Genomic DNA, 144,179 nt, shown 5'->3' with positions numbered 1-144,179 from the left:
ATGCATTTATAGTTTGTGGTTGGTCAGCCAATTGCCAATTCATGTGGTGGTGGCAGTGCTTGACATAGTGTGTTTTTAACAAATCCCTGTTCATTTCCTTGTACAGTTCTAGATGATCATGGATCCACTACTTATCTTTTCCTGTATTTTCCCAGGTATTGATTTCAACCTGATTGGTCTGTAGTTTCCTGGATCCACTTTTTTCCACTTCTTGGAGACTGGAATCACATCAACTCTTTTCCAGTCCTCTGGCAGTTCCCCTCACTCTAGGAGCTTTAAAGTTTTTGTTCAGTTGGTTCTGAATTCACATCTGCCAATTCCTTGAGTACCCTAGAATGTAAACCCTCTGGTCTAGTTGATTTGTACTTGTCTAAAGCAGATAGATGTTCTTTTACCAATTTGTTACCGATTTTGACTTGTATTCCTAAGTAGGCTATGGTCTAGTTTGTCAAATAACTTACTGAAGTTCAAGTATATTATTTACAGCATTTCACTAGTCCATGAATGTAGTCACTTTGTCAAAGCAGGGAATAAGATTTATCTGGCATGATCTGTTTTTTAACAAAACCATGTTGGCTTCTAATAATAGCTTTGTTTGTTCCTAGGTGTTTACAGATCCGTTGCATGACTTTTTGGGTTCTTTCCAGGTATTGGTGTCAGATTGATTGATCTGTAGTTTGTGGGCCATTTTTTTTTTAAAAAAAACTGGAACCACATCAGCTCTTTTTGAGTCCTCTGGTAGTTTTTCAGTGCTTCAGAATTTTTGAAAGATATGATTCAGTGGTTCTGAAATCATATCTGCCAGCTCCTTCAGAATCCTGGTTCTATTATCTGAATTTATCTGGAGCGGATAGATGTTGTCTTGCCACTTTCTTGCCTATTTTGACTACTATTCCTAATCTTCCTTTTACAGTACTGCTTTTGATATTTTTTTCCCCTTTGGTATAAAGACAAATGCAAAGAATGAATTAAGCGGTTCTGCTTCCTCCCTGCTGCTCCCTATCTCTCCCATTAGTGAACTGATTGTTTCCTTGATTTTTTTTCTTTTACATGTTGAAACATTTTTTTATTGTCATTTGTTGCAAGTGTTAATTCATTCTGAGCCTTAACTTTCCTGACTTCAGCTTTGCAGATTCAGTGTATTTGTTGATATGATGCTTTAGTTATGTGTCCTTCTTTCCATTTTTTATTTGTCTTTTTTGTTTTTCAGTTTATCAGAGAGTTCCTTATGCAACCACGATAATTTCATCTGGGTATCTCATTTTTCTTTTAAAGTGGTATTGTGCTAGGCTGGACTTTTATAATCTCATTTTTCAGAGCTTCCTAAGCATTTTGATTTGTTTCCCGCTTTAAGATATTTATCCAAGGAATTCTTCCCAAACTCTCCTTACATTTGTTGAAATTAGCTTTCTTAAAGTCACCTTGTTTTATTACTTGTATTTGGGTTACATTGAATTTCAATATCACATGGTCACTCTCCTCCAAAGTTCCCACAACTTGAACACCCTCAATCATTTCATCTCTGTTAGTAAAGATTAAGTCCAGTAAACTGACCCTTTAGTTTTCTCTTCTACCTTTTGGGTGACAAAGTTTTCTGCTAGGTTTGTCAGAAACCTGTTTGATCTCCCACTTGATACAGAGTTTTTCTCCCAGTTGATATCAGCATAATTAAAGTCCACCATTGCTATTGTGGTGCGTTTCTGCACATCTTAGCTAACTGATTAGCAAAAGTTCATCTATTTCCTCTGGTTGGATGGGCAGTCTATAGTGTACACCAATTGCAAGATCATTCCTTTTTCCTTGTTAACCCAAACACATTCAAGGTTTCTGACCTTTTTTTTTCTTCATTTCTACAGTGGTGTAGTTATTTCTTATATATAACTCAACTCCACCTCCTCTTTTATTGCGGCTGTTTCTTTTGAACATGTTAAATCCTTCTAGTTATATGTTTCATCCCACCAAGTTTTAGTAATGTCATATTTGTCCTCCTGTACTAGAACGTCAAGTTTGTCCTGTTCATACCTCATACTTTGAACATTAGTGTATAACCATTTGCATTACTTTTGAGCAATCCTATGTTTGCTTCGTACTTCTCCTATTTTGTATCTGAGTTCCTCTTCTTTCTTACCACTTGGTCAATTGCCCTGTGATTTATGCTTGGAATTAGCTTCTGAAAGTGAATGTCCCTCTCTCTCCAGTTTAATTTAAAGTCCTTCAGATAAAGTGAACAGTTTATTTTCAAAAATGTTCTTCCCAGTAATTGTTAGGTGTAGTCCATCCCATGTCATAAGCCCCCAAACAGGTATTGTAGATCATGGTCTAGGAATCCAAAGTTCCTAGCATCATCTCCTAAGATTTACTTTAAAAGTTCTGTGTTCCTTTACTGGATGCTTATCTTTTGTTGGAACTACAGAAGAAAAATGACCTGTGCTCTCATCTCTTTGGCTTTCATGCCTAGCGGCTCATAGGCTCTTGATAATTTTTTCAGGCTCTTTGTTGCATCTTTCATCACACCACATGAAGAAGAAGAGAGGGATAATAATCTGTGGACTTAATTATTTTAATAAATCTCTCAGTCACATTGTCAGAATCCAATTATATTTCATCTCTAGTTATCGTCTATGGAAAACCCCATTTCTGCCCTCTCTGGATTCTGTCATATGATGAAGGGGAAGGGGGATGAACAAAGGGGTTTTATGGCCCTCACTTCCTTCGGTACAACTTCAAAGGGATTGAATGTGGATACCACCAAAAGGACTAAATCATAACAATGGGGCCATCAGCTTTCATCTACTCCTCTCTGAAGTCTCCCTTCCACCGGCAGTGAGGAAAAAGGGGGTGGAAATGTAACGCCTGGGATTGTCGCTGAAAAGATGGTGGGGTGGGGTGGGGCTGCTGGGGAGCCGTTAAAACCTTGAACCATAGGGCTTGGGCCCCAGGTCCTGTCTAGAATGCCTGCAATCATTTTCTCTTAATAAAGGATGCCTGTTGGAAGAAATATTCCAAGAGTTCTTTCTTCTTAAGATGCAAAGTGGGGTGGGTCCTTACATTAGACAGGACCTGCAGAATTAGTCCACCTGGAAGAGAGAACCTTTCCAGGGGACTTTGCAAAAATTACCATGTCAGACGGCGGAGCAAGAAAGGGAGAAAACTGCCCAGAAAGGGAGCTGCTGCCCTAACTGAAACCCTGCCAGATGTCAGGATCTGAGAGGTCAGATTCCTCAGGAGAAGAGGTGGTTGAGACATGGGACCACAAACCTCAGTGGTCAATGGGCATTGGAAAGAAAGGAGAGTGGGAAAAGAAATCAAGAAAGGTGACTCTGAGATGGGGGGCCAACCAACCAGAATGGAAGCAGGAGATGGAGAAATCCCTGCACGCAAGTGAAGAGGAAGGAAGCTGGGCACTGTACTTGGGCTGGATCCTAGAGAAAGCTATAGATCTGATGAAGAGAACTCTCAGCTCCCTAGGAGAGGAGAATTCTGAGCCTATGTCTGCCCCAGCTCCTGGAGCTGCAAAGGGAGAGACACCGAGGGGGAAGTGGAACCTGCAGCCCCGGGGACATCTGCTGATCCATTAGTCCCCACTCCCCACTGACCCACAGATGGCAATCTGGATGGAAGACACTACCACCGACAATGAAGGCACCTGTCCATTCAAAGACTCCCGCTGCTGGATGTGAAATTCAAGGGGGACCCAATACGCTTGGAGTTTTTCCTAACCCAAGTACTCAGCTACATGGAAGAATACAGGCGGGACATCCCCAGCGACAAAGCCCGTATCCGGATCATGCAATCTGCCCTGGATGGGCTGGCCGCAGATTGGGAGGTGAACTTGCACGACTCCAATGCCCCAGAGCTCAACGACTTCAACCGTTTCATGTCCTCTCTGAGAAGGCGATTTGAGGACCCCCTGGCTGATCGCAAAGCCCGCGAAAGGATAAAAACGATGAAGCAAGGCAAACGCCCGGTAGCCAAATATATGCAAGAATTCCAGGCCATTGCCAGCAAAGTGAACTGGCCGGAAGACATACTCCTTAGCCATTTCAAAGATGGATTAAATTATGACCTATATGGCGCTTGCCTGCCCCAAGGAGGAATGGTACGTCTTGGTAGAAGAAGCAGAGATCGACATATTGAAGAGGCACCGCCGAGGAAAATAATGGTGACATGGTTCCGAAAGAAAGCAGATTTTCAAAGAATTTAGAGACTTTTTCCTCTAAAAGAAACTTTTATTATTCTGCATAGCTTCAGCACTAACAAAGTTAAGCCAGAAACTGAATCCTCCCTCCCCCAAGCATCTGTAACAAAGCATAACTCACTCCTTCATTTTACAGTCATCAATCACATTCTCCAATTAATGTGAACCGTGAGGTGCCCCTCCCGTTGCAGCTGAGCTGACCTTGGCCACGCTGTGCCCAGACATTGTTATGGTTGACTTGCATACTTTCCCACCCCTTAACCTACTGCTATCTGTCTTAACTTTAGAAATGCTACTCGGCTAAATAAAACAGGTTTGCTTCTTCATATATGGCAAGCAAGAACATACGATGTTAGCAGTCTTGACATCCGGCCCTCCTTACAAAAAGAACAGACCCTGGAATATAAACATAAGTATAGGTTAAGGGTTATTTTTCGGTTTGTTGGGGTGTTTATCATGAAACTTTTTGGTCAATCTGTCAGCTTTCACTTCACTAGATTTCACCCAGGTGGCTTCAGACAATGGGTATCCCTTCCATTGTACTAAGTATTGTAATTTCCCTCTAAAGATTCTGGAATCGAGAATACGTTTCACCTCATAGTGGGTCTGCCCTGCCACTACGAGGGGTCCAGGAGCCTTCTTTGGAGGAGGTCTCAAAGTGGAGCCCCGATATGGCTTCAACAAACTACAATGGAATACTGGGTGAATTTTTCCTAACAGTTTAGGGAGTTTTAGTTGTACTGTGACTGGGTTGATGACCTTTACTATGGGGAAAGGCCCCAAGAATTTTGGCCCCAATTTCTTGCTGGGCAACTTGAGGCGTAGATATTTCGTTGACAGATAGACCTTTTCCCCAACTTGGAATGTTCTTTGGGGAGACCTTTTTTGATCAGCCTGGTTTTTATAGGTTCCAAAAGTCTTTTTTAAAGCAGTTTTTGTGTTTTTCCAAACTCCTTCCCACCCTCTCACCCATTGATCAAGTGTCTGTGAGGCGTAGGGCAACTGAGGATATTCAGGTATTGGGTTAAACTCTTTTCCTGTGGCTACTTTGAAAGGTGTGTAGCCGGTGCTGCTGTGCACGGAATTATTGTACGCCACCTCCGCAAAAGGGAGGAGATCAGTCCAGTTCGTTTGTTGGTAGGAAACGTAGCATCTAAGATATTGCTCCACCATTTTGTTAGCGGCTTCAGCGGCCCCATTGGTGGCTGGATGAAAGGCAGATGATAACCCTTGAGATGATCCCATCAAGGTAAGGAAATTTCTCCAAAACTTCGCTGTGAATTGCACCCCCCTGTCTGAGATTATTCGCTTAGGGGCACCATGCAGCCGGTAGATATGTTTCAGGAATAATTTGGCCAGGCGTTGGGCAGATGGGAGTCCTTTGCAGGCAATGAAATGAGCCTGTTTCGAGAACAGGTCTATCACAGTCCAGATGACAGTATTTCCACTACTTTCAGGTAGGTCCACTATAAAGTCCATAGCTATTTCTTCCCAGGGTTGAGAAGGGTCTGCCACTGGTTGCAGTAACCCAGGAGTTTTCCCCGGGATTCTCTTCATTGTGGCACATACAGTACAACTTTTTACATAGTTTTCCACATCCTTTTTCAGCCCTGGCCACCAGAATTGCCGGCGGGTGAGGTGTAGGGTTTTCAAATATCCGAAGTGTCCAGCTTGCTTTACATCGTGGCTGTGGTTGAGAGCATTAAGACGGAGCGCTTCTGGCAAATATAACTTCCCCCCTTTGTAAGCCAAGCCATCCCTGCATGTTAGGGACGATTGATTGTCTTTGAACCATTGGTCAGTGAGGAGCTCTCGTTTTATTTTCTTCACTCCAGGGTCATCAGGACTGGGGACCCCGCGAGGCGTAAGTTGAGCGGCAGTTTGTGGATTGGGAATAATTGCCTCGTTAACCTGCTCTCGTTCGCTTTTGTACTGGGGTAACCAGGATAACGCATCAGCTAGAAAGTTCTTTCCTCCTGGTATGTATTTTAGAGTGAAGTTGAAGCGGTTAAAATACTGTGCCCACCGTACTTGCTTTGGTGACAATTTGCGGGGAGTTTTCAGTGCCTCCAGGTTTTTGTGATCTGTCCATACCTCAAATGGTACCTTGCTCCCTTCTAGATAGTGTCGCCAGTTCAATAGCGCCCACCTAATTGCAAAGGCCTCTTTTTCCCAGATTGCCCATCTTCGCTCGCTCTCAGTGAATTTCTTAGAGGTGTAGGCACAGGGTTGCAGGATCCCATTTTTGTTCTTTTGAAGTAACACTGCTCCAACCAGGCTAGTCCTAGGATCACTGCCTCGGTCATCTTTGGAGCCACCAGGAAACGAATAAACTCCCAGTGTGCACCTATCTCTAGGCGTAAGGGTTCAGTTATTTGTGTGATGAGAATTCCTCCCATGAGGGAGCCATCAGCCTGTTCAAACCTCATGGGTTTGGAAAGTGATTTCGCTCGTATGCCCAATTTCATAGCAAAGGGTAAGCTAATAATACATCGGGTGCATCCAGAGTCTATTAGCACACTTAAGTTTATTTGCACCCCTGATTTAGGGATTATAAGTTTAGCGGCTAGGGTAAAAGACGGGATTTCGCGACTCACCATTGGGTCGTTTTCCCCCTCGTCATCGCTGTCAAAAGGCGGTAGAGCAGGGACAGATCCAGCCTTGGCTCCGGTGTCCTGACGCGCAGGGGGTGCGACTTGGGCAGCCACTTCTTGGTTGATCCAATTGGATTTCCCTCTGGGTGGTTGCTGATCAGGTTTCTTTTTTGCTGCGGGTCTCGGTCTGCTCTGCTGTTGAGGGTAGGCGACTGGGCAATTTGCTGCTCGATGTCCCTGTTGTCCGCATCGGAAGCATGCAAGCGGTGGCCCCACAGGTGGTCTGGGTCTTTTGGTAGGCATGGTTGTTGGGGGTCTCCAGGGGGTTGATTGTCGTCTGGATCGTTCTGGTATTGGTTCAACTCCAGGAGAGGGAGGCTTCTTATAACGAGAGAGCTTAACGTCCAGCTTCACGGCCGTCTGGTACCACTCCTGCAGTCGATCAGGTACTTCTCGATAGATGCAAGCCTGAGAGAGGTGATCATCTAATCCTTCGATGAAGTAATGGATGAGGGACTGCTCAGGCCACCCCTCTATTCGACCTGCCATCTTGCGGAACTCTCGCACATACTCCAGGGCAGGCCTCCCTGCTTGTTTTATTTTGTGAATTTGTCCTGCTGCTTTGAGGCCGATGGATGGGTCTTCAAATCGCTCTCTCAGTCCTAAGAGAAAGAGATGGGGATCTTCCAATTCGGGGGCTTGCTCGCTATATAGATTGTTCAGCCATTCAGATGCTTCTCCCTCCAGGTTGGCCGCAATGACGTCAACCATGGCCCCTGGTTCCGGATAGAGATAGGCCCAGCGATTTAAATGAGAACGCACTTGGTTGAGGAAAAAAATCAGCTTCTCTGGGTCCCCATCAAACGTTGCTTTGAAAGGTGGTGCGAGTGCAGGCTGCTGCGGACCCCACCCAGGTTGCTGTTGGCCCCATCCAGCCTGTCGATCCCATTGCTGCTGGGCTCTCTGCTGTTGACGTGGTGCCCCCAGTTGCTGTAGGCCCCATCCGGCCTGTCGGCCCCGTTGCTGTGGGGCTCTCTGCTGCTGGGCAGCGGGGGCTGGTGGTGCCCCCAGTTGCTGTTGGCCCCATTGCTGCGGGGCTCTCTGCTGTTGACGTGGTGCCCCCAGTTGCAGTTGGCCCCACCCTGCCTGCTGATCCAACGGCTGCGCGGCTCTCAGTAGCCGGCGTGGCACCCCCTGCTGCAGTTGGTCCCATCCTGCCTGCTGGGCAGTGGGGGCTGGGGGTGCCCCCTACTGCTGCAGGCCTCCCAATGGTGGTTGTGCAAGCGGGGGTAGTAGCAGCCCTCCTTGCTGCTGGGCTGCAGGGGGTGGCGACGCCCTCTGCTGCTGTAGGCCCCTCAGTGGCTGCTGGACATGTTGGGCCTCCCTCGTCTGCAAGCTCACTGGCTGTAGCTCCCCTGGCTTTGGCACTAGCCCGAGCTGTTGCAAGGCCTCTATTATTTGTTGTAGGCTTGGAGACGGCTGATCACTTATCTGTGGAATTTGCTCAATTTCACCTTGCAGCAGGGGCCCCAAGCTGGAATCTCCTCTCTGTGTGGGGCTAGAGGCTCTGGCAGGGGTCCCCAGGGGTTGAAAAGCCAATTGATTTGCAAGGAAGGGGCTGGGGGCCTCTCTCAATGGGAGTTGCTCTTCGCTTTGCACTTCTAATTCTTCAAATCTTTCTGCTAGGTATTCTAATGACCCACTGCAAGCTGCAGGTGGGTATTTCCACTCACCCGAGTCTTCAGCAATAGATGGCCGGGCAGCTCTCCATTGTTGGGAGGAAGGTGATATGTAAGCATCCCTTCGCCGTGACTCACGCTCATCTGCTGGCAAGGCTGTGTGGAAACTTCCGGAGCCTTTCCTTGGCTTGTCCCAGTCTGACGACCAAATCAGCTCTCCTGATAGTTTTGGCCTTGCTCCCAGCTGTGGAGTTTGCCAGAGTTTCTTCTCCACTGTCTGGGTAGCTGGCCCCTCCCTTCCTGGAGAAGCTGCTGCTGCTGTTCCTCCTGGAGAAGCTGCGGCTGGGGGGGTGCCGGCCTCAGGCACTTTTTTCCCTTCCATGGCAAAATCTTCCCCTTCTCTTTGTCAGCTGTCCCCGTTAGCTTAGGGATAGTGACTGGGGTAAGGGACCCCTAAATGAATTTAAAAGTTTGTGGTTTCTGGCTTGATGACATGGTTCCGAAAGAAAGCAGATTTTCAAAGAATTTAGAGACTTTTTCCTCTAAAAGAAACTTTTATTATTCTGCATAGCTTCGGCACTAACAAAGTTAAGCCAGAAACTGAATCCTCCCTCCCCCAAGCATCTGTAACAAAGCATAACTCACTCCTTCATTTTACAGTCATCAATCACATTCTCCAATTAATGTGAACCGTGAGGTGCCCCTCCCGTTGCAGCTGAGCTGACCTTGGCCACGCTGTGCCCAGACATTGTTATGGTTGACTTGCATACTTTCCCACCCCTTAACCTACTGCTATCTGTCTTAACTTTAGAAATGCTACTCGGCTAAATAAAACAGGTTTGCTTCTTCATATATGGCAAGCAAGAACATACGATGTTAGCAGTCTTGACAAATGGAGCCGCTCACCACCTGAGTTGACATGCGAACCAGTGAAACCATCGGCTTCGGCCAAAAAGCAAATGGGGTGTTTCAAGTGAGGGAGAGAAGGGCATCGGGCTGTAGAATGCCACTCCAAAGCCCCCCAGCACAACCCAGACAGATCACTGGCCAGCAAATCTGGAAAATCTCCAGTTAAGCCAAAAGAAACTGCCATGAGAATGATGGAGATTGTGGAACCCCCCCCCCTGCTCATCAGGAGGAAAGAACTCCAGCCTACACCGCAGGGCTGGTGGACACCTTAGACAAGAGCTCGGAGGGCGAACCTCTGGTAAGTGGACGCATCGCACCCATCCTCAAGACAGTGACTATATTAATTCCCCCCATGCCCGAAGCCATGAAGGGGAAAACCTTAACAGACTGTGGCTGCACCCGCTGCCTCATTAGCCCGATGCTAGTGGGGAATCTGGGCATTCCGTCGAGACTGGAACAACCAATCTCATTTGGCCAGTTAGATGGGTCCATGGCAGGGGGGGTGCCAGCTACCCTAGCCACTTTACCAATGCACCTCTCCCTGGGCAAACATGAGGAAGACATAATGTTTGTGGTGACCCCAGGCATGGAATGCCCAATGATCCTAGGGATGGAATGGTTAAAAAAATGGAACCCCTGGGTGAATTGGAGGATGACAGAAATCAAATTCCCGAAGGGGGATCCTATGCACTTAAAATCCCAAGGGGAACTACCAGAATCAAGAACAGAAAAAGCATACATGGGAGAAGAAAAGGGACTATCAGAAATACCAGAGGAATACAGAGACCTTGCTGAGGTTTTCAGTGAGGAGAGGGCAGATGAGCTCCCCCCCCCCCAACCCACAGACTGTGCCGTTGAATTCAAGCCTGGGGCAAAACTCCCGAAGCCCAGATTATACTCCATGAGCCCAAAGGAGAAGGAGGAAATGGAAAGATTCATAAAGAAAAACCTAGAAAGGGGGTTCATTGAGCCAGCCAAGCCTAAAGTGGCTGCCCCGGTCCCCTTTAGAGAGAAAAAGGATGGCTCTTTACGCTTGTGCATGGATTATAGGGCCCTGAATACAATCAGTGAAAGCAACCTATACCCTCTGCCCCTCATGAAGGACATAGTTGTCAAACCTCTCGAAAGAGAAATTTTTTTCTAAACTAGACCTAAGGGAAGCTTACTATCGCGTGAGAATTAAGGAAGGGGATAAATGGAAGACCGCATTTAACTGCCCCATGGGGTGCTACCAATTCAAAGTCTTGTCATTTGGATTACAAGGGGGCTCCGCAGTATTTATGCAATTAATCAATGACGTTCTAAGGGAGTACCTATTTAAAGGGGTCCTGGTTTACTTAGACGACATTCTTATCTTCACCGAATCAAAAGAGAAACATGTCAACCTAGTCAGAGCCGTTTTTAAAAAACTGCAAGCCGACCACCTATAGCCAAACTCTCGAAATACGAATTCCACCAGGAAAGGATAGACTACCTAGGTTATTGCATATCCCCAAGGGCATTGAAATGGACCCAGAGAAGGTCAGAGCAGTATTAGATTGGGCACCACCCCGCACAAGAAAGCAACTGCAAAGTTTCCTCAGCTTTGCAAACTTTTACCGTCAATTCATCCCCTCATTTGCCCAGATAGCCCTGCCCCTCACGAACTTACTAAAAATGAAGGGAGCATCCTCAGTAAAATCTAGCCAGCCACTAACATGGACAATGGAGTGCCAACCAGCGTTTGAGAGATTAAAGAGACTTTTCGCTGCTGAACCAGTACTGAGGCACCCAGACATGGATAAGCCCTTCGTAATACAGGCGGATGCAAGTGATGTGGCTGTGGGGCTGTACTGTTACAAGAAAATGATGAAGGGGTATTGCAACTCTGTGCGTATACATCCAAGAAACTCATGGAAACGGAACAGCACTGGCCCGTATGGGAGAAAGAGGCATATGGAATACGTTGGTCATTACTCACGTGGCTCCAGTTTCTGGAAGGCAACAAAATCCCCTTCCAGGTGTGGACTGACCACAAAAATTTGGAAGCCCTGAAAACATCCAGGAAGCTCAACCCCAAGCAAGCCCACTGGTCCCAGCATTTTCACCAGTTCCAATTTACGCTCAAGCATTTGCCGGGGGGAAAGAACTTCCTGGCAGAGGCACTATCTTGCATGCCGCAATATAATAGCATGCGAGCCACCGACTCTAAACTGATGATGGTAGAATCACAACTGGCAGTGCCAGTAACCACCAGAGCCCAAGCTAAATTAAAACCACAGCTGGGCAGCCAAACCGGAATTGAATTCCGGAAAAGCTTGGAAACAGATGAATGGTTCCAGAAAAACAAAAATGTGTGCACAATGAGAGACAGGCTGCCTTTGGTAGGGGAAAAGTTATATATACCAACAACCCAAAGAGTCACATTCATGCAGCTTTGCCATGACACAAAATCAGCAGGGCATTTTGGATCTGTAAAAACATTACACTTAATTAAATGGCAATTTTGGTGGCCATCAATAAAAAAGGACATAGGAAGTTACGTGGCCAGCTGCCCAAAGTGTGCAACTGCAAAGAGGTTGCAAGGAAAATCGCCCGGACTATTACAAACAGTGGCAAATCCCTCCGCCCCCTGGAGGGAAATAGCCATGGATTTTATAGTGGAGTTACCAGAAAGCAATGGCAATACTGTTGTCTGGATGGTCACAGACATGTTTTCCAAACAGGTGCACTTTATCCCTTGCCAAAAGATTCCCACCGCAAAAGCCTTAGTGAAAATTTTTGTCCAGCATATTTACAGATTGCATGGGGCACCCCAACGCATCATCTCTGATAGGGGAGTGCAATTTACGTCTGCATTTTGGAAGGAATTTTTATCCCTCTTAGGGACCATTCAGGGACTGACATCTAGCCATCATCCACAAGGGGATGGACAAACAGAACGGTGTCACTCAGTACTTAATTTCCAATAGTCCGATTAGATGGACCTACTCCCTTTCGCAGAAATTGCCTACAATAATGCAGTCCACTCCAGCACAGGTTACACTCCTTTTCAAATAGCCACCGGTCAAAGTTTCAACCCCATGCCAGAATTAACCCCAAATGAACTGGCGATCCCATCACTGAAAGAATGGATGGAACAATTACAAAACACCTGGCCAATAGTTAGAAAAGCACTAGATGAAGCTAGGCAGGCATACAAAGCACAAGCCAATAAAAAAAGAGTTGAGCCCACACCATTCATTATAGGAGAAATGGTGTACTTATCTACAAAATACCTAAAGTCCCTATAACCCTGTAAAAAGCTTGGACCAAAATATATAGGGCCTTTTCCAATTAAAAAAATTGTAAACCCAGTAACAGTAGAATTAGAATTACTCAAAAATGTCAGGCAAATACACCCAATTTTTCATTGCAGCTTGCTGAAAAGAGAGCATCAGTCATCGTTATGGCCAAAAATCACCCCACCACTACCTCCAATCATGGTGGAGGGTGAACAATTTGAAATAAAGGAAATCCTAGACTCTAGGAGATATCATGGAGTGACTCAGTAACTAGTTGCATGGAAGCACCTCCCTGCCTCACAAAACAAATGGGTCCATAAATGTCATGTCAGAGCCCTGAAGCTATTAAAGAAGTTTCACACGGAGTATCCTAACAAGCCTGACTAACTTTTATACCTGTTTTTTTTTTCTTTCAGGTGGAGATATCTTATTTTTAAGGGGGCAGGATGTCAGAATCCAATTATATTTCATCTCTAGTTATCGACTATGGAAAACCCCATTTCTGCCCTCTCTGGATTCTGTCATATGATGAAGGGGAAGGGGGGTGAACAAAGGGGTTTTATGGCCCTCACTTCCTTCGGTACAACTTCAAAGGGATTGAATGTGGATACCACCAAAAGGACTAAATCATAACAGTGGGGCCATCAGCTTTCATCTCCTTCTCTTTAAAGTCTCCCTTCTGGCAGTGAGGAAAAAGGGGGTGGAAATGTAATGCCTGGGATTGTCGCTGGAAAGATGGTGGGGTGGGGTGGGGCTGCTGGGGATCCCTTAAAACCTTGAATGGGAGAGCTTGGGCCCCAGGTCCTGTCTAGAACACCTGCAACCATTTTCTCTTAATAAAGGATGCCTGTTGGAAGAACTATTCCAAGAGTTCTTTCTTCTTAAGATGCAAAGTGGGGTGGGTCCTTACACACATCTTTGAGCTTTGTTCCAGGGAAATAGCAATATCCCTAGATAGATTATCCAATCCACAAATTGCTGGTCCAGTTTCCCTAAGTAGTGAGTCTCCTATCACCAGCACACAACTTTTTTTTCTTGAGAAATCTGTTTACTTTTTTCCTGTCATTGGCAAACTTGATGATGTCCCTTCTCCAGGTGTCTGCACACTTTCTTCCAAGAGAAGGTTATGAAATTGATTGTTTAGCTCCAGCAGAACTGGACTAAACTGGATTGGATATGTTTTTTCCTTCAATGAGTGACATGTTGTCATCAGTCTGTCTCTAAAGGTTCATTTTTTTCTGTTAATTAATTGTTCCTTACTACGTTCAGTTTGGTTGCAGTCTTCTTCCTTCATTTCAGGTTTCTCATTTGGTATTGGAATCTCAGAGTGGCTAATTTTTTCTCTAGACCATTTACTTTATCATCTAGTCCCATAACTTTTCCTCAAGTAATTCAATTAATTTACATTTGATAAGATATTATTTATTTATTGTAAAATCTCTTTACTAATTGATAAGCCTTTTCACCCAAGTGGCCTCTGATAACGGATATCCCCTCCATTGCATTAGATACTATAATTTCCCCTTGTATAATCTAGAATCAAGGATTCGCTTAATTTCATAATGGGTTTCCCCCATACCAAAAGCGGGCATCCTTTGGAGTTGGCTTCAATGAGAACTCCCTAAGAGGCTTTAACAATCTACAATGGAAAACAAGGTGAATTTTCCCTAACAAGCGAGGGAATTTCAGCTCAAAAGTCACAGGGTTTATAACTCTAATTATAGGAAAAGGCCCAAGAAAGTTCGGTCCCAACTTCTTATTGAGCAGCTTAAGTCTTAAGTACTTGGTGGACAAATACACTTTTCTCCCAATGCGAAATGGCCTCTGAGTGGACCACTTCTTATCAGCTTGTTCCTTGTAAGTCTTTGTGCCTTGCATTAGAGCTTTTTTCACATTAGCCCAAACAGTTTGCCAAGAAGCAACCCACTGATCCAAGGTTTGTGAGGCAGGTGGTTCCTGAGGATATTCAGGCATAGAAATGAACTCATGACCACTTGCTATTTTAAATGGAGCAAGTCTAGTACTACTGTGTACCATATTGTTGTATACTACTTCAGCAAAATGCAGGAGGTCAGCCCAATTAGTCTGAGGATAATTAAGATAACATCTGATATATTGCTCCACCATTGCATTTGCATTTCAGCCGATCGATTCATACTTGGATGAAAAGCTGATGAAAGTCCTTGAATGGATCCAATTAGCTTGAGGAAATCTTTCCAAAACTTAGCAGTAAACTGTACCCTCCTACCTGATATAATTCTCTTCGGGGCACCATGTAGGCATATACATGTTTCAAAAACATTTTTTGCTAATTTCTGTGCAGATGGGAGCCCTGCGCAGGCTACAAAATGAGCTTCTTTGGAAAAGAGATCAATGACAGTCCATATTATTGTATTACCTCTACTTTCTGGTAATTCAACAATAAAATTCATAGCTATTTCCTCTCAAGGCAATGAAGGATCGGCTACTGGTTGCAGCAACCCAGGAGGTTTCCCGGGTTGTTTTTTCATAGTGGTGCAAACAGCACAGCTCTTTACATAGCTTTCAATGTCCTTCTTCATCCCTGGCCACCAAAACTGCCTTTGAACCAAATGTAATGTTTTTAGAAATCCAAAATGACTGCCCGGTTTGTCGTCGTGACTGCACTGAAGTGCCTGGAGCCTGAGAGTGTCAGGCAGATATAATTTATAGCCTTTCCATGCTAACCCACCCTGTTGGGTCATTATAGTCTTATTTGCTTGGAACCAAGTGTCAGTTTGTAATGCTTCCTTGAGCTTCCTTCGCGACTGACTATTTGAGGAATCAGTGTGTGCATGTGTCTGGCTCCGGGGGGTTATTTGTGCTGCTGATTGGGGAGAGGGAATGATAGAGTTAACAATGTCCTCTCAGCGGCTTTTATACTGGGGCAGTCTAGATGAGGGGTCAGCCAGGAAATTTTTCCCCCCAGGGAAATATTTTAACTCGAAATTAAAATGATAGAAGTATTACACCCAACAGACATGTTTGGGGGACAACTTTCTGGGAGTCATTAGGGCCTCCAGGTTCTTATGATAAGTCACACTTCAAAAAGCATCTTGCCCCCTCTAGGAAATGGTGCCACATTAATAATGCCCATCTCACTGCAAAAGTTTCCTTTTCCCATATAGCTTTTGGTATCTATTATTTTTGGGAGATGTAAGCATAGGGTTGTAGGTCCCCCTTTTATTTCTCTGTAATAGTACAGTTCCACTGCAACATCACTGGCATCGACTTGGACTATAAACTGCTCCTCAGGATCAGGGTGTTTCAAAATAAGTTCAGCAGCAAATAATCTTTTAAGGGTTTCAAATGCTGCTTGGCATTCTAGCAACCAAGGCAGGGATTGACAGGGCTGCAGCATTTCCCCCCCCCTTTCCATTTTTTAGCAATTCAGTGATTGGCAAAACTATCTTGGCAAATGAATTGCCGGTAGAAGTTGGGAACCCTAGAAAACTTTGAAGCTGCTTTTGGGTTCATGGAAGCTGACATTCTAGCACAGCTTTGACCTCGGCGGGGTCCATTTTCACCTCCTCACTAGAGATCCTGTATCCAAGATAGTCAATTTGAGTTTAACGGCATTCACACTTAGAAAGTTTAGCATAAAGTCTGGCTTTCAATAACTTCTTTAACACCTCGTGCACTTGTTTTATGTGCTCTGCCATGGTTTCCATGTAAATACAGATGTTATCAAGATAGAATAGAATCCCCTTATATAGGTGATCATGTACCACCTGATTAATTAATTGCATGAACATAGCAGGGGCCCCTTGGAGGCCAAAAGGCATGACATTAAACTGAAAGCTTTCTAGAGGCTGTTGAAAGCTGTTTTCCACTCATCTCCTTCTTTAATACAGACCTGATAATAAGTCTCTCTCAAATCCAGCTTCATGAAAAAATTTCCCCTCGCTAAGTGGGCCAGCATATTCTTCATCAAAGGGAGGGGGTACATATTTTCCACACTGAGCACATTTAACCCTTTAAAATCCATGCACAATTTCAGAGAGTCATCTTTCTTTTCCTTAAACAGCACTGGGGTAGTCACTTGGGACTTTGCAAGTTGAATGAAGCATCTGGCCAGGCTTTTGTCAATGTACTCCCTCAGTTCTTTTAACTCAGTGGGTATCATTGAATACATTTTTGGTTAGGTCATTTGTCCCCCAGTAAGATTTCAATTGCACAATCAATCACATGGGGGGGGGAATGTCACACTCTTTTTCACCGATTTCACTCTTTTCCACTAGAGCCCGATATTTACTTGGCACAAGCTTAATTCCTGGAATGGGTTCTATAGCCACTCCCAACAGTTCATGGGACTGTCATTGATCTTCCATAGAGACAGCATCTTGCACCTTGCTTAGTGTAATAGGAGGGGAAGGTCCTGTTGCCAACCTTATTGTCCTCACTCCATTCTCCCACCAAATTAAGGGATGCCATTTATTGAGCCTTTCTTCATGGATTACTGCCTTGTCATGGTGAAGGGGTTTGCGTAACTCAATGAAGCTATGAGCTATGCCATGCAGGGCCACCCAAGACAGACAGGTCATAGTAGAGAGTTCTGACAAAATGTGATCCACTGGAGAAGGAAATGGCAACCCACTCCAGTATCTTTGTCATGAAAACCCATGGACAGTACCAAAAGTCAAACAGATATGATGCTGGAAGATGAGCTTCTCAGATCAGAAGGTGTCCAATATGCTATTGGGGAAGAGCAGAGGGTAGTACTAGTAGCACCAGAAAGAGTGAAACGACTGGGCCAAAAAGCCAAAAGGACGCTCAGCTGTGCATGCATCTGGTGATGAAAGGAAAGTCCGATGCTATAAAGATTTTTTCTCTGTAGGAACCTGGAATGTAAGGTCCATGAATCAAGGCAAACTGGACATGGTCAAACAAGAGATGACAAGACTGAACATCGACATCTTAGGAATCAGTGAACTAAAATGGACAGCAATGGGTGAATTTAATTCAGAGGACCATCAGGTATACTACTGCAGGCAAGAATCCCTCAGAAGAAATGGAGTAGCCTTCATCATCAATAAAAGAGTAGGAAAAGAAATTCTTCTTCTTGTGCTGTATCCATTATCGGACATTGACGATCATGTTGGCGATCCTGTTTTTATCAGCAGCCACATGAAAAAGTGCTGCTGAGTTTTGTCAAACCAGTCCCTTAGATTTTGAAGCCACAATGTTCTTCTTCTGCCTGGACCTTGTTTGCCTTCAATCTTTCCCTGGAGGATTAAATGGAGTATGTCGTATTTTTCTGGATGTCGCATCACATCCGAAATATTCTAATTTCCATTTTTTAATTGTTTTGATGATTTCCCTTGGTTTTCCCAGGCGGCTTATCACTCCTCATTTCTGATCTTGTCAACCCAGCTTATACGTAACAGCCACCTGTAAACCCACATTTCAAATGCTTCTAGTCTCTTCAGGTGGCCTTCTGTCAGAGACCAACTCTCTACTCCATAGAGAAGGATAGAAAAAAATATAGCATCTGACAAGCCTGATTTTCAGTCTTAGGCTTATGTCGTGACTGCAGAAGACCTTTTTCATTTTGAAGAATGCTGTTCGAGCTTTCTCTGTCCTTGTCTTTACTTCAGTGGTCATGTCCCAGCTTTCATGTAAATTAGAACCAAAGTGCGTGATCCTTTCAACTTTTTCTAGTGGTATTCCTTCTGAATTTATTGATGGTAAATTAATAGGTTGTTTGCTGACAACCATGATCCTGGTTTTTGAGGTGTTAAGCTTCAAGCCATATTTTTCAGATATTTCTGTGACTCTGTTGATGAGGAGCTGAAGGTCTTCATGCTTACTGGCAAGCAGAACTGTATCATCAGCATATCTTAAGTTGTTGATCCAAACACCATTTACTTTGATGCCAGCATCGATGTTCTCCAATGCCTCATTGAAGACTGACTCAGAGTAGATATCGAACAACAGTGGAGACAGAATACATCCCTGGAATACTGGGATACAATCCCCAAAATGACAGAATGATCTCAGTGTGAATCCAAGGCAAACCATTCAATATCACAGTAGTCCAAGTCTATGCCCCAACCACTGATACTGAAGAGGATGAAATTGACCAGTTCTATGAAGCCCTACAGCACCTTATAGAATCAACACAAAAAATGATGTCTTTATCATCATGGAGGATTGGAATGCTAAAGTAGGAAGCCAAAAAATAAACGGAATAACAGGCAAGTTTGGCCTTGGCGTACAAAATGAAGCAGGGCACAGGCTGATAGAATTTTGTCAAGCGAATACAATGGTCATAGCAAACACTCTTTTCCAACAACCCAAGAGACAGCTCTACACATGGACATAACCAGATGATCAGCATAGAAATCAGATTGACTATGTGCTCTGCAGCCAAAGTTGGAGAAGCTCTATACAGTCAGTAAAAACAAGACCAGGAGTTGACTGTGGCTCAGATCATGAGCTTCTCATTGCAAAATTTAGGCTTAAATTGAAATGCAAAGATGGGCATGATAAAGGACCAAAATGGCAGGGACCTAACAGAGGCAGAAAAGATTAAGAATAGGTGGTAAAATTACACAGAAGAACTATATAAGAAGGGAAAAACACTAGACCACTCAGATATGAACTAAATCATATCCCTGATGAATATACAATAGAGGTGACAAATAGATTTAAGGAATTAGATTTGATAGACAGAGTGCCTGAAGAACTATGGATGGAGGTTCGCAACATTGTACAAGAAGTAGCAACTAAAACTATCCCAAAGAAAAAGAAACGCAAGAAAGCAAAATGGCTGTCTGAGGAAGTTTTGCAAATAGCTGAGGAAAGAAGGGAAGCGAAAGGCAAGGAAGAAAGAGAAAGATACCCAATTGAATGCAGAATTCCAAAGAATAGCTAGAAGAGATAATGCCTTCTTAAATGAACAGTGCAAAGAAATAGAAGAAAACAATAAAAGGGAGAACCAGAAATCTCTTCAAGAAAATTGGAGATATGAAGGGAACATTTCATGCAAAGATGGGCATGATAAAGGACCAAAATGGCAGGGACCTAACAGAGGCAGAAAAGATTAAGAAGAGGTGGTAAAATTACACAGAAGAACTATATAAGAATGAGCTTAGCATCCCTGATAACCATGATGGGGTAGTCACTGATCTCAAGCCAGACATCCTAGAATGTGAAGTGAAATGGCCTTAGGAAAGCTGAGCAATAACAAACCTAGTGGAGGTGACAGTATTCCAGCTGAGCTATTCAAAATCTTAAAAGACGATGCAGTAAAAGTGCTACACTCAATTTGTCAGCAAATTTGGAAAACTCAACAGTGGCCACAGGATTGGAAAAGGTCAGTTTACATTCCAAAGAAAGACAATGCCAAGAATGTTCAAACTATCGCACCATTGCACTCATTTCACATGCAAGTAAAGTTATGCTTAAAATTCTACAAGCTAGACTCCAGCAGTACTGTATGTGGATCAAGAACTTCATGAAGTACAGGCAGGATTTCGAAGAGGCAGAGGAACTAGAGATCAAATTGCCAAAATACACTGGATCATGGAGAAAGCTAGGGAATTCCAGAAAAACATCTACTTCTGCTTCATTGACTAAACTAAAGCCTTTGATTGTGTGGATCACAACAAATTATGGCAAATTCTTAAAGAGATGGGAGTACCAGACCATCTTATTTGTCCCTTGAGAAACCTATATGGGGATCAAGAAGCAACAGTGAGAAGTGGACACGGAACCACTGATTGGTTCAAAATTGGGTAAGGAGTCCGGCAAGGTTGTATTCTGTCACCCTGTCTATTTAATTTATAGAACACATAATGAGAAAGGCAGGGCTAGATGAATTAAAAGTTGGAATTAAGATTGCTGGGAGAAATATCAACAACTTAAGACATGCAGATGATACCACTCTAATGGCAGAAAGTGAAGAGAAATTAAAGAGCCTCTTGATGCGGGTGAAGAAGGAGAGTGCAAAAGTTGGCTTGAAATTCAATATTAAGAAAACCAAGATCATGGCATCCGGCCCTCTCAATTCCTGGTAAATAGATGGGGAAGAAATGGAGGTAGTGACATATTTTATCTTCCTGGGCTCCAAGATCACCACAGATGGGGACTGCAGCCAAAAAATTAAAAGACACTTGTTCCTGGGGAGGAAAGCTACGGCAAATGTAGACGGCATACTAAAAAGCAGAGACATCACCCTGCCAACAAAAGTACCTATGGTCAAGGCCATGGTATTCCTAGTTGCAATGTATGGCTGAGAAATTTGGACCATAAGAAAGGCTGAGCACCAAAGAATTGAGGCCTTTGAACTATGGTGCTGGAGAAGACTCCTATGAGTCCCTTGGAATACAAGGCAATCAAACCGGTCAGTCCTAGAGGAGATCAACCCTGACTGCTCTTTAGAAGGCCAGATCCTGAAGTTGAAACTCAAGTACTTTGGCTACCTAATGAGAAGGAAGGACTCACTGGAGAAGAGCCTAATTCTGGGAAAGATTGAGGGCAATAGAAGAAGGGAATGACAGAGAATGAGGTGGCTGGATGGAGTCACTGAAGCAGTAGGCATGAGCTTAAATGGACTCCAGAAGATGGTAGAGGACAGGAAGGCCTGGAGGAACATGTCCATGGGGTCGCAATGGGTCAAACACAACTTCACAACTAACAACAATTTATTGAGCCAAGCCAAACTGAACTACAACAAAATGGATAATTTCCCAGTGCTCCCCCAATTCTAAATGCACAGATTTGGTTAAATGCATTGCAGGAGTTCTCCCAATGAGAGATCCATCTGCCTGCTCAAATCTCATGGCCAAAGGCAGGAATTTTGCCCAAATTCCTAGCTTAAGTACGGTGGGGAGATTAATTATGCACCAGGTGCACCGAGAGTCAATTAAAACATTTAAGTCCAATTGGGTCCCTGTTTTGGGCACTATGATTTTTGCAGACAGAGTAAAATGTGCTATAGGCTGACTCACCATAGGGTCATCTTCCCCATCATCATCACTATCATACAGCTCTGGCATTGGCAGTTGCTCTGGCAGGGCCTCCAGTTTTCCCCCTAGTGGAGAAATAACCTTGGCAGTCTGCTCTTCGCTGGTGCACTTGGACTTCTCTTTCACCAAGTATGGCTTTACTTTTGGCTTAGCCATGGAAAAGGGACCGAACACTCAGCTGCTTAATGCCCTAACTGGTCACACCTGAAACACTTGATGGGAGGTCCCACTGGTGCTCGATAAGAACCGGTGACTGTCACAGCTGGAGGGCATCAAGCTGCAGGACGTTTCTCTTGGATCCGCCTTGGCCTGAACTCCAAGATGCTAGGCTTTGGATGGTGATCCAGCTCAATGTCTAGGATTATGGCCATGCAGTACCACTTTCGGAGCTGGGCAGGGATGCCTTGGTAGGCGCATGCCTAGAGCAAATCTTGATCTAGACTTGCTCGAAAATGGCAAATCAGTGAGCATTCCGGCCACTGTCTGAGCCTGCCAGTCATTTTCCTGAATTCACAAACATACTCCTTAGCTAGCCTCCCTCTCTGCTTCAGGTCATGGATGTCCTTCTCAGTTTGCAGGGCTTGGGACTTATCCTCAAACCTGGCTCTCAGCTCACCTATGAATAAATTGATGTCCCACAACTCAGGGGCTTGTTCATCATATAAGGCAGCTTCCCCTTTGAGGTTCCCCGCCACTGCATCAACCATCCCGGCCACATTGAGGTAGACACAAGTGTGGCAGTTCAGGTGGGTCCAGACCTGATTCATGAAGAATGACAGCTTTTCAAGATCTCCATGAAAAATAGGTTTGATTGGAGGTAGTTCTAAAGGCTGTGGTCCCCAATAAGCCTATTGTATGCCTGGTCTTAAGCTCACCCATGGCCGAGGCTCTATTCTCCACCTGGGCTGTTGTCAATGCTGCTAACATCGGATGTTCTTGCTTGACAATATATGAAGATGCAGACATTTTCTATTTAACCAGTGTATTACTTTTAGAGTTAAAATTAGATGTTGCTGGAAAAGAGGGGGGGAAATGTGCTTGGGGACATAACAATATCTCAGTAGAATTCTTCAAGGTTAGTTGTAATAATAGGAGATAACGGGAGGGAAAGTTTACACTTCAAACTAATTGGAGAATGTGATTAATGACTGTTAAATGAAGGAGTGAGTTATGCTTTGTTACTGTGTATCTGAGGGAGGAGAATTTAGATTTTGGCTTCTCTATGTACATGCCGAAGCTATGCTGCAAATTAAAGATTCTTTAAGGTAAAAAATACCTCAAAGTTCTTTGAAGAGCTTCTTCTTTCGGAACCATGACAGCTGTAGCCTGTCTCCTGGCAGCCAATGCCGCACTAAGGCCTGAGGACACTTCTCCTCTCTTCTCCCTCTCAAATTCTTCCCTGAGTCTTTGTCATCTTCCTATAGGTGTGAGGTAGGCGACTGGGACTCAGGACCCCAATTAATGATTAGGAGTCTTGGTTTAATGTCATGGTTCTGATAGATGAGACCAAATAAAACAGAACTCCGAGGCTTGAGTTTTCCTCTGAGAACATGTTTATTGGACACAAAGTATTGGCATGGTCAAAAGTAAAACTGTTAGAGAATTTTAATTTCTCTATTGGTGAAAAAATAAATCAGAAGCTCTCACAGTTGACTGCATTTAGCTGATTCAAAATAACTTCTTTATATTCATATAAAATATTTACAATATCATATATTCTTCTTTACAGCAACATAGCTCAATTGAAGACTTCTTACAGAGAGATACAGAGACAAACCTGAAACTGAAAATTCAGCTTCTAACTCAATACCCTTTGCACAGACTCAGTAGCACTTTCTTCACATTGGCTGACTGAGTTACCACATGACTCTTCCTGCTCATGAATATTCCAACACTCCTCCCTTCATGACAGGAAGAGACATCAGACCTATTGACTTAACACATTCTCCATAGTGAACACTACTCAATGGTTTAGTCATCATGTCTGCCAAATTATCCTCAGAAGAACAATGATGTAAACTAATCAATTTTCCTTTTACAGCTTCCCTGACATTACAATACTTAATGTCTACATGTTTACTTCTGTTCTTCACCCTGTCACCAGTTGCCATTTTTATACAGGCAGCATTGTCTTCAAATACCTTTACAGATTCTTTTACATTAATATTTAAATCTTGCAACAACTGTACATACCATGTTACTTCAGAACACAATTCAGATAAAGCAATAAACTCTGCTTCCGCTGTTGAAATAGCAACAGTTGTTTGTTTTCTGGACTTCCATCCAATCAGAGTCCCTCCAAACAATATTATAATCCCAGAATTTGATTTCCTTGTGTTTATGTCATTTGCATAGTCACTATCGACATAACACTTTAATTTCAATTCCTCAGTAATCTGTATTTGAAGACCCAAATTTATAGTTCCCTTTAAATATCTGAGAACCCTTTTTACACCCATCCAATGTAACTTTGTAGGTGCAGCAGTAAAACGACTCAAAATGCTTACTGCGCAAGCTATGTCTGGTCTGGACCACTGTGATAGATATAACAAACTCCCTATTGCTGAGTGATATATCTCTTGATCACAGGTTTCACCTTTGTCCACACTTAAACTATTCTAAAAATCCGCACTCATGGGTGTGGGAGCAGTATTGCAATCTTTTATTTCCATCGCTAAAGCGATATCCTTTTGACCCTGGCTCATAGCCCACAAACCTGAGCTTTCTTGCCTTTTGCTGTCCCTTTCTTCTGATTGCTTTCGGAATATGTAACCATGCAGAACTTCAAAAATTCTCAAATGTGCCAGTGATGGCTTTCTTCCATATAGAATGGCATATGGAGTATTATTAATGGAGGAACTCCACAGCCTGTTAACTATATAATTTGCAGTCAATATGGCTCCTCCCCAATATGACCTGCTCATACCAGAATCCTCTAATAATGAATCTTTCATTGTTTGCAAAACACCATTCCTTCTTTCAGCTACACCATTCTCTGCTGTTGTGTAAGGATTTGTACGTCTGTGTCTTATCCCCAACTGCCCCAACCATTGTTGGAATTTAGTTGACATAAATTCAGTACCTCTGTCAGTTTGCAACTGACACACTTGTTGTCTGTACCTTCTCTCTACAAAACTTACCCACTGTTTGAATTGTTGTAGCACCTCTGTCTTTGCTCTAAGCAAGAAGCAAAAACTATACCTGCTATAATCATCAACAATTACCAGTGCATATTTTGCTCCTCCCAAACTGGCTTGCATAGGGCCCACCAGATCTGCATGGACCAGCTCTACAACTCTTTTTGTTTGTCTTGTGCTACATTTACTAACTGGGAATGCCTTTGACTTTGATGCTTTGCATACTGCACAGTCCAAATATGTTTTGCATCCCTTCAAATTTAGCCCTTCTGCAAAATTGTGCATTTGCTGCAAAACTTTAAAGCTTGCATGGCCAAGTCTTCTATGTAGAAGATGACCACATGAATCATGCTCTGCAACATTCTTAAATATATGGGAACATTGAACCTTTTGTCCCTGCAATATATATAGATTATCTTTCTTTATGCCTTCTGCACAAATATTCCCATTCCTTTTGATGAGACACTTCCCATTTACAAAAATGATCTCAAAACCTTGTTTGTCTAAATTAGACACACTTAACAAATTATGTTCCATCTCAGGTACACAAAGCACATTGATAAACTTTAATTCCAAATATAGAATTTTTACATCGCCTCTTCCGATGACTTTTGCTTTCTGGCCATTTGCCAAAGCCATAGTTTCTTGTGCTACTGGAACAAACCTGCAAAATAATTCAGAGTCATTAACAATTGTTTGACTTGCCCCACTATCTATTAGCCACTTGTCTCTGTTATTGCTATAGCAAAGTTTTGCAACACCAAACTGTTCCTTTTGCAAATCAGTCCTTTTTGGTTGCACAAATGTCTTTTGATGCAAACACTTCCTCTGCAAACAGTTCCTTTTCAGATGTGTCTTTTCTCCACAAATGTAGCAATTCTTTTCTTGCTTAGCTCTCTGCCTGCAAAATGTTTCTTTTGTTGCAACTTGGTCCGGGTCCAATCTGCTTGTTTCTTCTCCTCCGGAGACTTGCAGTCTGGACCCCTTCCTCAGGAATTTCTCCTCCTGTGGCTGCTTCTAAAATGTTGCTTTTCTTGTTCATTAAGCAAACATGCCTTTAAAGCCTCAAAATTTAAGTCTTGTTCTTCTTTGCATTCAAATATTGCAGAAACTGTGTCCCAGGTTTTATCTAAACTGTTCAACACCAATAAAACCTTCTGGGACTCAGGGAATTTAATCCCACGTTGTTCTAAGTCCAAAAATAAACTTTGCATTTTATTTAAATGCTGTTCCACAGATTCACCTGGTTGCAAACAAGCCCTGTAAAGTTTTCTTGACAATTGCACTATATTGCATGCAGAAACATTCACGTGCAGAGTTCTCAACTTGCAATCTTTAAATTTGCAACATTTAGAAATTGTTCATCATCTAAATTCAAGATTAGATAAGCCATTGCTTGATCATGACTTTTCTGATCAGCAGCTGCAAATACTTGTGGTAGATTTTCTACAATATACCACAGCTCTTTTGCTTTGAGCAAACATTCCATTTTTGCAGCCCACACAATGTAATTCTTCTGGCCCAAATGAGGCACAGAGCTTTCCTTAAATTCCATTGCAGCCATTCTGCTAATTCTGCCTTGTTCTTATACTTTATAAACACAGGCAATTTCTTCCAGCTTTAAATTACAATGCAGTCCTTAGTAAGCTCTGGGCCCATAAGCTGTTAGAGAATTTTAATTTCTCTATTGGTGAAAAAATAAATCAGAAGCTCTCACAGTTGACTGCATTTAGCTGATTCAAAATAACTTCTTTTTTTTGTAAAAAAATTTTTATTTTCAATTTTACATTACATTTATAAAAATACTTCAGATAAAGAGTAAAATAAATTTATACACACAACTTTCGGTATTCCTCACCCATTTCTCCCCAAACCGCATCCACCCTCTAACCTCTTCTCTCACTTCCCTCTTTCCCTCTTCTTCCTCACTCCCCCCCTCTACTCCTTCTCCCCAACCTTCCTACTTACTTCTCCCCTTCCTCCTATCTTCTCACTCCGGATGCAGTCCAGAGGAAATGCCCAAGCAATTCCTCTCTCCAAATTAAAACATCAATATTATATACAATAAAATTATTTCTACTTATCTGAGCTATTTAACCTCCAACCCATCCTCCCCCCACCTCTGTCCCCCTCCTCCCTCCCCCCAACTTCCCAGAGCCAAGTACAGGGTTATACAAACATATTAAACATAATCTGTTTAAGTTTACTAATTATACAATAACCAGAATCATACTAACCCTTAACTCTCTTCAAACTTTAACATCATAATTTTATAAACAAATCCATTACTCATAAAATACTTTCTGTTCTGTGCATTGGTAAGGCATTGAAATGAGGCAGGAGTAACAACAGTTATTTCTTTATTCAAGCTTCAACAGAAAATGGCGCTGATCCCTTTTATACCCTTTTGCAGGGAACAGCGTCAGCCAATAAATGCAACGTATTTTCCTGCTTTGCTCGTGCGTAATAGGCTGGAGACAGCCTGTCTGGCCCAGGCAGGCCACATGGTCTGCCTAGGTCTCTCTGCAGCTTCCTGCACCTGCTCTATCAATCACAGACCCAGGATATAACACCCCTCCCCTCTTGATTCAAAAAAATATATACTACTATTTTATTTACTACAAATCACTCTTTTGAGCGTGTTCTTATTTCTAGGGAACACTAGGCCTGCCCGCTTACTGACAGGAAACTTACATAATCTTATAAGAACTTTGGAGGGTTTCTGGCCCACTCCGACTATCTCGGAGCTGCTGCAAGCGCCCGGTCTGCAAGCTCACCTGCCAGGCTCAGCAGACCGGGACTTTGAGGCCCGTTTGATGTGGGCAAACCTGCATCTTGCTGGCTGGCCTGGTCCGATAGGCCCAACCCTTTGTCCATTTGACTTCGGCTAGCTCTTTCTGGTAAGCCCAGACCAGAGTTTCTTGGTGGAGTGGAATTCCCCTGATCAGCAAGAGACCCCAGTTGGGAGCACTGTCCCATAGGCACAAGGCCTGAGGTAGGTGTGGCATGAAAAGCAGATTGCATGCAATGCCCCATGGACCCAGTGCCAGAGTCAGGAGCCGCCTTGTTGGCAAAGCCCCTATTTGGAGAGTGCAAACCCCACGTTCGCAGAGAGACTGAGATCCACGATCATGATTGTGGTCCTCCTCCCCCCCGAGAGCAGAGTCAGGAGTGGAAAGGTGACTAGGTAGCCTCCATCGCAGCTGGTCAATGTGCTGACACAGGACACAGCCATCTTCCAAGGCCACTTCGTATGACAGTGGCCCAATGACTTTGCAGACCACTGCTATCACCCAAAAATGTCCAGGTCCATAGTTCCTTGCCCAAACTGGATCGCCCACTTGTAGTCTCCTTGGTGCCCGCGGTTGTAATACCTGTGAAACCACCTGGTCTAGGTGCAATCTGTCTATTTTGGTAATAAGATGGTGATCCCAGCGGAGTTCAGCTGGGCTCTTGCCTGTAGCTGTGCAAGGTGTGGTGTGATGGCAAAGAAAAAACATCAGCTAACCTATGGTGCCAATTCCCATGAGTAAGCCTCTTCAAGGCGTCTTTGGTGGTGCGCACCATGCGCTCAGCTTAGCTGTTGGAAGCCGGATGAAAAGGTGCCGAAGTAGCATGATGGATCATGTTGGCTTTCAGGAAGGCCTGGAACTCTGAAGAGATGAATTGAGGTCCGTTGTTTGAGACAAGAACATCTGGGAGCCCATTAGAGGTGAAGATTCCCCTCAACACCTAGATCAGCGGTTCTCAAGCCTTTCAAAAGCCAATAGGAATTGTCCAGGCTGTCTCTGCCCTGCTGAGCCTGCCAAAAGCCCCAGTCTGCAAATGGTGCTGCAAGTTGTCTGCAGCGAAGGCGAGCTGTCTGGAAGCTTCCACCCCTCCCTGCTGAGCAACTACTAAAAATGTAAGTAAAAGAGGGCCAGGGGTGGGAGGTGGGAGGCCGGCGGGCGCAGGGAGGGTTGCTAGTGTGCATGGGGCCCGGCGGGTGCCTTACTTCCCTTGGGCTGGGCCAGCTGGTGGCCCAGCTGATGGCCCAGCAGGTGGTCACCCTGCGCCTTCACTGCCCCTTGCCAGCTACGCCTCGGCCGGCGCAGGGGGCGGCACCACGCATGCGTGGCGCTCCCAGGCAGGGAAAGCTCATGCTTCCTTTTCCAGAAACTCTGGAAATTGGTGCCAGGACACGTGTCCTGACAGCACCCAGTTCAACACATGTTAGCATGTTATCAGTGGCTGTTTTTGCAGCCACATCCCCTGCATTGAGGGGAGACTCAGGCAAATCCTGGATAGCCAGGATGTGGTTAGCTGGAGCAGGATCTGATTCTAAGAGCTGTAGAGGCAACGTACTAAGGCCATCTGGTTTGTGAACCAGGGAATAGTCATATGCAGAGAGGAATATTGACCACCTTAACATTCTAGGAGAAATTATGCGTGGGTTTGCTTGTTCGTTGTCAACAACCCCAGCAGTGGCTTGTGGTTTGTAAAGACCGTGAAGTGGTGACCATATAAAAAGTCATGGAACCTTTTTATGTCAGCCACAATGGCCAAGGCTTCTCTGTCTATCTGTGCATAATTACGCTCAGCAGAAGACAGCATCCTTGCATAGTAGGCCACTGGAACTTGAGGTGGATTAAGACAGCCCCGATCTCATAAGGGGATGCATCGCAAGCTATACACACAGGCAGTTGCTCATTGATATGAGCTAGAACAGCATTTGAAGACAACAATGCTTTGACCTCAGCAAAACTCTGTTTGTGGACTTTAGTCCACTTCCATGGAGCCTGTTTATCCAAGAGCCGGTGTAATGGTTCTGCCACTGTGGCCTTGTGGGGGAGGAAGGAATGGTAAAAATTTAGCAGTCCAAGGAAGGCTTGAAGCTTGCTCTTCGACTTGGGACAAGGGGCCTGCTGAATTGCTTTGAGCTTAGATTCAGCAGAATGGATGCCTTTGGCATCTATGTGAAACCCCAAGAATTCAGTGGAAGTTACTCCAATTTTGCCCTTTTCCTGCTTTAGCTTCAGCCTCGCTTCGCGGAAACGCAGCAAAACAGACCAAAGCCTTTCAGATAGGTTTTTCATTGACTCCCCTACAATGAGGACATCATCAAAATATGGGCAAACTCCCGGAATGTTACGGAGTGTTCACTCCATCATACTTTGGAAAATGCCAGGAGCTACATTAACCCCGAACTGCAGTCTTCTGACTGAAAGCTCCCCGGTGCATTACGATTGTCTGGGCCTCTGCCGTTGCATCATCAACCAATAGCTGTTGATAGGCCTGGGCCAAATCGAGTTTAGTGAAAAATCAGCCTCCTTTAAGTGAGGCCAAAATGTGGCTCACCACAGACACTGGATAAGAGTGCTGCTGTAATGCTTTGTTTAGCATGCATTTATAGTCAGCACAAATGCGGATTTCCCCATCAGCCTTGAGTGGTGTGACTGTGGGTGTTTCCCATGGACTGCTATCCACAGGTTCCAAAATGCCTTGCTGTAGCAGCTTATCCAGCTCAGCATTAATCTTTTGCTTAAGCACAAAAGGCACCCAATGAGGCTTAATCCTAATCGTGCAATGGAGGGGTCTAACCAAAGCAATTGGAAGCCCCTTGAACGATCCTAATTCTGGGCTGAATATGTCAGCAAACGCCTTGCAAACTTCCGCAAGATCTGCGATTTGCAAACTGTGTAGCCCAGTCACCTGAACTCCAAGTGCCTTGAACCAATCGAGTCCTATTAGACTCGCGCAGTCACCCTCAATCACAACATCCAAAAACCCTTCAAAATTCCTATGCTGCACTCTGAGCGTGGCCTCCCCTTTCACACTGACCCGGGAATTCTGGAAGTCTGTTAGGATAAGATTCAAAGGCCTGAGTTTAACTCTCTGGCTGCTTTTACAGCAGATCTGCTTGAGGGTGTCCAGCTCCATCCCCTGCAATTTGACATCAATACGCAGCTTCTTCTTCAATGGCTGGTGGGCTCCTGTTCTCAACTCGCTTCTTCGGAACGCGCAGAAACCCACTCTATTCTGGCTGGGGACCCTGATACCTTTCCAAGGCAATTCTTCCGATGGACGGTCTTTCTTGCGACCCAAACAGACGGCAGCTATGTGGCCTTACCAGCCACACACCCGGCAAGTAGCAGAGCGAAAATTGCAGTCAGAGCACTTGTGGTGGCCTCCATATCCGAAACATCAAGGGAATGGAACTGCCTTGTCAGACCCCTTGTCAGCTCACTCTTGGGGCCTTCTTTCTGCTGGCTGCTGCAGTCGATTGATCTCATTTTGGGAATCCAGTTCGGATACCTCTCTAGCAACCTCTTGATGGACTGAGCCTGAACACATAGTGTTCTTGGAAAGCCACAAGGCCTTAACAGCTCCTCCCGCTGCTTCGTCGGCCATGATCTCCCTTAGCACATCTTGGAAGGAAATGTCCTCTTTTGTGAAAATCTTTTGCTGCAGTTCTCGGCTCCTCAAACCACAAACTACCCAATCTTGTAGCTGTTCTTCCAAGTCTTTGAACTCATAGGGCCTTGCAGCTTGATGCAGAGCAGCAATAAAGTCCACAGCAAACTCTCCGGGAAGTTGGTCCTGCTGTTCAAATGCATGATGCCATGCAATCACTAATAGGTTTGGTTCGAAATGTTCCTTTAACATTTTCTTCAGCTCTGCATAAGTGATGGATTCCAAAGGTGCTGGGGCAACCAAATTTTCAGCAATGTCAAAAGTCTCTTACCCATAGATACAAAGTAACATTGAGGCTTTGAGCCCATCCTCCCGAACTTGGTTTACCCTAAAGTAGTTCTCCACTCTGGCAACGTAGGAGCTCAAATGTTCAGGGTGCGTTGTATCAAATTCAGACAGATGCCCAATCTTAGCCATCGTTTCTTCTTGGCAGCCTCTTCCAATGCCTTGCGCTGCTCAGGCTTGCGAAGGGGTTCCAGAACAAATCTTGACGAGCTCTCCTCCAGCGTCTTCATACTGGCAGGCAGAGTCGCACAAGTTGGAATGCCAAACTTTCAAGCACTTCATCCTCCCATGGTGAGTCAGCCTAGTATTCTTTTGTTGTTTTCTTGCAGTACGATCCCACCTTCGTCGCCAATGTTCTGTTTTGTGCATTTGTAAGGCATTGAAACAAGGCAGGAGTAACAACAGTTGTTTCTTTATTCAAGTTTCAACAGAACAACACAAAATGGCGCTGATCCCTTTTATACCCTTTTGCAGGGAACAGCGTCAGCCAATAAATGCAATGTACTTTCCCGCTTTGCGCATGTGCAATAGGCTGGAGACAGCCTGTCAGGCCCAGGCAGGCCATGTGGTCTGCCCAGGTCTCTCTGCAGCTTCCTGCACCTGCTCTGTCAATCACAGGCCCAGGATATAACACTTTTCACAAAAAATTCTTAGGAATCACACATACTTTCTAATAATATTGAAACTTCTGGGAAGAACCTTTGCATCCCATCAAAAGCCAAATAGATCAGAGATCCCCAATTCCCAGTCACAGCCCACTACCAGGCCTCGAGCCTTTCAGAACTAGGCTACAGCAGTTTGCATGAGCAGTGAAAGCATGTGCCTGATGTTGCGCAAATGGAGCTGCGGGTGAGCTTGCCCACCATGCACATGGAACCATCCCCTCTCCCCCCCACCAGTCCACAAAGCCGAAAAGGTTGGGGAACTCTGAAATAGATCATGAGAACCTAAAGTATGCTTAGACATCTCAAAAATTTATTCAATGTCAAATCAGGTAGGCATATGCTTTTAGTTTTTTAGACCAAGCTCTAATATTTTGTTCCTTTGACTATTCTCCTGATTTATATTAATAGATATAATAGCAACCTTGAAATATCAGTGAAACATTTAAAATATTTAACTGCCAGAAGCAGAACAAAAACAAGCAAAAGCAGGGAGATAGAGAGATGAACATGCCCCCTTACATACGGTAGCCTTTTAATGTTTGAAATGTTTTGTTGATGTGTAATCAATTAACATCAAACTATATTTTTGTGAACTGAACTGAGTAGTATATATCTTTGCTTTGATTTAATATAGGAATTAACTTTAAGTGTGGTGGATATAAACTAAGCTGGAAATTACGCACAGTAATTTTTCAACAGTTTTAAATGCAATATTTTATATACAAGCACCTCAAAACAGCAAGAATTGGTGGGAAAACTAGTACAGGCCCTAAAACTAAACTATAATTCTACTGACTGGTCCGATTCTACCACTGCTGTTGTTTCCCACCACTTCATTTTCCTTCTCCCCATTTTTTTTCCTCATTCAGCCTAATGCTGATGCTGCTCTGTAGCATTTCAGGCCTTCTCTTTCTTTTATTTCCATCACTTCATCTATATTTTCCTCACATTATCACACCACTTTTCTTTCCCCTTTTGACAGCATATAATAAACTTTTAATGGATTTTATTTGCTTTTTTATTAATCTGAGAAGCATCCTTTTACTAATTCAGATATTTGGACACTACAATAAGCGATCATTTGGAGAGGCTAACTCCTGTTTCAGTGGGATCAAAAATGAATATGTTGATTATGTGAATCATAAAATCATCAGAGTGCTGTGGCTGCCCATCCTTTACTTAAAACGCCTCCAGTGATGGAGCAACATTTCTCTAGAAGGCAGCTGTTTCATTATTAAATTGCTCATTATTATTGCAAAAGCTTTGGGGATTGTTGGGGATTGTTTAAGTTCCTATGCAAATTCCTAGTCAACAACAAATGTTCACTAGAGCTTAATATCTCAACATCTTGGATTGACATTCCATTCCAATTATCTATAGAGCAGAGTTGAACAAAGAGAAGTTTGTAACCCTAACAGTATTTGGACTTCTTTGGAAATGCAAGTAGTTTTCACTTACTAATGGCTGCATTCAGTGATAATTTGAAGTTATGACTGCTGCAAAAATAACTTAACAACAAATAACTATATTTTCAACAGCATCCTTCAGTCACATGGTCACCATTAAAGTCAGTATATGTCCTATGCCTGACATGTTATTCCCCCACCTCACAACCTTGCAAAGAGATTGAAAAGGAAGGAATTGAAAGAGAGTAAGAAAGCACACAAAGGAGAAGGAGCAGAGAAAAAAACCCCAACTGATTTCTGTGGGCAATCTTAGCTATGCCTGACACATTCACAATGGGGAATATATCAGGCTGCTTGCATAGTGTGCTCATGATTGCTGGTGCCAGCACATTGCTTTCAATATGCATTATTTATTATGTACTGGTTTATTCTCTTGTAATTCCTTCCTCTCCACTGAATGTAAGCACACAATGTAAAGATTCTTTTTTTTGTTAATTATCCTAACAGTAATTAGCAATTTAATAAGCATTTCAAAAGGCAAGCAAACGGGAAAGCACAGTTGCAGTCAAGTGATTTCCTACTTAGTGACAGAATTTAGTGACAGAGCTGCTGCTCCCAATTTTGCTGAACAAAAACTATTTTTGTTTTCCTTAAAAATATGTTATCCATGGGCAAAAGTATAACATCTAGCAATGAGACTAAAAGGGCATAAGCAATAATTGTCCAATGAAAGCAGTCTGGATTGGCAATTTGTTCTGTTCAGACAGATACTGCTTTAAACATACCGGTAGTATAAATTGTGCATGTTAATTATTTTACTTGTTGTTAACTCAAGCAATTTATCTTTTTTTTTTTTCAGTTTTCCACCTATCTCATAAAGTTACCACTGTGGTTCCAGAAAGTGTTCTCCTCATTGTTCTTGGCATTTTTCTGGGTGGAATTGTATATGCAGCCGACCATATTGCCTCCTTCACCCTTACACCAACAGTCTTTTTCTTCTACTTATTGCCACCCATTGTGTTAGATGCAGGATACTTCATGCCAAACCGACTATTCTTTGGCAACTTAGGGACAATTCTTCTATATGCTGTCATTGGGACTATCTGGAATGCTGCTACCACAGGCTTCTCCCTTTATGGAGTCTATCTTAGTGGAATAATGGGTAAGACTGAATTTTCAGACACACTATTATTTCATTATTAGCAATCCAAAATAATGTGTACCTTTCAATAAACTATAGAGAATGCTCTACACAAAGGAATGCTAGTTTGTATTTGAATTATAAATGATTAAACATGATGTAAATACCACAAATGATACTTTTTAAAGCATGAAGCATTTATGGCACCAACTATAAATGGGCACACGTTACTATTTTCAAATATTTCTTGGTAACTATAATTGATTAAAATAAAATATACAGACATGTGGAGTCCTTAGTGCTCTCTGAGTTGGTGGTTTTCTTGCAGCTGTTTCATTATCAAACTAGGTGACATCATCCAGTGCTAAAAGGGATGTATATTTTATATATTACTGTCTTGCCTTTTCAATTTTGGTGGGAGTGGCCTTGATGTTTCCTTGATTAGGCTTTGCTATTGTTAATTTTGTGTGCATTGGTAGTTCCTTAGTTGGGATATTATTTATTTCTTGATTGTGGTCTAATGTTAATCTTGGTATTAATTTTGGTCTCTACTCATCTGGATATTGATTTGTGGTGAGGAGCTATTTTGGTCTTTTTGTTCCTTTTTTGGCTTGTTGATTGTCTCTTATGAATGGTATGTTTATGTCTATCTGACAGATCGGCCATCCATAGCCACATAGATATAAGAAATGATTCAGCCATGTATACATGTTATTGATAACTATTACAAGTTATCAAAACCTGATTTTCTTCCATTTGACCTTTCATTATATTTTTTGCTTAATGGCTGGAATTAATTGTCTTATTGTCAACTGTCCAACTAGCAAACTCAAAATCAAGGAAACTTCAAGGCTTTGATGTACCATAAAAGATAAAACTTTATAGAACACATATCTTGGAATTGGAGAAGCAAAGTCAGCACTGGTTTTCTCAGGCAATTTTTTGCCTAATTAATAATAGCTTCCCTTAACCCCCACCCACCAGGTGTTCACATTGCCCAATCATATATTTTGATTTGTTATGGAAACAGTCCACTTCTCTATCAGACACCTGCATTAGTGATCTTAGCATTCTTGTAGGCTCTCACGGTCATTGGATGGCTTCTTAGAATCCTGTTTTCTCCCTATGCTTTCTACCCCTCCCTCCTGTTTCTATGGCAAGTTGAGTAAGGATAGAAATTAGCAAGCATCTTAGCAATTCAACCTTGACATGCCAGTCCCCTGAAAGAAGGGTAAACATAGGAAAAGAATAATCACAATTAAACAACATAAACACAATAAAACTAACATTCAAATATTATCCTCTTGGACATTGAGGGTATTTAGCATGCAACTTTCTTATTAATCTGTCAGCCTTAACATTATGAGCTCCTACCTATTCAGCACCAGCTAAGGAGTAACCTCTCCACCAAGTTAAGTACTGTAACTTCCCTCTGAAAATCCTTGAGTCCAGTATTTTCTTAACCTCATAATGCTTCTCACCCTCCACCAATATAGGAGAGGAGGTTGTCTCCAACTGGTCTTAAGCTAGATCCCTTAAATGGTTTCAACAAACTGCAGTAGAACACTGGGTGGACTCACTTCAACTCTTTTGGCAACTGTAGTTCAACATTTACTGGATTAATGACTTTCACAATTAAGAAGGGTCCTATGCACTTAGGATTCAGTTTTTTTATAAGGTTGCCTCAGTTTGAGTTACTTGGTAGATAGGTACACCTGGTCCCCAATCCTATAATTATCTTGGGGAGCTCTCTTCCAATCAGCTTGCCTCTTATGCAATTCCCTCGCCTTATCCATTATCTTCTGTATCTTCTGTGGGGTGATGCAGACCCTATCTAGTGATTGGAGGAGGGGTTCTCCCCTCTACATGTTGGTAGGCACTTCTCTCAGGCTTTGGCAGGGACGGCTCTCAGGCACTCCAGCAGGTTCCACTGTAATAGCCAGTTGGTATCACACTTGGAAATGGTCAGGAATTCCCCAGGTGTAAGGACCCACCCCACTTTGCATCTTAAGAAGACAGAACTCTTGGAATAATTCTTCCAACAGGAATCCTTTATTAAGAGAAAATGGTTGTAGGCATGCTAGACAGGACTTGGGGTCCAAGCTCTCCCATTCAAGGTTTTAAGGGGTTCCCCAGTAGTCCCACCCAATCAACCCCCCTTCCAGTGATAGTTTCCAGTATCACAATTCCACTCCCTTTCTTCTTTCTTCCGTCTGGATGGAGACTTCAGATAACTACATGAAAGGCAACTTCCCTCCTTTGGTATGTTAACACTTCGAGGTTACAATAAACACACATTCAGCATTCAGCTCTTTGAAGTGTAAAGAAGGAAGTGAGGGCCATAAAGCCCCTTTGTTCTCCCCCTTCTCTCCCTCTTATGGCAGAATCCAGAGAAGGCAGAATTGGGAGTTTCTATATTTGATAATTTAAAGATGAAATATAATTGGATTCTGACATCCGGCCCCTCTTAACAATAAGAGAGATCCACCTGAAGAAAACACAAGTATAAAATTTAGTCAGGCTTGTTAGGATACTCTGTGTGAAACTTCTTCAATAGCTTCGGGGCTCTGACATGACGTTTATGGACCCACTCATTTTGTGAGGGAGGGCGGTGTTTCCAGGCAACTAGGTACTGAGTTGCTCCATGATATCTCCTAGAGTCAAGGACTTCCTTTATTTCGAAGTGTTGTTCACCCTCCACCATGATTGGAGGTGGTGGGGGGGGGATTTTTGGCCGTAGAGGTGACTGATGCTCTCTTTTCAGCAAGCTGCAATGAAAAATTGGGTGTATTTGCCTGAGATTTTTGGGTAATTCTAATTCTACTGTTACTGGATTTATGATTCTTTTAATTGGAAAAGGTCCTATGTATTTTGGTCCAAGTTTTTTACAGGGCTGTAGGGACTTTAGGTATTTTGTAGATAAGTACACCATCTCTCCTATAATGAATGGTGTAGGCTCAACCCTTTTTTTATCGGCTTGTGTTTTGTAAGCCTGCCTAGCTTCATCTAGTGCTTTTCTGACTATTGGCCAGGTGTTTTGTAATTTTTCCATCCATTCTTTCAGCGAGGGGATCGTTGGTTCGTTTGGGGTTAATTCTGGCATGGGGTTGAAACTTTGACCGGTGGCTATTTGAAAAGGAGTGTAACCTGTGCTGGAGTGGACTGCATTATTGTAGGCAACTTCTGCAAAGGGGAGTAAGTCCGCCCACTCGGTCTGCTGGAAACTAAGAAAACATCTTAAATATTGCTTAAGTACTGAGTTCATTTTTTCAGCCCCCCCATTTCCTGGAGGGTGGTGGCTAGATGTCAGTCCCTGAGTGGTTCCTAAGAGGGATAAAAATTCCTTCCAAAATGCAGATGTAAATTGCACCCCCCTGTCAGAGATGATGCGTTGGGGTGCCCCATGCAATCTGTAAATGTGTTGGATGAAAAGGTTTGCTAAGGCTTTTGCAGTGGGAATCTTTTGGCAAGGGATAAAGTGCACCTGTTTGGAAAACAAGTCCGTGACCGTCCAGACCACAGTATTTCCATTGCTTTCTGGCAATTCCACTATAAAATCCATGGCTATTTCTCTCCAGGGGGCTGAGGGACTTGCCACTGTTTGCAATAGTCCTGGCACTTTCCCTTGCAACCTCTTTGCCGTGGCACATTTTGGACAACTGGCTATATAACTTTCAATGTCCTTTTTCATGGATGGCCACCAAAATTGCCGTTTAATTAAATGTAAAGTTTTTTCAAATCCAAAATGCCCTGCTGATTTTGTGTCATGGCAAAGGTGCATGAAAGTTACTCTTTGAGTTGTTGGTATATATAACTTTTCCCCTATCCAAGGCAACCCGTCTTTCATTGTGCACACATTTTTGTTTTTCTGGAAACAATCATCTGTTTCCAAACTTTTTCTGAATTCAATTCCAGTTTGGCTGTCCAGTTGTGGTTTTAATTTGGCTTGGGTTCTTGTGGTTACTGGTGCTGCCAATTGTGACTCTGCCATTATTGGTCTAGAGTCTGTGGTTCGTGTGCTGTTATATTGGGGCATGCGAGATAGTGCATCTGCCAGGAAGTTCTTTCTTCCTGGTAAATGTTTGAGCTTAAATTGGAATTGGTGAAAATGCTGGGACCAGCGGGCTGGTTTGGGATTGAGTTTCCTGGAAGTTTTCAGGGCTTCCAAATTTTTGTGATCAGTCCACACCTGGAAGGGGATTTTGTTGCCTTCCAGGAACTGTCGCCATGTGAGTAATGCCCAACGTATCCCATAAGCCTCCTTCTCACATACGGGCCAGCGCTGTTCTGTTTCCGTGAGTTTCTTGGATGTATATGCACAGGGTTGCAATACTGCATCATCATTTTCTTGTAATAGCACAGCCCCCACTGCCAAATCACTTGCATCTGCCTGTATTATGAAGGGTTTGTCCATGTCTGGGTGCCTTAGTACTGGTTCGGCAGAAAAAAGTCTCTTTAGTCTCTCAAACGCTGCTTGGCACTCCATTGTCCATGTTAGTGGCTTGCTAGGTTTTACTGAGGATGTTCCCTTCGTTTTTAGTAAGTTGGTGAGGGGCAAGGCTATCTGTGCAAATGAGGGGATGAATTGGCGGTAAAAATTTGCAAAGCCCAGGAAACTTTGTAGTTGCTTTCTTGTGCGGGGTGGTGCCCATTCTAATACTGCTCTGACCTTCTCTGGGTCCATTTCAATGCCCTGTGGGGATATGCGATAGCCTAGGTAGTCTATCCTTTCCTGGTGGAATTCGCATTTTGAGAGTTTGGCATATAGGTGAGCGGCTCGCAGCTTCTTTAAAACCGCTCTGACAAGTTTGACGTGTTCTTCTTTTGTTTCGGTAAAGATAAGAATGTCGTCCAAGTAAACAAGGACCCCCTTAAACAGGTGCTCCCTTAGAACGTCATTGATTAATTGCATAAAGACTGCAGGGCCCCCTTGTAATCCAAATGGCAAGACTTTGAATTGATAGCACCCCATGGGGCAGTTAAATGCAGTCTTCCATTCGTCCCCTTCCTTGATTCTCACTCGATAGTAAGCTTCCCTTAAGTCTAGTTTAGAAAAAAATTTCCCTTTCGATAGGTGTGACAGCATGTCTTTCATGAGGGGCAGCGGGTATAGGTTGCTTTCACTGATTGTATTCAGGGCCCTATAATCCACGCATAAACGTAAAGAGCCATCCTTCTTCTCTCTAAAAAGGACCGGGGCAGCCACTTTAGGCTTGGCTGGCTCAATGAAACCTCTCTCCAGGTTTTTTTTTATAAATCTTTCCATTTCCTCCTTCTCCTTTGGGCTCATGGAGTATAATCTGGGCTTCGGGAGTTTTGCCCCAGGCTTGAATTCAATGGTACAGTCTGTGGGTCGGTGGGGGGGAAGCTCATTCGCCCTCATCCTCACTGAAGACTTCAGCAAGGTCCCTATATTCCTCTGGTATTTCTGTTAATCTTTTTTCCTCTCCTATGGATGCTTTTTCTATTCTTGATTCTGGTAGCCTCCCTTGGGGTTTTAAGTCCATAGGGTCCCCCTTCGGGAATTTGATTTCTGTCGTCCTCCAATTTACCCAGGGGTTCCATTTTTTCAACCATTCCATCCCTAGAATCATTGGGCATTCCATACCTGGGGTCACCACAAACGTTAAGTCCTCTTCATGGTTGCCCAGGGAGAGATGTATTGGCAAAGTGGCTAGGGTAGCTGGCACCCCCCCTGCTATGGATCCATCTAGCTGGCCAAATGAGATTGGTTGTTCCAGTCTCCTGGATGGGATGCCCAGATTCCCCACTAGTGTTGGGCTAATGAGGCAGCGGGTGCAGCCAGAGTCTATTAAGGCTTTCACCTTCACAGCTTCGGGCATGGGGGGGATTAATATAGTCACTGTTTTGAAGATGGGTGTGATGCATCCACTTACCAGGGGTTCGCCCTCCGAGCTGTCATCTGAGGCATCCACCGGCCCTGTGGTGTAGGCTGGAGTTCTTTCCCCTTGGTGAGCAGAGGTGGGGGTTTCTGCAATTTCCATCATTCTCATGGCTGTTTCTTTTGGCTTAGCTGAATACCTCTGGGTTTGTTGATTGGGGATCTGTCTGGGTTGTGCTGGGGGGCCTTTGAGCGGCATTCTACAGCTCGATGCCCTTCTCTTCCGCACTTGAAACACCCCATTTGCTTCTTGGCTGTATCCGATGATTTCACCGGTTGGTGTGTCAGCTCAGGCGGGGGGCGTCTCCATTGTTTTCCTCGGCGGTGCCTCTTCAATATGTCGATCTCTGCTTCCTCTGCCAAGACGTACCATTCCTAAAGTCGATGTGGGTCCCCTCGGGGCAGGCAAGCATCATATAGATCATAGTTTAGTCCGTCTTTGAAATGGCCAAGGAGGATGTCTTCTGGCCAATTCAGTTGCTGGCAATGCCCGGAATTCTTGTCTTGCGTATACTCAGCACTGGGCGTTTGCCCTGCCTCATCGTTGTTATTCTTTTCTTACCTTTCTTCTTCCTTCTTCTTGTTTTCTCATTTCCTTCTTCTCTTTTCTCTTCTTTTCTATTTTTTACCCTTCCTTTCTCTTGTCCTGCTTTTTTTCTCTTTACTGCTTTTTTTTTATCATCCTTCGTCTATTCCTTTTTCTCTAAGCCTCACCCTTTTTTCTGTCTTACTCTCCTTTTTTTCCTCTTTTCACTTGCTTTATGCGATCAGCCGGGGGTTTCAAATCGTCTTCTCAAAGAGGACATAACGGTTGAAGTTACTGAGTTCTCCTGGGGCATTGGAGTCATGCAAGGTCACTACCCAATCCGCAGCTGGTCCATCCAGGGCAGATTGCATGATCCGGATGCGGGCTTTGTCGCTGGGAATATCCTGCCCATATTCCTCCATGTAGCTGAGGACTTGGGTTAGGAAAAACCCCAAGCGTGTTGGCTCCCCTTTGAATTTCACTTCCAATGGTGGACGTCTTGGAATGGATCGGTGCCTCTGTTGTGGGTGGTAGTGCCTTCCGTCCAGATTGCCATCTGTGGTCCGGTAGGGGGTGGGGGCTCCTGGATCAGTAGATGTCCCTGGGGTTGCAGGTTCCACGTCCCCCTCGGTGTCTCTCCCTTTGTGGCTCCAGGAACTGGGGCGGCCGTAGGGCTCAGTATTCTCCTCTCTTAGGGAGCTGAGAGTTCTCTTCATCAGGTCAATAGCTTTCTCTAGGATCCAGTCTGAGTATGGTGCCCAGCTTTCTCCCTCTTCACTTGCGTGCCGGGATTTCTCCATCTCCTGCTTCCATTCTGGTTGCTTGGTCCCCCGTCTCAGGGTCACCTTTCTTGATTCCTTTCCCCACTTACTTTTCTTTCCAATGCCCATTGACCAGCGAGACTTGTGGTCCCGTGTCTCCACCACTTCTTCTCCTGAGGAATCTGACCTCTCAGATCCCAACATCTGGCAAGGTTCCAACGGGTCAGCGGCTACTCTCTTTCCATGGGTTTTTCCCCCTCTTTTCTCCAGGTCTGCACCATGGTAAATTTTTTGGCAAATCCCCCGGCAGGGTCTTCCTTTCCAGGTGGATTAATTTTGCAAGTCCTGTCTATGTAAGGACCACCCCACTTTGCATCCTTAAGGAGACAGAACTCTGAATAATTCTCCAACAGGAATCCTTTATTAAAGAAAATGTTGTAGGCATGCTAGACATGACTTGGGGTCCAAGCTCTTTCCCTTCAGGTTTTAAGGGTTACCCAGTAGTCCCACCCAATCAACCCCCCTTCCAGTGATAGTTTTCAAGTATCACAATTCCCACTCACCTTTCTTCTTTCTTTCCGTCTGGATGGAGACTTCCGATAACTACCTGAATGCCCTTCCCTCTTTGGTATGCTAACACTTCGAGGTTACAATAAACACACATTCAGCATTTAGCTCTTTGAAGTGTAAAGAAGGAAGTGAGGGCAATAAAGCCCCTTTGTTCTCCCCCTTCTCTCCCTCTTATGGCAGAATCCAGAGAAGGCAGAATTGGGAGTTTCTATATTTGATAATTTAAAGATGAAATATAATTGGATTCTGACACCAGGACAGGCAATTCTGGTACACTTCTCTGCTTAGCCCTTCTTGAAATTGGTAGACCAATAGGTGTTCTGGCCACCCTCTTAGCTTCCTGGCCAGGCTGTGAAACTCTCAAATATATTCAGCCATGGACTGGTTCCCCTGCCTTATGGAGCAGATATCAGATACCACCTGGCAGGCTTATATGGGATCCCCCAATCTGGCCCGGAGCCCCTCTAGGAAGGTGTTGATGTTTCCCAATTCTGGAGCTGTCTCATCATGGAGTGCCACCATCCATTCAACAATGTCTCCTTCCAGATTCGCAGCAATAGCATTCACACAGCCCCTTCACCAGGGAATGCTGCTCCGTGCCACTTCAGGTAGATCCACATTTGGTTCAGGAGTTTCTCCAGATGGCTATCAAATGTGGCTTTCAAAGGTGGTGGCTCATGTCATTGTGGACTAGCAGGTAGCTGAGCGGCACCCTCACAATTTGCTGGGCAGTGTGGGCTGGAACTCCTCCCCACTGCAGGAACTGGCAGGGGCTGCCCAGCAGCTGCCTGCCAATGGATCTCAGCCATTCCCCTGTTTCCTGCCATCCCCTGACACACCTGACCTAGCACCATTGGTTGGGGCAGAGAAGGGGAATAAGTCAACATAGTCTGATCTGTTCCAGATACCATCCTCCAGGGTGGGAATTTTGCTTGCTCCTCCATCCCAACAAACATCTTGCGCAGCTGCTCCACTGAAGGCAGAGGTGGCCAGAGGCTTCCACTCTGCAGCCCTCTTGGCTTTCCACTTGCTCCCTTGGGTTATCGCAACCCCCAATGGAATTAGGAGAACTCCATCTTGGTGGCATCCATTGGATTTTCAGGCCAGTATAGAGAGACCCTGCCACAGCTCCTTCTTCTCACACAGGTGGTTGCTCCATCTTCTCTGCTCTCACTTTGGATTGCATTACCACTGGCTGTGTCTTGGAGTCCACCTGGGCTGATGCCAGTACTTCCTGAGGAGGGATCAGTCCAGGCTTGGCTGTGACATTGATCTTCTTCTCACTTCCTGACATCGCTATGCTACAATCCTCTCAGAAGCCTCTGAATAGGTTACATTAGAGATCTAATGTAAGTTGCCAAGACACTTCCAATTTTACGCGGGAGAAAACATTGATATATATGATGTCACAGTTGTGACTGTTGCCTGTGGATGGCTCTAGTTTGAGCTGATACAAGGCAAAAGATTTCTCTCTCCCATATTTGGGTCAACAGGGTGTAACATACAGCATTCTAGATAACTCCTCCCCTGTTTCTTCCCTCCCTAACACAGCTGGCAAAAGTGAGAAAGAGCCTGTGGCCTAGAGGTTTAATACAGCTGCCTAACATGCAGACAGCCCAGGTTCGAATCTCAGAAGGGTATGTCTGGTTGAAAAGAACTAAAGAGTTTGAAATAGCTATTCCAGTTCTCCCTTAATTCTTTGCTAGCAATCCAAATTTTATACATACATACATACATATATACATATATATAATATATATTATATATATATTATATAATGGAATGAATAAAGCGCATTCACCAGGAGAGTTTAAAGTTAAAATACTTTAATTAAAGTATTTTACTATATTAAAAGGTTGCCAAACTTTCGTTGGGAAAACTCCCCAACATCTTCAGGGCTGAGAGACCGTTTCTAACAAGGTGGTTTAAACGGGTTCCATAGACGTCTGCGCTTGGTTCCTAGACCGTGCCAGCATTCCCCGCTGAACAGCTGATAGGTGGGAGGGGGAATCGGAGTAAAGATTTCTTTCATCGTTCTCTCGAGCACTTGTGTTCACATCTCCGTTTGAATCATCCTCCTCCATCATGGTGTCCTCCATGCTCATCTTCCCTCGTAGGTCAATATTCAAGTTAAATCCCCCCATTTCTGTGAGCAAAAGTCTGTTGGTATTTGGGCAGATTCCCCGCTCATGTTATTTTCCCTTTTATCAAGCGAATGGGTCGTCATCACATGTTTTTTCTCCCCTCTCTGTATGGGATATTCACTTTTATTATTATTATGGGTAGTGCTAAATTTAGTGGTTCTATCCTCAAATTTCTTAAGCGCTCCAATGTCATTATTGTTGTTTTCTCCAATTAAAGGGGGTGTGGTTTCCACTTGATGTTGTTGGGAGGTTTCTGGGTAGTCTATATCAGATTGTTTCTGGTAGGGGGGAGGTGTAGCTCCTGGTTTAGAACGTTGTGGATGTTGATTGTAAGGTTTGTGATATAAAGGATGATGGTTTGAGTTCCATTTTCGTAGCGCTGGTTGTGCTGGGTGCAAGTCAATGTGACGATTGATTGAGTTGTTATTCGAGAACCAGGCTTCTTTTAGCAGCCGACCTCCCTTCGTGGCATCACTGGCTATGATAAGGGTGTTATTGAAGTCGAACTGATGGCCTTGTTGTGCCATATGCATCCAAAGTTGTGAGTGTGGTTCGCCTCGTTTAATGGCCAGTTTGTGTTTGTGGAGGCGAGTTTTCAAGCATTTGGCTGTTTCTCCCACATAGTTGCCTTCACAATTTTTGCAGTTGATCTTATAAACAATAGCAGATTTCTCCATGGTAGGTAGGGGGTCCTTTGGACGCATAATTTTTGATCGTAGGGTTTGGTTAGGTTTGTGAGCTACTTCTATACCATGGGGTGCTAGTAGTCTGGCTGTGGCCTCTGAGATGTTACTTATGTATGGGAGGGAGATGTGTGTTTTTTGTAGGGGGGAATCCCTTCTTCGTTAGGTGGTCCGGTGCTGGAAGGTTGTACAATGTCGTTTGATAAATTTTAATGGATAACCGTTATATATGCACGTATGGAAGAGGTGTCTCCTCTCTTCTTTCTTATATTCATCCGTGCTGCAGTGGGAGTCAATGCGTTTAAATAACATTTTAATGCAGCTGATTTTATGGGAAACAGGATGATTACTCTGGTAATGGAGGATTCTATCTGTGTGGGTTGGTTTATGGAATACCTTCGTATGTAGGTATCCATCTGGTTGACGGGGGATGGAAACATCTAAGAAGGCAAGAGAATTGTGTCTTTCTTCCTCTACAGTAAACCTTATGTCAGAGTAGATGGAATTTAATATTCCCATAAATGTAGTTACATGTTGTCTTTTAACAATAGCAAATGTATCGTCCACGTATCGAACCCAAAATTTGGGTTGGTATAAAGTCATAGCCTTATGTTCAAGCTGTTGAAGGACTACCTCAGCTATAATACTGGAGATGGGGGAGCCCATCGGGGTTCCTTTTCTCTGTTCATAGATGGTACCTTGGAATGTGAAATAAGTCTGGAGACATATTTCTATCAATTTCACGAGGTCTTCCGTCTGAAGGGAATCTTGGTGATGACCTTCTCTCATAGATGTCAAACGTTCTTTCAGGACAGAGATGGCTAAGTCCTGAGGAATGGAGCTGAAGAGAGAGGTGACGTCGAACGACACCATCATCTCATCATCCTCCACCCTAAGGGTCTTAATTCTAGTTAAAAATTCTTCTGCAGATCTGACCATGGGGTTACTGCCATCTACGAGGTGGTTGATGCGGGTACTAAGCCATTTAGCTAGTCCTGAGATGGGGGTGCCCCTGAATGATACAATGGGGCGAAGGGGGGTACCTTCCTTGTGGATCTTTGGTAGACCGTAAAAACGGGCAAGGACCGTGTCACAGGGACGTATCCTCTTTAGGGTGTCATCTCCGATCTTCTTACAACGCTTAAAGTTGTCTAGCAGTTTGTTGATTTTATTTTTAAGCGTTATTAAGGGGTCTTTTTTAATTACTCTATAGGCCAACTTATCATTCAAGAGTTCAAGTACTTTAGCTGTATACAGTGTTCTATCCATAATAACAGTCACCCTACCTTTGTCTAGTTTGAGCTGATACAAGGCAAAAGATTTCTCTCTCCCATATTTGGGTCAACAGGGTGTAACATACAGCATTCTAGATAACTCCTCCCCTGTTTCTTCCCTCCCTAACACAGCTGGCAAAAGTGAGAAAGAGCCTGTGGCCTAGAGGTTTAATACAGCTGCCTAACATGCAGACAGCCCAGGTTCGAATCTCAGAAGGGTATGTCTGGTGGAAAAGAACTAAAGAGTTCAAAATAGCTATTCAGATTCTCCCTTAATTCTTTGCTAGCAATCTAAATTTTAGATATGTATATGATGTCACAGTTGTGACTGCTGCCTGTGGATGGCTCTAGTTTGAGCTGATACAAGGCAAAAGATTTCTCTCTCCCATATTTGGGTCAACAGGGTGTAACATAAAGCATTTTATATATATATATATATATATATATATATATATATATATATATATATATATATTCTCCAGATCCAAAATAAAAGCCTCCCCCATTAGTGAAGAGATCCAGCAAAGAATCATTTCCAGAGAGAAATCATCCAGATGCCCTAAACTCTATGGTCTCCCCAAGATACACAAAGAAGGAACCCCACTCAGGCCCATAGTCAGCTCCATAGGCTCACCTCTACAAAACCTAGCCAAATTTCTCGCCAAACAACTACAGCCCTATGCAGAATCCATCACCTTACACGTAAAAAACTCATTCCAGTTTATAGAGATCATAAAGAAACAAAACTTACAGCCCAGCGACCTACTCATGAGCTTCAATGTCATATCCCTCTTCACCCAAGTGCCTATCAAAGAAGCCTTGACAGCTATCCAAAACAAATATAACCCCCCAAAAACACATCTTAGATCTGACCAACCACTGCCTATCCAACACATACTTCATCTATAATGGACAAAAATACAAACAAACAGAAAGAGCACCCATGGGATCACCCCTCTCACCTGTCATTGCAAACCTCTACATGGAACACTTTGAAACTCAAGCTCTAGAAAAATCGGATCACAAACCCAAACTCTGGCTCAGATACTTAGACGACACCTTCATAATCTGGCCACATGGGAAAGAAAAACTGGAGAACTTCCTCACACACCTCAACAGCCTACACCCCAAAATACAGTTCACCATGGAAACAGAAGCTAATAACCAACTTCCCTTCCTGGATGTCTTAGTCTACAAGAAATCCAATGGCTCCTTAGGACACACCATCTACCAGAAGAAAACACACACAAACCGCTATCTGCACACTCTCTCACACCACCACCCAGCACAGATCAACTCCGTAGCCAAGACACTCATCTCCAGAACAAAACGCTTAGCTAATGAACAACACCTAAAAACCGAACTACACACTCTCACCAATGTACTAACATCCAATGGATTCCAAAGAAATAAGATTACAAACCTAATCCAAAAAGAAACCCCCACTAAAATCCAAGATAGAGAACAAGAAAATGGCAAAGCCCTCCTTCCATACATAAAAGGCACCACAGACAGAATCAGCAAGATCTTCCATAAACACAGCATCAAAACAGCATTCTGCACAAACAGAAAAATATCCACCATCCTAAGAAACCCCAAAGACAAAATTGAGTTAGAAAATCAAGGAGTATATGAAATCCCATGCACCGCTTGTCCCAACACATACATCGGACAAACCAACAGAAGAATAAATGCACGCATTGAAGAACATAAGAACTCAGTCAAAAAAGAGGAACCAACATCTTCCCTGGTCCAACACCTTAAAGCCACAGGACATGAAATTGACTTTAAAAATACCAGAACTATCGCCAAAACTGAACATTTTAATAACAGAATAATCAGAGAAGCCATCGAGATAGAAAAACGTCCACATAGCATGAACAAACAAGATGATACCTCCCGCCTACCAGCCATTTGGAAACCCGCCCTTACTGACAAACGACTCCCTAACACAAAGGACACCAGACCTACACTCACAAAAACCACACAGGATGTCACCACCACACAAAAGCAAACCCAAAGCCACACCGATGATGAAGCACGACCACAAACCAGAAGCCAGACCACAGCTGCATCATTAGCCACTTTAAACCCCTCCAATCCATACATGAAGCAAACTTACACCCACCATGAAGATGAGGCACGACCACGAACGCGAAGCCAAAAAATAGCAAGGCAGCCCACCATCTTAAACCTCCCTGCAACTCAGACTAACCTGAGCACAACAAAGCCCCCACCCAAACAGAACACTCTCCCATCCAATCAGAACACAGCCAACACCCCATCCAATCAGAGCACAGCCAACCCCCCGATCCAATCAGAGCACAGCCAAGCCCCTAACCAATCAGAACACACCTCCACCCAACCAGAACACAGCCAAGCTCCCACCCAATCAGTTCATACCCCCACTGGCAGTTAAAAGGAAGAAACAGGTAAGACCACACATTGTTCCTCGAAGCATGAAGCTGAAAACACCAGCCTGAAGATGACGAATGGGACTTCGTTGAAACGTCGCCAAGACACTTCCAATTTTATGCGGGAGAAAACCCGAAAAACCAAAGACCTACCTACAAACACCTGCGAAAACCTCAGAAAACATATATGTTTTTTACAATAATAATTTTTAGTATTTAGTAAACAACATGTTGTCTGGGTGTACATATTTAACATTAATAGTAATACAGTTTCCATTCCTATCCTTTATTCTGTTTTTCTAACCATTTATACATTTTTTCCCATGTTTGGAACTATTCTGAATCTTGTTTCCCTTTCATTTGCAATGTGAGCTTATTCATTTTTGCACAGTCCAACATTTTCTTAATTATATCTTCTTCAGAAGGTATTTCTTCATTTCTCTAATATTGAGCAAATGTAATTCTCGCTGCTGTTAATACATGTATTAACTGTTAAGTATACACATTTTTATCATAATTTTCTGAGATTATACCTAAAAGAAATAATTCCGGTTTATAGTCTACATATGCTTCTATCATCTTTTCTAGCCACCTGTCAGAATCCAATTATATTTCATCTTTAATCATCAAATATAGAAAACCCCAATTCTGCCTTCTCTGGATTCTGCCATAAGAGGGAGAGAAGGGGGAGAACAAAGGGGCTTTATGGCCCTCACTTCCTTCAGTACACTTCAAAGAGCTGAATGTTGTTTATTGTAACCAAAGCTTAGCATACCAAAGAAGGGTATTTGCCTTTCATGTAGTTATCTGAAGTCTCCATCCAGACGGAAGAAAGAAGAAAGGGGGTGAAATTGTGATACTTGAAACTATCACTGGAAGGGGGGTTGATTGGGTGGGACTACTGGGGAACCCCTTAAAACCTTGAATGGGAGAGCTTGAACCCCAAGTCCTGTCTAGCATGCCTGCAACCATTTTCTCTTAATAAAGGATTCCTGTTGGAAGAATTATTCCAAGAGTTCTGTCTTCTTAAGATGCAAAGTGGGGTGGGTCCTTACATTAGGGGTGCCCCGTGCAATCTGTAAATGTGCTGGATGAAAAGTTTTGCTAAGGCCTTTGCAGTGGGAATTTTTTGGCAAGGGATAAAGTGCACCTGTTTGGAAAATAGGTCCGTGACTGTCCAGATAACAGTATTCCCATTGCTTTCTGGCAATTCCACTATAAAATCCATGGCTATTTCCCTCCAGGGGGCTGAGGGACTTGCCACTGGTTGTAATAGCCCTGGCGATTTCCCTTGCAACCTCTTTGCTGATGCACAGGTTGGGCAGCTGGCAACATAACTTTCTATGTCCTTTTTTATTGATGGCCACCAAAATTGCCGTTTAATTAAGTGTAAAGTTTTTACAAATCCAAAATGCCCTGCTGATTTTGTGTCATGGCAAAGTTGCATGAAAGTTAGTCTTTGAGTTGTTGGTATATATAACTTTTCCCCTACCCAAGGCAATCCGTCTCTCATTGTGCACACATGTTTGTTTTTCTGGAACCATTCATCTGTTTCCAAACTTTTTCTGAATTCAATCCCAGTTTGGCTGTCCAGTTGTGGTTTTATTTTGGCTTGGGTTCTTGTGGTTACTGGCGCTGCCAGTTGTGACTCTGCCATTATTGGTCTAGAGTCTGTGGTTCGTGCGCTGTTATATTGGGGCATGCGAGATAGTGCATCTGCCAGGAAGTTCTTTCTTCCTGGTAAATGTTTGAGCTTAAATTGGAATTGGTGAAAATGCTGGGACCAGCGGGCTTGTTTGGGATTGAGTTTCCTGGAAGTTTTCAGGGCTTCTAAATTTTTGTGATCAGTCCACACCTGGAAGGGGATTTTGTTGCCTTCCAGGAACTGTCGCCACGTGAGTAATGCCCAACGTATCCCATAAGCCTCCTTCTCCCATACGGGCCAGCGCTGTTCTGTTTCCGTGAGTTTCTTGGATGTATATGCACAGGGTTGCAATACTGCATCATCATTTTCTTGTAATAGCACAGCCCCCACTGCCACATCACTTGCATCTGCCTGTATTATGAAGGGCTTGTCCATGTCTGGGTGCCTTAGTACTGGTTCGGCAGAAAAAAGTCTCTTTAGTCTCTCAAACGCTGCTTGGCACTCCATTGTCCATGTTAGTGGCTGGCTAGGTTTTACTGAGGATGTTCCCTTCGTTTTTAGTAAGTTAGTGAGGGGCAAGGCTATCTGTGCAAATGAGGGGATGAATTGGCGGTAAAAATTTGCAAAGCCCAGGAAACTTTGTAGTTGCTTTCTTGTGCGGGGTGGTGCCCAATTTAGTACTGCTTTGACCTTCTCCGGGTCCATTTCAATGCCCTGTGGGGATATGCGATAGCCTAGGTAGTCTATCCTTTCCTGGTGGAATTCGCATTTTGAGAGTTTGGCATATAGGTGAGCGGCTCGCAGCTTCTTTAAAACCGCTCTGACAAGTTTGACGTGTTCTTCTTTTGTTTCAGTAAAGATAAGAATGTCGTCCAAGTAAACAAGGACCCCCTTAAATAGGTGCTCCCTTAGAACGTCATTGATTAATTGCATAAAGACTGCAGGGCCCCCTTGTAATCCAAATGGCAAGACTTTGAATTGATAGCACCCCATGGGGCAGTTAAATGCAGTCTTCCATTCGTCCCCTTCCTTAATTCTCACGCGATAGTAAGCTTCCCTTAGGTCTAGTTTAGAAAAAAATTTCCCTTTCGATAGGTGTGACAGCATGTCTTTCATGTATTTTTGACCAAAAATTATTTGCTTTAGGGCATGTCCACCAAAGATGATAATATGTGCCTGGATTTTGTCTGCATTTCCAAAAATTGCTAGACATATTTTTAAACATTTTTGCTAGTCTTGCAGGTGGTAAGTGCCATCTATAGAACATTTTATATAAATTTTCTTTATAAGTAGTTGCCCTTGTTATTTTATAGTTTCTTTCTCATAAGTTTTGCCATTTTTCTAACTCTACATTGTGCCCAAACTTTTTTGCCCATATTATCTTTATTTCTTTAACTTGTTCATTTTCCATCTTTAAATTTAACAGAAAACTGTACACTTTATTAATTAATTTGTCATGTGATGACAATAGTATCTGGTCAAACACTGTCTGATCTTTGTAAAAACCATATACTTTTACATCTTTCTCATATCTCATTTGCATTTGCAAATGTGGCCACCATGATAGCTTTATGCCCTGTTCTTCTAATTCTTGTTTAGTTTGTAGTTTCCCATCAGTATTCAAAATATCTTTATAAGTCACAAGTTTCTCATAATTAATTAAATTTGGATTTACAAATGCATCCATTGTTGAAATCCATCCTGGTATTTTCATGTTAATTCTCGATTTTATCTTTTCCCATGTCAAAAGCAGTGCATTTCTTACATAGTGGTTTTGAAAGTATTTATGAATTTTGTTCTTCCCATACCATAGAAATCCATGCTATCCAAGTTGTAGGTCATGCCTTTCTAGATATAACAGTCTTTTGTTTCTAAGAGTTATCCATTCTTTTAAGCATATTAATTCAGCTACTTGATAATACAGAACCCAATCTGGTAGCCCAAAGCCTCCATTTTCTTTTACTTCTTGTAACATTTTCAGTAATTCTAGCTTTTTTCCCTTGCCAAATAAATTTCAACATTGATGCATTTAATTCATCAAAAAAAATTCTCATTTTTTATCGGTATTGTTTGAAATAAGAAAAGCAGTTTTGGTAGATATTCACTTTCACAATTACTATTCTTCCCAAAATTGATAGCTGTAGATTTTTCCATTTTTCCAGGTCTAGTTTTATTTGTTTTAGTAATTTTATGTAGTTGTCTTTTTTTATTGTTTTTTTATTGGGGATATATCTAACCTTGCTGTTAGATATATCCCCAAGTATTTGACTTTCTTAATTACTTGAAGATCTGTTTTTTCTGACAATTGGGGTTTTTTTGTTTATCTGTCAGATTTTTAACTATAACTTTAGTCTTTTCTCTATTTATTTTCAGTCCTGCTATTTCTCCAAATTCTTCGATCTTTGCTAATAATTTAGGACTTGTCTCCAAGGGATCCTCTAATATAAATATAAAGTCATCCACAAATGCTTGTAGTTTATACTTTTCATCTTTTATCTCCATTCCTTTCATTTCTGGGTCCTTTTTTAATATTGAAACTGTTTGGATTATATTCAAAAAGTTTTCTCCAAAATCCATATAGTTTAGTTTCTGAACCATAAATTGCCAATTGACATTATCAAAAGCTTTCTGTGCATCTAGAAAGATTAATGCCATGTGTTCCCCTGGATGCATTTCATAATATTCCAATGTGCCTAAAATCATTCTTAAATTATTCTTTATTTGTCTCTTTGATAAGAATCCATTTTGATTTGAATGTATAAATTCAATCAAAAATCTCTTTAGTCTTTCTGCTATTATCGAAGTAAAATTTTATAATCCACATTTAGTAGAGATATTGATCTGTAATTCTTTATCTGAGTCAAGTCTGAGTCTTCTTTGGGTATTAGCGTAATATTAGCTTCTATCCAAGGTGGACTGCTTTCCACTCAAGGTAAAAGGGAAAGAAGGAAAAATGTTTTATGTAAGAGTATATGCAAAATACTCTATAGTAGAACTTTTTTCCTTCTGTAGTTTTTAATAGTGTTTCTATTTCTTATACAGTAATTTTGAGTTTTTTTTAATATGTTTGAATATTAAATTTTGTGATGTTTTAGTATATAAATGTGCTGAAGGGCTAAATTTCTATTAATATTGGGAATTATTAATATTAGCTTACTTATTTCTTCAAGATTATAATGAGAAATATAATTTATTTTTATTTATTTTATTTATTAAATTTATATGCTGCCCATTTCACTATCAAGTGACTCTGGGTGGCTAACAACATCTACAATATTGTAAAAGAACTATACAAAACAGAACATTAAAAGCATTAAAGATTTGGCATTAAAGTTAAAACATTAAAATTAACAACAAACTGGATAAAATGGGGCCAATACATAAACAGGATGGAGGTGGATTGGAAGACTAATTCACTAGTGCAGCTAATTATTCAGAAAGGTAGTTCCTTCTCCCTCATTGGAAATGTTCAAACAATGTTTAGATTGTTATCTCTGGGAACACTTTAATTTACATCTTTCTTAATTTCTTAGGGCCTAATGGGAATTTCCAATCTGGTTCAGTAATTCTGTGTTTTTATGATCTACATTGCTGTTTTAGGTGAACTTCATAGTGGATTGCTTGATTTTCTCCTGTTTGGCAGTTTAATAGCTGCAGTGGATCCTGTTGCTGTGCTCGCTGTGTTTGAAGAAGTTCATGTCAATGATATTCTTTTCATAATTGTTTTTGGAGAATCACTGCTCAATGATGCTGTAACTGTGGTAAGATTCTTTTTGAAGACTGTTGGCTACTGAAATTCTGATCAGAATGCATTGAAAAATTTAGGTTCAGGAAACTTAGATTTGCAAATAAATGATATGAAGTAATAATGTTTAAAACAGCAGCACATAGATAGTATCAAGATCACAAGAGATGATAGCACTGCTTCATTCGCGAGTAGTGAGGCCACACTTGAAATACTGAGTTCAGTCCTGGTTGCCAAGATAGAAAAAAAGCTGAGGCCTTATGTTCTAAACTGAAAAGTAATCAATTAATTATTAGAATGATTGGGGAATATTTTAACGCGCACATCGTTTTTTTTATAATTAAAATGTTTTCCACATGTGCAAAAAGTGGAACACTACATAGGGCCAACTGAAATCCATATTCTGGTTCCCACTGACCTTTGTGAATCTTTTTTTATATGGAATGTTAAGGAACAAATTAGATCCTTAAGACAATTTATTTTGTCTCATAACTTTCTAACACACACTGCCCCCCCCCAAACTACTACTAGGTCCACTCTCTTTTGGAGTATAGTCCTCAAAAAATCAGATATAGACATCACACTGACTTAAATTGCACACTCTGTTTTAGACCTTTCATACCAGAGGTAGAAGAGTTGAAATTATATGCAATCATTATGTGTTTTTTATGCTTTAGAGGCAAACACATTTATCCAATCTGTTCCTGCCCTCCTTTCATTGGGGTGCAGAGTAAAAGCCCATGGAGTTCTTCTATTTTGTTTTTTTGTAAACTCCAAAGAAATCTCATCTGGAACACTCATTCCCTCAGTCACACCCCAGTGATGATTAAAAACCCTAGCACATTCTGAAATGGTAGGGTTTGAAAATGTTTCTTTTAGTATTCCAGACTGTGTTAAGGATTCTACAACATAATTTAAGTGTTCCACTCTCTAAAGTGATAATCTTCCAGAATGCTGATGTGGATTGAACTAAGTAATAATCTGATCTCCTAGCTAAAAGCTATATGTATGTTCATATACAAATATTCACCTATGGTCATCCATTCTTATACATATAAGTAACACTTTCTTGACTTGATGTGTGATGACTCCCTTGGATACCTGTGTAGATACCTGTGTAGATATCAGCTCAGAGAGGATGAGCCGATTCCTGGCACATCAGGAATTGAGTTGATTGATAGCTCCAAATAACTGGGGAAAACTTCCAATTGCAGATAGCCAGCAAAGAGGATGAGGAACTGCCTTTTACACTGATCTGAGAACATGTACTGTAGGGCAGAGAAAAGGCAGGAGCAGAGAGGAGAAAGCCCTGCCCGTCTTGATGGGCTGCATTGAAAGTTGGCTATTTATCACAGCTGGCAGATGGAGGTGTTGCTGGGAACAATGTGTTTGTTTTCTAACTAGGTATTTTTTGGTCTTCGTGATTTCTGCCTCATTCGGGATTGATACCGTATTTAGAATTGAATTGTACCTTGGAAACTGGACTTTTCTTGACTCGTGAGGTCTCTTGTGTGTAGATTTAAGTTTGTTTGGTGGATTTAAGTTTGTCTGGTGGAGTTATTTTGTTTGAACAACTTTCAAGTGCTTTGTGGACTATTTGGCCATTGCTCTGTGGACTAACCTTGGTAAGTTTGTGGCTGGACTTTATTGGGATAGTTCTGGGTTTTGGCAAGGGGAATTGCTGAGGAATATTAATAAACTCACTAAACCACAGTTATGTGTGTGAGTGAGTGGGGCAGCACATAACATCTCACACTTTAGAAAAGCCTCTAACAGGAATATATGGAAGAGTTTTAGAAAACTGATATCTCAGTTGATAGGATGTAGTAGATATTGGTAGCTGTCAGCTCTGCCTGGTTCAGCATGATCCCTCACAAGCACCCTGCCATCAAAAAAAGAAAGAGGGAAGGATGAAAGGGCAATAAAGCTTTATGTGTATGTAATAGGAAATCGAGAGAGGGGGAATGACAGGTGATAATGATCAGAGCAGCCAGATGCTGATTTTACCAGTATCCCATGGCCAGGCAAGCTAAGAAATATGCAAATTACCCCCAAAACATCTCAGAGTTCTCAAAACATCTTGGCGAGCTCTGGTTGGCTGGAAACAGACTGGTTACAGGGGGAGGGATGGGCTGGGGCAAACCTACACCTTGTTTTTTTATCTAGCAAGCATGGTAGATTTCACAGCTGGCTTGACTTTACTGCAACCAACATTCTTAGTAAAAGAATCCTTTGCTTTAATCAAATGGAGTCGAAGGCTTTTTTCCCTGTAAGGGATCGGATTGAGGCAGGTCTGACATTGAGCCAGCTCTGCAGTTTGGTGAACCTGGAGAGGAAACCATCTCTATTGTTGGGGACCGTGCAAATGATGTCAGCTCAAGGAGTGGTCAGGGAGATTTTGAGGCCTGGAGGGAAGCATCCTTGAAACCCTCTCCTAGAGAGCTGACTCTCTTCGGATAGCTAGGAGATGACAACCGACTAAAACTCCAGTGGTCCCTTAGGATAGGAAAAAGGCGGAATGGGAAGAAAAACCCATGGAAATGACATTCACCTATGAGGACCATGGCAGCTGCCTGCGAGAGACCCGACTATTGTGGGCTCAATGCAGTGTGTGGAAAACGTGTACCATCTGATACTCGTGCTCTCCCCCTCATGAAGGATACGCTAGCTGATTTGGCCAAGGGAAGGGTCTTCATCAAGTTGGATTTGTGGGAGGCATACTACCGAACGAGGATCAAAGCAGGGGATGAGTGGAAAACAGCTTTCAATTGCCCCCTAGGATGCTTCTAGTTCCAGGTTCTCCCTTTTGGACTGCAAGGGGCTCTTGCTGTGTTTATGCAGCTAATAAACAAAGTGCTGCTTAAATACTTATATTAGGAGTTTTAATTTACCTGGATGATATTTTAATCTATATTGAGACAATGGCAGAGGACCTAAAGCTAGTCAGAGCTCCTCAAGAAGTTTCAAGGAGCTAAACTATATGCCAAGCTGTCCAAATGCAAATTCTACCAGAATAAAATTGACTATCTGGGCTACCACATCTCCCGTGATGGGATAGAAATAGACCCCAAAAAGGTGCAGGCAGTGCTAGAGTGGGCTCCTCCCCACACCCGGAAACAACTGCAAAGCTTCCTGGGATTTGCAAACTTTTACCACCAATTTACCCCCTCGTTTGTCTGGATTGACCTCCCCATCACCAACCTGCTAAAAACAAAAAGGAAGGGAAAACCCAAACCCAACCAACCACTTAAATGGATTATGGAATGCCAGGCCGCATTCAAAAAGCTTAAGCGCTTGTTCGCAGGGGAGCCAGTACCGAAACACCAAGACCCCAACACTCCCGTCATCATTCAGGCTGATCCTAGTGATGTTGCAGTGGGCACAGTGCTTCTACAGGAAAATAAGCAAGGGGTTCTGCAGCCATGTGCCAACTCTTCTAAAAAGCTAAATGAGATGCAGCAGAGGTGGTCAGTCTGGGAGAAGGAAGCCTATGCAATGCATTGGGTGCTCCTAACTTGGAGGCATTTTCTAGGAGGGAAAACCCCATTTGAAGTACGGACTGACCATAAAAGTTTAGAAGCCTTGAAATCCCCCCAGAGACTATCGCCCAAACAGGATTGGTGGACTCAATACTTTAACCAATTCAACTTCACAATAAGGTACCTCCCAGGAGGGAGGAACTTTCTAGCAGATGCTTTATCCAGGCTGCTAAAATAAATAGTTCAAAGCCAGATGTAATTAAACCGGTCATCCCCTCCAGGCAACTGGCACCCAGTCACCATCCAGGCACAAGCCAAAATGAAAACCCAACTAGCTGATGATTTAAAGGGTACCCTAAAGGCAGCTTTGGAGGAGGACAAGTGGTTCCAAATGCACAAGGGAGAATATACAATGCAAGATGGTCTAGCTTGGGGTAGCCAACTATGTGTCCCACAAAGCCAATAATTAATGGTTTTACAAAAAAAACATGATTCAAAATGGCGGGACATTTTGGTTTTGTAAAAATTTTGTCACTGAAAAAAGGACATAGTGAGCTATGTGGTTAGCTATCCCATTTGTGCCTCTGCCAAGAGGTGACAAGGGAAAATACTCGGGCTTCTCCAGGCAGTAGCAGAGCCCAAAGCCCCATGGAAAGAGATATCAATGGACTGTTTTATGTGGAGTAAGTAAATATAATACAAGCCATCACTCTTTTTTAGAGAGTGAGATTACAACAGGAACAGGAAATGCATCACAGGAACAATAGAGATGAATCACATAGAGTAGCAATGTGACACAGGAAACAAATACAATAGAGATGAATGATAGAGCGGCATATAAGGTAAACATAACACCCTTTTCATGTTAACCAAACAACATTGTGAAATCTTGGATGAGAACCAACAACAACACTTCCTATAGGTTAAGTCTGTTGGGTGGTTATGAATGTCTGCCATTACAGATGAAAACTGGCCTTCTTTGTATTAAGAGTTTCTCTGACCTCACTGAGGTTGCTGGGCTCTTCTCATCACTTACTGAGATGTTCTGCATTTGACTGCTATCAGGTATACCACCTCGCTCAAAACTGTCATTAGCATTGCTCTGTGGCATCAATACTGTGCCTTCCCTATTGTCAGTGGGTAAGTTTGGCCCGGTAATACTAGGTGAGTCTGGCCTGTCATCTGGATATGTGACATTAAGATAGTCTGCTTGAATGACTTCAGCAAAGAGGGTTTGTTCCTGTTTCAACAAACAAACCACCTGATACTCGTGCTCTCCTCCAGATGTCACCTGATCTGAGGTACCCTGCTCAGGGTATCATTTCATGTCCTGGCTTGTAGACAACATTGAGGTTGTAATGCTGCAATGTAAGCATCATGCTCTGCAAACGCTTGGGAGCACACAAAAGGAGCTTCTTTAATATGGCTATTAGCAGCTTGTGATCGGTTTTAGCAGTGATTGTATCCTGGCCATAAAGATAATGATGGAAATGCTGGTAGGCAAATACAATATTTAAACATTCCTTTTTCATTTGAGCATAATTTAACTCAGCAGATGAAAGAGCCCTGGATGCATATACAACTGATTGACTTTCTTGTAATAGGCAACATCCTAGGCCATTTTTGCTTGCTTTGAATTGTAACAGGCTTTGTGAAATCATAGTATTTCAACACTGGGGAAATGATGACCAAGCATTTTATCTCCTTTACTGCCTGGTCATGATTAGGAAGCCAGTGCCAAACTGCATCTTTGTCCAGCAGATGTCTCAATGGCTGACATACCTCAGACAGATGCAGCAAGAATTTTGCTAAGTATGTGGTAAAACTGATAAATCTCTCCACCAATTTGGCATTGGCGGGTGGTGACATGTCTACAATGGCTCTTATCTTATCCAGGTCAGCTTTTAAGTCTTGTGAGGACAGGATATGTCCATAGAAATGGATTTCTTGCACCTTGAACTACAATTTCTTTGCACTGAGCCTCAGCATCACCTGCCTACAATGGTCTAGTAGTGCTATTAGCTTCTCATCATGATCATGCTCAGTTTCTTCATCCGTATCACCACAGCCAACTATGAGAATGTCATCAGCTATTGGCGCAATTCCACTGAGTCCATTCAAAAGTTCATGCTGCTTTCATTGATACACTTCTGGTGCTATGGAGACTTGAAAGGGTAATTTGAGCCATCTCTTTCTGCCCCAATGAGTCCAAAATGTGGTCATGTAGCTACTCTTTTCATCCAGTTTGCACTGTAAAAAGGCATCTCTAGCGTCAACAAGCATGAAACCTCATGCTTTGGGTAATGCCATCAAGTATTGGCATTAGGTAATGTGACCGTTTTAGGGCCATATTCAGAAACTTGGGATCAATGCAGATTCTGGTCTTCTCAGGCTTTCTAATAATAACCATGTTGCTTATCTAATCGGTAGGCTCAGATACTGAAGTAATATGTCCTTCAGCTTCATACTTCTCCAGTTGCACTTTGATCCAAGGCTTAATGGCTATTGGCACATTGTGTGGGGCACATTGTACTGGTGAAATGGCAGGATCAAGTTCAAAGTGAATCTCTCCTGGAACAGATATTATGGGGCCCTCAAACACCTCATTGTCGACTTGGAAGATTTGCTGATCCTTCTCACTAAGGATTTTGAAGAGTGAATCTCAACATTGTGTAACTCAGCCGGAATGGTGAATTGCATCAAACCCAGATGCTCACATGTTGATCCACACAATAGCGGTTTCTGATTGGCTTCCACAATCTCAAATTCAGATTTGTAAATACTTCCACTATGCTGCGCTCTGTTTGGAAAAGTCCCAGTTACTGCTGCAATCTCCATTCACCCTCATTGCCTCAGGCTGTTAGCAGCTGCCATGATGCTGATTTTCTTGCTTCAAATGCTCAAATTTCAGGACAGGACCGAAAGTGCTAGATTGACATGCATCAAATGTGTAGAGACAGCACAGATTCAGATGCTTCTGATACCATGTTTCATCTGGAGTAAGTAAATACAATGCAAGCCATCACTGTGCAGAAGCCATCCTTTTTAGAGAGTAAGAATATAACAGGAACAGGAAATGCATCACAGGAACAATAGAGATGAATCATAAACTAGCAATGTGACACAGGAAACAAATACAATAAAGATGAATGATAGAGCTGCATATAAGGTAAACCTAACACCTGTATTGTAGAATTGCCCGAAAGCGCAAGAAATATAATGATTTGGGTGATAACCAATCTGTTCTCCAAGCAAGTGTACTTCATACCCTGTCAAAAAATCCCTTCAATGAATTCTTTGGCTAAACTATTCATGCAGCATTTCTATTAGCTGCATGGTACTCCAGAAAGAATAATCTCAAATCGTGGAGTCCAATTGCCTTCGCAGTTTTGGCAGGAGTTCCTAAAATTTTTGGGGACCATTCAGAGGCTGGGCTCCTCACATCATCTGTCTACTTAATGGGGGCTGTGAACAAGCCAATGGCATTCTGGAGCAGTACCTCAAATGCTGTATTAATTACCAACGGAACAATTGGATGGACCTCCTCCTTTCGTGGAGGTCACCTACAATAACCATTTAACGTGGCCACAGGAGAAGACTTTGTATCTATTCCTGAACTACCTCAGACCACCCCATTAACTGTATCATTGAAAGACTGGATTTCCCAGTTATGGAATACCTGGCCAGTGATGAGAAAAACTTTGGATGAAGCTAGAGAAGCATAGAAAAACAGGCTGATGAAAAACATATCAAGCCAAAAGACTTTAAAGTGGGAGACAAGATCTATCTCTCTATGAAATTCTTACAATCTAGACAACTGTCAAAAAAAATGGGGCCGAAATATGTTGGACCTTTCCCTATCAAAAGGATTATTAGCCCAGTAATTGTAGAACTTGAGCTGCCAAAAATGCTCAGACATGTATGCCCAGTATTTCATTGTAGCCTACTGAAACCAAAAATTACATCTCCCTTCCATCCCAAATCGTAACCAACTCCTGACCCCATTATGATTGAGAGATAGCAGCACTTTGAAGTCAAAGATATTTTGGACTCTCATATACATCAGGGAAAAACCCAGTATTTATTAGCCTGGAAAGACTCCCCCCCCCTCAGAAATTGAATGGGCCAACTCCCAACATATTAAAGCCCCAAACTGCTTTAAAAATTCCATGACCCATACCCAGATAAGCCTCACTCAAGTGTTTTGCTAATTGAGAAATTTTGTATATCTCTCCCCTCTCTTTTTCTTTTGCAGGACTAACATCTCTGTCAAGGGGGGCAGAATGTCAGCTCTGCCTGGTTCAGCTTGACTTCTCACAGGCATCCTGCCATCAAAAGAAGAAGATTGAGGAAGGATGAAAGGGGGAAGACAGGGGGAAGGATGAAAGGGCAATAAGCTTTATGTGTATGTAATAGGAAATCAAGAGAGGGGGAATGACAGGTGGTAATGATCAGAGCAGCCAGATCCTGATTGTACCAGCATCCCATGGCCAGGCAAGCTGAGAAATATGCAAATTACCCCCAAATATCTCAGAATTCTCAAAACATCTTGGTGAGCTCCAGTTGGCTGAAAACGGACTGGTCATGGGGAGAGGGATGGGCTGGGGCAAACTTACACCTTATTTTTCTATCTAGTGAGTGCGGTAGATTTGACAGCTGGCTTGACTTTACTGTAACAAACATCCTTAGTAAAAGACCCTTTGCTTTAACCAAATGGAGTTGAAGGCTTTTCTTTACTAAGGGATCGGATTGGGGAAGGTCTGACAGTAGTAATTTTTTTCTTCCCAGATGTGACTTATACCTTCCATCATCTCTAGTTAAATACTTTCTTAAATAATTTGGAAAACGAAAAGAGAATAATTTTAGTTTTTCAGGAGGAAGGGAGATCAGATTGAGTGATGCTGCTAACTAGAATTACCCCATACCTTTTCTGTATTTCTTATACACTAAAATATCCCTATCCTTGTTTTACTTTATTCCTTATATAGTAAAATATATGTTAGCTTTTTAATATGATTTTGATACATTTGATATTTGTTATTGGATATGGAGGCCAGTTTGGTATAGTAATTAAGGTGTCTGGCTAAAAACTGGAAGAGTATGAGTTCTAGTCTCACCTTAAGCAGAAAGTCACTTTCTTTTAATCCTAGGAAGGAGATAATGGCAAACTCCTTTTGAAAAACTTTGCCAAGAAAATTGCAGGGGCTTGTCCAAGCAGTCTCTGAGAATCAGATTCAACTGAATGGAGAGGGGAAAAAATATTTTTGCATAAGCATTTGATCAAAGTTTGTTTACATATTTTAAAATGGAATTCTCTATTTTAATTCTGTCTCATATTATTTATTCATGAAACTATAATTTTATTTCTCTTTTAGGTGCTGTATAATGTGTTTGAGTCTTTTGTTTCAATAGGAGCTGAATATGTGACTGGCGTGGAATGCATAAAAGGCATAGGTTGGTAGCTATTTATGATGATAGATGATAGATAGATAGATAGATAGATGGATGGATGGATAGATAGATAGATAGATAGATAGATAGATAGATAGATAGATAATTATTTTATACAATGTTTTTGAAAATGCCCCACTGGTGGTACGGTGCGAGTGGGATCCCCTCCGGCACTTTCTGCCTCCTCTAGGAGGAACCATGAGGCACTGGAGCACCACAGCCAGAGCGTGACTTGATTGGCTGGGTCAGACCATGTGGTGTGGAAGCCGATGGTGACGGTGGGAGACACATAAACATGGAGGCCATCTTTATTAGAGGGTGAGCAAGCCTTTTGCCTTCCCTTACAGAAGGTGGGGTGTGAGGTTAAAAAGAGGCGAAGTGAGAGGAAAGAAAGGTGGCTGACATGGAAGCTTGCCCGACAGTGAAACTTTGCTGTTTTGGTTCCTTGGGTAGTTCAAAGGCTAGAATGTCTACAAAAATCTCTTTTTAGTCTTTTATACTTTATATTCAGAGGGGAAGAATAAGAATAAAGCCAATGTCTTCTGATTTGGAGGTATTATTATTATTACTAATAATAATATATATTAATCATATATTGGTCATATGTAAAGGTAGACCTACAGTATGAGGTTTAATCAGATCTATTTATTAAATTGGGTTTAAGTTAAAGGTAAATTAAAAGTAATCTGTTCACTGACAAAGTTTCAACTTTAATTTGTTTCAAGTCAATATCCTTATTAAATTCCAAATGTAAATTTTTCCACCTTGTTTGACAACTTCTTAAAAATAATTCAATCTTTTACAAGGAACCAAATTTTGTTTTATTGGGCCAATTTCATTCCACATAGAAAGCTGACATTTCCACTTATCAAACTAAATGGATATGCCAGTGGTAAATGTCCCAAAAGATGAATAAAATGCCTTCTTGTAATTTAAATCCACACAGTGCATGGTAACATTAATAGTATTAACTTACCTTGAACAAAATCCTAGTCTTTTAGATACAGTAAAAATTGAAGGAGGGGTTTCAACTACAAAGATAAACCTTGTAGGGTAGGTAAGGCAGGTTGTATGATGTGTGTGAGTTCTAGCACCTTTTTGTTTTTTACAAAAAAGCACATATATACACACACACACACACATATCTATCTATCTATCTATCTATCTATCTATCTATCTATCTATCTATCTATCTAATATTGGAAAGCAGAAATTAATATTTAAACAGTCATAACTTTGTGTCCAAGGCAGGTATGTTTGACCTTTGAATCATCTATCTCAGTCATATGTTCACCATTATAATGAGTTAATACATGTCCTGTGCTTGACCTTCTCCCTCCCCCTTATTTTTCTTCCTTGTAGATTGGAAATATTGGAAAGGAAGGGATTACAACTAGACAATAAGAAGGCATATACATGGAATACATATTGAAAGAGATGAACTGGTGCTGGCTGTTTGCCTAACATGTTCGGGGCTAGGAACCATGAGTATACTTTGCAGACAGTTTATTGCCATTTAGAACATAGAATATAAAACATAGTATAATAGGATGGAAAGAATCTTGGAAGTCTTCTAGTCCAACCCTCTGCCCAAGGCAGGAGCTCCTATACTGTTCTGGATTTTGGGCTTGATGGCTTGATTTCTTTTGAACAATTTATACTTTCTACTTATGGATTCCTATCATGGGTACTGTACCATATACATAATCTGTATTGGACTTTTGTGTGAACCCTATTAAAGAGCAAAAGTAACTAAAATTTCATAAGGCAGTGGACCACTACATATTATTTGGTAAGATAGAAAAATATGGAATAGATAGCGTCACCACCATATGGTTTCATAACTGATCAACCTCATTCAACCTGTATTCCTTACTGGAACTACATCTACATGGAGATGGAGATATATGCAGTGGGGTATCGCAGGTTTCTCTCTTAGACCTAGTATTCATCAACATCTTCATAAACAACTTGGACAAGAGGATAGAAGAACTCATCAAATTTGCAGATGACACCAAGCTGGCAGGAATACCCAACACTTTAAAAGATAACCTCAAGATCCAGAAGGATTTTGACAGATTTGAACACTGGACTCTATTCAACCAAAATGAAATTCAGTGGTGAGAAAAGTAAGGTTTTACATTTATACAAGAAAAACCATAGGTATAGAATAGGTGGTACTTGGCTCAATACTAGTGAGGGTGAGAGGGATCTAGGAGTCCTAATGGACAACCGCTTAAATATGAGTAGCATTGTGCTGCAGCCACCAGAAAAGCCCACACAGTCTTGGGCTTCATTAACAGAGGAATAGAATCAAGATCATGAGAAGTATTAGTGCCATTTTATAATGCCTTAATAAGGCCATACTTGGAATATTGCATCCAGTTTTTGTCAACATGATACAAAAAAGAATGCAGAGAAGAGCAACAAAAATTATCTCCAGGACACTGGAAGTTAAAATATATGAAGTAGATTGCAGGAACTGGGTATGTCTAATGAAAAGGATTGGGGTGACATGATAGCAGTCTTCCAAAATCTAAGAAGTTGCCACAAAGAAGAGGCAACCTATTCTCCAAAGCATTTGAAGGCAGGACAAGATGGAAACTTATAAGCAGAGATCCAACCTAGAAATAAAGAGAAATTTCCTGATAGTGAGAGCTCATGGAACAGCTGCCTTCAGAAGTTGTGAGTTCTTGATCACTGGAGATTTTTTTGTCAATGTTTTTATTTTATTAAAAAAAGTTAAAGTACAAAACTCCAAAAGATAAACAAACAAAATCACACAGCAAACAAGACATTTTGCATTGGAAAAAAACCCCTAACTGTACACATATTATCACCCTGAGTTGAATACTGATTTTTTTTTTGTAAAAATTTTTATTTTCAACTTTACAATACATAACAATCTTACAAATACTTCAGATAAAAAATAAAACAAATTGATACACACCACTTTCGGTCTTGCCCGCCCATTTCCCCCCAAACCACATCCCACCTCAAACCAACTTACTTCTTTCCCTCTTTTTCTTCACTCACCCCCTCTCCTCCTTCACCTCAACTTCCTACTTATTTCTCACCTTCTTCTCGTCCCTCTTGATGCGGTCCAGGGGAAATGCCCGAGCAGTTCCTCTCTCAAAATTAAAACATTAATATTATATACAATAAGACTATTTCTATTTTATCTGAACTACTTAAACTTCAACCCATCCACCCCCACCCCCCACCCCCCTTCCCCCGACTTCCCAGAGCAAAATACAGGATTATGCAAACATATTAAACATAATCTATTTAAGTTTACTAATTATACAATGAACAAAATCATAAAAACCCTTAACTCTCTTCAAACTTTAACATCATAAGTTTATAAACAAAATCATTACTCACAGAATAAGTGAAACTTTGTAGTTCCATATTTCTTCTGAACATATTCTATCCATCTTCTCCATACGTTAAAATATCTCTCTTGTGAATGGTCCTTTAAATAAGCAGAAATTTTAGCCATTTCTGCTAAATTAGAAACCTTAAATACCCATTCTTCTAAAGAAGGCAGAGTGTCCTTCTTCCAATATTGACCCACCAGTAATCTTGCTGCTGTTATTAAATTCAACATTAAAATAGTTTCTTTAACATTAAAGTCCACGAAAATTCCCAAAAGAAACAGTTGGGGAGTAAACTTAATCTTCCTTTTAAAAACCTTTTGAATGTTCCACCAAATCATAATCCAGAAGGCTTTAATAACTTTACAAGTCCACCAAACATGAAAATAGGTTGCATCCAAGCAACCACATCTCCAACATTTAGGTTGCAGGTTCGGGTACATACAGGACAGCTTTTTAGGATCCAGATGCCATCTATAAAACATTTTGTAAAAATTTTCCCTCAAATTCTGGGCCTGCGTAAATTTAACATTTCTAGTCCAAATTACCTCCCATAAGTCCAACGAGATCGGTTCTTGAATATTCTGGGCCCATTTAATCATACAATCTTTAACTAACTCTGTTTCTGAATCCAATTTTATTAACTCATTATAAATTCTTTTAATATGAGCACATTTCTGATCCTTGATCTGAATTACCAAATTTTCATCTATTAAAGTAATTCCCACTTTCTTATCCAAAGTCCATCTCTGCACAATTTGCAAATATTGAAACCACAATTGTAAAATGTTTTCTTGCCTTAACACATCAGAAGACTTTAATTGCCAATCAGTACCCGACCAAATAAGTAACTCTTTATGCGAAATGTTGTCAAAATTCACCCCCTTGGAAACCCCCTGGATTACTTGTCCAGGGATCCCCCAAATAGGTATTTTATAATTTAACTTATAATAATATTTTTTCCAAACTCAAAGTAAAGCATATCTTAAAATATGTGACTTAAAGACCAAATCTACTTTCTTATCAAAAATTAAATATGCATGCCAACCATATAATAAATCCCACCCTTCAAGAACAAGAATATTTCTATTTGTTAAATTGAGCCAGTCACTTACTAAAGTTAAAGTGGCCGCATCATAATATAATTTCAAATTTGGTGCTTTAAGTCCACCTCTTTCTCAAGCATCTTGTAAAATCTTAAACTTTACCCTTGATTTCTTCCCGCCCCAAATAAATTTATTAATACCCTTCTGCCACTCATCCAAATTAGCATCCTTCTTTAAAATGGATACATTTAAAATGTGTACATTTTGAAACAAAAAAAGAAACTTTGGTAGAACATTCATCTTCACTACTGAAATTCTCCCCAATAACGATAGTTGTAGCTTTTGCCAATCATTTAAATCTTTTTGAACCTTAACCCATAAGCGCTCATAATTATTCTTATACAATTTTCCATTAGATGTTGTAATATAAACTCCTAAATACTTAACCTTATTAACTATTTCATAACCGGTTGTTTCAGCTATAAAATCTTTTCCCTTCCTAGATATATATTTCAATAATATTTTAGTTTTATTCTTATTTACCTTAAAACCAGAGACCTGTCCTTACTGTGCTAAAATTTCAACCAGATCTTTGACCGAATCTGTTGGATGGGATAATATCACAACCAAATCATCAGCAAAAGCTCTCAGCCTATAATCAATCTTACTTATTTTTATTCCTTTTAATCTAGATGAATCTCGAATTTTAATAAGTAAAATCTGCATTGTTAATACAAATAGCAAGGGGGATAAAGGACAACCCTGTTTTGTACCTTTTCCTATTTTAAATATGTCTGTTAATCCCCCATTAATTATAATTTGTGCCAATTGTTGATAAATGACCTTGAGAGCAGACAAGAATTTATCTCCAAAATTCATTTCCTCTACAACTTTCAATTGATCAAAAGCTTTCTCAGCATCTATAAATATTAAAGCAGCAGGGATTTGGTTGTTCTTATCCAAATACTCTATTAAATTAATAATTTGTCTTACATTGTTTTTCATATATCTCCCCATTATAAATCCAGATTGGTCAGTATGAATCAATTGTTTCAAAACCTGCATTAATCTATTTGCCAGTATCTTTGCAAAAATCTTATAATCTGTATTTAAAAGAGATATAGGCCTATAATTTCTAGGTTGGGACAGATCCTGATCATCCTTTGGAATTAATGATATGAAGGCCGTTCTCCAGGATGGAGGTAATTCTGCTCCAGATAAAATATCATTAAAAAGTACCTTTAATGATTCTATCATTTCTTCAGATAACATCTTGTAATAAATCGCTGTTAACCCATCAGTACCTGGAGTCTTACCAACCTTCAATTGTTTAATTGCAAAAATAATCTCTTCAGAAGTAATTAAACCATTAATCCCATCACATTGATCACTCGTAAGTCTAGGAAAATGTGCTCCCTGTAAATATTTTTCTATATCTGAAGTTTGTATACTTTCACTAGCATATAATTTAGAATAAAAATCTAAAAAAGACTTTTTAATCAAATTTTGTTGGTAGACTTCTTTACCTTTATAAATTATTTTATCTATAATCCTCGATTTCTGTTTCTTACGTAATTGATAAGCCAACCATCTACCAGGTTTATTTGCATTACAAAATGTATTATGTCTCACATACCTCAAATTAGTTGCCATTTGATCTGCTAATAACATATTAAATTACTCCTTCAGCAAAGTAATAGAAACTTTTAACTTATTGTCCATTGGATTTGATATTAAAATCTTTTCCTTACATTTAATCTCATCTTCAAGATACTGTTGACACTGTCCGGGTTTCTGGCCATATAAAAAGGCCTGCGTGCCTTTTCTTCTTGCTTGGTTGTTGGAGAAGTAGAATAAAGAGTAGTTAACAGTTTCTGGGTCTGTTTACATCTGTGAGCATTGTTCATAGAAATCAAAACCCCTCTCATATATGCTTTACAAGAATCCCATACCATTGGTATCAAAGTACCCTTATTCATATTCCAAGCAAAAAATTCCTTTAAATAACCTTTACATCGCTGTATATTCTCTTCATATCTAAATAAATTCTCATTCAACCTCCAAGTCCTTCTAGTTCTTTCTTCCGATGAAATTTCCAACCATACCGGACTGTGGTCTGAAATTATTCTACGAAATATCTTGATATTCTTCACCCTAGAAAGGAAATCACTAGTAACCAAGAAAAAATCAATTCTAGAATAAGATTGGTGTCTATCCGAAAAAAAAGTAGTCTTTTTCCTTAGTATTCCGTTCTCTCCAAATATCTCTAAGTTCCAAATCATCCTTTAAGTCAAAAAAAAAAAAACTTTAGGAAGTCTTGCATGGTTAGAAACTTTAAAGGGACCCTTCTTATCTTTACTTGAGTCTAAAACACCATTCCAATCTCCCATCATAATAACTGATTTATAATCCAAAGAAGTTAATTTCTGGTGAATCAACTGATTGAGTTGAATACTGATTGATACATTACTATAATATTAATTTCCTACCGCTTGCAAAACAGGCTCAAAAGATTTTTAAACTACTAAATCTATTTGCAAATTACTAACCTATCTATATGGTATATTAATGACAAAACAATTAACAGGAAGAACTATAATTATAAAAAAGATAAAGTTTCCAAACCGGCTGTTAATAAACTATTATTGTAATCAGCTCATAGAAAATTTTCTATGACTTCTTATCCCAAATCATCCCAAAAGTTAACTGTTGTGTCCTGAGCCTGCAAAAGCAGGCTTGGGATGTTGCATTGGTCCCCAGCATTCCAAAAGCTGCCCAGGACCAGACAGAGTAGCACCAGCCTTGTATGCATGAGCAAGGCACGAAAACACTCTGTTCCTATTGGTTGACACTGTCCGGGTTTCTGGCCATATAAAAAGGCCTGCGTGCCTTTTCTTTTTGCTTGATTGTTGGAGAAGTAGAATAAAGAGTAGTTAACAGTCACCATGTGTCTTCATCATTCGCATGCGAACGAAGTATTTAACACTGGTGACGAAGGTGGGATCCTTTGCAAGCTGAAACAAAAGATTTAAGGACTCACCCAGGAAATCCGATGAAGGGAAAAATGGCGTCTGAATCAGCGTATCAGCCTGCCAATACAGCATTGCTGGAGGGTGAGCTCAGTTAAAGGACTCTTTTCTAAACAACGGCTTGCAGAGGAAATGATTGGTGAAGATCGTAAAGTTTACAATGTGGAAGATTGGCCCCTTGACTGATTTCAATGTCTCCCACCCAGAGAGATGGAATTCCTACATAGCACGGGTGGAGAACTACTTCAGAGTAAATCAGATTAGAGAAGACGGCCTGAAGGCAGCAACTCTTTTGTATGCCTGTGGACAAGAAGCTTTTGACATCGCAGAAAATCTGGTGGCCCCTGTACTTCTGGAGTCAGTAACATATGCTGACTTGAAGAAAATGTTGAAGGAACACTTCCAGCCGAAGTTGTCCATCATTGCTTGGAGGCATGCGTTCGAGCGGAGAGACCAGAGGCCGGGTGAATCTGCTGCAGATTTTATTGCGGCCTTAAGGCAAGCAGCCAGACCTTGTGAGTTCAAGGATCTGGAAGAGAGGCTGTGAGATCACTTTGTCTGTGGCTTAAGGAGCAGAGACTTACAACAAAAGATTTTTGCAAAAGAAGATGTATCCTTCCAAGATGCGTTGCGACAGGTGGCAGCTGAGAAAGCAGCAGGCGGGGCTGTGAAGGCCTTGCACCTCGCCAGAAATCCTCCAGACACCGCTACCGTCCATCAAGAGGATGCTCAAGAAGGATCAGAAGCAGATCCTGAAGAGGAGGTGGACAGATTTCATCAGCCAGCTGAGAGGAGGCCGAAGGGATATCCGGTCAAGGCCCCAGCATCTCTTCAATGCTTCAGGTGTGGAGGATGCCACAAGCGAGCTGACTGCAGGTTCCACTCCACCATTTGTAGGGCATGTGGCAGGCAAGGCCACATCGCATCCGTCTGTTTGGGTCGCCAGAAGGTCCAACCTCATGAAGAATTGCTTCTGAAAGGTACCAGGGTGTCCAGCCAACATAGGGTGGGTTTCTGCACATCGCGCAAGAGTATTCTAAGGACAGGGACACACAAACCCCTTAAGAAGAAACTTTCCATTAACATAAGGTTGCAAGGGGTTCCCTTATCAATGGAGTTGGACACTGGGTCCGTCTTTCAATTATTTCAATTAACACATTCAAAAGGATTTGTAGCAGCAGCGGCCTTTGAGTTAAACTCAGGCCATCGAATCTAATACTCACTGATTTTCAGAATTCTGTGGTGTATGTTAAGGGGGAGGCCACCCTTAGTGTACAGCACGAGGATTTTGAAGGTCTCCTAGATGTGGTGGTAGTTGGGGGTGAACGTACGAGTCTTATTGGACTCGATTGGTTTGAGGTTCTGGGAATCCAGGTAACTGGGCTGCACCATTTGCAAACGTTGAGCCTTGCAGAAGTCTGCAAGGAGTTTGCAGATGTGTTTAGTTCAGAGCTAGGATCCTACAAGGGGCTCCCATTGCGCTATGGTTAGACCCAGCTATCATGCACATCAGGGTCAAGCCTAGGAGGGCACCTTTTGCCCTCAAAAGTAAAATAGATGCTGAGCTAGATAAATTGCTCCAGCAAGGCATTTTAGAACCTGTAGATTCTAGTCCATGAGAAACCCCCATAGTAACACCTCTAAAGGCTAATGGGGAAATACGTATATGTGCAAACTACAAGTGTACACTGAATAAGGCGTTGCAACAGCATGCTTTTAACCAGTCCCTCTTGTAAGCCTGGCCTCCCTCAAGGGGGGGGGCATTTTTGCGAAGCTTGACCTGGCACAGGCTTATCAACAGCTACCTGTTGATGGGGCAGCTGCAGAGGCCCAGACTATTGTAACTCACAGGGGAGCCTTCAAGGTCAAAAGACTGCAATTTGGGGTAAATGTAGCCCATGGCATATTACAAAGTGTCATGGAGAGCATACTTCGAGGTATTCCTGGGGTCTGTCCCTACTTCAATGATGTCCTCATTGCTGGAGAGTCATCACAAAATTTAGCAGAAAGATTTAAGGGCTGTCTTGCTTCGTTTTTTGAAAAGCAGGCCTTAAACTAAAAAAGGATAAATGCAAGATAGGAGTCACTTCCACTGACTTCTTAGGTTTCAGGATTGATGCCAAAGGCATTCACCCTGCTGAAGCTAAACTACAAGCTATTCAACAGGCCCCAGGCCCCAAGTCCAAGAGTGAGCTGCAAGTCTTTTTGGGGCTCTTAAATTTTTACCATGCATTTCTCCCACATAAGGCTGCAGTGGCAGAGCCGTTACATAGGCTCTTAGACAAGCAGGCTCCATGGCAGTGGACTAAAGGAGTTTCAATGAGGTTAAGGCCTTGCTCACTTCAAATGTTGTTTTAGCACATTTCAATGAGCAATTGCCTGTATGCATCGCATGCGATGCATCTCCTTATGGGGTGGGAGCTGTACTTAGTCATCTGAAGGCTGATGGGACACAAGTCCCTGTGGCCTATTACTCAAGGACTCTGTCATCTGCAGAGTGGAATTACACTCAGATTGACAGAGAAGCCTTGGCCATAGTGGCTGACATAAAGAAATTCCATGATTTCTTATATGGCCACCACTTCACAGTCTATACAAACCGTAAGCCTCTGCTGGGTTTGTTTACCACCAGCAAACAGACAGACCATATCATTTCTCTTCGTATGCTGAGATGGTCCATCTTCCTGTCAGCATATGATTACACTTTAGTTCACAAACCTGGAAAAGAAATGGGCCATGCAGATGGCCTAAGCAGATTACCTTTAAAACAGGTAGAAGCAGACCCTGCTCCTGCCATCAATATTCTTTCCATTCAGGAGTTGCCTGAATCTCCCCTCAGTGTTAGGGACGTGGCTGCAGAAACTAGCATTGATCACACGCTTACACGCGTGCTGACATGGGTGTTGTCAGGATGGCCTGACAAGTGCCCAGATACTGAGTTCCAAAGCTTCTAGCACAAGAAGCATGAGTTTTCCATTTTAAAGGATTGCCTGTTATGGGGTAGCAGGGTAGTGATCCCAGCCTCATTGAGGTCTAGAATCTTGATCTCTCTGCATGAGGGACATCCTGGTATAGTCAGGATGAAAGCACTTGTGCGCAGCCATCTTTGGTGGCCTGGGCTCGATAAAGCCATCAAGGCCCAGGTGCACGGGTGCCAATTGTGCCAACAGTCATGGCCTGAAATGCCTCAGGCCCCAGTACATAGGTGGGAGGAAATGCAAACCCCATAGTCTAGGGTGCATATAGATTATGCTGGGCCCTTTCAGGGGCAATTCTTCCTGGTTGTTGTTGATAGCCATTCCAAGTGGCTAGAGGTTGTTCCTGTTTCCTCCACTATTACTGCCAGGACCATCCAGGTGCTGAGAGGAATTTTTGCATCACATGGTCTTCCAGATGTTCTGGTTTCAGATAATGGCCCTCAATTTACCTCTTCTGAGTTCCAGGCTTTTCTTCAGGCCAACCTGATCTGGCATGCAACGACGGCTCCCTTCCATCCATCTTCCAACGGATTGGCAGAGAGAATGGTGCGCACCACCAAAGATGCTCTCAAGAAACTGACTTATGGTAACTGGCATCACAGGTTAGCAGATTTCCTTCTTGCACACCGCACCACACCATGCACAGCCACAGGGAAGAGCCCGGCTGAACTCCGCTGGGGTCGCCACCTCATCACTAAACTGGACAAGCTGCACCCTGACCGAGTGGCTTCATAGGTGTCACAACTGCGGGCACCTAGAAGACTCCAGGTGGGCGATTCGGTTTGGGCAAGAAACTATGGGCCTGGACATCTCTGGGTCACAGCTGTGGTCTGCAAGGACTTGGGGCCGTTGTCATATGAAGTATCCACAGTATTCACATATGTCAGATGATGCTCCAGAGAGGGAGACTGACCGGGGGTATCCACATAAATCATACACAGCCATAGAAAGGGAATTCCATCAAGGGCACTTGAATAATTCAGCAATTGCTCCCAAGAGGAAGTCACCAGGAGAGGAGTTGCCATGGAGGCGGTTTCTGACTCTGGCACCTCTGGCACGTGCTTAGGGGCCACAGAGAACTGGGGCACTTCTGCTACCAGGCCTCTCCATATGCTGGCCTTGGGCTCAAGGGACAGTGTTCCCAAGAGGGGTCCATTGTGGACTCGGGGACTTCCACCCCTCCATGGTATGCTGGCTTGGACTTAGAGGGTCCAGCCAGTCAGCAGCTGGGTGGGTCAGCCGGGGACTTGGGGCAGCAAAGTCCTGGCCTGCCTAGCCTGGTAGGCGAGCAGGTAGGCCAGGCACCCTCACCAGGGTCACCTGGATACTTAGGGCAGCAACATCCTGGCCTGCCTAGCCTGGTAGGTGAGCAGGAGGGGCCAGGCAATCTCTCCAGGCCTTAGAAGGTCGCAGCGGGCCAAGTGCCAACCAAACATCTGAGAGACTTTGTGAGGTTGCTATCAAATCATGAGGGACCTTCTTATGAGGCCCCTGAATGAAGGGAGTATTTCGTGGTTAGATTATTTTGCATTATTTTGATTTCGGATACATTTATTTGTGTTAATAAATATTGAAGGGGTTTGCCTGTGTGCAGACTTGAGTATTCCACACTTTTTGCATTTGAATAATGCAGCTGTATGTCACTCTTCCCAGTGCACGATGTACCTGTGTGTACGTGAAGTATGTTCCATCTAGGGGGGAGGGGTGTTGTGTCCTGAGCCTGCAAAAGCAGGCCTGGGACGTTGCATTGGTTCCGGGCATTCCAAAAGCTGCCCGGGACCAGACAGAGCAGCACCAGCCTTGCGCGCATGCACAAGGCGCGAAAATGCTCTGTTCCTATTGGTTGACACTATCCGGGTTTCTGGCCATATAAAAAGGCCTGCGTGCCTTTTGTTTTTGCTTGGTTGTTGGAGAAGTAGAATAAAGAGTAGTTAACAGTCACCATGTCTCTTCATCAGTCGCACGCGAACGAAATATTTAACATTAACTGTATTTCATCCTGGAATAAATATCCATGTTTTTAAAAGAATATACTGTACAGCCATTTTTCTGAAATGATATAGGTTTCCTGCTTCAGCAAGGGTTGGACTAGAAGACATCTAAAGTCCCTTCCAATTACTCTACTCTACTCTACTCTACTCTACTCTACTCTACTCTACTCTACTCTATTCTAAACAAAGTACAATTTTTATGTGATTTTTATTGCAGTATCTTTCTTTGTGGTGAGCCTTGGAGGTACTTTTATTGGCATTATGTTTGCATTTCTACTCTCGCTTGTCACTCGTTTCACAAAGCATGTCAGAATAATTGAGCCTGGATTTGTATTTGTCATTTCGTATCTCTCCTATTTGACAGCTGAGATGCTCTCATTATCTGCCATCCTTGCGTAAGTTTCAATTATTCTTTTACTAAATTATCATTTAATTTACAGTTTTTCACTAACTTGAAAAAGTAAGCTATATTTATTTAAAAGTTAAAAATATTTATGTTCATGTTGAGAATCTGTTTATACAGCTATTTACATTGTATGTATAAAAAGATTTAGCTACAAAACAGAAGATTTCTATTTGTAAGTACATAATTTGAGTCTATATGAATTCTTCTGTGAATTCAAGATAGGCTGGCTGGCTGGCATATGTAGTTCAGGTGTGGAATCCAGCTATAGAGTATGTAAATCAGAAGCATTGATGTTGAAGGTTAATTATAAATTGATAATTTGGTAATAAATCCAACAGGGTAGGCAGAAGCAGGATATCAAGAGAGAGATCTACATGGTCTATTAAGAAGTTGCCTTTTGGCTTTTTACATATTCTAAAATGATTGGTAACATGCAAGTTCTTTCTACTTGCAAACTGCTCCAAGTACAATGTCACATAGCTGTTGATTATTTTCACATAAAACAGCATATAATCCAATAACATTTCAAAACATCAGAATATTACAAAGATGCATGAATGGAATTTTCTGATGTCTCATGGCTATACAGGTAGTTCTTGACTTATCATAATTGAGTCCAAAATCATAGTCATAATTGTTGTAGATGTTAGAGGTGCCCACTTAACAACTTAATAATGTTAGAGGTACCTCACTTAACAACTACAATTCCAGCTTAATATTGTGGTGATTCAGCAACTGCACAGATCACTAAGCAGAACATGGAATGCGTCAAGATGTCGGGGAGGCCTGGCGCAAACCCAGCCCTGTACTACATCTCCCCAGCTCAATGTGGTCTGTGTCAGGCCTCCCAGAGCCTCTACTACCCTGAGGCACCTCTTGTACAGTTTCCTGCCAAGCTGGTCTCACAATCCTGGGCCTCCTCCCTGTCCCATCAAGCCTTGTTCCTCTTCTGAAGATCACCTTTCCAAAAGAGCACCCAGAAAATGTGACATGAGGTCTTCCTACAGAGACTGCCTTACACTATTCATACAATCTCTCAGAAGGGCACAATTTTCCAATTCAATTCAGGCACATCAGCTGATTCTCTTTCAGAAAAGCAGTATTGAGAAGATGTAAGTGAAGCAAGGCATTACAGGGTGGAGCAGAAACCCAAGGGTGTGGAATCCAGCCAGGTAGGACCCACCAGGCAGGAGAGGGGGATGGATAGGCAGGTAGAGGCAGTTGCAGCAATCTTGCACTCAAACGTAAGGGCAAGCAGATTGACAAACACTCAAATTGTGATCACTTGACAGCAGGGCTGCTGCTGCAGCAATAACTTTGGGTATATAGCTTAAGTCCATTCAGCATCCTCATAATTTAGAATGGTCACTAAATGGCTATAAGTCAAGGATTATCTGTATAGGATCTCAAAGCTGAACTGCATTTATTCCTATAATGCTACAAGAGCATACCTGTGTAATATAGCTTCTGCCCCATGGGAATATTTTATTAAGATATCCCACTCAAATACCATTAACTGAGATTTCAAGAACAGCTATTTTGTGTAATAAACCACTTAAGAGTAAACTGTTACTTAAAATCTGAAGTATAGAAAAATTATGGCCTTCAGTCATAACAGGGTTGCCAGTTAACATATTATTCATCAGATATAATTATTTACTTATTTCTTCATACTTCATATTAGTTTAATAAAAATTACAATTCAGAAGAGGATCAAAAGGATACATGACTAAGATGTTCAATGTATTTTTCCAGGATAACATTCTGTGGTATCTGCTGTCAGAAATATGTCAAAGCAAATATTTCAGACCAATCTTCTACCACCGTGAGGTACTCCATGAAAATGTTAGCAAGTGGTGCCGAAACTATTATTTTTATGTTCCTGGGAATTTCTGCTGTTAACCCTAAAATTTGGACTTGGAACACTGCTTTCATACTCCTGACACTGGTTTTCATCTCTATCTATAGAATCATTGGTAAGAGAATTGGTTTTACCTTTGTTAATATTAATTAAATAAAAATATTAGTACTTTCTTAATATAGGATAGACGAGAAGACTATGTTCTGTCCCTGGAACATTTGCTGCTCTGGCAAGACAGGGTTAATTTCTTTATTACAACTGCTTGTTCTGTGTTCAAATGTATGGTACTCTGCCTACAAAACAGTAATAAGTTTTGCATTTAGCTAGCTTATAGATAAAGTTGGGCCCTACTGGCCAAAACAGGTGCAACATATTCCCTTCACAAGGAAGTGTTCAGGGATTATTACATACTTCCACTTTCCTGTCTCATCACTTCCTATTACAAGCATTGATGGGAAAGAGAAGGGAAGTGAGTTTATTCCAGCCTCCAACTTCCTTGCTCCATTCAGACCCTGCCTTCCCTGCTAAAGACAGCAATCTTTGCTCAAGAAGCAGAGATTGAGCCAGAAATAGGGCTCAATCAAGAATTCTTCAACTCTTCTCAATCTCAAACTCTTTCCATGTGAAAACCCTTTTCAATTTTTTATAGTTTTGAAAATGCCCCTCCCCACATATTCAAAGTCTCCTGTTTCTTGAGCAAATTTGTAGAGCTTTGCATTTGGGCTGCAGCACACCACAGGCTTGCTTGGGTTCCCAAGCTAATCAAGTTCTCTTACTTCCCTGTCTCTCAGCTTTGCCTCTCAACAGTCTTGCAGTTCCAATACCTGATTTTTTCCATGCTGCCTGAAGACTACTGGTGAGGCACTTCCCTTTGGGTTGGTGTTTTTCCTGAGTCTCTACTGTCTTCCCAGCATAATTCCTTAACACACCCACAAACGTGTTTGCTTTCATTTCCCTTATTATAAAACACTGTTTATTTAAAGAGGGTGGGTTTGTTTTAACCCTCCTTCCCAGGTAACATTAAAAATCTGGATATGAGGAGGGAAAATGACTACTTGTTCCAGGTGGTGAGTTGACTCTTTTACAAGGACTTTATTTTCTGCATAAGTGATTTCAAATGTTGCTTTTTTGTTATTTAGGAGATCTGGATAAGAAAAATAGCAATGCACATTGCTTATTGTAGGATGAAGATACAGTATTGAATTCACTACTCTGATAACACTGTGAGGATATTTTCCTTTGTTCTTTAGAAAATAAAGTTCCTTGTAAAACAGAGGGAATTAATATTATGCCTGATTTGAAGTTTGGTGGTAATGATTCAAAAGTAATTACTGTACATTTCATAGTAAGCAGTTGAAGATCAAGCTGACTTCTGCCTACTTTAGAGTTAGGCTACTGACGAGTAACTTCCAAAATCCTATGACTCTAAACCAGAGGTCCTCAACCTTTTGGGCCCCAGGGACCAGTTATGTGGAGAGAGGTATGTCCACGGGCTGGAGGGGGCATGGTTTTGTGTGCTGCCTGCATCCTGTGGATGGGGCTTTGCTTGTTTGTGTGGACTAGTTGCTGGCATGCTGCTGCCAGGTACTGGTCCATGGACCAGGGGTGGGGACACCTGCTCTAGACAGCTCTAGACTGCTCTATATAAAGTATTCATGATTTTATAATACTTTTAGTCAATATCTTTTTTGATACTGATTAAAAGTATTATAAAATCATTTATATGTTCAAAATACCAATTTTAGTATTATGCTGATTAGCTTTCATCATACTAATGGATTTGATGGAATTAACATCAACAAATTTATAGTGGGGACAATCAATGTTTAAATTAGTTGCTGTAATTTAAAGGCAGTAAATAAATTGACTTGTTGCCAGTGATTATAACCAATTCTGTGTAATAGATTGTTTAATGCAGATAAAAACTCTAATATCAGTTAGGAAAAGCAAATGGTAAAGAGGTATCACTTTGTATTCTGGCAATAGTTTTGCATAATGATTTTTAGCACATCGTATCTGTCCTAATTCCCAATGAAATGTGTGTTAATCTGATATCTTTGTTACTCTGATACATTTGTTTAAGCAGGTGTAATTCTACAGACTTGGATTCTAAATCGCTATCGAATGGTACAGCTGGGAATAATAGACCAAGTAGTAATGTCATATGGCGGTCTCCGTGGTGCTGTTGCTTTTGCCTTAGTCGTACTTTTGGATGAAAACAAAGTGCAAGATAAAAACTTGTTTGTCAGCACAACTATCATAGTTGTATTTTTCACTGTGATATTCCAGGTATTCAATTCAGTTTTTCCTAGAAGAAAAAATAAAAATCCTTGTCTTAGTGGATGAAAGGTTGTACAGAAAGCCCTTGAGTTATAACAGTTCATTTAATGACCATTCAGAGTTACAGCAGCACTTTAAAAAGTGACTTATATCAATTTTTCACACTTAACGGCTGTTGTAGCATCCTCAGGGTCACATGTTCAAAATTCAGACACTTGGCCATTGACTCATATTTATGACAGTTGGAATGTCTTGGGGTCATGTGATCACTTTTTGCAACTTTCTGTTAAGCAAAGCCAATGGGGAAGCTAGATTCCCTTAACAGCTATGTTATTATTAACAACTGCAGTGATTCACTTAACCACTGCACTTAACAACTGTGGCAAGAAAGATCATAAAACGGGCAAAACTCACTTAACAACTGACTCACTTAGCAACAGAAATTTTGGGCTCAATTGTGATCGCAAGTTGAGGACTACCTGTACATATGCATTGTGTATTATGTCCTTTTGTAGTCTTTAGCCTAATATGTGAAAGATCCCTTTGAATGCTGTTTTCTGTCTTAGGAATAAAATATATCTATATGGATTCTGTCTCAGGAATAAAAAAAAACATACAGTATACAACACAACATTCTTTATTGGCCAACTGTGATTGCACACATAAGGAATTTGTCTCTGGTGCATAAGCTCTCAGTGTACATACAAACAACACACAACAAAGTAATATAATCATAAGATATCAACTGTAGAAGGTAATATGAAATATGAGAAAGGTAATAATAATTACAGCCCTACTACATGGATAAATATCCTTAGATATAAGACAGTGCTATGGGAATTAGGTGTTCAGTAGAGTGATAGCATGAGGGAAACAACTGTCTTTGTATGTAGGTGTTTGGCATGCAGTGCTCTATAGTGGCATCCTGAGGGAGGAGTTGAAACAGTTTATGTCCTGGATGTGTAGATATTTTTTTAGCCCTGTTTCTGGCTCATGCAGTATATAGGTCCTCAACAGAAAGCAAGCTGGTTGCAGTTTTTTTTTTTTCCTGCAGTCCTAACCAGTGCTTTTTTTGAAAAAAAAAAAAAAAAGGTGCCGGAACTCACAGATGTCATACAACCCGCCTTGCCTACCTTACAAGGTTCCATCCAAAAAAGGTGCCGGAACTCCGTTCTGAGCATTCTGTGACAAAAAAAGCCCTGGTCCTAACTTTCCATTGAAGTCTATACCTGTCCAGTTTGGTTGCTGTACCAAACCAGACAGTTATAGAAGTACAAATGACAGATTCAATAATTCCTCTGTAGAACTGTTATCAGCAACTCCTTGGTCAGACTGAGCTTTCTGAGCTGATGCAGGAAGTACATTCTTTGTTGTGCTTTTTAAATTATGGTTCTAATATTAGGTGTCCATCTCAAGTCCTGGGAGATTATAGAACCCAGAAACTTGACACTAGTGTTGCCTAATGGTAGAATAGGAAGGCTCTTCTTAAAATCCACTGTCATATCTACAGTTTTAAGGGTGTTCAGCTCCAAATTGTTCCAGATGCATCACAAGGCCTCCCATCTGTATGCAGACTCATCACCATCTTGAATGAGACCAATGATTGCTGTATTATCTGCAAACTTCAGTATGTTAAGAAAGGATCCTTTGAGATGCAGTCATTGCTTAGAGAGAAAACAATGGAAAAGCACACCGCCCTGAGAGGTGCCCTATACTAAGTGAATGTGTATTCTATGTGATTTTACATAGCTTCTCCTGCTGCTTTCTATGTATCTGTTAGAAAGCTTATAATCCAACTACAAGTGTGGTCAGGTACAGCTAGCTGAGTCAGTTTAGAGAGAATTTATGGAATGATGGTATTGAATGCCGAGCTGAAGTCTACAAAAAGGACCCTTTCATAGATCCTTGGGGATTCAAAGTATTGTAAGATATAGTGCCACATTAATAGTATCATCTGACACTCTATAAAACAAATCAAAATATTACATGCATTTGTTGTTTTAAAAGAAAAACAACAAATGAAGGCTTTTGAGATGCAATCTTTTAAAACGTTTGTCTCATGTCTTTTATGTCCAGCTGTATATTTTCCTAAAAATAGGTTTTGTACTGCCGGAGCAAAAGATAACTTTTCCATTTAAAAAAAAAATTAGAGGGAGAAAAGCTGACCATTAAAAAACATGAACTAAGACTATGTTTTTTAAATAAAGAGATCTATTATACATTTTCACCATGTAAGTCAAGTTACATTTTCCCGCATAAAAAGTAAAATGTCTATGTCATAAATAAAAATACATATTTCATGAGAGCTATATAAGCAGGGCAAACCATTTCAACATTACTTGCAAAAAGAAATTTGCTATTTAGTATTCTTTAATACAGTTTTTATAATATTGGGTTCTAATTTCAATGATAATGAACCATCGATTTTAATTAGAAACACTAATAATATTATTATAGCAAATTCTGTGAAGATATGCTTCTCTGGAAAGAATATGATATATATTATTTAAAAATATGAAATGTATTTTGCCAACAAGGAAATATATAGAACTATATTCTTGTGGGCAAAGAACTGTCATTTAAAATGCTTCCAGAATACTGTATCAACATCAAATTACCAAACATGAGGATGTTTATGTATTATATATGTATATTATGTATATAAGGAAAGAACATTAAGTGTCACAATATGTGAAAGAGTACCTAAATGAGTATATTTAGTGATATGTACATGTTTCATTTCTTTTTTGCATCCTTTAAATTTGTAAATTTTTTAAATTAAAACTACGGTAATTTGTTCATTTTCCTTCAAAGGGTTTAACAATCAAGCCTTTAGTGCAGTGGTTAAAAGTGAAAAAAAGTGAACACAGAGAACCCAAACTGAATGAGAAGCTCCACAGCAGGGTAAGCTAATTTATGTTCCAAAGAAATGTAGTTTAAGGCAAGGCTTTTCAACTTTTTCACAGATTGTGCCACCTTTAGGACATGACAATATTCAAATACCATCAGTGCTTAACAAGGTGTCCAAAACTTGATGACTAAAAAAAAGGGGAGGTTGGGTTTTACTGATTAGATTCATTTGTTGTTATAGAAATGGCTAGTTTATACTCTTATGGAAAAGCAAAAAGTTGAGGTTCGATGTTAATGCTTCATTCTACTGCAACAGAGGAAGTCGGAAGTCAATGCCTTTTATTTTTCCCTCCTCCCCCTCACTTTCCCCCCTTCTTCCTCCCCACTGTGTCCTACTATTTGCTTTTGTATTTTTATATTTTATTCTATAATCTATTAAAATGTTACAAACCATTAAAAAAGGAAGTTGTAATTTCTTTGGTGGTGTTTCCTTTGCTGAATCACTTTCCCTTTGCACTGACAAATGTATGATGAAAATATCCATATTTATTAATATGTACCACTAGCTTGGTGGTCAGCTGGCTGATCGGCTCTTCTTCCTCTCTCCTTCTACTCTCTCTTTTTCCTCCCTGCCTCCTGGGCTCTCCTTCTACCGGTTCTTCTCCCTGTGTCTTCTTCCTCCTTGCCTGCTGGGCTCTCCTTCCACAGCTTTTTCTCCATCTCCTTCTCTTTCCCTGTTGTTTTTTTTTCCCTTTCTTGCCAAAACCACCTCCTTTTATATTCTCTCCTCTCTCCCCCCTTCTCTTTTCTTTTTTATATATAAATATTTTATTGGTTTTTAACTATAACAATCTCCAGTGCCTAGTGTACGTGTTGTCTTGGTTTATATTTTAACAAGAAGAAAAGGACAATAATAATTAATTAACAATCAATAATGATTAAATTTGATAATTCCATAATTAATATATCAATTAATTATATATTTCTTTGATCTTCCCTTCTCCCATTTGTATTCTCCTTCTTCAACTTTAGCCAAAATATAATTCTTAATATTTTCAATATATAAATGATTAGATGTAGGTATTTTTTATATTTATATAAATAATAATAATCTATATATAAAACATTTTTTCACCTTATATTATTCTCATAACCATCATCTCAATAGTTCAGCATGCATTCTATTTTCATAATTTTTGTTTACGCTTAATTTTCCTTATTGTCAGAATCCAATTATATTTCATCTCTAGTTATCAATTATAAAAAACCCCATTTCTGCCTTCTATGGATTCTGCCATACGATGAAGGGAAAGGGGTGAACAAAGGGGCTTTATGGCCCTCACTTCCTTCGGTATACTTCAAAGGAACTGAATGTGTGTATTGCCAAAAGAGCTAACCATAAGAATGGGGCTATTATCTTTCATGTAGTTTTCTTTGAAGTCTCCATCCAGCCGGCAGTAAGGAAAAGGGGTTGGGAATGCAATGCCTGAGACTGTCGCTGAAAGAGGGGGGTGATTGAGTGGGGCTACTGGGGAACCCCTTAAAACCTTGAATGGGAGAGCTTGGACCCCAAGTCCTGTCTAGAACGCCTTATCAGTCATAATTTCTTCATATTAGTCATCTAACTGTCCAAATTTTCCCATCATCCCAATATTTTAAGTCATGCATTATAAATATACTATATTTTTATCTATCTTATAATATCTAGATATAACATCCTTTTTAATCAGTTTATATTTCACTTATATTAATACAAGTTATATCAACCTGCTATTTTTACATTTCATATATTATAGAACATACTATATTACTTAAATCTCTTATCCTTCTTGTTATAAGGTCCCTTTATATTCAAAATTCTCTGTTCTTTTAGCCATATTCAAACAAATGTTTATTCACATAATAGTCCATCTGGTAAGGCAAGTCAAATCTCTTTTTTTATTATTATTAAAAGTTTTACAAATTACAATATAAACCCACCCATCCCCTCCCCCCTCCCCCAGTTCCCAGAGCTGATTACAGGGTAACAAATAAACAAACATAATCTAGCTAACATAAACCAACTAAACTATCAATCAAAACCATAATACACTTTAACTCCTTCTCAAAACAAATATTAACAAATTAAGACAACAATAATAATAATACAATTAATACTATTAATAATTATCTAAAATCTATTCAAAAGCAAGATAATACTTTCCAGTTTCATACTTCTTCTGAATATAATCAATCCATCTTCTCCAAACCATAATATATCTTTCTTATAAATGATCCTTCAAATAGGCGGAGATTTCTGCCATTTCTGCTAAATTAGACATTTTAAGTATCCTTTCTTTCAAAGTAGGCAATAAGTTTTTCTTCCAATATTGCCCACCAATAATCTTGCAGCAGTTATAAGGTTCAACATCAAATTAGTTTCTTTAACATCCAAATCTACAATAATACCCAACAAAAATAATTGCGGAGTAAACTTTATCTTTTTCTTAAAAATCTTTTGAATATTCCACCAAATCTTAATCCAAAAAGCTTTAATATCTTTACAAGTCCACTAAATATGAAAATAAGTTGCATCTAAATTTCCACATCTCCAACATTTGGACTGTAAATTTCGATATATGTGGGACAACATGAAATCTCTTGTATCTGTCTCTGGTCTTCTTCTTTTGCCGAGTAGTTTTCCAAGTTGATGTAATCCACTTACCCAGCGGTTCCTGTATTTTTTTACAAATGTTGTTGGGAATACAAAAGATGAAGTAAGCAAGATGAATACTTTCTGTCTCCCAAACTTTGATGGTTCTCCTGATAATTCTATAGTCCATTCCATTTTTCCTGTTGTATCAGAACCTTGTAGATTTTTCCTATTTGTGTTAAATTGTAATTATTTTCCTTTGTTATTTCATCAATCTGATCATACTCTTCTAATTTGTAGTCTGTTATCTAATTTATTTGTTCATTCATTGTTATTTCCTGGGTGTTTTTTAATTGTAGATTTAGATTGGAAATATGTGTAAGGACCCACCCCACTTTGCATCTTAAGAAGACAGAACTCTTGGAATAATTCTTCCAACAGGAATCCTTTATTAAGAAGAAGTGGTTGCAGGCGTGCTAGACAGGACTTGGGGTCCAAGCTCTCCCATTCAAGGTTTTAAGGGGTTCCCCAGTAGTCCCACCCAATCACCCCCCCTTCCAGTGATAGTTTCAGGTATCACAATTCCACCCCCTTTTTTCTTTCTTCCGTCTGGATGGAGACTTCAGATAAACTACATGAAAGGCAAATAACCTTCTTTGTTATGGTAAGGTTCTTTGGTGCTAACTCTTTGAGGTTGCAATAAACACACATTCAGCATTCAGCTCCTTAGAAGTATACTGAAGGAAGTGAGGGCCATAAAGCCCCTTTGTTCTCCCCCTTCTCTCCCTCTTATGGCAGAATCCAGAGAAGGCAGAATTGGGAGTTTCTATATTTGATAATTAAAGATGAAATATAATTGGATTCTGACAATATGCTTATTTAAATCATCAAAGTTGTTTCGAATTTCCTCGTGGTTTGAGTCCATTGTCATTTGTATTTGTCCTACGATTACATATATTTCCTCCTGAAAAATATTTATCTTGCCTTGAAGTATTGTTTCTGGAGGCCCTTGATTTTCCAGGCTAAGTCCTTCAGGAGAAAATATTGAATGTGGCGTTCTGTCATTTTTTGATACGTATGTGATATCCATGTTGTCTTCCCCCCTTCAAATAATCTTTTCTCAATGTTTTAATTCAAAAGTCACTTTATCAGCCAGTCAAAATTACAGTTCAGTGTGTTCAGCCACTTTAAATCCTTCCTGTAGAATCTCCTCTAAAAGATTAGCCAAAAAGGCAAGGTTTTTCTTTTCCATAAACAGTTCTTAGATTTAAGCAACAGTCCAGGTGTTGTTTTTTTCTTTCAGACACTTTTTAATCTTATACCTGGCTCTTCTTTTGTTCCCAGCTGTCTTCAAGGTTATTTGCAATTCAAAGGAACAGCTTTTCTTTGTTTCTGGGCATTCTGCCTGTCCAGGATCAAGCAGGGGGATTGCTTGATTTTGTTGGATACAGGCAGATTAACTCCATGGAAGGGTTTTATGCAAATTACTATAATTCATCAGGCATCCTCAAGACATTAACTTACAGTTATTATAGAGATTCTTCTGAAATACATGTCATAATCTGGACCCATCATGTAGGTAAAAAAGAATAGCTTCTTCCATGCTAACGAAGCAAACAGATCTCGTGGCTGGACTTCATAGCGACTTCGCTGACTAGCACGTAGCCAAAAAATCCTGTATTTAAACAGAAGTCCCTTCCAGTGGCCAGTCCGAACACAGATATGACCAGGTAACATAAACTACATTACCCAGAAGGCTATCCCTTAAGGGGACAGTTCTTAAATCCTAAGATAGCTATATACTCTGACTAGCACACTTCCCACCTGGAATTATACAATTTCCACTATTAACTAACTACTAACTAAAATAAGCAAAGGCATAGCATCAAACAATACGGCTATGAGATAGACACAAAACATGCATAGCTCGTGGTTCAATCTTCAAGTTCGGTCTTCCTCAGCAGCAGTACCAGGTTGGTGATCGGTCTGGTGTAAAGCCTTTTAACCAGAGTCTGTGAGTCACGACATGACTCATGTGGCTTTGCGATCTGGACTTCAATTTGGTGAACTAGTCCATCAGAGCTGGGTAGAACATGGTGCACAAGCCCTATGGGTCATGAATTCCGATGTGCGTCCTTGTCTCTCAACAAGACAAGGTCTCCTTCTTCGAGATTAGGCTCTTTGGTCTTCCTGTACAAGACGGTAGTGATGCACATTTTGGCTCCCACGATCCAGAATCCAGCAGCTCTGATGGCACCTTCTGTGAAGTGCCGACCTTGATGGTGAATGGTTTCGTGGTAGTGTTGGACCAGCAGGTGTGTTACATGTTGATGAGCGGGAAGGATGGTAGGGTGCTTGATATTTGGGGCTATTTTAGCCTTATCTAGATGCCCTCCTACTCGAAGTAAGTCATGGCTATCGAGGAACGGGTTCAACTTCAGCAGTGAACTAGATAATTGACATAACACCTTAGATATCGCTCAATCATAGCATTAGCACGTTCAGCCGCTCCATTCGTACTGGGATGGAACGCTGAACTAAGGCCTCGGGACGAGCCAATCGATGTAACAAAATTTTTCCAAAACCTAACAGTAAATTGTACCCCTCGATCAGATATTATACGTCTAGGCACTCCATGTAACTGGTAAATATGGGTTATAAATAATTTAGCTAGCCTCCAAGCTGATGGTAACCCCTTACACGGTATAAAGTGTGCTTGCTTGGAGAACAAATCAATTACTGTCCATATAACTGTATTGCCATGGCTTGCTGGTAAGTCTACTATAAAGTCCATACCAATATCTTCCCATGGCTGTGAGGGATCTGAAATTTGTTGTATCAACCCGCATGGTTTTCCGACCTGGGGTTTTGTTGTTGCACACACAGAACATTCCCGGACATATGTTTCTCTATCTTTCTTTATGCTGGGCCACCAGAATTGTCGTTTAATTAGGTGTAGAGTTTTTAGGAATCCATAATGACCAGCCACCTTTACATCATGACCTCTCGAAGTACCTCTATCCTTAGAGATAATGGAACGTATATTTTATTACCTCTCCACGCTAACCCATTGCTCATAGTCAAAATATGGGGATGGGTTGATAGCCAAGGATCTGTCAATAGTGCGTCTTGCAATTTACGTACCAGGTCTTCCATAGGTCGTATTAATGCAATTATCTCCTTTGGGCGTTCAGGGCCTGTACTACCTCTTCTTGTTTACTGTTATATTGAGGCTTCCTTGACAATGCGTCTGCCATAAAATTCCTCCCTCCTGGCACATATTTCAATCAGAATTGGAATTGTTGAAAGTATAAAGCCCACCTTACATGTTTAGGTGCTAGTCGCCGAGGGGTTTGTAATGCTTCGAGGTTTTTATGATCTGTCCACACCTCGAAAACCTCTTTTGCTCCTTCTAGGAAATGACACCATGTGCTTAACGCCCACTTCACTGCAAATACCTCCTTCTCCCAAACCACCCACCTACGTTCAGCCGTGGTAAACTTACGTGAAGTGTACGCACATGGTTGTAACTTCCCCTGTTCATTTCTTTGTAAGAGCACAGCCCCTACTGCCACATCGCTAGCGTCTGTTTGTACTATAAAAAGGTCCTCTGGATTGGGATATCTTAAAACAGATTCCTTTGAAAATAACAATTTTAAGGTTTCAAATGCCTTTTGGCATTGCAGCGACCAGGATAAGGGTCGTTGTGGCTGTGGTTTGTCACCCGTCAGTTTAGTCCGAAGTAAGTCAGTTAAAGGCAAAGCTGTCTTAGCAAAAGATGGGATAAAATTCCTGTAGAAATTAGCAAACCAAAGAAAACTTTGTAACTGACATAACGTTCGTGGTGCTTGCCAATCCAATACTGCCTGTACCTTTACAGGGTCATTTCCAGACCCCCTCCCCGAAATTCTATATCCAAGATAGTCTAGTTTAGTTTGATGGAATGCGCACTTTGATAATTTAACATATAACTGAGCTTTAAGAAGTTTCCGCAACACTTGCCATACTAATCGTACATGATCTTCTTTGTTCTCAGAATATATAAGAATGTCATCCAGGTACACAAGAACTCCTTTTTATAGATGTTCATGCAACACTTAATTTATAAGTTGCATGAACACAGCAGGAGCCCCCTGTAACCCAAATGACATTATCTTATATTAGAAACTTCCTAATGGACTGTTAAATGCAGCCTTCCATTCATCACCTTTTTTTATTCTTACTCGATAATAGGCTTCCCATAAATCGAGCTTGGTAAATTTATTTATTTATTTATTTATTTTCAGTGTTTATATGCCGCCCAATCCCAAAGGACTCAGGGCGGCGTACAAAGTTAAAACAATGATAAAACAATAAAATAAAGCAGTCATACCGCGAGTCCGATCATATCCCGGCCCCCCTGGGACATCAGCCCCAGGCCTGCCAGAACAGGAGGGTTTTAACGGCCTTCTTAAAGGCCGGCAGGGTGGGAGTAGTTCGAACCTCGGGGGGAAGTTGATTCCACCAGGTCGGAGCCACCACAGAAAAGGCCCTTCCCCGAGGGCCCGCCAGCCGACATTGTCTGGCCGATGGGACCCGAAGGAGGCCCAATCTATGGGACCTCACCGGTCTCTGGGAGCTGTACGGCAGAATGCGGTCCTGTAAGTAACCTGGCCCTATGCCATGAAGGGCTTTAAAGGTGATAACCAACACCTTTAATTGCGTCCGGAGACCCACAGGAAGCCAGTGCAGCTCGCGGAGGATAGGTGACACATGGGCGTACCTTGGTGAGCCCACAATCACTCTCGCGGCTGCGTTCTGAACCAATTGCAGCCTCCGAACGCTCTTCAAGGGTAGCCCCATGTAGAGCACGTTACAGTAATCCAGTCTTGAGGTGACAAGGGCATGAGTGACTGTGAGTAAAGCCTCCCAGTCCAAATAAGGCCGCAACTGGTGCACTAGGCGAACCTGTGCAAAGGTCCCCCTGGCCACAGCCGATAGATGTTGTTCCAGATTTAGCTGTGAGTCCAGGAGGACACCCAAGTTGCGTGCCTGCACTGAGGGAGGTAAATTTGCCCCCCCCAGGACTAAAGATGGACCATCCAGTTGGCCTTTGGGAGGCAAGACCCAGAGCCACTGGTCTTGTCAGGGTTGAGTCTAAGCCTGTTCACCCCCATCCAGACCCTCACATCTTCCAGGCACCGGCACATCACGTCGACTGCTTCATTGAAAGGACACGGGGTGGAGATATATAATTGGGTATCATCGCGTACTGATGATACCTCACCCCGTGTCGCCGAATGATCTCACCCAGCGGTTTCATGTAGATGTTAAAAAGGAGGGGGGACAGGACCGAGCCCTGAGGCACCCCATGATCGAGGCGCCTAGGGGTCGATCTCTGTCCGCCTGCCAACACCGACTGCGACCTGTCAGAGAGGTAGGAGGAGAACCACCGCAATACGGTGCCGCCCACCCCCACCTCTCTGAGACGACGCAGAAGGATACCATGGTCGATGGTATCGAAAGCCACTGAGAGGTCAAGAAGCACCAGGATAGAGGAATGACCCCTATCCCGGGCTCGCCAGAGGTCATCGGTCAGTGCGACCAAAGCAGTCTCAGTGCTGTAGCCGGGCCTGAAACTAGATTGAAAAGGGTCCAGATAATTGGTTTCATCCAAGGATCGCAAGAGTTGAGATGCCACTACCTTCTCTACAACCTTCCCCACAAAGGGGAGTTTGGAGACGGGATGAAAGTTCTTCAAAACAGCTGGGTCCAGGGAAGGCTTCTTGAGGAGGGGCCTCACCACCGCTTCCTTTAAAGGTTGCGGGAAAGACCCCTTCATCAAGGAAGCATTGATTATCACCTGGAGCCAGCCTCGTGTCACCTCTCTACTGGCAGAAACCAGCCAGGAGGGGCACGGGTCCAATAAACAGGTGGCGGCATTCATTGCCCTCACGGCCTTGTCCACTTCATCAGGGGTCACAGGCTCAAACTCACTCCAGATAATATGACTAAGACCAGCCCCTGGCAACTCGGCTGGCACTGCCCAGTCAGAGTCCAGGTCCCTCTGAATCTGAGCTATTTTGTCCGAAAGAAACTGAACAAACTCCTCAGCTCTCCCTGCAAGGGTTCCTCCGCCTCCTCCACTTTAAGAAGGGAGCGGGTCACCCTAAACAAGGCGGCCGGGCGAGATTCTGCGGACGCAATAAGTGCGGAAAAGTGAACACGCTTTGCCGCTCTTATCGCCACTAAATAAGTCCTAAGATAGGCTCTTAATAGTGATCGGTCAGATTCAGAGTTACTGGCCCTCCAACGTCGCTCTAGACGTCTCTTGTGGCGCTTCATCTCCCGGAGCTCCTCAGTAAACCAAGGCGCCCTCCGGGGACCACCACCACAGAGAGGTCGCAAAGGCGCAATTCGATCCAGGGCCCCGGACGCCGCCTCATTCCAGGCCGCAACCAGGGACCCGGACGAGTTGTGGACAAGGGAGTCAGGTATTTCCCCAAGCTCCTCCTGGAACCGATCTGGGTCCATTAGGCGCCTGGGGCGGAACCACCTAGTCGGTTCCCTCTCCCTGCAATGGGGGAGTGATGCTCTGAAGTCCAGCCTCAATAGGAAATGATCTGTCCATGACAAGGGCGAGATCTCTATTCCCCTTAATTCCAGATCATGTCTCCATTGCCCCGAGAGAAACACAAGGTCAAGTGTGTGACCACCCCTATGGGTCGGATCCTGAATTACCTGGGTCAGGTCCATGGTTGCCATGGAAGCCATGAACTCCTGCGCCGCCTCTGAGCGATCGCCGAGTGATGGTAGGTTAAAGTCCCCCAGTACTATAAGTCTGGGGAACTCCACCGCCAACCCGGCTACTGACTCCAGCAACGCAGGCAGGGCTGTTGCAACGCAGCTGGGAGGTAGGTACATCAGCAGCAAGCCCAACTGAACCCGTGAACCCAACTTCAATAGGAGGGACTCACACCCAACAACCTCCGGGGCAGGAATCCCACGAGGACTCAAGGACTTCCGAGCGATGACTGCCACTCCCCCACCCCTGCCCTGATGTCAAGGCTGATGAAGCACCACAAACCCGTCCGGGCACATCTCCGAGAGGGAAACACCCCCCTCAGGGCCCAGCCAGGTTTTGGTTATACATGCCAGGTCCGCCCCGCTGTCCAATATTAAATCACGGACAAGGGGGGCTTTGCTGACAACGGACCTGGCATTAAGCAACAGCAGCCTACAATTAGGCCCTGTACACCCCTGTCACCAGTACTACAGGATGAGCCTTTTGAGGGGCCGGAACAAGGAATCGCTCTAACATAGCGAGTCCTCGTTCCCCAAAGATGGCCTGCCCCTCGGCTCCCGCCATATCTGCCCATCCCAGTCATGACCGGGATGCTCCGACCTTCTCCCTCCCCGGAGTACCCCCACCCTCACCAGCCTTCTCCCTTCCTGACCGGACTCGCTTTCCATACAGACCAAGCCCAAGGGTAAGTCCTGCCCCCCCTACTTTTGCTATTGCACTCAGCAGAGGGGGTACCAGGCTCCACCCCCGACTCCACCATTCTCATACCCCAAACACTCAATGCACATTCACACTCGATTTATATACATAGAAAATAAAAATGTTCACATTCATACGCCCTAAATACAATAATAAAATTTACACATAACAGGGCCATCATTCATCTACATGCATACTCACACCCACAACAAACATTCTCTAAAAATTAGTATTGCCCCTCTGTGTCCCAGGCTGGTCCAATGTGGCCGGCTAGGTGATCATTAGGTACTTGTCTTGGGGCAAACCATACTTGGCCTTATGCTCCTCGAAGAGCTGGGTCAACTTCTCCAAGTTGTTGCTGGCCGTCACCGCAACGGCGGCAATTGCCACCAAGGCAACGGGCAAAGTCACACGGGGAACCCAGGTCACTGGAGAAGGCCCCGCCGTGGAGCCTGAAGAAAACAATGAGGCGGCGGCGGCGATGATAGCAGAGAAGGAAAAGGAAGCCACACACGGGGCAGCGAGGGTTGGCTGAACGCCGGGCCAAATTGCCCAGGCGGGCTGCTGCGGCGAAGCCTGCCGCCACGGGGGAGGCTGTGGCTGCTGGTGGAGCAGGACGGCACTCTCCAGCAGCAGAAAGTCGGGCTGTGGGTCACCGCCACACGGGACGCGGGATATGCCGGGCAGCGGGGATGAGGCAGTGGCGGCCTCCAGGCACAGTGAAGCAGCCAAGGCGGCAGACAAAAGCCCTGCACAAATCCAGTTAGAAAACTGGCTAACCAGATCAAGCTTCAATGGGAAGGAAGCCATGAGGGTAAAAAACACTGGGCTGACCTGGGCTGGGCTGGGCAGGGTAAGGCGGGGCAGTGGCAGCTGGAAGAACCCCAGACGAGGCGCGCCCCGCCCTTCTCCCCGGCGAAGACCGAAAAGTCTTCCTCCGCCTGGGAAGCCACCTGGCAGCCCCACCGCTTGCCCGCCCAAGCCCGGCCTCCTCTCCGAACTCGCCAACAGGCCCGAATGCCACCGAACGCCACCGCTAGCCCGGCTCTAGACCTCGCCTGTCCTCAGTTCCGGCGCAGCAATATCTTCCCTTGTGCTAAATGGGCCAAAAGATCCTTTATAAGTGGAAGAGGATATAACTTTTCTACACATACTCCATTTAAACCCTGAAATCGACGCATAAACGTAAACCTCCATCTTTTTTTTCTTTAAATAATACAGGGGCAGCGACCTGTGACCAAGCAGGTTGAATAAAACCCTTTTCCAAATTTTTGTCAATGTATCTCCTTAGCTTCTTCATCTCATTTGAGGTCATGGCATACATTTCGGGGGTTTTGCCCCTTCCATTAATTCAATAGCACAATCAGTTGATCGATGAGGAGGTAATACATCGTATTCCTGTTCATCAAATATCTCTATCAAATCTACATATTCCGATGGAACCACTACCTCCCCCTTCTCCCCATTTTGGGGAAGGATATCCTCTCTCTCTCTTTTCCTAATTTAACCTGTTCATGAAACGGTGGTTGGGGGCCTACATTGATACATACCCTTCTATATCCTCCTTCCCACCAAATTGTTGGACCCCATTTGTCCAACCAGGCCAACCCTAAAATGACAGCTTCCGTCATGGATGGTATCACTACAAATTGTATCATTTCCCAATGATCTCCCAACTCCATACGTAATGGTTCAGTGATATATTTAGCAGGTACCCCTCCTAGTAAGGATCCATCCACCTGCTCAAACCGTACAGGGGTACGCAATGGTTTGACTCTAGTGCTTGCTTGCCGCACCACCCGCTCACCAATTAAATATCGAGTACACCCTGTGTCTATGAGGGCATTGTATTCGTTTCTGCACCCTGACCGTGGATCAGTGAGTGTTATAGGCAGGAAAAATGGGTGAATAGGTTCACTAACCATAGGATCTTCTGCCGTCTCTGAATCTTCGTTGCAGACTATTAACTGGGTTCCTAATCATGGTTTCCCCTCCTCAGGTTCCATCTCGTTCCCTCGGATCTTAGATGTCTCGGATTTTTGTTGTACCACTCAGGACCTCTCCAAGGGTTTCTTCAGTACAGTTTTCGCACGGGCCTCTGGTCTGGACGTAGGGAGTAGTTCAGGGCATTCAGCAATACAATGGCCTGGTTGGTTACATCGAAAGCAACCGAGTATTAGACGAAACGCTCTGATGGGTAGACGAGGTGAAGTACCCGGAGTTGGTGGTCATTCAAAAACCTTTCTTAGAGCCATTGGATTAACTTTCTTTGGACGCAATTCCTGCAATCCTGTGTCTAAATCTACCACCATTCGGTACCAATCCTGTAGACTATTGGGCATACCTCATAAATACATGCCTGTCTAAGGTCCTTGTCTAATCCAGTGCTAAACTGACGTATTAATAATTGTTCAGGCCATGTTCTTAATTTATTAGCCACCCTCCGGAATTCTCTGACATACTCCGCAGCTGTTCTTCCTCTCTGTTTGACCTCTAATACGTCCCCCTGAGCCCGTCTAATCCGTGATACATCTTCGAACTGAGTCCGAAGAGCTCCTAAAAACGTTCCCATAGTTGCCAATTCTCGGGCTCGATCGATATGAAGATCAGCCACCCACTCCATGGCCTCTCCCTGCAGAGCCGATGTTACAGCCCCTACCATCGCCCACTGGGATAGATAGAGATACCCATATCGATCCATATGGCCTATAACCTGGCTGAGGAACAGGGCTAATCGGTCTGGATTACCATCAAACGTTACTGCAAGGGGTGGAGGACCCCAAACTGGTCCCTGGACCCATGGTCCCATATTCCACCCTGGACCCCTAGTTGGCTGAACCCCAGCTCCGGGTCTAGACCCCCTTGACTGAGTTGTAAATGTAGCAGCCGAAGATCTCCCAGCAGTTTCTAATTGGGGTTTTCCCATAAGGCGGCTAGTACTCTGACTGTCAGGTTTCCTCTGATGCACAATCTCTCCACGATTAGCATCCATTCTGAATTTTGGACTGGCTAATCTAAATCCTCCTGATGCTGGCTGAGGTAGGGAGGAAGTTGTAGACTCCACGCCCTGTTCCCAACATTGTCCAGATGGAAAATCCTGATCCTTCCCCAAACTGCTCCCGCAGCAAGTCCATGGTGGTTTGGCCAGGGGCTGTGGCATAACTCCAATCTTCCTCATCTTCATCTGTGACACACCGTTCTCGCCATTGGGATGAACCTTGTATCTCCTCTACAGCTCTAGCACCACCTCCTTCTGCCATGCCAGTAATTGCAGGGCTCCTCCACCACTCTCCAGATAAGGTGTCCTTATTAGCTGCCAACCCCTGGGGGCCCACTATATCCCCTGACCTGGTTGCCTGGCTAGTCTCAATAATTTTAGGGTGTGCTCCTGGCTGGTCTACTATAGGGGGGTCTGGTTTTACTACTTCTATCTGATGCTCCTCTGACTCTGGGGTCACAAGACCCGACTCTTGGGTACCCTCCGCCATAGGCAATTCACAGTCTCAGCCAAACTTCAGGAGAAATCTTCGAGCTCAATGCAAAACAGAAACTCCAACTCCCACTTTTTCCACCAAGAAAAATGAAGTCCGTTTAGAGAGAAGTAGTTGAGAGCAAACTTTTTGTCACAAAATGATCCTTCCCGGAACCACGGTGAATGAAGCTCAAGAACGCAAATCTTCACTGGTGACAACGATTTAATTAGGATCAAACGAAGCAATAACAAAGACCTCTAGCAGTAAGGCTCTTTGTCAAAACAAAGTTTGCTCTGAGAGCTACTGCCTCCCAGCGTTATTTAAACACATGTCCAAATTAACCCCACCTTTCAATCAATTCCCTGTTAACCACGACCGCACCTAGTGAAATGCAAACTCCACTCATCCACCCTCCCGTGTCTCGCCCTATCCCCATTTAGCCAGCATTCTTTCCCAATTAACATTACAATCCCTCCGTTCTCTTAAAGCTCTCATGTATTAAAGTTCTTATGCCTCTTCTGGAAATCACGTTCGTCAGCTGTACTTCGGCTATCCGCCAAACATCTGATTGGCAGTCTATAGTTCTTCTGCGCACGCGTGTTGTTTCTTCATCATAGGCATTGCATTTGCAGCTCTGCAAGACTGTCCGTGATTCAGGCAACGTCAGAGGATGTCTGGCTCGTGTTTTCCAACCCGGTAGCTTTTGGTTTCTATGCTGGCTTCCCCCCCTGTCTCATATGTCGAGCCTGAGAGGGCTTGACAATGGATTTCAGGCCATTGTCAATGTAGAAATCCTGTTCTACAAAGCATCTGGCATATTTGGCTTTGCCCCACGAGCAGTGTGCTGCAGGCCATAGTTAGCGATTGCAGGGGAACAACCATTTTCAAAAACATGCACTCGCATTCTGTATTCTTGTCAGAATCCAATTATATTTCATCTTTAAATTATCAAATATAGAAACTCCCAATTCTGCCTTCTCTGGATTCTGCCATAAGAGGGAGAGAAGGGGGAGAACAAAGGGGCTTTATGGCCCTCACTTCCTTCTTTACACTTCAAAGAGCTAAATGCTGAATGTGTGTTTATTGTAACCTCGAAGTGTTAGCATACCAAAGGAGAGTAATTGCCTTTCATGTAGTTATCTGAAGTCTCCATCCAGACGGAAGAAAGAAGAAAGGGAGTGGAATTGTGATACTTGAAACTATCACTGGAAGGGGGGTTGATTGGGTGGGACTACTGGGGAACCCCTTAAAACCTTGAATGGGAGAGCTTGGACCCCAAGTCCTGTCTAGCATGCCTGCAACCATTTTCTCTTAATAAAGGATTCCTGTTGGAAGAATTATTCCAAGAGTTCTGTCTTCTTAAGATGCAAAGTGGGGTGGGTCCTTACATTAGACAGGACTTGCAAAATTAATCCACCTGGAAGGAAGACCCTTGCCGGGGGATTTTGCAAAAATTTACCATGTCAGACAATGGAGCAAGAGAGGGGGAAAACTCCCTGGAAAGAGAGCCGCTGACCCAGTTGGAACCTTGCCAGATGTTGGGATCCGAGAGGCCAGATTCCTCAGGAGAAGAAGTGGTGGAGACACAGGACCACAAGCCTCGCTGGTTGATGGGCGTTGGAAAGAAAAGTGAGTGGGGAAAGGAATCAAGAAAGGTGACCCTGAGACGGGGGACCAAGCAACCAGAATGGAAGCAGGAGATGGAGAAATCCCTGCACGCAAGTGAAGAGGGAGGAAGCTGGGCACCGTACTCAGACTGGATCCTAGAGAAAGCTATTGACCTGATGAAGAGAACTCTCAGCTCCCTAGGAGAGGAGAATACTGAACCCTACGGCCGCCCCAGTTCCTGGAGCCGCAAAGGGAGAGACACCGAGGGGGACATGGAACCTGCAACCCCAGGGACATCTACTGATCCAGGAGCTCCCACCCCCTACCGGACCACAGATGGCAATCTGGACGGAAGGCACTACCACCCACAACAGAGGCACCGATCCATTCCAAGACGTCCACCGTTGGAAGTGAAATTCAAAGGGGAGCCAACACGCTTGGGGTTTTTCCTAACCCAAGTCCTCAGCTACATGGAGGAATATGGGCAGGATATTCCCAGCGACAAAGCCCGCATCCGGATCGTGCAATCTGCCCTGGATGGACCAGCTGCGGATTGGGTAGTGAACTTGCATGACTCCAATGCCCCAGAACTCAGTAACTTCAACCGTTTCATGTCCTCTTTGAGAAGACGATTTGAAGACCCCCTGGCTGATCGCAAAGCCCGTGAAAGAATAACAACGATGAGGCAGGGCAAACGCCCAGTGGCTGAGTATACACAAGAATTCCGGGCCATTGCCAGCAAACTGAATTGGCCAGAAGACATCCTCCTTGGCCATTTCAAAGACGGACTAAACTATGATCTATATGATGCTTGCCTGCCCCGAGGGGACCCACATCGACTTGAGGAATGGTACGTCTTGGCAGAGGAAGCAGAGATCGACATATTGAAGAGGCACCGCCGAGGAAAACAATGGAGCCGCCCCCCGCCTGAGCTGACACACCAACCGGTGAAATCATCGGATACAGCCAAGAAGCAAATGGGATGTTTCAAGTGCGGAAGAGAAGGGCATCGAGCTGTAGAATGCCGCTCAAAGGCCCCCCAGCACAACCCAGACAGATCCCCAATCAACAAACCCGGAAAGTATTCAGCTAAGCCAAAAGAAACGGCCATGAGAATGATGGAAATTGCAGAAACCCCCACCTCTGCTCACCAAGGGGAAAGGACTCCAGCCTACACCACAGGGCCGGTGGATGCCTCAGATGACAGCTCGGAGGGCGAACCCCTGGTAAGTGGATGCATCACACCCATCTTCAAAACAGTGACTATATTAATCCCCCCCATGCCCGAAGCTGTGAAGGTGAAAGCCTTAATAGACTCTGGCTGTACCCGCTGCCTCATTAGCCCAACACTAGTGGGGAATCTGGGCATCCCATCCAGGAGACTGGAACAACCAATCTCATTTGGCCAGCTAGATGGATCCATAGCAGGGGGGGTGCCAGCTACCCTAGCCACTTTGCCAATACATCTCTCCCTGGGCAACCATGAAGAGGACTTAACGTTTGTGGTGACCCCAGGTATGGAATGCCCAATGATTCTAGGGATGGAATGGTTGAAAAAATGGAACCCCTGGGTAAATTGGAGGACGACAGAAATCAAATTCCCGAAGGGGGACCCTATGGACTTAAAACCCCAAGGGAGGCTACCAGAATCAAGAATAGAAAAAGCATCCATAGGAGAGGAAAAAAGATTAACAGAAATACCAGAGGAATATAGGGACCTTGCTGAAGTCTTCAGTGAGGAGAGGGCGAATGAGCTTCCCCCCCACCGACCCACAGACTGTACCATTGAATTCAAGCCTGGGGCAAAACTCCCGAAGCCCAGATTATACTCCATGAGCCCAAAGGAGAAGGAGGAAATGGAAAGATTTATAAAAAAAAACCTGGAGAGAGGTTTCATTGAGCCAGCCAAGCCTAAAGTGGCTGCCCCGGTCCTTTTTAGAGAGAAGAAGGATGGCTCTTTACGTTTATGCGTGGATTATAGGGCCCTGAATACAATCAGTGAAAGCAACCTATACCCGCTGCCCCTCATGAAAGACATGCTGTCACACCTATCGAAAGGGAAAATTTTTTCTAAACTAGACTTAAGGGAAGCTTACTATCGAGTGAGAATCAAGGAAGGGGACGAATGGAAGACTGCATTTAACTGCCCCATGGGGTGCTATCAATTCAAAGTCTTGCCATTTGGATTACAAGGGGGCCCTGCAGTCTTTATGCAATTAATCAATGACGTTCTAAGGGAGCACCTGTTTAAGGGGGTCCTTGTTTACTTGGACGACATTCTTATCTTTACTGAAACAAAAGAAGAACACGTCAAACTTGTCAGAGCGGTTTTAAAGAAGCTGCGAGCCGCTCACCTATATGCCAAACTCTCAAAATGCGAATTCCACCAGGAAAGGATAGACTACCTAGGCTATCGCATATCCCCACAGGGCATTGAAATGGACCCAGAGAAGGTCAAAGCAGTACTAAATTGGGCACCACCCCGCACAAGAAAGCAACTACAAAGTTTCCTGGGCTTTGCAAACTTTTATCGCCAATTCATCCCCTCATTTGCCCAGATAGCCTTGCCCCTCACTAACTTACTAAAAACGAAGGGAGCATCCTTAGTAAAATCTAGCCAGCCACTAACATGGACAATGGAGTGCCAAGCAGCGTTTGAGAGACTAAAGAGACTTTTTTCTGCCGAACCAATACTAAGGCACCCAGACATGGACAAGCCCTTCGTAATACAGGCAGATGCAAGTGATGTGGCAGTGGGGGCTGTGCTATTACAAGAAAATGATGATGCAGTATTGCAACCCTGTTCATATACATCCAAGAAACTCACGGAAACAGAACAGCGCTGGCCCGTATGGGAGAAGGAGGCTTATGGGATACGTTGGGCATTACTCACGTGGCGACAGTTCCTGGAAGGCAACAAAATCCCCTTCCAGGTGTGGACTGATCACAAAAATTTAGAAGCCCTGAAAACTTCCAGGAAACTCAATCCCAAACAAGCCCGCTGGTCCCAGCATTTTCACCAATTCCAATTTAAACTCAAACATTTACCAGGAAGAAAGAACTTCCTGGCAGATGCTCTATCTCGCATGCCCCAATATAACAGCGCACGAACCACAGACTCTAGACCAATAATGGCAGAGTCACAACTGGCAGCACCAGTAACCACAAGAACCCTGGCTTTTGTGGATGGTACACTCCAAAGAATGTTAGATACCAGCATTCTTCATCTTTTCTCAGGGGTGGGGCAAGCTCATCTTGTCCATGAACTCCACTAGATGAGCTTTCATTTTGAACTTCCTGTTCAAGATTCTCCTCAGACTGTTGAAGTGAGAAAGAGCTTGCTCATGATTTTTCAGCAGGCGCTGTGTGAAATTTCTTATTCATGAGCTGCAGAAATTCTTTGTCCTCTGATAAGGCCAAGTCATTGTCATCTTTGTTGGTCTGGAACACTGTCACTCCTAAAACAAGTGCTGATCAGCTTATAGTCACGCACACCGATCCTGGGGTTTCTTCTGAGCCCCGACAGCCTTGCAGCTCCAGCAGTCTCTCCATCAGGCTTGTGCAGTACTGACGCCACTTCAGCTCATTCCCTTTCGCCACGATACTTGTCTAGGATGGTTGCATACCAACTGCCAGATGCCAAAGTGCTTGGTTAAGGACTTAGAACTTGCTGAAAGCTACTTTTAAATAATAATATACTACCATTGTGATAGAGTCATCTTAGAGGGGAGATGGGTGGCATAACAATTTAATAAACAAAATAAACTGTGTACCCTCTAATTTCATATTCATGTTTAAAATGTTATGCTTCTTGTTCCCTTGCAACATGGAGGAAAATATTAGTAAGGGAAATAATGGTAAATACACATTCTACAGAAAGAAAAGTTCCTATTTCAGATATGTCAAATTAGATAGTAAACTAATTTGAAGGCATCCCCCCTTCCAAAAAAACCTGCAATAAATTAGTATATATTTCTCACCAGATTCTTGTGTGAAGGAAATTAATAATTGCAATTGTGGTGAATATCTGTAGCTCAGGAGTAGGATGAGAGTGAAGATTCATTCTCCGAACCTGTGGGCTGGTTTCTGAACATTTCATTATCAGGCTAGGTAACATCTTCAGCAGAGTTTAGGGGGCATCAGTGTTCTTCTGTTTATAAGGGGTTTGCGTGGTTAGTACGTCTTATGATGGGTCAGGTGTGGGTCAGATATGTCAGGTGTGAATCATCAGTGAAAGTCTTGTGATGGGTCTTGTGATGATTACATCAGGTGAGGTGTGGGTTGGTGGGGCTTGCTGTAAGGAACCACTTCAATCCACATCTTAAGAAAGCAGAACTCTTGGAAACAGTCTCTTCCAACAGGAATTTTTATTAAAAGAAATTGATGGTAGGCATAATAGACAAGATCTGAGGGATTCCCTTATATATCGATGTTTTAAAGTGTCCCTAAGCAAACTGCTCCCCACATTCCTTCCAGCTGACTCAGGCCGACAATTCTCTAGGTGTTAAACCCATGAAAGATAACATCAAACCAGCACCACAATCATTCACCAGCTCTTCAGAGTTTATCTTGACAACAGAGAAATAAACCAGATTCTGGAGGTCTGTGTCTTTTCACACACCCACACCCACACACACACCCACACACACACACACACACACCGCTTTTCTAGTTTCCCGGTAAGAAAGAGGTTCAGAGGGACATAGGATAAGAGTCAAATGGTTCCATTGTAATGGTTAGTAGCGGCAAATAAAAAGTTACTTTACAGAGAATGGAGGAAGTGAAAGTAATAAAACCCTTCTGTATGTCCCCCCTCCCCTTGGGAGTATGGCAGGACCCAGGAAATAGTAATAATTGGTTTTAGATTAGAGGAAATAGATGGAAAGGAAATATAACTGGATCCTGACACTTGCGTAGGTTGGTTGAGGGTCGGTGCTGTCTCTGGTTGGCTGTGTAGTTGATTTGGATTCTGAGGGGTTCGTAGGCTGGTTGTTGATCAATGTGTCTGTTGATAGAATTGCTTTATGGAGTGCCAGGCTTTGATGAACTCATGAGCATGGCAAGTGATAGGGTGTCCAATGATTATTGTGTTGCTCCAATCGAACTGGTGGTATTACATGTCAGTGTGGCTAGAGATTAAGGATTTGGGATTGTGGCATTTGATTGTCAGCTGGTGTTTGTGTTTGAATGAAATGAATTTAATAATAAAGGAGGTTTGCTCATTCATCTAATGTAAACATAAAACACCCTTTTAGCAGAAGGGAAACAGATGAGGCTCTTATTTCTTTAGCATCATAGAAAAATTGGAAATTTCTTAGAAATTGGTTATCAGAATAATTTTATTTCATGTTACATTATTTGAAATAGGTTCTTAAGGAGTAACTATTGAAAAGATTACCACCAATTTTAATGTAAATATAATTATTGCTCCCATCTCCTTAATATATGATTAAAAGAAGTTAAGGAAGATCTGGCAAAAGCTTATTTCTAGTAACCTCCAGAACATCTTGTTTCTTTGCCAATGTGGAGGATGAATAAATCTGTTTTTCCACATACCTAATACGGTATATAAGGAGGGGGCATGCTGGCTTAGTGACTAAAGACACTGAGCTTATCAGCTAGAAAGCTGACAGCCTAGGTTTAAGACTTGAGCACCGCATGACCAAGTGAGCTCCGGTTACTTGCTCAGCTCCTGCCCACCTAGCAGTTTGAAAGCATGCAAATAAAAGTAGATAAATAAGTACCACTTCAGAGGGAAGATAACAGCATTCCATGTGGCTTATATATAGTCATGCTGGCCACATGATCACTAAAATGTCTTCAGACAAGACTGGTTCCCTTGGCTAAGAAATGGAGATGAGCACCACCCTCAGAGTCAAACATGACTGGATAGGGCAAGGGTTGGCAAGCTGAAACACTGAAAGAGCCACTTGGACCCGTTTTCCTCACAAAAGAAAAAAACTGGGAGCCGCATAATGCATGCGCGCACATGTGCATGTGCGCACACATGCGCACAGAACAGGGAGCTTGATTAAAGAGTGGAGCCTAAGGTGAAACTTGCACCGGCTCTGCCCCCGTCCAGCTCCGTCCTGGCTTCTCCTCCCCTCAGAAAAGACTGCTCTCCCCCCACCCCACGCTCTCCCTCTCTGGGACTTTCTTCTTTCCGCTTTTTGGCGCGAAGGTTCCCAAAGAGTGGAGAAGGAAGCTGTTGGGAGAAGGAGTTGGGGGCTCGCCTATCTCAGCCTGCTGCAGGAGGCTGGAGTTGAGGCTTCTGGCTCGCTCTGTGAGGATTGCTCAGAAAAGAGAAGATGAGAAGTGGAAAGTAGGAGAAAGGACATCTTCCACCTCTCTGGTGTTTTTTCACTGGGAGGGCGAAGAAGCAGCAGTTCTGCTCCGCAGGAGGTGGGAGCAGACGGCCTCTCCTTCAAGCTTCACCAAGTGACTGCAGGAGTTAAGCGAGATCTGAGTCCCCAGAATGTCAACTTTGCGAAAGAGGGAGGTGGTGGTGAGATTAAAATAAAATGGGGTGGGGGAGGTTGAGGAAACCCAGCAGATGCCTCTATCAGAGGGCAAGCAAGAAAGGCAAGATCGGGGAGAGGAAGAAAGTTTTTGTGGCTTGCCAGCAGGCAGCTGCTCCCCACTCTCAGAAACCGCCGTGGCAGGCAGGGACCACGAGGAGCAACCAGGATTGGAGGAGCAGAAGTCAACACTGCCAAAGAGGAGGAAGGAAAGGAAAAGTGGGGGTCTTTAAATAGTCATGCCCACTTTTCCCCCTTTTTTTCCAGATATCCACATGTGTATGGGTATCAGGTTTGGAAGCCTCCATTTAAGTCTGTGCATGTGCACAGACGTAGGCTGACTCCTCATCTCCTGCCCTTGCTGCATCTCCTGTGGAGAAGCTTTTGCGTCTCTGTGTCTTTCTCTGTCACTCAAAGCCATCCCGTAGCTCGATCCTTGAAGTGGTTTCAATCGGCCATTGCCAAGCGTCCCCATGGAGGTTAATGGACAGCGTGACTGAGATAGGCAGTGACCCCAAATCTGGTCCAGGGAAATGAGAGCGGAGAGGCACTGCCTATCTCAGTCACACGGACGAACAACCATGTAAACAGCACTAGATGGCACCGGCGCCACCATTGGAGATGAGCAGGCTTGGGGAGACAGTGGCCGGCTAGGCTGCCCAGAAACGGCCCAAGGAGCGATGCCCCTGCTGGCCGCCACCCCCGCAGGGACTGCCACCCAGACCGTCTCGGGGAGACGCGTGGCTGGCTTGGCTGTCCAGGGAGCAATGCTGGCACCAGCCACCACCCCAGCCGGGACTGCCTCCCGGGGGGCAGCAGGAGGAAGAAGGGGAGGAGGAGGGCGAGGAAGCCGCCTCTGCCGCCCCAGCCAGCAGTCCGCGCTGCCCAGTCTCGCCCTCCGCCATGGTGGGCTGCGGCAGGGGCTGGTGCCACGCAGGCTGCTGGCCCTGGCCACAATGCTGCGGCTTCTCTGCTTGACCGGCCCCTGCCAGCCCCTCCACCAGCCCGGCTGCTCCCTCCGGGTGCCCCTCTTGCCCCGGCACCTGCCCAAGCCGCCCAAGCTGCCACAGGAGGAAAAGGAGGAGGAGGGCGAGGAAGCTGCCGCTGCTGGGACTCCGTGCTGCCTGACCTCACCGTCTGCCCATCCGATATAGCTGCGGTGGGGGCTGGTGCCGCACGGACCACTGGCCCTGGCCGCGATACTGTGGCTGCTCTGCCTGAACGGCCCCTGCCAGCCCGGCTGGCCCCCCCGAGTGCCGCTCTTGCCCTGGCACCTGCCCAAGCCACCCGTGAGGCAGCAGGAGGAAGAAGGGGAGGAGGAGGGCGAGGAAACTGCTGCCGTTATCCCAGCCAGGACTCCATGCTGCTCAGCCTCGCCGTCCGCCCATCCAATGTAGCCGTGGCGGGCCACAGTGGGGGCTGGTGCTGCGCGGGCCACTGGCCCTGGCTGCAATGCTGTGGCTGCTCTGCCTGAGCGGCCCCTGCCAACCCCTCCGCCGGCCCGGCTGCTCCCCCAGGGCACCCCTCTTGCCCTGGCACCTGCCTGAGCCACCCAAGCCGCAGCAGGAGGAAGAAGGGGAGGAGGAGGGCGAGGGAAAGGAAGCCGCCGGCAGCGCTGGGCCCCAGGAGGAGGCTCTCCTATCCTACCATTGCTGCATCTTCCTCTTCCTTCCTGGCAGCCATCTGGCATGCCTTCCCGGCCAGCGGGGCCAATGGTTGCGCTGGCTGGGGATCGCAGGGCTTGCTCTCCCTTGGGCTACAGCTTATGGGAGGGCTAGCCTGATCAATGGAGCCTCCAGCAGGCCCTCCCAGCAGGGATCCCAGGGCTTCCCCGCACGGCTCCTCAGCCACGTGCGCCTGGGACGGGGCCAGCCTGGGAAAGGGACTTCGTTGACGCGCTTCTCCCAGGGGATGGGGCACCCGAGCGCAGGGCCAATCAGGAGCCCTGCGAGGGGGCAAGTCCACATGAGAGAGAGAGAAGGGAAGCGCAAGTGTCTCTCTCTCTCTCTCTCTCTCTCTCTCTCTCTCTCTCTCTCTCTCTCTCTCTCTCTCTCTCTGCAAATGGCAGAGGAGGCTCTGGAGCCGCAGGTGATGGCTCAAAGAGCCGCATGTGGCTCCGGAGCCACGGGTTGCTGACCCGTGGGATAGGGGAAAGCTTTACCTTTTTTACTGTATAATTACAAAAACATTTCGGATTGGATAATTAAGCCTGGAAACTGTGAGAGTTTAAATAGGTTAAGATAAGCTGGAATTAAATCCTTGCTATATGAACTTACCATTTGTTGGTGAATAATCATCTCAATTCCAACATTAGCTCTGGATGTGGTTACATTTATCTGTGATTTGAGGGATTTCTTAGACTTGTGGTGCCAGCTACATACATACATGCATACATACATACATACAAGGATATTTGCAGTGTTATCTTCATTTTAGATGTCAAAAGGGTCTCTCTTTCTCTGTCCCTCTCCCCTTCCCTCTTTCTGCCCTTGGTCTGCGTGTGTGTGTGTGTGTGTGTGTGTGTGTGTGTGTGTGAGAGAGAGAGAGAGAGAGAGGGAGAGAGAGAGAGAGAAAGAGAGAGAGGCACTTACGCTTCCTCCTTTCTCTCTTTCCTCTCCCTCTCTTTCCTTTCTCTTTCCTCTCCCTTTCTTCTCTCCTTTCTTTCCTCTCCCTCCCTTTCTCTTTCCTCTTTCTTCTCCCTTTCTCTTTCCTCTCTTTCTCCCTCTTTCCTCTCTTTCTCTTTACTCTCTCCCCCTTTCCTCTCCCTTTCTTTCCTCTTTCCTTCCTCTTTCTCCCTTTCTTTCCTCTTTCTCTCCTCTTTTCTTTTTCTTTCCTTTCCTCTCTTTCTTCCTTTCTCTTTCTTTCCTCTCTTTCCTTTCTTTCCTCTCCCCCTCTCCCTTTCTCTTTTCTCTCTTTCTCTTTCTTTCCTCTTTCCTTTCTCTTTCTCCCTTTCTATTTCTTTACTTTCTCTCTCCCCTCTCCCTCTCCCTTTCTTTCATCTCCCTCTTTTCTCTTTCTCCCTCTTTCTTTCCTCTTTCTTTCCTCTTTCCTTTCTTTCCTCTCTCTCCCTCTCCCTTTCTCTTTTCTCTCCCTTTCTCTTTTCTTTCTATTTCCTCTTTCTCCCTTTCTTTCCTCTTTCTCCCTCTTTCTATTTCTTTTCTCTCTCCCCCTCTCCCTTTCTTTCATCTCCCTTTCTTTTCTCTTTCTCCCTCTTTCTCTCTTTCTTTCCTTTCCTTTCTTCCTCTTTCCTCTTTCCTTTCTTTCCTCTTTACTCTCTCTCCCTCTTTCTCTTTCTCTTTCCCTTCCTTTCCTCTTTCTTCCTTTCCTCTTTCTCTTTCTTTCCTCTCTTTCTCCCTTTCTTTCCTCTGTCTCCCTTTATATTTCTTTCCTCTCTCCCCCCCTCTCCCTCCTCCTTTCTTTCATCTCCCTTTCTCTTTTCTCTTTCTCCCTCTTTCTTCCCCTTTTTATTTCTTTCCTCTCTCCCCCTCTCCCTTTCTTTCCTCCCTTTCTTTTCTCTTTCTTCCTTTTTCTTTCCTTTCCTTTCTTTCCTCTTTTTTCCTCTTTCCTCTTTCCTTTCTTTTCTCTTTCCCCTCTCCCCTTCTCTCACTTTCTTTCCTCTCCCTTTCTTTTCTCTTTCTTCCTTTTTCCTCTTTCTCTTTCTTTCCTTTCTCCCTTTCTTTTCTCTGTTTCCCTCTTTCTATTTCTTTCCTCTCTCCCCCCTTTCTTTCATTTCTCTTTTCTTTTTCTCCCTCTTTCCTTTCTTTCCTTTTTTCCTTTCTCTTTCCTCTCTCTCCCCCTCCCTTTCTCTTTCCTCTCCCTTTTTTTCTTCCTCTTTCCTTTCTCTATCTTTCCTCTCTTTCTCCCTTTCTTTCCTGTCTCCCTCTTTCTATTTCTTTCCTCTCTCCCCCTCTCCCTTTCTTTCCTCTCTTTGTTTTCTCTTTATCTCTCTTTCTTTCCTTTCCTTTCCTTTCTTTCCTTTCTTCCTCTTTCCTTTCTTTTCTCTTTCCTCTCTCTCCCCCTCTCCCTCTTTCTCTTTCCTCTCCCTTTCTTTTCTCTTTCTTCCTCTTTCCTCTCTTTCTCCCTTTCTTTCCTGTCTCCTTTTCTATTTCTTTCCTCTCTCTCCCCCTCTCCCTTTCTCTTTCCTCTCCCTTTCTCTTTTCTTCCTTTCCTCTATTTCTCTCTTTCTTCTCTTTCTCCCTTTCTTTCCTCTTTCTCCCTCTTTCTATTACTTTCCTCTCTCTCCCCCTCCCTTTCTTTCATCTCCCTTTCTTTTCTCTTTCTCCCTCTTTCTCTTTTTCTTTCCTTTCCTCTTTCTTCCTCTTTCCTCTTTCTTTCCTCTTTCCTCTCTCTCCCCTTCTCCCTTTCTCTTTCCTCTCCCTTTTCTCTTTCTTCCTCTTTCTTTCCTCTTTCTCCTTTTCTTTCCTCTGTCTCCCTCTTTCTATCTTTCCCCTCTCTTCCCCTCCCCCTCCCCTCTTTCATCTCCCTTTCTCTTTTCTCTTCCTCTTTCTTTCCTTTCCTTTCTTTCCTCTTTCTCTTTCCTGTCTCTCCCCCTCTCTGTTTCTCTTTCCTCTCCCTCTTTTCTCTTTCTTCCTCTTTCCTCTTTCTCCCTTTCTATTTTTCCTCTCTCCCCCTCTCCCTCTTTCCTCTCCCTTTCTCTTTTTTTCTTCCTCTTTCCTCTCTTTCTCTTTCTTCCTTCTCTCTCTTCCCTCTCTCTTTCTCTTTCCTCTTTCCTCTCTCTCTCCCTCTCTTTTTCTCTTCACCTCTCCCCCTTTACTAACAGAACCAGTTCACCTACCAAATCATTTAATTTCCTCCCTTAGAGATGGGCAATGTGGATTCACCACATTCTGACAAGAGGTGCCAGCACCTCTCATCAATTCTGCTGCAGGGATGGCAAACACTGTATGTTAGCAATATCTGGAGAGCTACAGTTCATCCGCATCCTCCTGAAAGGCTCTCCCATCTGTTGCAATGTCACGCTTTGAAAGGCCCCTCGCCCTCCTCCGCTTCAGGCTGACTGCGCCCAGCAGGGAGCCTCAGTAGCCGGCGCGGAAGGGAGGAGGGGAGGAAGAGAGACAGACCATCTCCTCGCAGCTCACTTCCAATCCCAATGTTGTTAATCCTGCTTGGGATTTGGAACTGAGAGGGGGAAGATCCTGGCTCCTAAGCTGCAGGGACTTCCAACCACAGAGGTTGCTTGGCTCTGTTCCCAGTCAGCGCCGCGCACGTGCAAAACAACAACAGCAACAAAATGCTGCGGTCAAGATTTGCCCACCTGCCTGGCTCCCGGGCCTCGGTACCCAACCATTTGAAGCAAGCAATCTCATCCATAGAGAGAGAAGAGGAAGGAGTGAGGGTGGATGAGCCAAGTCTGTGGCAGGGTTCAGGAGATGCTAGCACGAAAGTTCTGCGTCTTTTGACTTACCTCGCCTTGCCCCCCCACTGGTTCTTCACCCGAACAAGTCACCCTCTCTCTTTCTCTCTCTTTCCTCTGCCCCCCCTCTCTCCAGATGAGGAGAGAGAGAGAATAAAAGGCACACGGCGCTAAAGGGGCAGGGAGGGGAGAGGGGCAGGAGGCAGTAGAAGGTGCTGAAAGGCACCCGGGACACCACAGACCAGACCGGGGAGATGCGTGGTGAGCTCGACTGCCTAGGGAACAGCTCAGGGATGGCCCAGGAAGCGATGCCCCCCTGCTGCAGCCTGGCCCAGTCCGGGGAGACATATGGCCAAGCCGGCTGCCCGGGGAGTGGCCTGGGGACGGCGCAAAAAGTGATGCCCCTCCTGACACCCAGGCCGGCCTGGGGAGACGTATAGCCAACTCAGCGGCCCGGGGACAGCCCAGGGAGCGATGCCCCTACTGCCGCAGCACCAGCCAGGACTGCTGCCCGGCCCAGGCAGACACGTGGTCAGCTCAGCGGCCCAGGGATGGCCCAGGGAGCGATGCCGCCGCCGCCCCAGCCAGGACTGCTGCCCAGCCTGGCCCACGGAGACGCGTGACCGTTGGCTGCCTGGGGAATGGCCCGGGGACGGCCCAGGAAGCAATGTCCCCAGCCCAGACCAGGGAGGCGCGTGGTCGGCTTGGTAACCTGGGGACAGCCCAGGAAGCAATGCCGCCGCTGCCCCAGCTGGGACTGCTGCTTAGCTCGGCCCACAGAGATGCGTGGCCAGCTCAGCTGCCTGGGGATGGCCCAGGAAGCAATGCCCTCCTGCCGCCAGGACTTCTGCCAGCCCGGCCTGGGGACACACATAGCCAGCTCGGCGCCCCTGGGACGGCCCAGCGAGCGATGCCCCCACCGCCACCTCCCCAGCCGGGACTGCTGCTTAGCCCGGCCCGCAGAGACGCGTGGCCAGCCCAGGAAGCAATGCCTTCCTGCCGCTGCCCCAGCCTGGACTGCCGCCCAGCCCGGCCTGGAAAGAAGCATAGCCAGCCCGGGGACAGCCAAGGGAGTGATGCCGCCGCCGTGGCCGCAGCCGCCCCAGCCAGGACTGCCGCCCAGCCCGGGCAGACACGTGGCGGGCTCGGTGGCCAGGGGATGGCCCAGGAAGCGATGCCCCCACCACCACTGCCACCCCAGCCAGGCTGAAGCCTGGGGAGGCAGCAGGAGGAAGAAGGGGAGGGGGAGGAGGAGGCTCTGGAGCTGCAGGAGATGGCACAAAGAGCTGCAGGCAACATGGGTTGCCGACCCATGTTCTAATCCAATCCTCTGCTCAGGCAGGAAATCTTATTCCACTCCAGACTAATGGCTGTCCAATCTCTTCTTTAAAAACTCCAATGATGGAGTGCCGCAATTTCTGAAGGCAAGTCTTTTTGCTGATTATCAAGAAGAATCCATTCTATGACTGCCTTAGTTCATCGCCATCAGTTCCATTTCCATTTCAATTTTTTTACTCTCTTGATGATATCATATTCCTTCGTTTGTTCCTTAATGCATGTGCAGGTCTTTCTATGTTGTCTTGTGATGCCAAGCATGTATCTTTCCATAAGTCTTTGTGCCATTCATAGCCTTTATACCGATTATGAGGTTAATCCATGTATCGCTGGCATATGTTAGAACAGGTAGCATATACTCATTGAAAACTTTTCTCTCCGGGCATAGGGGTAAATTGTTCTTCAAAATTACACTTAGCTTGCTGAATGCCTGCCAACCACATTTAACACCCTGTTCAATTTCCTTTATTGTATCACCTTCTGTTGAGATCCATTGGTCAAAGTATATGTAGTGGTCTACTACATCTAGTTCTTTTCCAGATATAACAATTTTTCTTTCTTTAGTGAATTTATTAAATGTAACCTGACTCTTTTTCATGTTTATTTTTAAGCCAAATGGTTCTCCTGCTTTGTGCAACTCTTATGTGGTTCTTTATAGCTCTTCTGAGTCTTGTGAGAAGAGAACAATATTATTTTCAAATCTTAAGTAATTTAAATAGGCACCATTGATTTTTATTCCATCTATTCCAGTCTAGTTTGCAAAATATTTCTTCAAGGCAGGCTGAGAAAAAGATAGATGATATTGTATCACCTTGTCATATACCTTGTTGATTTCCACTTTAAGACCATTAACGCAAATTGTTACCATTGTTTTTTCATATACTGATTGTAGTAAGTTTATGTAAGCAGTGTCTATGCCTTGGTTGAGCAATGTATTGTTTATTGTTTGCTGGAACACTGAATCAAATGCCTTTTCATAGTCAATGCAAATCATGCACAGAGGCATGGTATACTCATTGTGCCTTTCAGTGACTTGCTGAACAACATGGGTGTGATCTATTAATGTTCTCTATATTCTTTTTGCTATTATCCTGATGAAAACCTTGTAGATGACTAAAAGAAGGCTTATTGGACAATAGTCTTTAAATAACCTTGGGCCTCTTTCTTGTGTATAAGAATCACTTCAGCATTTTTCCATGCATCGGGTATTTTTTCTTCTCTGAGGCATCTTACGTATAATTTTGCTAGTATCTTGTGTAAACTGTGACAACCAACTTTCAGGACTCCAAGCATAGAGATAGATAGATATATAATTTAACACACACACACACACATTTATTTTTTTTAAGAAAATGTTATCGATTTTCTAGTTTTACATTTAAATATTAAAAAGCAATGTGGTGGCTGAGTTAATTGATAATTCAATAACATACAAGTATTTTTAGTACAGATCTCAAACTATTACATTAAATATTTCCTCTCTTTTCCCCTTAGTATTTACTGTCTCATATTTAAACTAATACAATTCTTATTATATCGATTAAATAAAAATAACTTTCTTACATTTATCAATAATTTTTAGTTTATACATATCCTAGTTATTTTAACATTCAATCTTTATAGACTATCAATGTCCTAATTAGTTTTTCCCAATTTTTAGTTTCCTATTAATATTTAAATTTAACATTTAATATTTATAATTTCCAAGTTTTAAATAACCCCATTTCCCTTTATCACAATTCATCACAAGATCTAATGTTCAGGATACATGTTTTATCTATTTGAATATATTCTATTTCTCACCATCTTACATCAACTAATTAATAATACAGTATAACATTCTTATTTTCTGTTAATTTCCAAATATCTTAAGTTTAGTAACCAAAATTTCTCTTATTTCAACATTTAATACTTTTTCTCTTTTTCTCTTGATATTTACTATCTCATATTTAAGCTAATATTTTTTATTATTACAGCTAAGTAAAAACATATTTATTACAATCATCAATAAAATTTTAGCTTATATATATATCTTAATTTTTACATTTAACCTTTATAAGCAAATCAATATTCAAATTTAACTGTTAATATTTATACTTCCGGACTTCCGGTGGATCTGCGTTGGGCGATGGCGGCTACTTTGTAGCCGTCCTCCTGGGTAAGTGTAATGAACCGCTATGAACAGCAGACATCAGCTGTTCAGCGGTTCAAAATCCCCCTCCCGGGCAAAGGGGGGGGGCAGAGGGTAGTCTGAATAGTGGTAGAGCCTCTTATGTACCCCCAATTTTTCTTTTTTGGGGGTGACAGAGTGCTCCCACGGAGTTCAGACTGTCTCCGCTTCCCAGCTGCTTTTGTCCTTGGGACAAAACAAGCCCTCGCAACCACCTCCGCGTTTAAAGTGATTTAGTGAGTTTTTTTTTAAGAAGCGGACAGAGTTGTTTAGAGGATTTATTTTTTTGCTTTCCTTGACTTTACATGTATTTTAAATTTAAAGGTTTATTCTTTTGTTATAGTCTTTCTTTTTATTTTTTGCTTTTTGCTGAAAGGGAAAGTAAAATGGCGATCGGCAGACTTTCTAGTGTTTTTTTTTTCGGGAAGCTAGAATGGCGATCGGCTTTTTTACCTTCTCTTTTTTTTCTTTCTTTTTTTTAAGGACTGGATGGATTTTAGAGTATTATTAATTTTTGTTGTTTAATTTTCTAAACATTATTGTTTTGGTTTGATTTTTTGTTTTGCTTTTTGTATTTTTAAAAGGCAGGCATTTTGTTTCCCCCCCCCCTTCTTTTTTTCACTTTAACGATTGGAGTGTATATTCTAATTTCTTTTATTGATTTATTTTTCGCCTTTTTCGATTTTATTTTAAATCCAAAGGTTTATTGTTTTGTTTACAGTCTTTTTTTTCTACTATTTGCTTTTTTGTTGAAAGAGAAAGTAAATGGCGATCGGGAGACCTTCTAGCGTTTTTCTCTTTTTTTTTTTGGGAAGCTAGAGTGGCGATCGGCTTTTTTTACTTTCTCCTTTTTTTTTTCTTTTTAATGAATTGGATGGATTTTAGAAGTATTATTATTGTTTTGGTTTGATTTGTTGCTTTGTCTCTTGTATTTTTAAAGGGCAGGCATTCTGGTTTTGGTCTGATTTTTTGTTTTGCTTTTTGTATTTTTAAAAGGCAGGCATTTTGGTTTTTCTTCCCTTTTTTTTTCTCACTTTAACGATTGGAGTGTATATTTTAACTTTTTGTTTTGGTTTGATTTGTGGTTTTGTCTCTTGTATTTTTAAAGGGCAGGCATTCTGGTTTTTTCCCTCCTCTTTTCCTTCTTTTTTTTCATTTTAATGATTGGAGTGTATATCTTAATTTTTTTTATTTTTTTTTCTTCTTTTCTAACTCCCTTTTTTTATTTTTTTATTTTTCTCATTATTTTAAAGATTTTCCTTTGAGGGAGTTATGATTTTCTTTTGAAGGAATTTTTGTAATTTTTAAGAAGGAGTAAAGTTTTTTTTTTAAGATGGCTCCAAAGCGTCCACTGAATTTCACAGTTCCTAAATCTTCTGTGGCCCAGCCAACAACTGTGAAGGATATGCAACAAATGATGGGAAATTTTACAATTCAAATCAGGGCAGAAATGAAAAAGATTTTGGAAGAAAATAATAAGATTTTGAGGCAAGACATAGTTTTGGCTCTAAAAGGAGTTGCTTCTGTTCTTGAAAAGTTGAATTCCCATGTGGAAGAAGTAGCTGAAAAAGTGGAATTAATGGAGGGGAAAATTGAAAGTATGGAAAAAGAAATGGAAAACGAGATTCTTATGCTTCAATATGGTCAAATGGAATATGCCTTAAGAATTAGGGGCTTGGAAGAGTCCTTGCAAGAAGATCTGAAAGAGATGGTTGCAAAGGACTTTGCTGTAATTTTGAATAAAGAAAAAGAAGGAATACTTAGTGAAATTGAAAAACTATTTAGAGTTAACTCTGCGGTGGCAGTACAAAAGAATTTGCCAAGAGATGTGGTAATTTACTTTGGGAAGAAATCTTTACGCAATGAAATTATACAAGCTTTTTATAAGAAGAGATTTCAAATTGCTTCACAAGATGTTATAATTTTAAAGGAGATCCCATCTAAAATTTTAAGAAGAAGAAAGGAGTTTGCCTTTTTAGCAAATGAACTTAAAATGAGACGAATTTCGTTTAGATGGGATGTTCCGATTGGAATGGTGGTGAATTACCTGGGAATATGTTACAGACTTAATACTGTTTCTCAAGCAAAAGATTTTTATACTTCAGTATTGGGGGTATGTTCATCTCCATCTATTAAGTTCAAGACTTTGGAAGAAATGGATGTAGAATCACAGTTTGAAGACTCTAAAATTGGGCAACCCCTGTTTAAGAGATCTCAACATGTTCAGATTGAGGAGCAGGAGACAACTTGTGTAGCACAAAACTGTAAAGAAAAGCAGCAACTGAAGAAGAGTAATGAAATTTCACACCTAGTGATTGCTGAATCTGTGGGAGAAGCAAGACCCATAAATCCTTTGGAGCAATCTTCAAGGATGGAAGGGTCATCTGAGATGAAAAGGGGAAATTCCAGCCTGAGGGGCGTCAACAAGTTGAGAGGAAGGGGCAGAGGAAAATCTGTGCAACGTATAATTGTAAAGAAAAAGACCAACAGAATAAGGAGCTTAAGGAATCCCCATATGTACTGGCTTCTGAGTCGTTGGGAGACTCAGAAAATTTGGAGCAGCTTTTGAGGACAGATCCTAAAGCATTTGTTTTAAGTTTTATGACGAAAATGGACAATCGAGGCTGACAATAATAATATCAGTATGATAATGAATGGAGAATGAAAATGGACAATTGAGATTGATAAGGACTGGGGTTTTTGTGGTTGCAACTTGTTACTGATGAAGATTTGAATATTTATTGTGTTTATGGTGGATGGAATTTCCTATAGTGTTTTTTGAGGGTGGAATTTGCTATAAACTGTCTACTTTGGATGGAATCTGATAAGATTTAAATGAGTATAAAGGTGTCTTGTTTTTTTTTTCCTTTTTTAAGTTTTAAGTAATGTATAAATTTGTGTTTTGGGGGAGTTTATGAAAATGATAATAATATTTATGATATTAGAAGGATTGGAGTATATTACAATGTGTTTAGTGTTTTGGGCGGGATTTTTAATGTTTAAAGTTTTAAGTAATGTTTAGATTTGTGTTTTTGATTGACTATAATTTTTTGTTCTAATGTTTCAAGTTTTGATTGTTTAAATTTGTGTTTTGGAGGGACTATAACTCGTTTAACTAAATGTATTTAGATTTGCTTATGATTTATGCTGACTTTATATTGTAGTTATAGATGTTTAAAGAAAGCAGTGCTTAAAATTGTGTCTTGGAAGAAACTTATCTAGAAGGATGGATAATATTATAAGTAAGATTAGAAGATTTTTAGAGTATATTATAATGTGTTTATTATTATTTTCTAGAAATAATTCATTTAATTTAAGGTTCTTAGGATTGTTTAGGATTTATAGGTGTCTTAAGTTTTATATGTGTTTTAAGTTCTTTTTCTTTTTTTTCTTTTGAAACATTTTGGATAAGCCTGTAATCAACTCTGGGAGGTTCAGGGGAGGGTTAGGGAGGTTTGGGGAGTTGGGGGAGGGTATGGGTAGGTGGGCGGGTTTGGGGAGGGGATTTATTTTGTAAAATGTTAAAAATTCTCAATAAAAAAAAAAATATTTATACTTCCAAGTTTTAAATGACCAAAGTTTTCTTTATCTCAACTCATAACAAAATCTTGTATTCAAAATACACATTTTATCTATTTGGGTATGTTCTATTTTAATTCTCACTGATAAGTCAAAACCCCAATTTTCTTCAGTCTTATTCTAGCTTTCTTTCTTTGCCAAGTCGTCTTCCATGTCCGTGCTTTTAAGTTAATAAATCTCCCTGTGTGGTTATGTATGTTGTTTGAAGTAGAAAAAAACATCCGGTTGCCATTTTTTTTGAAAGGGCTAACAAATCTTCTCTCTTTTTTTCCATGTTGACATAGTGTCCTGAACTGTTTATCTTCTCTTCAGTCTGTTCTTCTTCTTGATCCTCAGGTTTCTCCTGGCTTATATAGGAAGTGTTTTCCCTTTTCCATGTTGTCAGTCCCTTTTCTGGGTTTTCCATTAACTGTGTTTGTTGATCAGTTGAATCTTCTGTCATAGTATTTAATTGTTCTACTTTTTCTATTATATTTTGTGTAGTAGATTTTTTTAGTTGTAATCAAAGTTTGGGTTCGTATATCTAGGCTAACATCTTGTTCTTTTCTGTAGCTTATTATTTCATCAGTAGCTGTAAATTGCTTTCAACATAAAGAGAATCTGTTTCTGATCTTCATCCATGTTATCTTAATAGTATGTTAAATTAAAAGCAAAAATCAGAATGCAAAAAAATTGTCACTGAGTATAGAAGATAGCTGCACTTCTCACAGCTGATATATATCAAGGTTACAAAAGTCTTATCTATAGTCTGGGCTACAAGCCAAGTCTCTTTTAAGTAATAACAACTTGTAATATCAGGTTTAGCCACAAGATGTTGCCCATACCATTTAGAGTTTTCTTTTAAGTCCAAAATTTTTATAATCTTTTCAATTTTATTTCTTTTTTGTAACTAAAAACCCAGATCCTCAGTAAGAATAAAAAATCTTTTAGTTCACAAATTTTAAAAAGATAAAAATCCAATTAGAATCAAGTTATTCTTGCAACATTTTAAACTCCTCTGGAGTTGCTGCTGTTTTTAGAGGGAGGGATAGAATCTCCCTTCCCTCTCCACAGGGGGAAAAGTACTTTGAGCAGCTTATGCAGGTAGAAAAAATAGTTAGGATTTAAGAGAGGTAGATCTCACTCGGTCTCATCCACACTGCTTTATAGTTGCCTAATGGTAAATTTGACTTCAACTGTCTGCAGCCTAGTGATGAGCCATATTTCTATGGCTGGTCTTTCATCTGCTAGTTTGGAGGGCTGCCCCAGATCAAACAGAAGGGCCACTGCTCTCCCACAATCAAGCGAGGATCCCCTCCTTGCTGGTCGCCCCTACAGGGTGACTTTCAACCCTTTCCAAGGTCCCCCAGCGGTATGAAATCGAACGTGGAAGATGTAGCTCGCCTTCCAAACATCTGTGGTGGCTGCATCAGCAAACTGGAAGTCCACATATACACACAAACTTATATATACATAATATACATATTATCAGATAGATTGCCAGCAAGCCAGACAAAACTACTCAATTTTTCTCAGCCCTAGGAAGAAGGCAATAGCAAATCACTTCTGAAAATCCTTGGCAAGAAAACTGCAAGGATGTCCAGGCAATCTCCAGTAATCAGATGCATTTGAATGGAAGAAAAAAAAATCTGATATAATGCATTTTACTTACAGGGCTACTCTACTGTGAATACCTAATGTATGATTACAGAGTTGAACTATATATGTTGGTAGACATGCAAAAGACTATAAAATGTTTACAAAAGCAAAAAATAATAATTTTATTTTGGATGAATTAAGGCTTGAGCTTGAAACAAACTCCTGTCCTGCTGTTATTACAAATTCCATCATTTAATAATAGTTACATTAAAATTCCAGATTTAGCTAAATCTTACTTCCAAAGTAATAGAATAAAGTAAGTTCAAAATAAATTAAGAAAGTTCTTCTATAAATAATCACCTGGATACCTCTATTGATAGTACAGCATCTAAAATGTATCATAATGGTATTTTTATTGGACATATCATAACAGGTGAAATAGTCTTTCTTACAAATGCATTGATCATAATAGTGCCTGAATATTTAATCTTCCATATTGAATCATATAACGGTCTAGAGAATAGCAATAGCAATACCACTTATTCTGCTCCAAACTGCTATGCAGTCATCTCTGTGGAGTTTACAATGTCAGCATGTAAGGAACCCAACAATGTAGGTCCTCATTTTACTGCCCTCAGAAGGATGGAAGGCTGAGTCAACCTTGAGTCAGTCAGGATCAAGCTCTGGGGCTGTGGGCATAGTTAGCCTTCAATACTGCATTTTAACTGCTGTGTCACCATGATTCGATAGCTTGGTGAATAGCTCTGTTAAAACTGGAAATTTGGCCTAGATAGTGAGATACTGAAGCAAAATATTCCAATTAGTCTGAAGATAACTGATTTTTTCATGGCTCTATCTGCATTTAAAATGTTTTACATTATATACAATGAAGTTATATATATTTTTTATTTTGCAGGCCTTTGATCATATTCTTTCAGCTATAGAAGATATATCTGGTCAAATAGGACACAATTATTTGAGAGACAAGTAAGTTGATTTGCATGGGAATTAAAAAAATGAATACAAAGAGTTACTCAACACTAAGATATTATATTAAAGTATGGTTGCCTAATACTTGAAAATATTGAGAATGAAATATTTGCTGGATAACATCTCTTTTTACTTTATTAATCTCATTTAAGAGAGATACAGATAGTCCTTGACTTATAGCCACAATTGGGACCAATGAAGTTTCATCTCTAAGCAATGTGGTCATAAAGCAAGATGTTATTTGGAGAATAGCAGGATCCCATTCTCACAATATCTGGGGAAGACCAAAAGGATTGTGAGAATGGGACACATAACTTGGAGAAGGAAAGGGGTGTGTGGTTTGGAGCATAGCATGAGGTGGAAAACATGAGCAGGGTAAAGTATAGCCTGTGGAGTATAGAATGACAGGGACAACTGGGCTTTGTGCAATTATGCTGACATGACTGCCCATGGTGTGGGGCTTGAGGCCACATATCTGAATGGCAGCAGTGGTGCTAGAGCTGAAATAGAGACCTGAGAGTTGAGGCAGCTGGCTATCTGAAACTATCTCTAGCCCCTAGTTCAATCCCAATCCTGACACTACCATCAAACAAGTGCCGCTGTGTAGGGTGCCCATAAGGGCACAAGGGGGAGATAATTGGGTGGATAGAGTCACAGCACTACGGCAGGCTGCTAAATGCCCAAATCTTGATCACGTGACCGCAGTGGCATTGCAATGGCTGTAACTTTGGAGATGGGTTTTTAGTCTATTTTTTCAGCATTGTTGTAATTTTGCTTGCTGAATGAATAGTCATAAGTTGTGGGCTTAGTTGAACTTACTTCATCATAAAAAACTAAGCAGGATTATACCCGACTAATACTTGGATGGGAAATACTAAAACTCTGAATGCATAGTCAGTTACTTCCATTTTTAGTCTCCCAATTCTGTACTGACGGCAAAATTTCTTTTCCAATGTTGTGTCATATTAATTCTTGCACTATCAGCATGTATCTTAATAAATTGTAATGGCTTTTATTAATGATCTCTGGAATCATAACTAATAAAATATTTGTGGCTTTAATTTAATTATTTTTTTAATTCATATTTTATTTTCAGACTTTTCAGAATGTTTTGATATATTTCTTTCCAATAATTTTTAGGGATTTTTTTTAACATAACAGTCACATATGATGAAATGTTCCTTTTTTACTGTGTCATTTCCAACATTTGTTGTTTGGTTTATCCATCTTTGAAATTGTTGATGGGGTTATATACCATCTGCAAAATATTTTGTAACAGTTTTCCTCAGAGTATAGATTGATGTAAAGGTTGTTGATTTTTCTATAAATCTTGCCATTGATCCATATTTGTTATTACTTTGAAATATTACATATATTTTATCATAATTTTTAATCTATCCTGTCCCCATTTTACTGTATATTTAAGTATCAATTTGTAAATACAACTTGATAAATAAGCTTCAGTCTGTTTTGCCTAGAATATAATTCTTTTTAAAATGTTGCAAATTGTTCTGTTGTTTCTGATAGCATCTATTAGAAGCCTAGCCAAATTCAAACAGGAATGGTTCCATTATATACAACATAACACATAGCAAGGCAAGCCAAAAAGTTAGAATTTAAGAAAAAATAAAAAATTAATCATCATCCAAGAAATGAGTAATAACATCCAAGATAAAGTATAAAATAGTTAGAATATAGACTGGAGCCTTAACCATTACATCAAATTGGCTTTTCTGGGTTAAGGTGCTGATCTAGAAATCCAGGAGATTGTGGATTCTAGTCCTGCCATAGTCATGAAAACTGACTGAGTGACTTGAGACCAGTTACTCTTTTGCAGCCCAATTCACCTGATAGAATTTCCTCACATAAAATGTGAGAAAAATAAGAGGAAAGATTATTAGATATGTCTACCATCTTGAGTTATTTATAAAAATAATAAAGGTGGGATTTAAAAAATGTACTGATCTGAATTTTTATAATATATGGTCTTTGAGCTTGATGTTTTACTGATTTTAATTTAATTTTAAATGAGTTACGGTATCTTGAATTGTTATTAATTTAAGATTTGTAAGCAAATATATAATGATCCCCCAAAATTGGGAAGAGGCATATATAATGTTTAATATACAAAGAAGGGAATGATGCAAAGAAACCTCAACTGTATAGACCAGAATCTTCATTTTTTTTAATAATTTTTATTTTTCCAAACTATCCCCCATACATATACTGTGATATTTATCAGATGTTAACATGCATTCTTTTTACATTCATATATAAGATACTTTTAATAAAATGAAATAAATACATACACATGACTTTTGGTGTTGCTCGCCCATTTCCCCTTTCAATGTATCCACACTCCTTCTTCTCTACCTTCTTTCTCCACCAGAATCCTCATTAAATGTTGATAAAAGGGCATTAACTAATGTGTTCAGTTTTTAGTTTTAGTTTTTTCAATGTTTTACATTTTTTTAGGCTCTGACTTTTCAGTGTATATTTTCAAATTTCCTTTGACAATTTTTGCCTAGAAAATAATTCCTAAAAAATGTTGCAAGTTCTGCTGTTTCTGACAGCATCTGGTAGAGATCTAGCTAAATTCAAGCAGGAATAGTTCCATTATATAAACATACAACATAGCAAGGCAATCTAAGAGCTTAGACTGTTGGGTTTTTTTAAGAAAAAAGAAAAACTAATCAACATCAAACAGAAATATGTAACGATGTCAAAGGTAAAATATTAAATTACTTCAATAAGAATTAGTGGCTGGGAGGGGGAGAGTTCAGGAGGAAAAAAGAGGGGATAACAGAATGCTTTTTGTTTTTGTACTTCTATGTTTTACGTAATCAATAAAAAGAAGAGCTATTTGGAAGACTAGTTACATTTATGTTGTTGGAAATGCAGTAAAATTAATATTTTATTTAAATATATCATTTAAGTAAGAAGCAACTACATGTATTATTTCAATTTCGAGATTTAATATTTTTAGGTATATATATTCTCTATCATATGTTTATCTCTATCATATGGAATTGAGTTTTGCATAAAGAATATGGGTTGACAGTAAAAAAAGTTAACACTGGAAAGACAAACATAATTCCTACTATCAATTATGGATAACTGTAACAGAATAATAGAGTTGGAAGGGACCTTGGAAGTCTTCTAATCCAACCTCCTGCTTAAGTAGGAAACCCCATACCATTTCAGACAAATGGTCATCCAATCTGTTCTTAAAAATCTCCAGTGTTGGAGCACCCACAACTTCTTGGAGCAAGTTGTTCTACTGATTAATTGTTCTAACTGTTAGGAAATTTCTCGTTAGTTCTATATTGGTTCTCTCCTTGATTAGTTTCCATCCATTGCTTCTTGTCCTGCCTTCAGGTGCTTTGGAGAATAGGTTGATCCCTTCTTCTTTTTGGTAGCCTCTTACACTGCTATCATATCATCTCTAGTCCTTCTTTTCATTAAGCTAGATATATCCAATTCCTGAAACCATTCTTCGTGTCAGAATCCAATTATATTTCATCTCTAGTTATTGTAAGGACCCACCCCACTTTGCATCTTAAGAAGACAAAACTCTTGGAATAATTCTTCCAACAGGCATCCTTTATTAAGAGAAAATGGTTGCAGGCGTTCTAGACAGGAGTTGGGATCCAAGCTCTCCCATTCAAGGTTTTAAGGGGTTCCCCAGTAGCCCCACCCAATCACCCCCCCTCTTTCAGCGACAGTCTCAGGCATTGCATTCCCAACCCCTTTTCCTTACTGCCGGCTGGATGGAGACTTCAAAGAAAACTATATGAAAGGTAATAGCCCCATTCTTATGGTTAGCTCTTTTGGCAATACACACATTCAGTTCCTTTGAAGTATACCAAATGAAGTGAGGGCCATAAAGCCCCTTTGTTCACCCCCTTCCCTTCATCGTATGGCAGAATCCATAGAAGGCAGAAATGGGGTTTTTTATAATTGATAACTAGAAATGAAATATAATTGGATTCTGACATCCTGCCCCTCAAAAATATGACAGATCCACCTGAAAGAAAACAAAACAGGTATAAACGTTAGTCAGGCTTGTTAGGGTATTCTATGTGAAACTTCTTTAATAGCTTCGGGGCTCTGACATGACGTTTATGGACCCACTCGTTTTGTGAGGGAGGGAGGTGTTTCCAGGCAACTAGATACTGAGTCGCACCATGATATCTCCTAGAGTCAAGGATTTCCTTTATTTCGAAGAGTTGTTCACCCTCCACTATGATTGGAGGTCCATTTCAATGCCCTGGGGGGATATGTGATAACCTAGGTAGTCTATCCTTTCCTGGTGGAATTCGCATTTTGAGAGTTTGGCATATAGGTGGGCGGCTCGCAGTTTCTTTAAAACCGCTCTGACAAGGTTGACCTGTTCCTCTTTTGTTTCGGTGAAGATAAGAATGTCGTCCAAGTAAACAAGGACCCCCTTAAACAGGTGCTTCCTTAGAACGTCATTGATTAATTGCATAAAGACTGCAGGGCCCCCTTGTAATCCAAATGGCAAGACTTTGAATTCATAGCACCCCATGGGGCAGTTAAATGCGGTCTTCCATTCATCCCCTTCCTTAATTCTCATGCGATAGTAAGCTTCCCTTAGTTCTAGTTTAGAAAAAAAATTCCCTTTCGAGAGGTGTGACAGCATGTCTTTCATGAGGGGCAGAGGGTATAGGTTGCTTTCACTGATTATATTCAGGGCCCTATAATCCACGCATAAGCGTAAAGAGCCATTCTTCTTCTCTCTAAAAAGGACCAGGGCAGCCACTTTAGGCTTGGCTGGCTCACTGAAACCTCTCTCTATGTTTTTTTTTTATGAATCTTTCCATTTCCTCCTTCTCCTTTGGGATCATGGAGTATAATCTGGGCTTTGGGAGTTTTTCCCCAGGCTTGAATTCAATGGTACAGTCTGTGGGTCGGTAGATATGAAATATAATTGGATTCTGACAGTTATCAACTATAAAAACCCCATTTCTGCTTTCTCTGGATTCTGTCATACGATGAAGGGAAGGGGGTGAACAAAGGAGCTTTATGGCCCTCACTTCCTTCAGTATACTTCAAAGGGACTGCATGTGGATATCACCAAAAGGACTAACCATAAAAATGGGGCTATTACCTTTCATTTACTCCTCTCTGAAGTCTCCATCCAGCCGGCAGTAAAGAAAAGGGGTTGGGAGTGTAATGCCTGAAACTGTCGCTGGAAGAAAGGGGTGATTGGGTGGGGCGACTGGGGAACCCCTTAAAACCTTGAATGGGAGAGCTTGGACCCCAAGTCCTGTCTAGAACGCCTGCAACCATTTTCCCTTAATAAAGGATGCCTGTTGGAAGAACTATTCCAAGAGTTCTGTGTTCTTAAGATGCAAAGTGGGGTGGGTCCTTACATTAGACAGGACTTGCAAAATTAATCCACCTGGAAGGGAGACCCTTGCCGGCAGATTTTGCAAAAAATTACCATGTCAGACAATGGAGCAAGAAAGGGGGGAAACTCCCCGGAAAGAGAGCCGCTGCCGCAACTGGAACCTTGCTGGATGTCGGGATCCGAGAGGTCAGATTCCTCAGGAAAAGAAGTGGTGGAGACATGGGACCACAAGCCTCGCTGGTCAATGAGCATTGGAAAGAAAAGTGAGTGGGGAAAGAAATCAAGAAAGGTGACCCTGAGACGGGGGGCCAAGCAACCAGAATGGAAGCAGGAGATGGAGAAATCCCTGCACGCAAGTGAAGAGGGAGAAAGCTGGGCACCGTACTCAGACTGGATCCTAGAGAAAGCTATTGACCTGATGAAGAGAACTCTCAGCTCCCTAGGAGAGGAGAATCCTGAGCCCTATGGCTGCCCCAGCTCCTGGAGCCGCAAAGGGAGAAAAACCGAGGGGGAAGTAGAACCTACAGCCCCGGGGACATCTACTGATCCAGTAGTCCCCACCCCCTGCCGAACCATAGATGGCAATCTGGACGGAAGACACTACCACCAACAATGGAGGCACCGATCCATTCCAAGACGTCCGCTGTTGGAGTGAAATTCAAAGGGGAGCCAACACGCTTGGAGTTTTTCCTAACCCAAGTCCTCAGCTACATGGAGGAATATGGGCGGGACATCCCCAGCAACAAAGCCCGCATTCAGATCGTGCAATCTGCCCTGGACGGACTGGCTGCAGATTGGGTGGTCAACTTGCACGACTCCAATGCCCCTGAGCTCAATGACTTTAATCATTTCATGTCCTCTCTGAGAAGGCGATTTGAAGACCCCCTGGCTGATCGCAAAGCCCGCAAAAGGATAAAAACAATGAGGCAAGGCAAACGCCCGGTGGCTGAATATACGCAAGAATTCTGGGCCATTGCCAGCAAACTGAACTGGCCAGAAGATATCCTCCTTAGCCATTTCAAAGATGGACTAAATTATGACTTATATGACTCTTGCCTGCCCCAAGGGGACCCACACCAACTTGAGGAATGGTACGTCTTGGCAGAGGAAGCAGAGATCAACATATTGAAGAGACACCACTGAGGAAAACCATGGAGCCGCTCCCTGCCTGAGTTGACACACGAACCAGTGAAACCATCGGCTACAGCCAAGAAGCAAATGGGGTGTTTCAAATGCGGAAGAGAAGGGCATCGAGCTGTAGAATGCCGCTCCAAAGCCCCCCAGCACAACCCAGACAGATCCCTGATCAGGAAATCTGGAAAGTCTTCAGCTAAGCCAAAAGAAACTGTCATGAGAATGATGGAAATGTGGAACCCCCCACCTCTGCTCATCACGGAGAAAGACCTCCAGCCTACACCACAGGGCCAGTGGACACCTCAGATGACAGCTCGGAGGGCGAATCCCTGGTAAGTGGACACATCGCATCCATCTTCAAGACAGTGACTATATTAATTCCCCCCATGCCCGAAGCCATGAAGGTGAAAGCCTTAATAGACTCTGGCTGCACCCACTGCCTCATTAGCCCGACACTAGTGGGGAATCTGGGCATTCCATCGAGCATTCCAATCTCATTTGTCCAGTTAGATGGATCCATAGCAGGGGGGGTGCCAGCTACCCTAGCCACTTTACCAATATACCTCTCCCTGGGCAAACATGAGGAGGACATAACATTTGTGGTGACCCCAGGCATGGAATGCCCAATGATCCTAGGGATGGAATGGTTTAAAAAATGGAACCCCTGGGTGAATTGGAGGACGACAGAAATCAAATTCCCGAAGGGGGACCCTGTGGACTTAAAATCCCAAGGGGGGCTACCAGAATCAAGAATAGAAAAAGCATCCATGGGAGAGGAAAAGCGACCACCAGAAATACCAGAGGAATACAGAGACCTTGCTGACGTTTTCAGTGAGGAGAAGGCAGATGAGCTCCCCCCCACCAACCCACAGACTGTGTCATTGAATTCAAGCCTGGGGCAAAACTCCCAAAGCCCAGATTATACTCCATGATCCCAAAGGAGAAGGAGGAAATGGAGAGATTCATTAAAAAGAACCTACAGAGGGGATTCATTGAGCCAGCCAAGCCTAAAGTGGCTGCCCCAGTCCTCTTTAGAGAGAAGAAGGATGGCTCTTTACGCTTATGTGTGGATTATAGGGCCCTGAATACAATCAGTGAAAGCAACCTATACCCTCTGCCCTCATGAAAGACATGCTGTCACACCTCTCGAAAGGGAATTTTTTTTCTAAACTAGACCTAAGGGAAGCTTACTATCGCATGAGAATTAAGGAAGGGGACGAATGGAAGACCGCATTTAACTGCCCCATGGGGTGCTATGAATTCAAAGTCTTGCCATTTGGATTACAAGGGGGCCCTGCAGTCTTTATGCAATTAATCAATGACGTTCTAAGGGAGCACCTGTTTAAGGGGGTCCTTGTTTACTTGGACGACATTCTTATCTTCACCGAAACAAAAGAGGAACAGGTCAACCTAGTCAGAGGAATTTTAAAGAAACTGCGAGCCGCCCACCTATATGCCAAACTCTCAAAATGCGAATTCCACCAGGAAAGGATAGACTACCTAGGTTATCACATATCCTCCCAGGGCATTGAAATGGACCCAGAGAAGGTCAGAGCAGTATTAGATTGGGCACCATCCCACACGAGAAAGCAGCTACAAAGTTTCCTGGGCTTTGCAAACTTTTACCGCCAATTCATCCCCTCATTTGCCCAGATAGCCTTGCCCTTCACTAACTTACTAAAAATGAAGGGAGCATCCTTAGTAAAACCTAGCCAGACACTAACATGGACAATGGAGTGCCAAGCAGCGTTTGAGAGATTAAAGAGACTTTTTTCTGCCAAACCAGTACTAAGGAACCCAGACATGGATAAGCCCTTCATAATACAGGCGGATGCAAGTGATGTGGCAGTGGAGGCTGTTCTATTACAAGAAAACGATGATGGGGTATTGCAACCCTGTGCATATACATCCAAGAAACTCACGGAAACAGAACAGTGCTGGCCCGTATGGGAGAAAGAGGCATACGGGATACATTGGGCATTATTCACGTGGCAACAGTACCTTGAAGGCAACAAAATCCCCTTCCAGGTGTGGACTGATCACAAAAATTTGGAAGGCCTGAAAGCGCCCAGGAAGCTCAATCCCAAACAAGCCCACTGGCCCCAACATTTTCACCAGTTCCAATTTAAGCTCAAACATTTACCAGGGAGAAAGAACTTCCTGGCAGATGCACTCACATGCCCCAATATAACAGCGCGCGAGCCACAGACTCTAAACCAATGATGGCAGAGTCACAACTGGCAGCACCAGTAACCACAAGACCCCAAGCTAAATTAAAACCACAACTGGACAGCCAAACTGGAATTGAATTCAGAAAAAGTTTGGAAACAGATGAATGATTCCAGAAAAAAAAAATGTGCGCACAATGAGAGACGGGTTGCCCTGGGTAGGGGAAAAGATGTATATACCAACAACGCAAAGAGTCACATTCATGCAGCTTTGCCATGACACAAAATCAGCAGGGCATTTTGGATTTGTAAAAACTTTACACTTAATTAAACGGCAATGTTGGTGGCCATCCATAAAAAAGGACATAGAAAGCTCCGTGGCCAGCTGCACAAAATGTGCAACTGCAAAGAGGTTGCAAGGGAAATCACCAGGACTATTACAAACAGTAGCAAATTCCTCAGCCCCCCAGAGGGAAATAGCCATGGATTTTATAGTGGAATTGCCAGAAAGCAATGGGAATACTGTTGTCTGGACAGTCACAGACTTGTTTTCCAAACAGGTGCACTTTATCCCTTGCCAAAAGATTACCACCGCAAAAGCCTTATCGAAACTTTTCATCCAGCACATTTACAGATTGCATGGGGCGCCCCAACGCATCATCTCTGATAGGGGAGTGCAATTTACGTCTGCATTTTGGAAGGAATTCTTATCCCTTTTAGGAACCACTCAGAGACTGACATCTAGCCATCATCCACAAGGGAATGGGGGGGGGCTGAAAAAATGAACTCAGTACTTGAACAATATTTGAGATGTTTTCTTAATTTTCAGCAGAACAATTGGACGGACTTAGTCCCTTTTGCAGGAGTTGCCTAAAATAATGCAGTCCACTCCAGCACAGGTTACACTCCTTTTCAAATAGCCACCAGTCAAAGTTTCAACCCCATGCCAGAATTAACCCCAAACAAACCAATGATCCCATCACTGAAAGAATGGATGGAACAATTACAAAACACCTGGCCAATATTTAGAAAAGCACTAGATGAAGCTAGGCAGGCATACAAAGCACAAGCCAATAAAAAAAGGGTTGAGCCTACACCTTTCATTATAGGAGAAATGGTGTACCTAAAGTCCCTACAGCCCTCTAAAAAACTTGGACCAAAATATATAGAGCCTTTTCCAATTAAAAGAATCATAAACCCAGTAACAGTAGAATTAGAATTACGAAAAAATGTCAGGCAAATACACCCAATTTTTCATTGCAGCTTACTGAAAAGAGAGTGTCAGTCAACTTTACGGCCAAAAATCCCCACCACCACCTCCAATCATGGTGGAGGGCAAATAACATTTCGAAATAAAGGAAATCCTTGACTCTAGAAGATATCATGCAGCGACTCAGTACCTAGTTACCTGGAAACACCTCCCTGCCTCACAAAACAAGTGGGTTCATAAATGTCATGTCAGAGCCCCAAAGCTATTAAAGAAGTTTCACACAGAGTATCCTAACAAGCCTAACTAACTTTTATACCTGTTTTGTTTTCTTTCAGTTGGATCTGTCTTATTTTTAAGGGGGCAGGATGTCAGAATCCAATTATATTTCATCATCAACTATAGAAACCCCATTTCTGCCTTCTCTGATTCTGTCATATGATGAAGGGAAGGGGGTGAACAAAGGGGCTTTATGGCCCTCACTTCCTTCAGTACACTTCAAAGGGACTGGATGTGGATATCTCCAAAAGGACTAACCATAACAATGGGGCTATTACCTTTCATATACTCCTTTCTGAAATCTCCATCCAGCCGGCAGTAAGGAAAAGGGGGTGGGAGTGTAATGCCTGAGACTGTCGTTGGAAGAAGGGGCTGATTGGGTGGGGCTACTGGGGAACCCCTTAAAACCTTGAGTGGGAAAACGTAGACCCCAAGTCCTGTCTAGAATGCCTGTTTTTCTCTTAATAAAGGATGCCTGTTGGAAGAACTATTCCAAGAGTTCTGTCTTCTTAAGATGCAAAGTCCTTACACTTCGTATGTTTTACCCTCCAGTCCTGTAATAATCTTTGCTGCTCTTCTCTGCACTCTTTCTAGAGTCTCAACATCTTTTTAATATTGTGGTGATTAAAACTGGATGCCATATTCGAAGTGTGGTCTTACCAAGGCATTATAAATTGGTATTAATACTCTACATGCTCTTAATTTTATCCTTCTATTAATAAGCCAAGTTTGTATTGGCTGTTTTGGCACTCATATTTAAGTGATTGTCCACTAGGACTCCAAGATCCCTCTTGTAGTTACTATTGTTGAGCCAGGTCCACCTGTTCTATACTTGTGCATTTTCTTCCCCATTTAGAAAACCTTACTTTTCTCTACAATGAATTTAATTTTGTTAGATAGAGCCCAGTGTTCATGTCTGTCAAGATCCTTCTATATCTTCAGCCTATTTTCTGACTATTGGTATTCCTGCGAGCTTGGTGTCATCTGCAAATTTGATGAGTTCCCCCTCTATTGAAGAGTACTGGGCCTAAGACAGAGCCCACTGTATACTTCCCTCCATGTAGATCAGTGGTTCTCAACCTTCCTAATGCCGTGACCCCCAACCATGTGGTCGTAAGTTGAGGATTACTTGTATTTCCCTGTGGGTGGGGCAGGAGGAGGGTGCACACAGGCCGTCGCCCAGCAACTGCCTCGGCCTGGGAGCACCGCGCATGCGTGGTGCCGCCCCCTGTGCCGGCCGAGGCATAGCTGGCAAGCGGCAGTGATGGCGCAGGCACCTGCTGGGCCCCATGCATGCCAGCAACCCTCCCTGTGCCCGCCACTGCTCCGCTAGCCTTACCTTGGCACTGCATGTTCGGTGTGGCGGCAGGCAGGCCCAGGCGCTCCTGGGCACAGCTGGCAAGTGGCAGCGACGACGCAGGCCGACCACCGGCTGGGCCACCAGCTGGCCCAGCCCAAGGGAGGTAAGGCACCCGCCGGGCCCCACGTGCGCCAGCAACCCTCCCTGCGCCCGCCGGCCTCCCACCCCTGGCCCTCTTTTACTTACATTTAGTAGTTGCTCAGCAGGGAGGGTTGGAAATGTCCAGAAAGCTCGCCTTAGCTGCAGACAACTTGCAGCACCGTTTGCAGACTGGGACTTTTGGCAGGCTCAGCAGGGCAGAGACAGCCTGGACAATTCCTATTGGCTTTTGAAAGCCAATAGAATTAGACTCTATTCAAGATTCTATTCAATAGATTCTATTGGCTTTCGAACGCCAATAGACTAGAGTCTCTTGAATAGAGTCTATTCTATTGGCTTTCAAAAGCCAATAAAATAAGAGGGAGTAGCACTGCTAAGGAAAAGGGGAAAAAATGGTGGACAGCCTTGTTTGGTGACCCCCGTGAAATGGTCGTTCGACCCCAAATGGGGTCGCGACCCACAGGCTGAGATGCTGATGTAGATGCAGTTCCACTAAGGATTACATGTTGAGTGTGATTGATCAACCAGTTATAATCCATCTGGTGATGATGCTATCTAACCCTCATTTTTCTATCTTAGCATTAACTTGTCTATAGGAAATTATCACTTAAATCTTTTGTTATATGTGTAAAGATATATTTCTTGATATCTATTTTTAGCTCTTTCCCCCCTGGTCTCAAAAGTGCTTTTCAAAAAGCAACTGGACTTTCTTCAGTTTTTTTCTTGAAAACGTTTCTCTTCTTGCTCTGCGGAGAAAATGATGTTCTGAACTAGCAGTGCTTTTTTTTTTTTTGCTCTGCTAGAGAAATGGCTGGTTTAGTGGCTAGGAACTGGTCTCTGTAGCTTACTCAGTCCTGGATTAGAAAAGGAGGAATACAGAATCAATCTGAAACTCCTTGGATGGTACTTGTCTTGCTGAGGGAAGTGAGATTCAGAGGATTTCATCTCCCTGGTAAGCTCAGCCAAAGGAGGGGCTCACATCCTGTCCACCCAGTCTTTGTTCTTGAAGAATGCCTCTGTTTTTAACCCTATTTTTTTTAAAGCTTTTTCTTTTTTCTTTTCTTTCTGCATGTTAATTGCTGGCTGTGTGCTGGAATTTTGATACTTTCCCCGTCATGGACTCTAGTTGATTTTATAGTACTGGAGGTATGAGTGGAAATCACTTATCTTTCTGTATGGAAGAAGCAAACGGCAACAAGTCTTCTAAGACTAATGAGAGATGATCTAATCATATTGAACTTAAATGATCTAATCATATTGAACTTTTACCAAAAGACTGTACATATTATCAACTCAACAAGATTTTATATCTTCATTTTATTTTTATTACATTTTGTATATAACTCTCAGCTTTCTATGCTAAAAGTTTAGAAATCCCCCCTTTTTTTCTCTGCATGTTGGGAGTTTGCATATCAACATTATTCTCCTTGCCAGCTGCTTTGTTCTTGGAATTTTCCCTCTGACCTTGAAAAAAGAACTGTGATTCTTGTTTGCTTCTCTACTCCAAGCAACTGGCTGTAAGAGAAGAATTGTATACATTTGTAAAATGCCTCCTAAGAGAGAAGTAAAAGTGTCAGGTGAGAAAAAGTTTTCTATCTTAGTTGACATCCTATAAGAGATGAATGAAAAATCTGATAAAAAGTTTGAATTATTAACACAGTTGAAACAAATCAAAGAAGATGTTAAAAATATACAGATCAGTTTGGATAAGATGGATACAAAGCTGGATTTTTTAAAAAATTCAAATTTACTATTGTTGGAAGGAACTCCCCTGTTCAGGCTCTTCCAGCTGGGATTTTCGCAAAAACAAATAGAATGTGAAGCCAGCTACCGGAAAGAGAGGTTTAATCATGGAGATTAAAATTGAGTGACAATTCAGCATGAATCCTCAGCTAGCTAGACAGAATGGTCCCCAAATGTGAGTTCTTATACCCTTTTATGGTTTTCAAAACTGTCATTTCTGATTCACGAATTTAAAATTGTCTTTTCTGATTCGTTGTTCAGTGTCTATTGATGGATTAATTTCTTTATCAATTCTGTCTAGGAAAATGTTAATCTTTGCTCCAGGAGGGATCCGGTGTGGTTTATTTTATTATTATGTACCTTTTAGTGTTTCTATTTTAATCCTTGAAGAAGGAGAGTGCAAAAGTTGGCTTGAAACTCAACATTAAGAAAACCAAAATCATGGCATCCAGCCCTCTCAATTCTTGGCAAATAGATGGGGAAGAAATGGAGGTAGTGACAGATTTTATTTTCCTGGGCTCCAAGATCACCTCAGATGGGGACTGCAGCCAAGAAATTAAAAGACTTGCTCCTGGGGAGGAAAACTATGGCAAATCTAGACAGCATACTAAAAAGCAGAGACATCACCCTGCCAACAAAAGTGCATACAGTCAAGGCCATGGTTTTCCCAGTTGCAATGTATGGATGTGAAAGATGGACCATAAGAAAGGCTGAGCGACAAAGAATTGAGGCCTTTGAACTATGGTGCTGGAGAAGACTTCTGCAAGTCTCTTGGACTGCAAGGCATTCAAACCGGTCAGTCCTAGAAGAGATCAACCCCAACTGCTCTTTAGAAGGCCAGATCCTGAAGTTGAAACTCAAATACTTTGGCCACCTAATGAGAAGGAAGGACTCACTGGAGAAGGGCCTAATGCTGGGAAAGATTGAAGGCAATAGAAGAATGGGACGACAGAGAATGAGGTGGCTGGATGGAGTCACGGAAGCAGTAGGCGTGAACTTAAATGGACTCCAGAAGATGATAGAGGACAGGAAGACCTGGAGGAACGTTATCCATGGGTCACGATGGGTCAGACACGACTTCGCAATTAACAACAACAATTTTAATCCTGTCAATCCTAATTGCTGTTAGCCGGTTCTGCATTCCTGTGGTTTAGACTTGATACTTTGTAGCCAGTGTGTGTTAAGGGTTTTTTTATTTAGCCTAACTGGTTCATATACTCGGTAGTGGTGGTCAATTTGGCACATCATGAGAGAGGTTTTCTTACTCTGTTCTTTGCCTCTGATGGGTTTTGTGCAGATCTTTAGGCATCTCAAGCCTAAAGGAATTAATTGGCATAGGCAGCAAAGGAGGACTCCACCTACTATGACTGTGATTATGCTAGTGATGAGAATTTTCAACCAATGAAAGTCTGGTAACCACGAGAAGAGCTAGGAGAGGTCCCAGGATGATTGGTTATGTCCAATGTTCTGTGCTAGTTCTTTTAAATGTTAAATATCTTGTTCAATTAGTCCAGATTGGTCAGATAGTTTTTAGACCGGTTCTCTGCCATTTCACATGCTTTTCTCAATGCGATTAGCAGCTTATGTGCTGTGGCGTGGCAGCAGCGCGGAAGCCCAAACCATTTCATGTAAGGAAACGACGGCTGCTCCCGTTACTCACTTTCCTTCTTGTAAGTAAGAGGAATCATCAATGAATAATTCTAATTCTCCAGCATGATGACTGAAGAATCCACCAATGGGTTATTTAAGTCCTCCTGCCCAATCAGACCAATTTGTCAAGTTGTCACGCCTCCTCATTATCTGGGGCTTCCAGTTTCATTTTGGTCTTTTGCCCATGAGGACATGATATCTTGATTCTCGGTACTTCGGAGCAGGTCAGGTAGATTTACAAACTCATTGGTGGATTCTCAAAATTTGGGGAACTAGTACAGAGTATTTCCCTTCTGGGGATTCTTATTCTACTCCCTTACTTTCTGGGTTCAAGTAGGACTCCTCTCCAGGACTGGGGGGGCATCTTTTTCCCTTCCCTGTTTTAGCGTTTTACTAAGCTATCACTGGGACTCCTGATAGAGCTAGGCAGTGTTTCCCTTCGGGGCGCTTTAGGGGGATCCCTTTCTTATCTCCCTCACTAGCTCGCGTTTTTGGGATTGTCATCTGATGGCCGCCATTTTGAAGCCTCATGGCTTCTTTTATGACCAGGCCTGGTCAGGGATCTTAGTGGCGGCCGCCATTTTGGATCGCGGAACTCCCCTTTAGATGACAAAGTTATTTCACTACAATGATTTTGTGAGTTTGCTAGGACAGCGATGGGGGGAATTTGTTTATTGGTGTTTCTTTGCTGTTTGGCTTGTTTGTGGCTACCACTGAAGCGGAGCTGCCTCGTGGTGCAGCGACAAGCGTTTTCTTTGCGCCTAACACCTGTTAGGTGCATTTTTTTCAAATTTCGTTCCCTGAAATTGCAGCAAAGGCTCGAATTCAACCATTGGGTCTTTGGAAACATCTGGACTGTTTTATGAGGCTCTGATAACCTCCTCTACCTTCAGACTCCAACCTTCCCCCCCTCCCCAGTCCCTCCCCACTCAGAGCATCCACCATTTTGGGGACCTTTTTCCTGAGGAAAACACCCATTTTCACCCAGGCTAGGACGCCATTTGGTGGCTATCATTTAGTAGAGTTTAACATTTACCAAAGTTCCACATTGTTATCATTGTTACTAATTTGCCTTGAGCCTTGGTGTTTCAGAATTTATTTTAGGATTGAGGACAGAAAGGTGGAATTAACAGCAGCAATGGTACTTCAGGCCTGGTCGCTATTGCCTGTCTGCCCCTCTGCATCTAGTGGCTGTTCCAAGTTCCTGACCATTGCCACTATTGTGGGACACGTGTGATTCACCTCAACCATTGTGGATTGACAAGCGCTTCTACACAAGGCGTGGGTTCAGGTTAGCCAGTGGGCCGACTCATGCCAATACACGTGAAGTCAGTTCCCTCTTCACGGGGGCCTCTGACGTCCCTTGAAGACTGAGTCAATCTCAAAGTTATCTTTGGGTTGCATCTCGATGGAAATGGCAGAAACCACTGAACCAACTCCTCTGGAAGCAGGCATCACTCCTGTCCAAACTGAGCCGGCACCTGAGGCACCTTCAGGTAAGGCCAAATCCAAATCTAAATATGGCAGGAGGGTTGGCAGGGCAAGCGACAGACAGGCCGACTGTGCACACAAAGCTCTGGAGAAGCAATTCTCACGAGCCCAATGCTTGGCTGCTGAGAAGGGTGTTGCATTGTCGGCCTCAACACCACCTGAAATGGGAGCGCCTCAACTGTCCACATCCAGAGCTTGGTCGTGCATCAACAGGTCTCGACTCAGACCCTTGGTCAGGTAGGACCACCCCTGTTTGGGGAGGACCTTGATTTGCCAGGTACATCGACAGCTCCCGCTGCTGATGTTGCACCACCTGCTGCGGGGTCAGGGCCTCCGCTAGAGCAACCTTTCTCTGAACAGCTTAAAGCGTGGATAACGTAGGCCGTGTCCCAAGCCATAGCGTCAATGGGACACCAGAAGGCGTCTCCCATTCCGGGACCTTCTTCTTCCTCTGCACCAACAACTGCCAAATGTCCTTCCCTAGATCGGTCAGGTATGGTTTCCCCATCCCTTTCTCATGTTTCCGACTCTGAGGTTTCAGATTATGAGGAAGGTAAGGACGGTTGGTCGGATTGTGAGGAACCCACTTACGAATCTCAATCTATGTCAGAGCTGTTTAATTCTTCACTTTTTCCTGAATTACTGCGCAGAGCCTATGAGGCTAGTAAGCTTTCCTCACACCTGGTCTCAACTCCTCAACCTTCCTCTGATCAGGTATCTAATCCCCTGTTTGCTGAGCCAGTAGACAAACACCTCCAAATTCCCTGTCCCCCGTTATTCCTTAAAAATATTCAGGGACAGTGGGAGTCACCAGCTGCTCAACCTACTCAGGGCGCGGCTGAGCGCAAAATAGTAGACATGCCAAAGACCTTAGTGGACTTATTAGAAGTTCCAAAGGTAGATGAATCTCTGGCCCCTTTATTTTCAACCACCAGCCTCCCGGCAGATGTATCGGACGCCCTTAAGACAGAGGATAAGAAATCCAAAATGCCTTGTGCAAGGCTCATTTGGCATCTGCCTGGGTGGCTAAGGCAGCTACAGCCACTTCTTCTTTGCAAGGATTTCTATTACCTGGCTTCGTCAGTTGCAGGATAGAATTCTATTGGAAGAAATCAGGATCCATCAGGATCTGGCCAAATTACTAGCCACATCCGAGTATATGGCGGATGTCTCCCTGTATTCGGCGAAACATTCAGCCCGGTCAATGCCCTCCAGCGTAGTCGCTAGGAGGTTGTTGTGGCTGAAAAATTGGAGGGCCAAAAGTAAACATAAGTGGCATGCGGCCACGGCCCCCTTCACGGGCGGCAAATTATTTGGGGAGGCTTTAACGCCATATCTCGTTGAGAACAAACAGAAACAAAAAGTGATTTCTCATGTGGCGAAGAGAACTACCAGACGGTTTGTTCCATACAGTCACCGGCAGTCCTTTCGGACTGGGGCTGCAACGGAGCCTGCGCAACCTTACCGACCACCAGCTCCCAGAGCTGAACACTCCTTTGACAGGACAGATTATAGGGACAGAACCAGGTACCAGCCACAAACCAAACACTCCTTTCGTGACAGAGGGGGTTGACCCTTCCGGCGAGGAAAGGGACTCAGAGGGAGGCAGACTAGCTCTCTTCATACACCAATGGGAAAACATGACCACAGACTCCTGGGTCCTATGCACTATCAGAGAGGGATTGTCCCTGGAGTTCAAGTCCACACCATTAGACTGATTCGTGTCTTGCCCAGCCATGAGAAACCATGTAAAAAGGGGACTCATGGAAGACGCCATCCAACACCTACTCACCATCAAGGCGATAGAGGAAGTTCTCCCAAACCAGGCAGGACTGGGGTACTATTCCATCCTGTTTGTAGTCCCAAAGTCTTCTGAGAGATGGAGGGCAATCCTCGATCTCAAGGGACTGAACCTCCATCTTCAATACAAGAGGTTCAAAATGCAAACGTTACACTCCATCTTAACCAGTATCAGGTGGGGAGATGTATTGACCTACACATTCCTATACTCCCGGATCATCGCGGATACCTGCGATTCTGTTACCTCAATCACCATTATCAGTACAGGGCCCTCCCATTCGGCCTCTCCTCGGCCCCCAGGTTCTTTACCAAAATCCTGGCAGTGTTGGCAGCTCACTTAAGGCTGATTCCTGTAAGAGTCCAGTGTTATCTGGATGACATTCTGATCTGGTCCCTGTCAGTCTCAGTGGCCCAGTCGGATTTGGCCCTCACCATAAGGACCCTGCAGAACCACAGCTTCCTGATAAATTTCAGCAAGAACCAGATGACTCCCTCTACCCGCCTGCTTCATCTGGGAGCAGTGATAGACACAGACTTGTGCCACGTGTCAGAGGAGAGGTGCAGGAGCATCAGGGACCTGGCACGCAAGGTGAGGAGACACGGGACTGTGTCATTCGCCACGGTTTCTCAACTCCTAGGCAAGCTAATATCTTGCATAGCTATAGTGCCTTGGGCCCGTTTACATGCCCAGGACCTGCAGTGGTTCCTACTCCCATACCAGAGACAACTCACCAGCACATCCAACAGGCTGGTCCAGGTTCCCCATCAGGTACATTTATCACTCAGCTGGTGGACTTCATTGGCCATTCCCAAGGGGAGCCTGTTCAAGGAGCCCACTCGGGTTCAGGTGACCACGGACGCAAGTCTCTTTGGTTGGAGGGCTCATCTCGAATCACAGATAGCTCAAGGGCAGTGGTCACAAAAAGACCTCAAGCACAGCATAAACTGGTTAGAGCTAGAGCAATACATCTCGGTCTCCTAAAGTTCCACGCAGTAGTCAGGGGAAAGCATGTGCTAGTCAGAACAGACAACGTGGCTGCAAAAGCACATGTGAACAGACAAGGGTACACCTGGTCCAAGTCCCTTATGACAGAGGCTCGAGCTTTGAGCTCCTGGGCAGAGAAACACCTGCTCTCCATCAGGGCCGAGCACATCTCGGGAGAGGCAAATCAGCAGGCGGACTTCCTCAGCAGGTCGATATTGGATCATTCGGAGTGGATGTTACATCCAGAGAATTTCAGGCAGATATCGGACAGGTTTGGTCGTCCGATCATGGACCTGTTTGCCTCCCTGGAGAACGCTGAACTACCCAGGTTTTTCTCTCAGTTCCCCTCCCGGGGAGCAGAGAGGACGGACGCGCTGCACTGCAAGTGGCCTCAGGGCCTGTTGTATGCATTTCCCCCACTGCCTCTGATTCCAGCAGTGATCAGGAAGATCCTGGAGGAACAGGCGGAACTGATCTTCATCACTCCTCACTGGCCCAGGAGACCTTGGTTCGCGGACCTGGTGAGTCTCTCATCCTCAGCCCCATGGCGGATTCTCGACAGCCAGATTCGGCTAACGCAGGGGGATCTTCAACATCCAGACCCCCAATGGCTGCAATTGGCCGCCTGGCACTTGAGCGCCGCACCCTAACCAGGGAAACTTATTCGGCGGAGGTGATTGACATGATCCAGGCGGCCAGGAGACCGGCTACAAACCGCATCTATGACCATACGTGGAAGAATTTCTGTCGATGGTGCAACAAGAAACACATAAGTCTAGCACAGGTGACTATTCCCAGGGTCAACAAAGGCCTGGAGCCCAACACTTTACGTAGACAGTTAGCAGCACTTTCTTCAGTACTCTCTTGGGACTCCTCAGAGTCCTTATCACGGCATCCCGCCATCCGGGCTTTCCTTAAAGGGGTCATGAATAGTAGATCGCCCGTAATTCATAGGTATCCCTCTTGGGACTTACCTCAAGTCCTTCAGGCACTGACCTCAGCTCCCTTTGAACCACTCAAAACGTGCTCATTGCAACACCTGTTGCTCAAGTTTTCTTTCCTGATTGCTATTACCTCAGCCAGGCGCATCTCTGAATTGGCCACCTTGTCGGTGAGGAAGGACTTTTGCACATTTCATGAGGACAGGGTGGTTCTCAGGCTAGATCCTTCATTCATTCCTAAGGTTAATACGGTTTTCCATAGAGCACAGGAGGTCAACCTTCCAAATTTCTGCCCTCCCCCGTCACATGAATTGGAACGTCGTTAACACACCTTGGAGGTAAGGGGAACGTTACGTTGTTATATCAAGCGCATGTCACCCTTCCATAAATCGGAAGCTCTGTTTGTGTCATTCCAGCCTTCTACAATGGGTCAAAAGACATCACCTTCCACCATAGGCAGGTGGATCAGGACCTGTATCTCATGCGCTTACGTTTCTCTTTCCTTACCAGTTCCTCCTCATGTGACGGCACATTCCACCCGCAGTGCCACTACAACTGCGGCGTGGGCTACCCAGGCGTCCATTGAGGACATCTACAGGGTGGCAACATGGTCTTTGCCATCTCCATTCATTAAGCATTATCGGTTAGATAAATTTTGTCGGCTGGGGTCACTTTTGGTAGGCGTATTTTGCAACAAGTGGTAACGCCATCTGGGGGTCTGGCCCTAACTGACTCCCACCCTTAGGGACTCCGGAGGCTTTGGTATGTCCCATTGGTGGATTCTTCAGTCATCATGCTGGAGACGGAGCGTTGGCTTACCTGAACCCCTTTTCTCAGTATGATGATGAAGAATCCACGCCCTCCCCTATTACATGTCAGTCAGGTCCAGGTGGGGTACTTGTTGGTTAACTTTCTTTTAATACCTGCTTGAGAGTCATCATGTCGACCTGTTGTCATTGGCTAATCCCTCGAAGCCCCAGATAATGAGGAGGCGTGACAACTTGACAAATTGATCTGATTGGGCAGGAGGACTGAAATAACCCATTGGTGGATTCTTCATCATCATGCTGAAAAAAGGCGTTCAGGTAAGCCAACGCTCCTTCTGGATTTTGCAGGGGGGTGTTGACTAAATCTGGGCAGGGTAATTCAGCATCTTGTATCAAATGTAAGCAGTCATGCAAGGGTTCAATTGATAGTTCAGCAGACAGGAGAGTGGCTGGGTTTAGGGTGTTGCAGCGCTCAAAAGAAATGTGTTCCAATGTAAATAATTCTGCTTTATATTGGGCTAGGCGCTGTTGTGTGAATGCTTGTGTTTGTGATTTTAGCAGTATAGCAAACACATTGTGGGGAACTCGCAAAACGAGGGAATGACCTAGGACCAAATCTTTTGATCGTTTCATCAGTTCCACTATTGCAGCTACTTCTCTTAAGCAGGGAACAGTTCCTCTTGCTACTGGGTCTAATTGGACAGAGTAATAGGCTACTGGTCTGAGTGTTGAACCAAATCTCTGTGCCAGCTCCCCTGAACCCACACTCTTACATTCATGGACAAAAAGGAAAAAAAGGCTTTTTGTAATCAGGGAGACCCAGGGAGGGGGCTGAGGCTAGAGTTTGCTTTATCCTTTGGAAGGTATTTGTTAATTTTTTTGTCCATTCAATAGAATCTGGTTGATCCTTTGTGGTTAATTGGATTAAAGGTTTTGCCATTTCCCCAAAAGAGGGAATCCAAGGGCAGCAGAATCCCAAAACCCCCAGTAAAGCTTGGACTTGATGTTTAGTATGTGGGTTTCATTCCCAGAATGGCTTTAACCTTTTCTGGTGCTAGCCTCCTAATCCCAGGAGCGATGATGTATCCCAAATAGGTTACTTCATTTTTTAAGTACTGTAGCTTTAACGGTGAGGCTTTGTGTCCTCTCTTACTCAGGTACTCCAATAGGTGGTAGGTATCAATCCTGCAGCTTTCCTCTGATTCAGAGGCTAACAATAAATCATCCACATACTGTATTAAAGTGGAATTTCTATGTGTTAAATACAATAACATTGTATTAAGGGGATTTAAAAACTAGTTATTTGGGCTAACCTGTTGACTGTTTTTTATTTATTTTTTATTTTATTTTTTTATATATTAGATGTTGGGTTGATTCGATTATTAGATAGAGACCTCCTCATATGAAATATTTGTTTATCTAATATATTTTTATTGTTAAATAAGAATGAGAAAGTTTATAACTATTTATATAAGGGTAGGACAATTTAACAGGTGGATTTTTTTATATGTTTAATGTTGGGTGTTTGGGTTATTTTTTATTTTTTTTCCTTTTATGTACACATTTTTTTCTTTTTCGTTATTACTGCTGGATGTATATTGTTTTCTGTTTTGTTTTTCTGTTTTGTATTTTATTCCTATTGATAAAATATAATAAATATATAGATGAAAATGTTTCATTTCTCATTCAAGAACTTTCTTCACCATTCAGGTTCAGCTTCTTGGATGAGAAACAAAACATTAAAAAAAAAAACCAAGAAAGTCCAGTTGTCCGTTGAAAAGCACCTTTGGGACAACCATGATGTGGATGATTGATAATCTCCATAAACATCTTTCCCCCCTTCTTTTATAATTTTGCACATTCTTTTTCCCTTTTCTTTTCTTTTTGACATTTGTTTTTTACAGATATTTTTAAAAAAATAATGCTAATGGCCAGACAAGGGAGTGGAAAAAAATCCTCAAGGAAAGCATAATAAACCATTTTATTGGCAAGAATACAAAATGGGCCATGAGTAATACATTCATTATTATTAAGGTTAATTCAATTATTTTGCAATTACCTTAGCTTGTAAAGATTTTTAAGGCACTTAATATTTAATTTTACTATGTCCTATGAGAAGACCTTTTGTTTGTTGTTTGTTTGTTATGTGTGGGTGGATGAATGCTTACCTTCCTTTGGCTCAGTATTGACCATTGGCAATTGCCTGGAACAGTACTTGTAGTTTTCCTGCCAGCACTTTCTAGCAGTGGTATGCTGCTGTGATTGGCCTAAGTGCTTTGTGCCTAAGATCAGATTACAATTCATGATGTCTTAATTTCTACTCTGGTACCTTGGCTATAACAAGCTGAGTCTCTCTTACTTCATTAATTTGACGTTCTGCATTGTCTCTTATTAATATTGACTGTAAAATTTATAATACTGGATTTGTAATTTTCCTGGAAGAATGATCCATTTTAATCTTTATAGAGCAAAAACCCAATTTGCTTTTCTTCATGAAATTTTATGCAGGTTACAGTGCTGAGTTTACCATGTCTAAAGAAGTGAAAACAAGCTCAATCTATTCTATTTTAGCAAGACAAAAAATCCACAAAAGGAGGGAAGAATAGATGAAAACAGGAGTTGGTGTTTAGTGTTGAGAGAAAAATCTTCATCAGGGTCCAGGATCTTCCTAATAGCTTCCTGGCTCCAACCTTCCTGAATAGATTATTGAATTTGCATTTCTAAAAGTTGGCTTCTGCCTAGGGTTGGGCTGATTTCTAGGGGCTGGTTTCTGTCTTTTTAAAAGATTTTCTTTTAAAAAGAGGAAATATATTCTGCATTTTTAATATTTCCCAAAATATTTCTTTCTGTGGATTCTTCCCACAATATCTTCCCTTTGTGTCATAAGAGTGTAGATGACACACTTTTACTGGCAGAAGATTAAAATTGTTCTGGTCAGGGAGACTTGATGGGCACTGTTTGAATGGCTGGATTCAAACCCAATTCTATGGCTCAAATGAATGGAGGCAGCATCTGGATCAGTGTGCTCTGCTTCCAAGGGCTGCAGGGCTTGTCTGTGCAGGGCTGAAAGAATGAGAACAAAATCCCGTCCCCCCTTTCTGGGTGGACTCTCCCAAGAGAGGCTTTGCTGATCACACAAAGGCATGGAGAACAGAAGATAAGAAATGGAGAAGTAGATGGGGGGCGGTGTAGCTCACAAGCAGAGTTTGAAAAGGCATTACTGCAGTTGTTAAAGAAACAGATAAGGAGACAAAATGGGGACATCATAGATGAGGACAAAAGAGAGGCTGGATTCTGGTAAGAGAACAA

The 144,179-nt window shown here is 42.8% G+C and overlaps 1 protein-coding gene across 1 annotated transcript; it reads left to right on the top strand.

Annotated features, from left to right (window-relative positions):
* Positions 1–34,479: 34,479 nt before the first annotated feature.
* LOC120310197 (sodium/hydrogen exchanger 3) lies at positions 34,480–132,874 on the top strand. The gene is made up of 9 exons (XM_039348338.1): positions 34,480–34,741; positions 54,240–54,400; positions 63,239–63,317; positions 75,953–76,130; positions 77,897–78,117; positions 80,089–80,291; positions 83,097–83,186; positions 119,799–119,869; positions 132,620–132,874. The coding sequence occupies exons 1-9, from the start codon at positions 34,618–34,620 to the stop codon at positions 132,621–132,623; spliced, it is 1,131 nt and encodes a 376-aa protein (XP_039204272.1). The 5' UTR covers positions 34,480–34,617; the 3' UTR covers positions 132,624–132,874.
* The last annotated feature ends 11,305 nt before the right edge of the window (positions 132,875–144,179 follow it).

The sequence above is a fragment of the Crotalus tigris genome, unplaced genomic scaffold (genome assembly GCF_016545835.1).
Source record: "Crotalus tigris isolate CLP2741 ecotype Arizona unplaced genomic scaffold, ASM1654583v1 scf7180000018142.649072, whole genome shotgun sequence".
Taxonomy (NCBI): domain Eukaryota; kingdom Metazoa; phylum Chordata; class Lepidosauria; order Squamata; family Viperidae; genus Crotalus; species Crotalus tigris.
Note: the sequence above shows the minus strand (reverse complement) of the source record. Positions and strands in the feature narration are given on the sequence as shown.

What these genes read in the sequence shown, in the direction of transcription:
- LOC120310197 (XM_039348338.1), top strand. Translation starts at nt 34,618, where the DNA reads ATGCCAAACCGACTATTCTTTGGCAACTTAGGGACAATTCTTCTATAT. An exon ending in TCAATGATGCTGTAACTGTG is followed by an intron (nt 54,401 to 63,238) that starts GTAAGATTCTTT and finishes TTTCTCTTTTAG; the next exon opens with GTGCTGTATAATGTGTTTGA. An exon ending in TCATTATCTGCCATCCTTGC is followed by an intron (nt 76,131 to 77,896) that starts GTAAGTTTCAAT and finishes GTATTTTTCCAG; the next exon opens with GATAACATTCTGTGGTATCT.